This window comes from Mesoplodon bidens (genome assembly GCF_964165515.1).
Source record: "Mesoplodon bidens genome assembly, chromosome: 14".
NCBI lineage: Eukaryota > Metazoa > Chordata > Mammalia > Artiodactyla > Ziphiidae > Mesoplodon > Mesoplodon bidens.
The window spans coordinates 11,330,780-11,474,958 of NC_138170.1; the positions used below are offsets into that span (position 1 = coordinate 11,330,780).

The following is a 144,179-nucleotide window of genomic DNA, read 5'->3' on the forward strand; positions in this document are numbered from 1 at the left end:
AGAAGTGACATTGTTATGTTAAGAGGGTGGTGGGATGATAAGTGGATTATTAGGAGCTTCCTGTTATGCTGTTGTGTTATTTTAATAATTGTGTTGTTTGCTTACAGATAAAACAGCAATGAAGATATCCAAGTTGCAGACCACATTACAGCCTTCTAAACTATAGAGCAGGATACAAAGATGAAATCAATTAAAATGTAAATATGGTTTATTGGTTTCCTTTTTCTTGTTTTATTAATTTAATATTATTAATCCTGAGAGTACTGCATCAGTAGTTGGAAGAGGTCAAACCATAGTGAGATGCAGGTCGGAGTTAATAATCTCCCTTGGGCTTCCCTGGTGGCACAGTGATTAAGAATCTGCCTACCAACGCAGGGGACACGGGGTCGAGCTCTGGTCCGGGAAGATCCCACATGCTGCAGAGCAACTAAGCCCGTGTGCCGGAACTACTGAGCCTGCGCTCTAGAGCCTGCGAGCCACAACTACTGAGCCTGCGAGCCATAACTACTGAAGCCCGCACACCTAGAGCCCGTGTTCTGCAACAAGAGAAGCCACCGCAATGAGAAGCCCGCGCACCGCAGCAAAGAGTAGTCCCTGCTCGCCGCAACTAGAGAAAGCCCGCGTGCAGCAATGGAGACCCAACACAGACAAAAATAAATAAATAAATTTATGGGGAAAAAAAGATCTCCCTCGACCCTCCTCTCCCACTCCTCTCTCCTAAGGTAGCCGGTGTGGATATTCCTAAACTTTATGCCCATGAAAATATTTAAACAGATACAGGGAATTCCCTGGCTGTCCTGTGGTTAGGACTTTGTGCTTTTACTGCCGAGGGTGTGGGTTCGATCCCTGATCGGGGGACTAGATCCCTCAAGGCGTGGGGTGCAGGAAAAACTAAAAATAAACAGATATAGAAGCCATTACATTTGTTTGCAATCATACTATTCCCACTCCTCTGCAACTTGCAAATTTGTCATTTATCTGCTGAATAGACATTTTAATCATTCCATGAGGCTGCTGACTCATTTGCATAATATCCAGCCATTTATCTATTCAGCCATTACTGTGAGTATTTCTTCAAAAGCTCCTTTTGGAGACAGAACATCCTTTCCCCTTCATTACTTCTCAGTATCAAAGCCTTTCCCTGCCTCTGGACACATTTGTGACCTTTCTGGGAAGTGCAAATTCCCTCAGGCTCTTCCTGGAGGCGTCTGAACTCCGGGCCAGGGAACTCTGCATTGTCTGGGTTCCTCTTCCTTGCCCACATTCTGGCTGCTAACAAGAGATGGGCTGATCCCAACGTCACCGTCATCTTCCCTGACGTGCTCTCTAGGCGAGCTCTAAAAGCTCCCGTCTTTTCAGGAGGTAGTAGACAGGGAGACTCGCACTGCAGCAGCCCCTGAAGAAATCCTTCCAAACTCAACACTACAGAGTGGTGACAAACGAGCCTCCCCTGGGCTCCTGAGGGCCAGCACAGCTTTAGTCGCTGGACAGGGGGTGTCTTCTGGCCCCCACTGACCAGGCTCAGGCCCTCTGCGCCTCTGCTGGGTGAAGGCCTCTCTATCTCCAGCCACCCTCTCCCTCACTTGCTGCAGAGATCCTAAAATCTTATCACATCCTTCCTCGGCTCAGAAACTTTCAATGGCTTCCCATTTTCTCCCGACTAAAGCCCCAATTTTTTAACCACAGAGACCTAGGAAATTCATCATTTTCGAAGGGCAACATCTGTCCCCAACCCACACCCTCTTTCTTCTAGACTCTATGGGAGTTTCCACACCACAAGAAATTCAAGAGCTATCTTTTCCTTTACCTATTACTCACTTAATTCCAGTGTCCTGGGCTTCCTGCCTCAAAAATAATTCTCAGGTTGCTCTAATTCTCTCCACTCCCACTACTGACAGCTCTCTTTCTCATTCCTACCCTTTCCCACCAAGCCTTCGCTAGGGCTGTTCCCACTGCCTTTCCCATCGTTGTCTTTTTTGTCTGTCGAAGATAATTTTATTTTTTCACCAGATGAATGTTGAGCCATATTGTCTGACAGTAAATAGCAAGACATACATCTACAGAACTACTTTTGGTTCATGCTGTCAATGACTTAATATTTGCCATTACAGAAACACATGGATCCAATTAATTTAACTGCAGGAAATTGCAAAGAAGAACTAAAACAGTCTTATTTTATTCCACTAGAGATTATGATATGGTTGATGAAAATATTCCTCATGACCTCCAAAGGGTTTACAAGTCCATCTTTTCTTAGCGCACCAGCCCGTGCAGGGGAATCAGAGAAGGAAGCTACTCTGCTGCTCCAAGAAGCGGCGCTGAGCCAGAGATGAGGGATGCTAAGGCTGTTGGAAGTAGCCAGGCGCATAATGTCCTAGGTTTATTGTTTTAAGTCACTGTCCACTTGCGGAATTTAAAAGAATCTCATGGCAAAAGCATTATGGGACTTGGTATGGTTGAATTTTTTCGTATCTGGTATGTTTATGTCAGTCACCGTGGACCTGCTTGTTATGTGGTTCTCGTGATGTCTGGAGGAGGGGAATACCTTTACAGGTGGAAGAGTGTTTTCTTTTTTAAAATTTACAGTGTATTTTTATTGCCATCTATTTGATACACAGTATGGATCCATATTTATTTCTTATGGTGCATCTTAATGGGTAGATCACTACTGATAAAGCAATTCATGGGCATGGAAGAGTGTTTTCTATCCCAGCCCTCAGCTACAGATCTTCCTTGACTTAGGATGGCGTTACATCCCAATAAACCCATAAGTCGGAAATGCATTTAATACAGCTAACCTACCAAATATCATAGCCTCACCTACCTTAAACATGCTCAGAATATTAGCCTACTACAGTTGGGCAAAATCATCTAACACAACGCCTATTTTATAATAAATTGTTGAATAGCTCGTGTTATTTATATATCTATTTATTTGGCTGCATTTTGGGTTCTTCGTTGCTACGCTCAGGCTTTCTCTAGTTGAGGGAAGCGGGTGCTACTCTTCGTTGCGGTGCCCGGGCTTCTCATTACGGTAGCTTCTCTTGTTGTGGAGCACGGGCTCTAGGCTCGCAGGCTTCAGTAGTTGCAGCAGGTAGACTCAGTAGTTGTGGCTCACGGGCTCTAGAATGCAGGCTCAGTAGTTGTGGCGCTCAGGCTTAATTGCTCCGCGGCATGTGGGATCTTCCCGGACCGGAGCTCGAACCCATGTCCCCTGCATTGGCAGGCGGACTCTTAACCACTGCGCCACCAGGTAAGTCCTACATATCATTTATTGAATACAGTACTGAAGTGAAAAACAGGATGGCTGTCTGGGTACAGCACTGTTTTAAGTGTATCATCGTTTCCCCTCCTGATTGGCTGGCTGACTTCTGCTGTCCAGCATCATGATAGTTTATCTACCACTCGCCCGGGAAAAGATCAAAAATTTAAATTCGACGTACAGTTTCTACCAAATGTGTATCACTTTTGCACCACTGTAAATATGGAAAATCATAGGTGGGGAACTTCTGTATTTACTTCTAGGGGAAAAGGTGAAAATGAGCCCCCTGGTGGCAGCTGCAGTAGTTGCAGGGCTAGAACCTGAAGGGGGAATAAGCCAGAAAACGTCGAGTTCCTGCTTCGCCCTTGACTTACTCCAGGAGTAAGACTGAGTCGCTCTATGGCCGGTGGTTGGATTGGAAGCTTGTTCTGTCCCCATTTACTCGGAGAAATAGAATCACTTTCGGTGTAAATGCATCCAAAGTATCACTGAGAAACAATCTGGAAAAAGAAAACTGTCCGAACATCCCAAATGTCTGCTTTTCTGTTCTCCTAGGAGGCAAAGGGCAGGCTTGGTAGCTCGTTTTCAGAATTTCTCACAGTCTTCCTGACCTCTGGACCAGCACTCCCCTGCTGCTGCCTTCCTGAATGAGGGAACCTGGAAACTAGAAGCCCTGCGGGCTTGCGTGGCTCCCCCATGGGGATCTCTCCCTGGCAGGCCAGGCTGGCGGCCAGGGATGTAACGCACTCCAGTAAAAGATGGAGAGGGAGGTAGGCTAAAGCAGAGAGCATCAGACAGAGCCACATGGATGCTGAGTGTCCCAGCCCACTTCTCCTCTCATTTAAATTAAACCCTAAGGTCCCGTTCCTTTAGAAAACTTACAAGATTTGAGATTTTTATGTTTTTTTAAATTTTTTTTAAATTCAAACAGAGTCACAAAAATTATAATCATCCTCATCTGTTCACTCAGTCCCATGTAATTAATTGTTTTTATCTTGATCTTTTGTTAGCACTTTTATGAATTCATCAGTCTTCCATTAGAGTTCTGAAAATGCTTATTCATCAGTTCAGCAGTATCGTCAGTTACCAGAAACCTGTACTTGTCAGAGTCTTTTCCATGAATTCCTTGAAGATGAAACCCTTTTATAGGAACATTTTTGCAAAAGCATCAGAGTACACCCAGAACTGTCTGTAAATGACAAAAGACTTAAAAATGGCCACAGTTAAAGATTTGATGGAAGTTCATAATAATTTATCTGTTTTTAACATCAGGATTGTTCAGCCATCTTTTCTCCTTCACTTTGCCAAATATTTATTGCAGTGACTGGTGCATTTCTTTTCCTCATTTGGCTATTTCCTGAGGGCTGCAGCTATGTGAGTTACACGTTATGTTTTCCAAATTCAATTCGACAAATATGTAATCAAGTACCAGACATTATGATAGACGTTACTGGGCTTACAAGAAGGTGTGTCCCTACCCTCTGGGACCTCAGCTATTTAGGAGATTGATTTGCACCAGCTACAGGCTCATCTGCGGTCTGACAATGGTTAAGAGTTATTAAGTACAGGGCTTCCCTGGTGGCGCAGTGGTTGAGAGTCCGCCTGCCGAGCCAGGGGACACGGGTTCGTGCCCCGGTCCGGGAAGATCCCACATACCGCGGAGTGGCTGGGCCTGTGAGCCATGGCCGCTGAGCCTGTGCGTCCGGAGCCTGTGCTCCGCAACGGGAGAGGCCACAACAGTGAGAGGCCCGCGTACTGCAAAAAGAAAAAAAAAAAAGAGTTATTAAGTACAAAAAAAGCGACAACTTGAAGGGAGGTAGGGTTTGGAGTCGGGAGAAAGGGCTCTGGGTGAGAACGCAGGAGACTCCATTCTGGCTACCACTGAGGAGTTGCTAGGTCCTGCTGGCCCAGCCCCTTAACTTCCCATGGCTGTTTTCATCCTAGTAGCCAGCAAAGGCACAGGCGGAATTAAAATGAAAGAGGGCCTGATTATATCATGTAAGATATTTGCAAACCTTTAGACAACTTGGTGCAAGGGAATAGACAAAACCCTGACTAGGAATTGGAATTCCTGGGATCTGATCCCAGTTCTGCTCTGATTGGCTTTGTGATCTTGGGCAAATTACACCTTTCTGGACCCGAGTTTCGCCATAAGAAGAATAGCAATAATAACACCCACCATGGCGTTATTATACCATTTTCATAGCTAGCTCTCAGGGTGGTCGTGAGGGTCAAAGGGTCCACAGCCGGGACTGAGTGGGCAGACTGGGAAGAAATCAACAGGATCCCTCACTGGCGTGAAGAGGAAAAGGAAAAAGGTAACTGAAGCAGGTCGACCAAGAGATGACGAAGAGAGATGGGCCGGTCAGGAGCCAAGCAGAATGGGGAAGAAAGACAAAGTCAGAGACTCACAGCGAAGTGAGAGTGAGGCCAGAGCACACAAAGATCTGTGACATGTGCGTCCAGCTTAAAAATCGCTCCAACTTTGTGGGTCAGACACTACGTATCTGTAAGGTGGAAATAATCATGCGTTTGACCCTTAAAGGTTGTGTCTAGCTGGTTTGTGCCCTCATGCCACATGCCTCTCCACCGTACATGTCAGACACACTGTGATCCCAACACAACTGGCATCGCCAGAGCCTTTGCTCTTCGAGGTCTGCCTTTAGGGCAGGGTGTTCTTTATGTCCCTGGCACCAAGTAGGAACTGATCTAGTGTCTCTGGATTATGAGTCCAGTGAACTGTGAAAAGGACTTGGTCCTGTCAAGTCCTTGGGAAATGACGAGAAGATGCCTGTTTAGAACAGGTTAGGAGTAAGCTTTGTTGAGAGTAGGGTTATGACTGTTCTTAGACCTATGATCCCATTTTATAAATTTGAAAAGCTACCATTTCAGGGCTGGTTCCCCCCAAAATAACAATCAACCATAAATCATTTTTTAAAGTTTTATTAAATCATTTAGACTTGAAAGAAGTCACAATAGTTAACGCACTTAAATGCGTTCTATACACCACCAACCCAAATGGATTGAGTTCAGAATTTTTATAAATAAAAAATAAACATATTTACAGTGAAAAATAAAAACATGTTAGCAAGTTAGATGATTAAACTGTTATCTACAGTCAGTTTGGGGAAAATACCAACCTACAGTATTATATTTAAGACACTTAAGATTTCATTAGATTTTAAAAGTCCATAATTGAAGAAGTTAGTTATAATATATGATTCATTTCTTACTACGGCTTTTTTCCTCCCCAAACCAGAACTTTTGACCAATTTACACAAAAAGCTTCATTTTCCCTTTACTGGAGGTAAAAGTACAAAAAGCTCTTGAACTCTCCCTAGAACCATCTAAGGAATAAAGCTATTTAATGCTACAAACGTCACTAGAAAACTAGCTATGGACATAAACCACTATACAATTTGTGCTACTTGTCCTCCAAAATAATGCAGATTCCTCATTTACCCACCAGGGACAAAAATGGAGTCAGCTTTTTTTGGAAATCAGTTTCAAAATCACCACTGTATCTCTAGAAAGTGTATTTCTAGAACAGTCTAGTTACTACATGTAGGGACTTTCATTTTTCTGTACTACAAAAATATTTCCATTTTATAATTCTCTCTATACATTTGAGGGGTTGCTTCCACCTCCTTAGACAAAACGTGAGGGCTAGGATGCTTGGCCGGCCGATTTCAAGAGACCAACGAAGGAAAAGGGACACGTGTGATTTAGTGACAGCCCTCTCCTTTAGCAGAGCAAAAATCAAGAGTTGGCTCAAAGGTTTGAGCTCCAAAACCCAGTTTAAATTTGATTTAGAAAAAGTAGTCCAAAATGAAATCGAGCAAAGAACGAAATTTTCAAGTTCACGATTTTGGAAATCAACATTCCTTCGGAGTGGGCTATTCCGTGTCACCCGTTAGGGACGCGAGCAGAGCTTAAGGCTAATTGCTTGGCAAAGGGCTATGGGAGCTGCTGGAGTGTCTTGACTGTTTTGTTCCTGATGAGCTCATGGAGCGAGACCTCTGTCTGAGAACTGTTTTTCCTGGAAACTCCAAGTCCTCGAATATAGCGTTTTCAATAATGTTTGCAGCTTCAGGCCGTTCCGTAGGGGAAGGGGACAGCATGTCTTGCACCATTACATACTGAAAGATAAAAAACTGTTTTGTAATAAAAGGGCCACTAACCAGCTGCCTAATTCAGAAGTCAGCCAAATGTTTCTATATTAAGTTTGTGAGCCAGTTTCTGACACAACTTCTCAACTCTGCTACTGAAATACAAAAGCAGCCACAGACCATATATAACCAGGTGGGCCTGGCTGTGTTCCCATAAAACTTTATTACCAAAATAGGCAGCAGGCTGGATTTGGTCTGTGGGTCATAGTTTGCCCAACCCCTGCTCCAAACACACCTGGACCATTTTGGGGTAATTGGTTGTTTTCTAACATATAATAAAAGGTCTTCATTCACATCTTTGAAACGCAAGCATACACTGACTTTTAAAATAAATTCATCTTACAATTGTATGTGAATGTACAATTATCTCAAAGATTTCAATTAAAAATTAACCATGCCAGTGATCAGTACCTAGCCCTTTTTACTGATTTTTTGAACCCCTTTAATGTAACATGGATTCTGATGAGCCCCCCCAGGGATTGATTCATCGACTTTGTAAAATACATAAAAGAATAGTTTTTATAAAATATATTTCATTTTAGGCCGGCATATCTCTATATTGTTATAAAGTTCATTTTTAATGCAACCCTTCGTTATAATACTGAAAGATCAATTAGACTTTTTCCAACTTGATGATTAACCACACAGTCTCATTTACCTCAACTTAATTTACTAAGAAAATTCAAGATTTATCAACACATAAATTTTAAAGTGAAATGTTTATGGACATATTATGAAATAAACAAAAGCTGCAAAAAGAAACTTCAAAAATTCATTACACACCGTTTTTACCATCAAGACCAGCTTAATTTTCCCTTCCCACTCTTCTGGACCATTTACTGTGTCACTCTGAGGGGCATAACTCCAACACACAAAATCAGTGGAAATTAGTGACTTTTTATAAAAAAGAAGCCAGTTTTTAAGATCTCTCCCAAATTCACTAAGATAAAGAAATCAATGGCATGATCATAATGGCAACTCTACGGCTGTGAGGGCGTGCTAGGAGTCCAGCCTTATCGAAACGCAAGGTTTGTTACACTTCCCAGACGGGATGTCATGCAGCTTGGAGCACCGAGCACTGGGCTCAGGACCCGGGACCGAGTCACAGCCTTTGGTTTTAACAAGTTGTGTGTTCTTGGGATCAGGTCCCTTTCCTCTCTAGACCTTAGGCTTCCTCATCTGTAAAACGGGGCAACTGATGAGCTGACTGCTAAGGACGCTTCACGCTCTAAGTAAGATTCTAAAGAAAATAAAAGATGAGAATGAATACCAACCTCACGAGGATATTTCTGAGTAAATAGTGGTGGAAATTTGAGATCTCTTACATCAGTTAAGATCTGGAAAGAAAGAAAAGTATTACTTATCTTTAAATCTATTTTGATATGTGGATCTATTTAAACATAGAGAGATTTTTTAAAAAATTTATTTATTTATTTATTTTTGGCTGCGTTGGGCCTTAGTTGCCGCGCACGGGCTTTCTCTAGTTGTGGCGAGCAGTACTCTTCGTTGCTGCGTGCGGGCTTTTCTCTAGTTGCGGTGAGGGAATTCTCCAAGAGCCCTATTCTTAAATATGAATGGACAGCTAAGGATTATCAGCATGAGAAACATACACACACACAAATCATTAAAAGACTCAGAGATGCTGGTAGGGAGTGAAATGTGTGACTATAAGGGGGTAGCAAGACGGAGTTTTCTGTGTTGATGTGACACTTCTGTATCTAGACTGCAGTGGTGGTTACACAAACCTATACTGAAATAAAATAACATGGAACTGGGCTTCCCTGGTGGCGCAGTGGTTGAGAGTCCGCCTGCCGACGCAGGGGACACGGGTTCGTGCCCCGGTCCGGGAAGATCCCACATGCCGCGGAGCGGCTGGGCCCGTGAGCCATGGCCGCTGAGCCTGCGCGTCCGGAGCCTGTGCTCCGCAACGGGAGAGGCCACAACAGTGAGAGGCCCGCGTACCACAAAAAAACCCCCAAAAACATGGAACTATATACATACACTGTACCAATGTCAAGTTTGTGTTGTACTGTAATTATGTCAAATGTAACTGTCAGCAGAAAGTGGGTGGAGGGTATCTCTCTGTCTTTGCAACTTCCTGTGGATCTATAATAATTTCAAAACAGAAAGTTAAAAAAAAAAAACCCAGAGGAAAGAGACAATATGGGGGAAGAAAACTTAAAATATATACATACACGTAATTGAGATTCTCAGCAATGTGAAGATACTGAATTCATGTAAACAGAGCGAAATACTATAAAAATGGAACAATCTTGGACAATAAAAACTGGATTGTCAAAATAAAGGACTTAGGAAAGTTAGAATAACAAGTTAAGGAACTCCTGCAAAAAATAGTACAGTGCTTCCCTGGTGGCGCAGTGGTTAAGAATCTGTCTGCCAATGCAGGGGACATGGGTTCAAGCCCTGGTCCAGAGAGATCCCACATGCCACGGAGCAACTAAGTCCATGTGCCACAACTACTGAGCCTGCGCTCTAGAGCCCGTGAGCCACAACTACTGAGCCCATGTGCCACAACTACTGAAGCCCACACGCCTAGAGCCCATGCTCTGCAATAAGAGAAGCCACTGCAATGAGAAGCCTGCGCACCACAATGAAGAGTAGCCCCCGCTCGCCGCAACTAGAGAAAAGCGTGCGTGCAGCAACAAAGACCCAACACAGCAAAAAATAAAATAAATAAAAATTTTAAAAAATGTAGTACAAAAAGACAAAGATGGAAAATAGGAGGGAAAAAAATTAGGCATTTTTAGGATTAAGTCAGGAGTTCCAGGAAAAGAAAAAAAAAACAGAAAAGTTGGAGAATTTATCAAAAATAATATAAGAAATTTACTAGAACTGAAGGATTCACCTCTTCTAACTGAATCTACCAAGTGCTAAGTACAATGGTGGCAGGGGGAAAAGATCAGTGAAAGGACTAAATTTTATAACAGCACTGATAAAACTAAAGCCCTAAAGATTCCAGAAACGAAAATGTAACAGGTCCAAGATACCCTATATTAAAAAATCAGGCATCAGAATGGTATCTGCTTTTCAACAGCAGCGCTGGAAGCTGTAAGGAAATGGGGCAATGCTCTCAAGGTTCTGAAGGAAAGTTATTTTCCATCTAGAATTGGAACCTGGCCAATTTATCAGTTATGTATGAAAATGGAAAAAAAGGTACATTTTCAGATACCCGAGGACTCTAAAAATTTCTTTCTCATACATTGTTTCTGAGGAATTTACTGCAGAATGTGCTCCAGCAAAATAAAAGAGTAGTGCAAGAAAATAAAACAAAGCAAAACATGGAAGCTAGGAAACAAGGGATCCAAGCCAGGAGAGTAGGGAAGTGCATCCTTGGATGACAGCTTACAGAAGGTCTAGGGGGCAACTGGTCCAGACTGGAGAACAAAGCTTTGAGGAAAGACTCCAGGGGAAAACAAATTAAATCAATCCATCTATCTATCTATCTATCTATCTATCTATCTATCTATCTATCTGGATAAGCTATACTGAAGCACAGAGAAAATATTGTTTGATATGTGACAGACTTCTGCACATTTGTTAAAAATTACAGCAAAGGTTCATAGAAAACTAAGCAATTGAGAAAAGGCAATTCTGAAAAAAAGGATTGTATCAGAATGAAAAGAAAGTCAGGGTACATTATTTGGTCTAGCATAGAACAATATTTGCATGGCTTAATTTAACAAAAAAATTTTTACATAACTACATATTTTAGAAAATGTGTTTACTGAAATAAAATTCACATAAATAAAATTCACCATTTTAACCATTTTAAAGTGTATGAGTCTGTGACTTTTATTCTATTCACAATGTTGTACAACCATCACCACTCTCTAATTCCGGAACATTTTCATCACCCAAAGAAAAACCTTGTACTTATTAAGCAATCACTCTCCATCCCCTTCTATCCCCAGCTCTTGGCAACTACTAATCTACCTTGTCTCTATGGATTTGCCTATTCCGGACATTTTGCATAAATGGAATCATACAGTATGTGGTCTTTTATGTCTGCTTCTTTCACTTAGTGTGATGTTTCCAAGTTTCACCTGTGCTGTAGTATGTATCAGTATTTCATTTCCTTTTCATGGCTGAATAATATTTCACTGTATGGGTAAACCACATTTGCTTTGCCATTCATCAGCTGATTGACATGTGGGTTGTTTCTACTTTCTGGCTATTATGAAAATGCTACTATGAACATTTGTGTACAAGTTTTTGTGTGGACCTACGTTTTCATTTCTCTTGGGTATATACCTAGGAGTAGAACAGCTGGGTCATATGGTAATTCCATGTTTAACTTTTTGAGGAGCTGTCAAACTGTTTTCCACAGTGGCTGCATCATTTTACATTCTTACCAGCAATGCACAAGGGTTCTAATTTCTCCATCTCCTCGCCAACACTTCTTTTCCGTTTTTGTTTTGTTTTATTCTAGCCATCCTAGATGGTGTGAAGTGGTATCTCACTGTGATTTTGATTGCCATTTCCCTGATGAATAATGGTGTTGTGCTTATTGGTCATTTGTAGTCTTCTGCAGAGAAATGTCTGTTCAAGTCCTTTGCCGATTTTTTAATGGGGTTGTCTTTTTGTTGTTGAACTGCAATAGTTCTTTATATATTCTGGATACTAGAACCTTATCAGATACATGATTCACAAATATTTTCTGTGGGTTGTATTTTCACTTTCTTTTTTTTAATAAATATATTTATTTTTGGCTGCGTTGGGTCTTCGTTGCTGAGTGCGGTCTTTCTCTAGTTGTGGTGAGTGGGGGCTACTCTTTGTTCCGGTGCATGGGCTTCTCATTGCGGTGGCTTCTCTTGTTGTGGAGCACGGGCTCTAGGCGTGCAGGCTTCAGTAGTTGTTGCTCGCGGGCTCTAGAGTGCAGGCTCAGTAGTTGTGGCACATGGGCTTAGTTGCTCCGTGGCATGTGGGATCTTCCCAGACCAGGGCTCGAACCCATGTCCCCTGCATTGGCAGGCGGATTCTTTTTTATTTTTTTGGCAGGCGGATTCTTAACCACTGCGCCACCAGGGCAGCCCTATTTTCACTTTCTTGACAGTGTCTTTTGATGTCCTTATTAACTACACAAGTTTTTTTTAAAATACTTTGTTTTTTTAATTTATTTTAATTTATTTATTTTTGGCCACACCGTGAGGCATGTGGGATCTCAGTTCCCTGACCAGGGATCGAAATCGAACCCGTGTTCCCTACAGTGGAAGCGTGGAATCCTAACCACTGGACCACCAGGGAATTCCCCATAACTACTTAAATTTTGATGCCATATGATTCCTGATCCTTTAACGTACGTTGGGCCTATTGTATTTTCCTTTCCGGAAGCTTTTAGTGCCTTTACCTCTGGTATTCTGAAATTTAGCCACTTTGATTTTTAAATTATTTTCTTTTTTTCCTATTTATTGTATAGAACACTTGGTAGGTCCTTTTAGTTCTATGTGAGAACTACATCCTGTTCTACCATGGCCAGGAGTCAACAGATAAGGTCTAACACTGATAAATTAAGAAATGGTGATAAGGACATAAACTTTGCAAATACGGAAGTAAGTACAGGGACAACAGCTGGAAAAGTGGAGGGTAACCACTTATGAAGTATGGGGAAGAATGCGACAGAGGTCTACTTTGAAAAGACTTTCAGTACTGTTTTCCATAAAGGCCATCATCTTGGTTTATTTTGAGAGGGAAAAAAACCCTAATCATGCTTAGTTTGCCACCTTTTAAGTGTGTGAGTGTATGGCCACTTGTCCTCTGGAAAATTCTTCTCTGACCAACCAACACCGTCACCCTCACTCCCTTACCCTGTGCTTTGCACTTATTGCAAATTTGAGTGCGAGATATCGTTAAGTTATGATGAATTTAAGCAACAACAAGGAACAGACAACGCGACTCAACATTTTTTTTTTTTTTTTTTTTGCATTACGTGGGTTTCTCACTGCTGTGGCCTCTCCCGTTGCGGAGCACAGGCTCTGGACGCACAGGCCCAGCAGCCATGGCTCACGGGCCTAGCCGCTCCGCGGCATGTGGGATCTTCCCGGACCGGGGCACGAACCCGTGTCCCCTGCATCGGCAGGCGGACTCTCAACCACTGCGCCACCAGGGAAGCCCTCGACTCAACAGTTTTTGAAGACTGAGCTTTCTGTGGAAGCAAACAGTCGACAAATCCTTTCTGCGTCACTCACGTGACCTCTTCTACGTCAACCAGTCTGTTGGTATTAGGAGTAAGTTACTCTTCTTCTAAAACTCTTCCTTTTGTGAATTTAAGGTTTAATATTTTCTTTTTCTACCTTTTTTGAGGGGGGGGCGGAACACTTACCCTGACCCTCTCCATATGAGTGCCGAATGGGTACAGCAATTCAAAGAGAATGAGGCCTAAAGAAAAGATGTCCACTTTATGAGAGTAGTTGTTGCCATGAATCTGAAACCCCAAACAAAGAAGAAATATTAGGAAAACATCCACGGAGATAGTACAACGGATAATACGGCATCAGTGAATCCAGATATTGACTCAGTCTCTTCTTGGTTTAAGTGTACGGGGAGAAATGTTAGCTAAGAGTTAAGCATCTCTCAAGCCTCTTTTCTTCAATTCACCACAGCAAGAGTAATTAAAGTACTCAGCATTACAGAAGGAAGCCCAGGTATAGCTCTGAGATATGCATCAGTAAAATAGGCCCGGCGGAAACCTGGAGCCAGGAGCCAGGAAAAGCTGCTCTCCCTACCCCTGGGGTGAAGTTTTTCAAAGCAAGCGAGCACTATCTAAAGCAAATCTCTCATTTCTAACCATCTTAGTCCTCACCTATTTTTATGAGAAAATCTTCATTACTCCAAACCACTAATCAACCGTGGTTAGCCCTCATTACGGCACTTAATTATGGACTTCACTGCATTCTTGGTTGTATTTTTCATGTGTGTTATTTCTTATTCTTCACAACTAGATTATAAAGTCCTGGAGGGAAGGGAACTGCTTCTTTTGAATTCTCACCATCCAGCACCGGGCTAAGTACAGAGAAGGCCCTCAATAAATACTTACTTGTTAAAATGAACAAACGAATTACTACTCTATTAAACAAAGCCTCATTCAAATTAAAAGTGACCTCCTGGGGACTCAGAAGAACCCTTTTATTTGGGAAAACAACTCTAGGCACATAACGACATTTGGCAAAGGCCAAGGAAGCCCTCCCTTTGGGAATACTCACACCAGCATTTCTTGTTGGGGGGGTCACAAGGTATTTGTCAGGCATGAGGAACCCTTTACAACCTCCTCTCTAAACTACACTTGATACCTGTCTCCCTGGTTCCTTCTGAGACCCAGCCTGCCTTTCTGCTTATAGACTATCAGGTGGGAAGTTCCAGTGACTGCATCAGGCTACACCATCTTCCTCTCTTGCCTTAGCTGTTACTGGGGTCTGGGAAGTATTCAAAGAAAATATGTTCAAAACAGAGTTTACAGGGGTACAGTGAAAAGGACACCTCATACACTATCTGGAGAATATTAATTAACACACCTTCATGAAAGCAACCTGGCAATAAATGTTTACTACCACTTAACGGTTCTATTTAAATTTCATCCACCCCAGGGGTAGATGGAAATGCAGACAGAGATTTGTACACAGGGATGGTTATCACAGTGATATTCCTAACAGCAAAATGTCTAAGTCACTAAAACATCCAAAACAAATGTTTCCCTTCTTAAACTCACTTTTAATAGGTAACACATTCACATGATTCAAAAAGAAGTATACAGTCAAGCTTCCCTCCTGTCCATCCCTTATCTGCCCAGTCTCCACCAGTCACTTCTCCTCTACCTACCACCCCCAAAACTATTTGTTTCTTGTACATCCTTCCAGAGCTCTTTATATAAACATAAGCAAATATATAGTTATCTTTCCCTCCCTTACACACTATACACACATTTCTGCCCCTGGCTTTTTTCACTTAAGAGATTCTTTTTTAACTCTTACCTACCTAAACATGCCGAATTTCTTTTATACGAATAACTTTATGGCCAGAAACATGATTTGTGGGTCACAGCTATTTTTCATCCAAACTGTAAATGTTGATTTATTGTCCTCCAGGGTTGAGTGTTATAGAAAACAAGCTCTTTAAGCTGTAACGTGCTTTTTTTTCGTACCTAAATACTTACATTATTTTTCCCTTATCTTGAAATTCAAGATGTCTAAGTATAGGGTTCTATTAAAAAATTTCTTTAATTAAATAAAAAAATAAAATTTACGCATAAAAAAGAAAACACGTGAATAATGCAAACAACTCAAGAAGTCTGAAAGGATACTGTACAACAGTAAAATAAAGGCCAGTTCCTGTGACTGGTCTCTGATATAACGTTCCAAAGATAAACTAATCCATCAGTTCTCAAAGTGTGGTCTGTGGATCCCTGGGGACTCCAACACCCTTTCAGGAGGTCTACAAAGTCGAGACTGTTTTCATAATAATTCTAAGACATGATTTGTCTTTTCACTGTGTTGACATTTGCACTGCTGAACCAAGGCAGCAGCACCGAACCATACTAGTAGTAATTATGTTCTTCAATGAAAGGAAGGAAGAAAGGGAGGGAGGGAGGAAGACAGTTTCACTTAAAATGTCCTTGCTGAAGCAGTAAAAATTATTCATTTTATTATATCTTCCCCCTTAGGTATGCATTTTTTTAATATTCTGTGTGACAAAATGGGCAGTATTGATTAAGCATTTCTGCTCCACACCGAAGTACAATGGTTGTCTCAAGAGAAAGCATTTGTGCAATTGTTTGAGTTACTATATGAACCAGATGCTCTTTTCATAGAGCTCCATTTTGACTTGAAAGAACAACTGGTAGACAAACTGTGGTTATTCATACTTGGATACCTGACAGATATTTTCTTAAAGATGAACAAAGTGAGAATGGAACTTCAAGGAAGACTGACAGTATTTGTTGCCAAAAATAAAAGTTGAGCTTTGAAGTGAATGTCAGAATTTTGGCAAATTTGTGTCCATCACTGGGAACCTGACAGCTTCCTAATAACTTAAAGCCTCTTCTGGTGAGATTGGTGGTGATATTAACCAGAGTGATTTTTTTAATACTGTATAGTGAATTGTGACAACTTTTGGAAAAGATGCATAACTTAGGGAACCAATAGTTTCCAAATGACCAATGCACAGTTTTATAACATCATGCGTGGGTCAAAGGTCCATTCAATGTGCAAAATGGACCAACGGATGTTAAAGTCACAGAATACAAAATGTTCACTGCTATGGTTTTAGATTCAGGGCAAATGACTCTTCAGAAACTTTTGCTTATTGTATTTTGATATGCTGTCAAAGAAGAATGCCCACAGCTACCTGAAAATGGTATTAAAATATTCCTCCTTTTCCAACTGCCTATCTATGTGAAGTCAGATTTTCTTCATATACTTCAACCAAAATAACATAGTGCCAGGGATTAAATACAAGAGCAGATATGAAATCTCTCTTAAGTCAGACGGTAAAGAGCTTTACAAAAATGTAAGTAAATGCCACTCTTCTCACTAGTTTTCTTTTGGAAAATATTTATTTTTCAGAAAATATCTTGAAGATGTGATACATTTAATATTCTCATTTTTAACTGAATTAAAAATTTTACAACTTTCCGTTTTAACCTCTAATATGGCAAATACTGATGGATAAAATTCCTTAAGGAAAATTCTTTTTTTTTTTTTTTTTTTAAATTTATTTATTTTATTTATTTTATTTTTGGCTGAGTTGGATCTTCATTGCTGCATGGGTTTTCTCCAGCTGCATCGAGCGGGGGCTGCTCTTCGTTGCAGCGCGTGGGCTTCTCATTGCGGTGGCTTCTCTTGTTGTGGAGCCCAGGCTCTAGGCACATGGGCTTCAGTAGCTGTGGCACGTGAGCTCTAGAGCACAGGCTCAGTAGTTGTGGCGCGGGCTTAGTTGCTCCGCGGCATGTGGGATCTTCCCGGACCAGGGCTCGAACCCGTGTCCCCTGCATTGGCGGGCAGATTCTTAACCACTGCGCCACCAGAGAAGCCCAAGGAAAATTCTTGAGCTCTCTATCATGTTTACAAGTATAAACAGGCAATGATCAGAAAGTCTGAGAACCGCCGATCTAGGCATATGTAAGCTTGTGAATACCATCAGCGTAGTGGTGGCCAGGGATGCTGTGCTGAAGCTCCCAGGATGCCTTGCTCCCACCACTCTTCCAGTCTCTGTTCAGTTTTGGAGCTTTTCCTTGGAAGACTAAGCATCCCACAAGGCAACATAGCTCAGCCTGTCCACCTTTATTTCCTGCCATGGTACATTCCGGAAGCTGCCTGTGTATTATTGTAGAGAACAGCTTAGAACACTACCTCCAGCTGGCTCTGAAAACAGTTCCTGCATAATTCACACAGGGTGAATGACAATTAAGTTTGGGAGGAGGACATTCAAAATCTCATTCTAAGTTTCTGGTTGCTGTCAGGTTCCAGTTCAGAGGGTGAGCACATTTCATGCATTTTTAGTATTTTTCTTCCTCCACACCCCAATCCACGTTGTGGAATTGTACCCTAGCTGTGTTGCCTGTGGAACACTTCTGCCAGTTTTCATCACTTTCAGCTTTTATTTTATTGGGTATTTTAAACACAGCACGGATGGAGATTCATGGAGCACATCTAGCTTGCTGCCACCCTAATTAAAAATCTATTTATTCCTCAGAAGGAAAACGAAAGGCTCACCTGTTCTGGGCTCATATACAGCTTGGTCCCCACTTGTCCTGTGTGTCTGGGGTACCCTGGCATTGGGGTCAGGACCAGCTGGTCTTCTTCATCCTGGTCCATTGCAGTCACCAATCCAAAGTCTCCAACCTTGACCACATCATCCACTGTAAAGAATATGTTGGAAGGCTGGAAAAAAATGAAACAGACAAAAGCATGGTGGGTGTGTATGGAGAAGGAGAGACAGTGAAGAGAATTATTTAAATGACTACAGAAAATAAATACAAGACACTAGATATTCTCAAGCATGTTTCTCTTTACAATGGGCTAATATGAAAATAAAAACAATCCTTCAATGCTAGACAAGTACTGTGAGTAAAGAAGAGGCAAGGGTAGCAAAGGGAGTGAATATTTATTGAACATCTATTTATTCATTTAAATTTTATTTATTAATTTTTTGGCTGTGTTGGGTCTTCGTTGCTGTGCACGGGCTTTCTCTAGTTGCGGCGAGCGGGGGCTACTCTTTGTTGTGGTGCGGGGCTTCTCATTGCAGTGGCTTCTCTTGTTGCGGCTCTAGGCTCTAGGCACAAGGGCTTCAGTAACTGTGGCTCGCGGGATCTAGAGCGCAGGCTCAGTAGTTGTGGTGCGCAGGCTTAGCTGCTCCACGGCATGTGGGATCTTCCCGGACCAGGGCTCAAACTCGTGTCCCCTGCGTTGGCAGGTGAATTCTTAACCACTGCGCCACCAGGGAAGTCCCTGAACATCTATTTAAATAAATTCTTAGAGATTCACATTCCCTAGGGTCTAGGGTACTTAAACCTCCATCTCATTATTCTATATACTCTCCCTTGGCAAGCTCCTCTATATTTGTGACCTAAGCCATGATAATAATAATAATAATAATAATAATAATAATAATGATAATAGCAAATGCATATATAGCACTTGCAATGAGCCAGAAGCTGATCTAAGTAGTTCATTACTATTAACTCATGTAATACAACGCTTTTAGTCCTAGTGGTCCCTCATTTCACAGATGTGAAAACTGAGGCCCAGAGAAGTTCAGTAAGTTGCCCAAGGTTACCCAGCTAGTAAGGGTAGAGCAGGGATTCAAACCCAGGCAGTCTGGCTCCGTGAGAAAAACACTTCTGCTCCACTGCCACGTGTCCAATTCTTGCCCTACGGTAGCTAATCACTACTATTTGGTGAATGAACGAAACAGACTGATCTTCGGGCTTGTGTCTGAGAGGGGGAGGTAGGCTGTCAAGGAGAATAAGAGCTCTTAACTACAATCTTGTGTTGCCTCTTCTAATACTCACAGGCTTCCATACACCCCACAACCCCCGTCCCGAGTTCTAAACTCTCATATGCAACTGCTCGTAAGATACATCTAACCACAGGCTCCTCAAACCCAAAATCCCCTACATGAAATACATCGTCTTTCCCTAGAGCCTACTCTCAGCCCACATGACCACCATTCATAGCCCTTGAAGTAAGGGAAGAGGAAGCCATGTAGCTCACAAAAGTGACTTTCACTGGGCTTCAAATACTGCCAGACAGAAAACAGTTTATTTCAAAACTCCAAAGTGCCATCATACAGTTTGGACTTTGAAACAATGAAGTTACTGCATACAACCAACATCGATAGTGATACCCCCCTACTCTCCCTCACATAGCCTTGTAAGGGAGACAGGATTAGGCTCTGCCTTAACTTTCATCTTTCCTCCCCTCTCCGTGCTCCGCTGTCAGCTTTTACTTTCCCAACACTAACAGACTTTTGTTTTTTTTCTTTTTGGTCCTCCAGCGTCTTTCCATCCCCCTGCGCTTCCACCGGAAGTATCCTGATGTGACTTTGGGGACTCTCTTCTTCTGGGCAGCAAGTCCATGGTTCCTACGGGATGTTACCTAGAGGTTGCATCCAGAACTTGCATCCACCAATCAGCATAATCCCAGCCTCTGGCCAGGCGACTGGCTTAGGGATGCATATGCGTTCCTGGCTTATCGATGAGAAGAAAACCAGGTAAATCAACTATACTCCAATAAAAATTAATTAAAAAAAAAAGCTCATTTAAATGGAAAAAAAAAAAAAAAAAGAAAACCCAGGACTTCTGATCAATAGCGGGGGAAAGTGATACTTTTCTCCCCAACACCTCCAAAAGACTTAAAACACGGAGCCCTGAGAACTTCTGGCAGCTATGTTGAGACTGATACGTGACAAACACGTGACCAAAATACAAAAAGGTTAGAGGGCCTAGAAGGTTTAACATTAGGCTCAATGATAGGTCAGAACGAACAGAATACATAGGTTTTCAACTGAGAATATGTATATATATATAAAAAACTGAATCACTTTGCTGTTCACCTGAAACTAACACAACATTGTAAATCAACTGTACTTCAATAAAAATAATAAGTAAATAAATAAAATGAATGACTTTAATAGGAAAAAAAACCACATTGAAACCCTTGGGTGATGTTCCACAAAAACAGACCTTGAGGTCCCTGTGCATGAGCCCTTTGCCGTGCAGAAACTCCACCGCCTCCGCGATCTGCAGGAAGATGTGCAGACACACGCTCCTCTCTCTTTCCTCAATGGTGCAGCGGCTGTTCAGCCAGTCTTTGAGGTTTTCCTTTCTGCACAGCTGCATCTGGATGTAGAGATACACCTTTGGTGAACTGGGTTGGAGTTTTTCCACAGAGTTTTTAGTGAGATCTAAACTTAAAGTGGTTGGTCTTGAAGGAGAAACAGACAAAGGAGGTTCCGAGGAAGACTTGCTACTGGAACGCGGGACTGCAGTTAGTTTATCAGCACAATGGTTGCCAATAGGCGGTCGGTTCGTTTTGGGCTCTTTGCTGGATGCGTTATCACAGCCGGAATCTTCAAATACTATAGAAGAGGAGGTTCGCTCCCTTGACCTTACATAAGGGGAAGCTTCAGAAGGACAAAGTTCAAAGGAGTGTCCCTCATCATTGCCATCCCTAGTACCGTCTTCCCCCTCACAGTCTGTAAGGCAGCTGTCCTGGAGGTTGCACGCCGCGTCCACCGACTCACTCGTGTCTCTGTGGCCCATTCCGGAAAATTCCAGAGGAGAGAACTGGCTCTTGGATGAACCTGTCTGGCCACAGGAAATCCCGACCGAAAAAGACCTACTGCTTCTTGGAGAAGGGGCTATGATTTCAATGCGTTCCTTTGTAGAGAAAGGATCCATTCTGCATATTTTAACGGATGGTGCATCCGCGGGACTAGGAGAGCTGAGCGGCCAGTCTGTGCTAAGAGTGGGAGAAGTACAAAGGGATGAGAGTGAATACATGTTGATTAAATTATGTGAGCTACATCCTTTGTTTGCTTATTTTTTTATTGATTGATTTTTATTGAAGTACAGTTGACTTACAGTGTTGTAACTACATGCTTTGTCTCCAAAGCTTCAACTATAATAAAGCCAGTTACCAAATGACAACATGGAAATTCAATGAAAACATGCCACAGGAGACAAAGAACATCACAGTCCATCCATTCCTTAATTGGAAATCTTGGTTTTACACTGGAAAACAGTTATCTGGGACTGTCATGCCCAGAACAGCCAAGGCCTATGTGCAAAACACAAAGCACAAAGGAACACCAAGGCCAGAACCCTTTGGTGGCCGTGATTCGGAAGCCCCCATCCAAATGAGGGCTTGAGACACAGGGTCACTTCACCTGGTCCTTCTGTGGTTTGGCTACTGGCTGTGTATGTAAGTGTCACTGTAACTAGGTACCTCATGTGGATCTAGGGCTGTGTTTGGTACTTTCAGGCAGGAATTTTACTCCAGCTCTTTACTAAATAGTCTATTTGTAGCCTGCTTCCTTTTTGTTCTCATTTAGTAGTTTTTAAAAGGGCCTTCCTTCCTAGAGAATAGCATATTTAACATGGGAATTATCTTCAGGTTGCCTAAGTTCATGGGGTTTTTTTGCTTTTTGGTTTTTGGCCTCGCCGTGCGGCTTGCAAGATCTTAGTTTCCCGACCAGGGATCGAACCTGCGCCCTTGGCAGTGAAAGCGAGGAGTCCTAAACACTGGACCACCAGGGAATTCCCATAAGTTGATGTAATTTTTTTTTTTTGATGTGGACCATTTTTTAAAGTCTTTATTGAATTTGTTAAAATATTGCTTCTGTTTTATGTTATTTTGGGTTTTTTTGGGGTTTTTTTTGACTGCGAGGCATGTGGAATCTTAGCTCCCGGACCGGGGATTGAACCCACACCTCCTGCATTGGAAGGCAAAGTCTTAACCACTGGACCACCAAGGAAGTCCCAAGTTCTTGTAGTTTTAACTGCAAATAGTTTAAAACTACTTTAGAAAGGAGTTGTAAATTGCTAACTACTAAGAAACTAAATGAAAATTTAAAATAAAAAATGGAGACAAAAGCAGACAATATCTCTTATTGAGAAAGGCTACTGTAAATCCTTCAGTGAATTATAAGTCATAGAGCTCTATCTACCAATGATTTTAGAAATTCATGTTCTGGACAAAAAAGAAAAAAAAGTTCATGTTCTAAAAACTAAATCAGCTTTTCACTTAACAAGTGACTAGAGAATGTTCCAAAACATGATGACAGAAACAGTAATCTGCTGTTATTTTTCTTTTAAAAAAATCATCTCTAAAGTTATAGAAAGGATATTTTGTTCATGTAAGCCAAAAACTAGCCTGAAATAAATACTAGTTTTTAAGTCTATATCTAACCAAGTTACCTTTCATCTTTCAGCCAAATTTCATCCATTTTTTCTTGCCACTTCTCTGGTGGTGCTTCCAACCAAGCATTGAAATATCTAACAATTCCTGGGTGTTCAAGCTTGGCTAAGGCTTTCACTTCTCGCATTACTTTTTCCCGAGCCAATTCCCTGAAACAGAGAAACAATGAAGACACTGAAGGTTGCTCGGATCTAAGAAGCAATATATCCAAAGACAGTATGAAACAATAAAATAAAATTCTCCCTTGTTCTAAAATTGGAAACAGACGAGTCAGCCTAGTGGCATAATTCTAAGAAGCCAAAGAGTAAATAAGTCTTGTATTAGAAAAAAATATGTGTTTATAGTATTTCTTTTTTCTTCTAGAAATAAATGCTTACAAGTACATCTATCCATTCAAATAAAGAGTTCTTAGCTGACTAAAAATGAATGACTAAAGACCCTTGAAGATAATTTCTTAATGCTTGTTAATTAGGGGGATGAATAGGTGGAAGTGAAGTATTCAGAAAAGAGAGCTCAGCCTGGCAGCTCAGGAGGATGGAGAAGGACCAGCCCGACAAGGTACATACAACAATCCAAAAGGCTTGTACGAGCGCCTTTGTCTGTTTAAAGCCTCAACTACTGAATATCATAGGCAATGATGTTTATAACCAGAAAAGCATCTGGATTTGATCTTCTGCTTTGACAGCTTTTCTGATGGATCTAAGCTCACATTCTAGGGATCCCACCATTACCTGAAACAACATAATAAATATAAGTTATATCCTCTTCCGTCCCCAAGAGACAGTCAGCTACTCCAACTTTTCTCTCTGTGTTTCATTACTGTTAATGGTCCCACCCTGAGAATCCGGGTACGTTTCTGAATTTTCCATATTCAGTGACCAAATCCTATCAGCTCCTCCTTTTTAATTCCTGATACTCATTCCTTCCTCATCCACCTCCACTTCTGCTGCACTAATGCTCTGTATCTTAGGACTGAACTTCTGCAAAAAAAAAAAAAAAAAATCTCCTAATGAACATGCTTGTCTCTTACTACATACCACCTCCACTTTGATCACACCATTCTTCTGCTCAAAGGCACAGCTGTCTATGGAATAAAATCTAAACTCCTCTGCTTGGCATTTAAGGTGCTGGAACCCATCTTTGCCATCTTTCTTCCATACTCCCTTTCATTCTCTCTCTTTTTATTTTTTTGGCTGCAGTGTGGCTCGTGGGATCTTAGTTCCCCAACCAGGGACTGAACCCATGCCCGCTGTGTTGGAAGGGCAGTCTTAACCACTGGACCGCCAGGGAAGTCCCTCCCCTCCATTCTTACCCTTGCTGCACTTGTGCCAGAATCCTCACTAACCTCTACATGCCCTGCAAATGTTTGCCTAGAGCCTATGCTCAGGCCATTTCATGTACTTGGCCATCCCTCCCCTACATGTGTGTCCACCAAGGGACAGGTTACCCTTGAACACGGCACAGACAACTCTACCACCACAAGGCTGGCTTTCCTTGACTGCCTTTTGGCTACCTCTGCACTTTCTTCATGAGAAGCTACTTACTAAACTAAACCACAAGTCACAATCTTCCTGGCTTTGCAGTTATTTGAGTATATATATAAAGGTCTCCAATAGTTATAGATTCTTGAGGGCAGAAGCCTTTCTTAATCTTATATCCTATGTGGTACTTTGTACATATGAATATTTAAACTACTCAAAAATTATATACCAAAGCAAAGGATTAGTCCCATAGTACTCAGACTGTCCCATTCCTATGTCCCTATCTGTTGGACAGCATGTTTAACTGCTAATTAGGAAGACAGCTGAGAAATTAGTGCACATTTAATCAAGAATCCACAGGAGGCTTCCACAATAGATGAAAAGGACGGTGTTACTGAAAGCCCATCGTCTTAAGCATCACACTGTTCTGAGCCCAAAATTCCACTTCTAGGAATCTATCCTAAGGAAACAGATGTGATCAAAATTTTATATAAAAGATGAACAATGCCAAGTTTTGTGTTTTTTTTTGCCGTGCCGAGAGGCATGCGGGATCTTAGTTCCCTGACCAGGGATCAAACCCATGCCCCCTGAAGTGGAAGCACGGAGTCCTAACTAATGGACTGCCAGGGAAGTCCCCAAAGTTATTTTTATTTATTTATTTTTTTGCGGTACGTGGGCCTCTCACTGTTGTGGCCTCTCCCGTGGCGGAGCACAGGCTCCGGATGCGCAGGCTCAGCGGCCATGGCTCACGGGCCCAGCCGCTCTGCGGCATGTGGGATCTTCCCGGACCGGGGCACGAACCCGTGTCCCCTGCATCGGCAGGCGGACTCTCAACCTCTGCACCACCAGGGAAGCCCCCCAAAGTTATTTTTAATTGCAACAAGTTGGAAACCTAAATATTTTAAAATAAGAAATGGTTAAATAAGATATGGCACAAGTATTAATTGGACTATTTTCCAGTCATAAAACACTTTCAATATATTTTAGCATTTCAATAACATACTCTTAATAGCAAGGAAAACACTGAGAATACAATGAAGGAAGCAACAGATAAAAACTGTACTGTATTGATAACTGTGCTACCAACTAGGTAAATTTATGACCAGAAAAAAAAAAAACGAAACAAAAGAAAATACCCTAAAATGTTAAAAGTGTTTATTACTGGGTAGAGTAGACACGGATTGGTTTTTGTTTTAATACTATTCCTTATTTTCCACAATAAATATAGATTATTTTTAAATGGTGCTATGTATTAAAGTCTATAGTTATTAAAATTCACTATGAGAATGCCCTGAGTTGTTAAGAATCAAAAACAAGGGCATATTTTTAAAGTAGATACAAAGCGGTCAAAGTAGATGACATTTTAAAAAGATAGCTAGTTACCAGGTAGCACTGAGAACGTAAGATTCAGAAGGTCAGAAATTCTGTCTTCTATAGTCTCTATGGAGTATAGTAAGGACATATTGCCTATGAGATTAGATAATATAGTCCTAACTCCAAGTTTACTAAAAGTACCATCCATTACCTGTTGGGGAGACGGATTCTCTTGATAGCATAATTGCAGTCATCAACTTTGTTTCTAGCTTCAAAGACAACTCCAAACCCTCCACGACCCATACACTGAATCGGTTCAAAATCTGTTAGATAGCTTAAGAAAAAAAAAAAAAAAGTAAATTTTAGAAAGTTTGTAATAGTTTTAAATTTTGTACTAATAGTTCAATCTTATTTTATGATATATAAAAATGTATAAACTAAGTTTCCTAGAACTTATTTTAAGAGAGTGCAGTTTAAATTCTAATAGCATTCTTTGCTTTTCTGTCTGTATAAATGAAGCAAACACATTTAAATTTTGCCCCTGGGAATTTTATAAAAAATTTAAAAACGTCTGCTTAGTGGGGAGTCACTTGTTAATCACTTATTCTTACAGCCATGTTAGTACTGCTCTGTCCTATCCAATACTTTCCATCATCCATCAAAAGTTTATCCTTAATTCTCTAACCTTTTACCTCTTGTGGCATTCTGTATTCAAGTAGAAAATGTATTTTAATCTTATGCCAGTGCCTGTATATTTTATGGAAAAGATTTAATCAGTCCCATTACACTTATGTACGTTTTTAGCCAGAAATCTCTCTAGGAACCAAAGCTATCTGAAATTCGCCTGGGTGCCTCAGGAGTCAGTGTGCTCATCACCAAAGGTATTTGGACAGAAGCTAACTCACCATCTGGCACTTACAGATGGACCTCCACTTTGTAGCCTATCTCCCCTGTTGACCTCTCTGATCTGCTCTGTATATTCCAGCCAACTTGCGCCAGGCCCTCTCACAACTTCAGGGCTTTTGCTTCTGCTATTTGCTCCAGCGGGATGCCCCACTTCTTTGGATTTAATAAAAAAACTCTATTTTTCTTTCATTCTGCTCATCTCACCACCTCTATAAGGCCTTCCTAGACCCCTGTCTTAATGTTCTTATAGCACTTGGCACATACTACTTGGAACTGTTTAAACTTAGTCTCAATATTTTGCAGTTATTGATAAGCAGCTTTCTCTCTCCACTGCTACTGAATTGTAGGGACCTGGACTGCAGGAAAGAATTCTTTTTTCTCTTTGTATTTCCAAAGCAGCCTGGGCTCACCTGGCAAATAGAAGGTTTAACAAATATCTATCGAATAATGGATGAATTAATAAATGAATGAATGCATGCATGCGTGCTGTGGAAGACATTCTTCCAGCCATGTGAGGGGGAGTTGAATTAGATGATCTTTGGTGTCCCTTGTAAGGCTAACTTGATTACTTTATGACTTGCACACTCATATTAATTTAGCGGTTGGCTCAGCTTTAGAGCATGGTGTTAAGGAGGAGAGACAATAGATCCCAACCCTCCATGGGCCAATTACCTTCACAGAGAATGAAGAGTAATGATCTGTATCCCTAAGAATAGCTAGGCAAGGTACTTGAGTACAAATCCATCTCCCCAACTGCAAAAGCCCATGAAGTTCTTGTCCTACTCCTGGAGAGCCAATTGAATTATCTTCCTACATTAAAGAAAACACTCATATGAAAATGGATATATCTTTTGAAAGGAGAAACATCTTATATATGATTACAGATTTTATAAATATAAGTATCATCTTGCCTCAGGTCCCAACTTAGGACTTAAATTCATGACTGAATCCAGAGCTCATGTTCTTAATAAGGCCTACAACATAGTAGGCACTCACTATACATCAGGTATTATACAGAGCTCCTGTATTTTTAAAAACAATCAGCTGTTCTCTTCATAGTGAATAAAATGGAAGGAAAATTGAGTCTAATTCAATTTTAGAGTACATTATTCCAATTCTCTTCACAACAGCCTTACAAATATATGCTTAATCACCATACCCCACTCACCCTCCCATCTCCACCTGTCTCTTACTTACTCATGATTTATCATGACGCCCTCTTGAATCATCACAGCCAGAGTTAGTTACTTATAGCTCATGGCTTTTTTCCTTATATGTTTATGTTTTCTCTAGTATCACCTTCCCTTGTAGACTTTAAGCTTCTCCAGGGGACAGAACCAGTCTTTTTATTTCTCCCAAAGCCTGAGATACTGCACACAGTTGTTCAGAAAGATGTTGAATGAACAATGAATGGCTTGGGTAATGAACTGCCCATGGAGTTGATGGGCCCCTCTCCTCTCCCTCACTATAAGTCAGCATATTTATTAGCAAGGGTATTAAAGTCCTTACCACTTGCTAGTCACCTAGTACGTTTTGCTAAAACATACGGATTACAGCCAATTCTCAATTTTTGAGAATATGGTATGAATGCAGCTTAGATTAAGTCCATAGATAATCAAAATAACCCACATTTTAGCTGTAATTTTTAATCTTTTCTGTCATAAAGCCATTTCCCTAGATATTCCTTAAGCAGTAAGTTTCATATAGAGCTTCTCCTTGTCCCTGTATCATGAAAGTTCTAAGCATGATATCAAAACGAAGGGGAAAAGTAGCAATAATCCATGTAAGAAAATTGAACCGCAGCACCATTTCTTGTCCCACAGAGCATCAAAATCTGTACACCTGACAGATCTGCTTACAGATTTTCTACTTTTATTTTACTTTTAAATTATTTGAATTGGCTGCTTTTTAAGTAACCCAACTCCCTCTTCTGTTTTTAAAAATGATCTATTCTATTGGTGTATTTCTCCCCAGTTTTCTGCTTATTTCAGACAGAATAAGGATGAAATAAATAATTGAGGATTAAGTAACATAGAAGATTTATGCCATAGTCCAATAACATAAAAATTATTATTTGGTATTAATGCCAAGCCCAGTACATGGTAGACCCTCAATAACTATGTCATCTGAATAACAACTCAATTTGGTGGCTGTAATTCTTTTCTTTTCCTTCCAGTTTTATTGAGAAATAATTGACATACATGGTGGCTATAATTCTAAACTTTTATGACACTCTACTTCTATCCCTCTTCTATGCCACCTTGAATCAGTTTAAGTAACTTGAGGGATATGTCTGTTTTATTTACCTAGTCATACATTAAAAAAAAAAAACATTAAACAATATCCTAGTTTAGAGGTTGTTTCTTCTTTCTTAAGTGAAATACAGTCGGCATACAATATTATGTAAGTTTCAGGTGTACTACACAATGGTTTGACATTTGTATACATTATGAAATGGTCACCACGATAAGTCTAGTAATCATCTGTCCCCATAGAAAGTTACCGCAATATTATTAACCATATTCCCTATGTTGTATATCACAATCCCTGTGATTTATCATATAGCTGGAGGTTTAGAAGCAGATGTTGAATGAACAACTATTCTATTCTTCATCTATTTCACCCACCACTCCCCCTCTCCCTTCTGAACCACCCATTCCTTCTCTGTATCTAAGGCCATTTCTTCCTGGATTTGAACAGTTAGCACCAGAAGCTACAGCATACATATATTTTATGAAAAGGCTCATACCGTGACACATATCCAGAATTTTTTATGTCATTCCAGCTACTGTCATTAGCTTCTCCACTGACAGAATCATATTTATTTTCAGTTTGACACTGAGTTTCAGATTCTTTCCTTTGCTGATAAGGTGGGGGAGAAAAAAAAGTCACTCTCAGTACAAAGCTGAATTGAAGTTAGCTAACAATACTAGGCTATAAAATAACACTGAAGAATAAACAATATTGAGAAAAATAAATGCATTATAAGAACATAAAACAACAGCATTTCCTTTGTCAAAGGGAAAGGGAATGATCAGGGTGGAGCCAGACTGCAATGGGTTGAGGAGTGAAGGGGACAAGGACGTGGAAGCAAGAGTATGGGCGACAATGGTTTTAGGGTAAAACTTAAGGAAATGGACCCCATGTGTGTTCTCACATGCACACACGCACACACACCCTAAGTTTTCTATAGTCCCAACACTTTGAAAAAGATGAGATTCTAAAAATGTCTTACTCTGTGAGGATGAGGATGGAAGAGTCTGCGCACAATGAAAGTTGTTGCTATGATACAAAACAGAATGGTTCCAACTATTTCTTTCCACCAGTGTAAGAGGAGAACGGGATCCTTTTTGCGGATATTCTTGCTGTAATTCGGGTTGTCGAGAAATCTGACTGTGATCTGTGTGCTCCGTTTGTTCCTTTCCCTCTTGTAGTATGGCAGGTAATAACCATTATCTTCAAAAACAAACATTAAAAGCATTTTTTTAAAAAAGATAAACCAATATAGTTCCACCTTTAATTGCTAAAAATGATCTAATTTCCTATGACTTTTTTTTTTTTTTTTTTCCCCCCGGTACTTGGGCCTTTCACTGTTGTGGCCTCTCCCGTTCCAGAGCACAGGCTCCAGACGCGCAGGCTCAGCGGCCATGGCTCACGGGTCCAGCCACTCCGCGGCATGTGGGATCTTCCCGGACCGGGGCACGAACCCGTGTGCCCTGCATCGGCAGGCGGACTCTCAACCACTGCGCCACCGGGGAAGCCCTAATTTCCTATGACTTTTAACACGAATTCCTTTTTCTAAAGTTTCATTTCTTCTTTAGCACATTTCGACAGCCTCATTTATCCTACTCTTTCTTCTTTCTACACAAATATATTTTCCTTTATTCCATAAGCATCATACATTTTCTTTCTATTGAATAATAAGACTAAAAACAACCCTTAAGGGCTGGTCCATTCATTATCTCATTAATAATTCAATCCTTTAAATGCAAAAAAGAAAAAAAATTAGACAGTACTCAAACCTCCTTTGAGGATTTGAAACTTTACTTTCATTTAGCATCAATAAAATATCAAATTTTACCATGATGAGGAAAACATCTCCACCATGTTCTCTGGTTCCTTTCAGGCTGTCAAAATGAATTTGTCCTAGAAAGCAGCCTGTCCTTTTTACCTTCTATTTTATACCACATGGGCAGATTACACAATTCTCTTTTACCTTGTATTTTGATCAGTATCAGATAGACAGCTGTCTGTAGTTCAGAGCTCTCTGATTTTTGTTAAATCAATTTAAATTCTACAATAATTTCCCAGTTTTATCATCTAGGGTAACTGACGAGGAGTCTATGCTTTTGCCTAATGCAGGTCTGAGCAATTTTTTTTTTAATATCCAACTGTTCAAAAAACTTTCATATCTGAATATATCCTAACTTTAAATACACAGGAATGTGTTTCACGTCAAATTTCACCTATTGACTTTAGCACTAATTTTCCTCGTCTGAAAACAAAATTAAAATGAACCTATCTTATAGCATTTTCACATAGCTCTATGGGAAACATCTATCTTCTTCATTATACAGACTGATATTATATAGACTATATTATATAAGCTCATAATTAAATAAGAGCTAATAACAAGAACTAATGCTTATTGAACACTATTATTTGTCAGGCATGGTGCTAATTAAGACTGTGCATTATCTCATTTAGACCTTACAACAACCCAATAGATATTAGGATTACTATATCTTTGTTTTACAGATGAAGAAACAGAGACACAGGTAAGTTAGGTGTGCCCAGCCTAGCATGTGGCAAAACCCTGGCAATCTGTCTTTGAAGCCTTGTACCCTTGGCCACCATTCACAATATCTGCCTCCCAAGACATTTATTTTCTACCCTCCAACTGACTACTTTGCATTTGAATTCTATCATTAATTTCAAATTAATAAGTTAAAATAAACAGAAAAATAAAAACAGCATTTTCAATCCAAGTGGAATCACACTTACCATATGGATACTGCAAGATTGAAAGTGCACCATTACTGTACTCTTCGTGAGAAAACTTATCATTACTAAGACATTTGTCAAATTCATCAGACCCCACCAAGACAGGAGTTCTGGAAGGAGAATCTAAAAGAAAATGGTAAAATCTTAACTGTTATGACTTTCATGAAAATGTGTGTGCCTCATTCATCCAAAAAACAGATACTCAAATAGCACAGCTCAGTTCAAATATGTAAGTCAAACAAATGGCCCAACGTTCTTTCTCTTGAAAAGCACCGTCTTGTAGAGAGATGAGTCATTTAAACGAGTAATTAAAATATGATGTGATATATGTGATAAAAAACATATACAAGGTACAGAAAGATAGCTGAAGGAAACAGATGGTTTAGTCTTTGAATTCAACTCAATTTGAGTGTCTCAGAGAACATGATGTGATAACCAGATGTTTCATAAATATTCTTTTTTTTTTTTTAATCTCTTATCTGGACTATTGCAGTGGTCTTTTTTTTCATTTATTCTTTTTTAAAAAAATACATTTATTTATTTTAGGCTGCTTTTGGTCTTCATTGCTGTGCGCAGGCTGTCTCTAGTTGCGGTGAGCGGGGGCTACTCTTCACTGCAGTGCACGAGCTTCTCATTGTGGTGGCTTCTCTTGTTACTGAGCATGGACTCTAGGCATGCAGGCTTCCATAGTTGTGGCACGTGGGCTCAGTAGTTGTGGCTCACGGGCTTAGTTGCTCCGTGGCATGTGGGATCTTCCCGGACCAGGGCTCAAACCTGTGTCCCCTGAATTGGCAGGCAGATTCTTAACCACTGCGCCACTAGGGAAGTCCCATAAATATTTTTAATATAAATATGTTAAGAGCTAAATGATATCAAGGCATGGTCAGAGAATGGTTAAAGAGTTTTTCTAAGCTGTCTAGAGAAATACTTCATTGCCATTGATTTCTACAGAAGTAGCTGCTGTTTCAATGAAATCATGTTCTAAAGGATAATTAAAATTCATTAACGTCTGAAATACCTTCCCAGTTTATCAGAAAATATACAGTATATAATAGTTGTGATCTCTGTGATATTCAAAACTAGGGCAAAGACAGTCATGATTAGGCCTCTGAACATCTTAATAACATTTATAAAAGTTCATAATTCACTTACGAATTAAGGGTTTCCATTTGATCGTTGGCAAAGGAATAATTGCATTTTCACTGTTGACAGATTCCAAGGCCTTGGGACTCGTAGGAAACTTTTCTGAAATTCTGACTGATGACTGCAGATACAGCTGGCCTCTGTACATCCCTGAATCAACCAGAACACTGTCAGTTAGGTTTAGAAGCAAGCACTGATGACTTTTTTTTTTAAAAAGGTTCATTCTGAGTTAATAAAATTAGATGAATTCCAGTTATTTATTCATGTGCTACATAGCTCTTTTCAAAGAATCATGCCTGAAGCACTCAAATTTGACCCAAAGGTTATTCAATAACAACAGGGGAGGAAAGTTACACACAAGTTACAATGTTTCTCACTATATAATTTTTGGTAATTACTGAAAAACTCTTCCAGTAGGAAAATTCAAACAAAAGAAATCGTTGTACTCTTATGAAAGTAACAGCTTAGATGAGGCAACCTTTTCCTTAAGAAAACCTAAACACCTATCATTCAAGAGATACTGCTAACAATTCAATTAAATACTATCATAACACGTGTGACATGTTATTCTTTCAAATTCTTGCATTTCACTGAGATTGAGGGGCGGGTAGCACATTGACAGAGCTTAAAGAATTTTATGTGTATCTGACCACAAAACTAGTTCAAATAATTAGATTCGAGGGTTTTCAAAATGTAGTACATTGAAGGCTTTCAACTGCCAAGCAGCACACCAGAATTTTGTTTTAATTTTTCAGATGTTGTATAGATGCATAGAAAAAAATAAACATACTTTAAGGGGGAGCAAATTGATACAGATGCAAATACAAATGTAGAAAGTTTTAGACTCTGACGATACATAAGTAATGTGAAATCATAATGGCAACTTTTTAAGCCTTTTAAATATAGGTCTCAGAGAAAAAGAACCCACTATAGTAATTAAAAGTTTCAGAATTGGATAAATGAAAGAAAATTGCAGGAATAGAAATCAAAGTACAAATCTTAAGGCCAGAGAAGGTACTTAGGAATTAAAACTACTACAGGCACACCTGAAGTAGGGAGAGACAATGTAGGGATAAAATCTAGATGTCAACATGTACTATTGCTAGATAAGAGATATTCACTCACCCAAGTAAACACTGTTTTCTGTGGCTCCTCGGGCGGCTTCTACGATGTCTTCTTCATCTTCTAAAACTCCATCATTAGTGACGTAACTTGTATCATCAAAAAGACTGATGGGAATGACTTTGCCATCCTTAACCAACCAGGCAGATGCAATGGGAGTACAAAACTAAACAAAAATGGAAAGGAAATTTTAAACCATTTCAAGCAGCATTTCTATGTATCCCAGCTCCTGAAATACCCTTTAAAACCACAAATTCTTTACAAATTTTCACTTTTCCAGCTTTACTGAGGTATAATTGATGAATAAAAAAATGTATTTATGGTGTACAGTGTGATATTTTGATATATGTACACATTGTGAGATAATTAGCACAATCAAGCTAATTGATATATCCATCATCTCACAGTTATTTTGTATGTATGTGTTTTAAGAACATTTAAGGTCTATTCTCTTCATTTCTGTTTAATATTCTGAGGAAACTCCATGATGTTTTCCATAACATCTATGCCAATTTACATTCTCACGAACACTGCACGAAGATACACTGTTGTACACTGTTCACCAACATCTTCACCAACCTTTTGACTTTTTCTTAAAAGTCATTCTAACAGATGTAAAATCACAAATTTCTTAGAGCACAGAGAACAAGGTGAAAATCCAAAATGGCAGTCACCTCCTTCTACCCAACATGTTTGGTCAAACTGAGAAGGAAAGAAACATATTTATAAATTCTCAGTGGTTCTAGGTACCTGGTATTCCCACTCCAGATGTCCTCCTTTCTTACTAAAGGCCATAACTTTCCAATCAGCAACGGAGACCTTTATCACTGTGTCCATCACGGCAGCTTCCTGTTCTTCCACGTCTGAAATAATTTTAGACTGTTCTTTGTTTCCACTGGGCTTTAAGGTGCTTTCAATAAATCCGGCTCTAGTTTCCATGTCTGGAATATACCGAAGTTCAAAGTGGCCAACACTGAAATTCCACCTTAAATTTACAAAGGTGTGTTTTAGAAATTTACATTTAAATAAAGGACCAAATAATTAAAAACTCTTCTAGAGTGAAGAAGCAAACACTAAAATTTGGTGATGAGAAAAGGAACAACTCAACACAATCTTCTGGAAAGGAGCATGCTTGCTGATTTATGCCACAAGAGGGCGAAACTTGGTCCTGACCAACAGCTACAGGACAGATTTTTCTCTTGAAATTAACAAATGTTCACATTTCCAAATCAGGGTCATTTTCTCAAAACACATCAGTCACCTAAAATAAGGTAGCTTGCAGTCTGCCTTACTTCTTAATTAAAGCCTGACACATTTCGTTCAAGTGCAGAGAAATTAACATATCCCAATAAACCAATGCAAAAGGCAAGACAAAAGCTACTGATTTTAGAGTTTTATGAAAATACAGCCTCGAAAGGCAATGCGACCCAGTATACCAAGCCTGAAGGTCATATCACCTCAGCTTCGATCTCAAATCCCTACTGACTGAGATCTGGCCAGTCATTTAACCTTTTCTGAGTTTCAGTGTCCATATCCATAAAGTGGTATTAGCAATGTTTCCTCTATAACTAATACATAGGAAAATCACTTATCTGTTGATACTATAATGGTCTTGACACTAAGATATAAAATGGCCCTAGAATTCTGACATCTGTTAAAAAATAGATACTTAACGAATATGGATCTTAGATGCCAGACTCTTCCCATTCTAGTAACTCAAATTCTGTTAAGTTGAACATCTGCTTCTATGGTAGCTGAGCACCCAGCAAGCACTCAAACACTTAAGGAAACAGAATCCCATCAGGATAAAGAAGGTTGGGTTGTCAGCAGATGCAAAGTCCAGGGAATGCAGAAAGAATACATTCTTCACTGAATTTGAGAAAACAGTTTTCAGGAAAGGAAACTGAATTATACTGCATCAGATTAGACAACATCTGAAAGTCTGGTTCACTTTCAAAAGATAAAGATGGGATCTCAAATTCTTTTTACTGTGCAGCAATTTAAAATGTAAATATTAGGTTTTGAAAAGTCAAGCATGTGATTTACCACCAGCATATCTAATTCAATCACATTACTTTAAATGTAAAAATTTACATTATTTGAAAAAGGAAACAAAACAGTATTTGACCAAATAAATTATGCTTTAACACTTTAAGAAAATACACTGAAATATTATTTTATAATTGAGGTGGTAGTCACACAAACCATGAAACGACCTACTAGAGAGAACTGCAGGGTCAAACAGACCCAAGTGAAACAAAGCACATCAGCTTTGTCTTAAGCGTTTTCTGCATTCAAAGAACTTTGATCAGTGAGATTGCTATGAAAAATATCATTAACCTAAGACTAAGCTAATATATAGTCACTGTATGGGACTCCTCTTTGTTACCATATCCTGAAGCACATGGTGAGAAGTTCAGTTCAGGATCTGTTAATAATCATCAAGCTGTTTTAAATTTAGGGGCTTCATTTCTCTTAAAAGAGTAGTATGCTTTGGGGGAAACAAAATAGTTCAGAAAATCTCCACAAAGAAAAAGCTGATGAATGCTGGCCTTGCTGTACTTCTAAACATCAACAGCAACATTATCTGAATACACACTTCTCACTGCCACTACGAGGGCCGACGGCTCTAACGGTTTTCTGGGTGCGCTGCAGAAGCAGGATGTCTTCTTGTTCCATTTCATCATTATCCCATTGGCGACAACCCAAAGCTGAACAGATGTACCTCACCTGAAAAGACAGATGTAAAATTAGTAAAGAGAACAAGTTACAGGAGATCAGAGACATTAAAAGACGCTCAACAGTTTTATAACAAGTGAAAGGAAATTGAGGAAATGTGTAAAAAGTAGCCAAGCATGAAGAAGCAACAGCTAGGGGGCTTCCCTGGTGGCTCAGTGGTTAAGAATCCGCCTGCCAATGCAGGGGACACGGGTTCAAGCCCGGGTCCGGGAAGATCCCACTTGCCGCAGAGCAACTAAGCCCGTGCGCCACAACTACTGAGCCTGTGCTCTAGAGCCCGCGAACCACAACTACTGAGCCTGCGTGCTGCAACTACTGAAGCCCACGTGCCTAGAGCCCGTACTGCACAACAAGAAAAGCCACCACAATGAGAAGCCCGTGCACTGCAACAAAGAGCAGCCCCCGCAACTAGAGAAAGCCTGCGCGCAGCAACAAAGACCCAATGCAGCCAAAAATAAATAAATTAATTAATTAAATAAAAAATACACAGTTTCTGTTAAAAAAAAAAAAGAAAAGGAAGCAACAGCTATACTGTATAGCATAGGGAACGCCACTCAATACTCTGTAATGGCCTATGTGGGAAAAGAATCTAAAAAAGAGTAGATATATGTGTATGTATAACTGATTCACTTTGCTGTACACCAGAAACTAACAAAACATTGTAAATCAACTGTACTGCAATGAAATTTTTTTAAATACATAAATAACCTGAAAAAGAAAAAAAAGCAACAGCTAGATTACCACCAACTCCAAAAATTAAACATTTAGAACCATAAAAGTACCAATGAATGTTTATTTTGGGGAATAAGTCTTACTTTGAGCATTTCCATGGAAGAAATGGATAACTAGTTGTGATCTCTTAGTTATAATATCATTAATAAAATTATAGGTGAATTAAAAAAAAACACATCAGAATTTCCATATGACGGAAATATTTAGTTTTAAAAAATCTGAACCTTTTCTAACAGCTGCAGTATTTTCAAGTACTTCCTTCAAAACTTCACTCAAAGGAAAAGGAAGATTCTTTGGATGATGTGACCAAAATCCTCACAGAAAGAAGCATACCTGCTAGAATACCAGAATTTTGGAGCAGCACATCAAATCAGAGAACCAGGTGACGGGGTTCAATTCCATTGTTTTACAGATGAGAATACTGAAGGAAACAAAGGATCACAAGGCCGCCTCAATACAATACACAAGCAGGTGGCTGGAGAGGGCAGAGAAGCTTGCAAAGGGCCTACGGGCCTAACACTCAGACAAGGGATCCTTAAAGTTTGAAAAACTTGAGGGCCAAAGATCTTTTTTCTATTCTTCCTTATTTTCGTCTTAAGTCTATATACAAAAAATATTCAAGTATCAACGTATTAGGGGGTTAAAAAGAGATTTTTACCTTTCCAAAAAGCATGGTTTTAATTAGTTATTCCCCATAATGGAATTATAAGACCCAATCTTAGAAGTAGATCATCTCCTAAGAGCTAATAATGGAGAAAGTCTAGGTCATTAACAGTATGACTTTTTCTTCACACAGATCCAAGTCAAATCTGACCTTGGAAGATTCTGAACCTTTGAAAGCCTTGGTTTTCTCATCTGTAAAATGAGTACAAATTTGCCTCTTGGATCCTCTTATGATAGGCTCAAACTAGAGAAATAAGTAGTAGCAATTATTCTTATCATCAGGATTATTATTATTCTTTGGAGGTTTCCTCATCTATCCAAATGAAAATTATAAAATGTAACCATTAGAAATATTGTGATGATTTCAAAATAAGGCATGAAAAATGCACCTGACATACAGTATACCACAGTTATTAATTCTCTTCCTCCTGCTATTCCTGGCTCTGCTGTTCATTCTGTTATCTTGGATAAATTTAGTTTCTCTTAATAATATTCCCCCTTTCTACTTCACAGTTCTTTTATCAAAAGAAATGATATCCTCAGGGGAAATTATTATAAAGCTCAACCAGTAATAGTATAGTTTAAGAAATTATCTCTTCTATTCCTATTTATTTTGATTTCTCCCCAAACTGAACATTTTTACTCACCTTTCCGCTATATGCACTGAGTCCATATGTAGTGAGAGACTTTCCTCCAACCAAGACAACATCATCTCCAAATTTATAAGAAGATTCAAGAAGCGATTCAACTGTAAACGGAACTGTTTCCATCCTCTCACGGTCCCGGTCCCACTGGAAGAGGTCTCCATCCAGGGAAGGAATGATCATCTTATTCCCAAATACCTAAAATAAAAAGCTAACTTTTAAAAGGATTTTATGAATGGATAAAGAAGATGTGGGTCATGTAAACAATAGAATACTACTCAGCCATAAAAAAGAATGAAATACTGCCATAGTAGAGATTATCATACTAAGCAAAGTAAGACAGAAAGAGAAAGACAAATATCATATAATATCGCTTATATGTGGAATTGAAAACACGACACAAATGAACTTATCTACGAAACAGAAACAGACTCAGAGACATAGAGAACAGACTTGTGGTTGCCAAGAGGGAGAGTGGGTGGGGAGGCATGGTTTGGGAGTTTGGAATTAGCAAATGCAAACTAGTATATATAGGATGGATAAACAACAAGGTCCCACTGTATAGCACAGGGAACTATATTCAATATCCTGTGATAAACCACAGTGGAAGAGAATATGAAAAAGCATATATATATATGTATAACTGAATCACTTGGCTGTACAGTAGAAATTAACACAACACTGTAAATCAACTATACTTCATTAAAATAAATCTTAAAAAATAAATTAATAAAAGGATCTGAACTGTAAGAGTAGGAAGTAAGAGCCATAGTCTCTCACCAGAGGTCCTCAGGCCTCCTGAGCAGCATACGGAACTGCTCAGTTCATCCACCAAAAGCAACTTAAAAGAACCACCCATCTCTCCTGGGACCCACAGGTACACTCCAGTCTCGTTTTCCTCAAACTCTGTTTGCCACGAGCCAAGCGTGTTCCATAACAATAAGGGAATTACTAAGGAGAGTTCTGTGACCAAGTGAGTTCAAGAAGAGGTTACTGGGCTTCCCTGGTGGCGCAGTGGTTGAGAGTCCACCTGCCGATGCAGGGGACACGGGTTCGTGCCCCGGTCCGGGAGGATCCCACATGCCGCGGAGCGGCTGGGCCCGTGAGCCATGGCCGCTGAGCCTGCGCGTCCGGAGCCTGTGCTCCGCAATGGGAGAGGCCACAGCAGTGAGAGGCCCGCGTACCACACACACACAAAAAAGTCAACGTCCATATATACACTACCAAATGTAAAACAGACAGCTTGTGGGAAGCAGCTGCATAGCACAGGGAGATCACCTCGGTGCTTTTTGACCACCTAGAGGGGTGAGATAGGGAGGGTGGGAGGGAGGCGCAAGAGGGAGGAGATATGGGGATATATGTATACATATAGCTGATTCACTTTGTTATACAGCAGAAACTAACACAGCATTGTAAAGCAATTATACTCCAATAAAGATGTTTAAAAAAATGTCAACGTCATACAAGATAAAGTCTGTGGGGAAAAAAATCCAGATTAAAAGACGCTAATGTAACAAGTAAATGTATTACCTGACCCTAGACTAGATGCTGTACTGGGAGTGGAGAACGCTATAAAAGACATTATTTAGGTCAACTGTTGAAACTGGAATATGGACAGTAAAGTGTCAGTATAAATTTATGAAGTTGATAACTGTACTGTGATTATGTAAGAGAATAGAGAAATTTCCTATTTCTATTAGGAAATGCACACTGACGCATTTAGGAGTGAAGGGCTACAATGGATATTTATCTTTAGATGTTTCAAGAAAAAAAGAATATGTATGGGGGTTTGGGAGATAAGAGAGAGAGAGAGACAACTCAAATGATAAAGCAAACACGTTCTGAGCAGATAAATCTGGGTATATAAGGGTTGGGGTTTTTTCATACCAAAAAGTGTACAACTTTTTGTAGTATGAAATTATTTCCAAATAAGAGGTTAAAAAGAAAAGAAAGATACTCAAGAGCCTTGAAGGGGCTCTGTAATTAAACTCGGAAGGCTAGACCATTAAACTGAAGGCTCATCATAATTCTGGATATTTAAAGATCTCCAACTACTACTTTTATTAAAAAAACATTTGATTTTTAGTAAGCTCTCAAATGACATCAGTATGTATGTATACCACCTCATATTATCTTAGAATTTTAACATTACTATTTTATTCTTTGCTTTCTTATATTTCTTGATAACAACAAATAAAAGATTATATTTTCAAAAATTAAAACTTTCTATTTTTATCTTTTGTAGAATGTCCAACTTGAGGTTGTCGTTAAGAACAGATTTAGGTCATAGTTTATATACCCTACAGTAACAGTATTGTAGTATTTAGCCAATGTGATCTCCCATTTTAAGTTACATATCAGTTAGAAAATCAAGTGTTTACTGTTCTCTACCTTCCATATCATGTTAGGTATTCTCTATTCCATTTACTAGAACAATAAATTCAAATTGTGATAAAATTTAAAAATAGGTATTGTCTGGTAATGTCAACAGTGGTACTGGTTGAGTACAAATAGGGACAGCAGGTGTGTGTCACTACAAGAAAGAGGAAGAGGGGTTAGTGGGTCTCTAGTAAACAAATAACATTTATTTTTACTTGTTTCTTTTTCCATTAAACAACTTCTTTTCCCCTAAAGAAGTAGCAGGTCCTTAGGGAACACAATGGCTTCTAAGTGCAACCGCCCCCAATCCCCCCAACAAAAAAACAAACCAGAAAATCCATCAAACAAATAGGAGCTAAAATTCATCATTGCTTCCCAAATGTAAAAGAAAGCAAACTTATCTGCAATTAAAAATATGGCTTAAACAACCAAGAAGATTTCACGTGATTGACCATGAAAAACTGCCTTATTTTAAAAGAAGAGTGCAAAACCCAAAACAAAAAAGCATTATGATCCAATACTCAATCATGTCATATTCCTAGACTGTGATTTTAAAGTTTACTTTTAAATAGCTGCTCTTCAATAATTGGCTGCTAATGACTCATACCCACGGCTGCTAACCTCTGCACCAATCGTTGTGAAGTCTTTCAGGCTGCATCTGTGAAAGCAGATGGTGTTTTTTCCTTGAGAGCCACAAGAAGAGATATATGCCTGCAGTTCAGGTAGAGAGATGACATCACCCCTCAGAAGAGCATTACCTCACCCTCCCAGCATAGGAATGAGTCACCCGGAGAGTCAACTGCAAATCTCTTGGTATAAAAAAATGTAGGTTATGGTGATGCATTTTCACATTCCACCGATTTGCCTCTGGAAGCAGCTATTTGTTCTGATTCGCTGCTCTGCATCTCAAACTAATTATGTGACTTGCTTCCCACTTCAGTCATTTTAAAAAATACAAATGCTTGTTATTTGGGGGGTTTTCCTCTATTTGTTTTTCCCTGTTAATAATTTCAAAATAAAAGGTTTGTCAAATCAGCTGGCAAACTCGGTCCCTAAGATCCAATCAAGGTCTTTAACCACGCAATCACAAAGCAGTTTAGTAAAGTAATTCAATTACCATTTCTGAACAAACTCTAACTGGCATAATGAATACCAGTGGCTCATGTAATCAAGGACTCTATTTGAAATCAGAATGTGAGATAAGAACTCTATTTTCAAGTGGCAGAAGGAACTTCAACTGAGAAAATAAAGGAAGTACTACTACTAAAATGAATATAACCAGCAATAAAAACAAAAATTCTTCTAATATGCAAAAATATATTTTCGTTCAGTTCTTCCTTCTTTTTCTATGCAACTACCTCCCCACCCACCCATCCCCAACCTCCCACCATCAACACATACACTTTTGAGGGTATATTCAACTTTATTTTAACTTAATACGAAAGTTTTGAAACATAAAATGTAAAGAGATGAATATAATAAACCCCCATGTATCTGTCGCCCAGTTTCAACAATCATTGACATTTTGCTACTCTCCACCCATCCACTACATATATTTGTTAATGAGAGTATTTTAAAGTCAATCACAGGCATCATGTCATTTCACCTATACATACTTCAGTATTCATTGCTGAGAAGTAACTACCATGCCAATGTTACATCTAACAGAATTAAGAGTAATTCCTTAAAATCATCTAATATTCAAATTTCCCTGATATTGCAAGACATACTATATAATTGGTTTGCTTCAACAAGGAACTTAAACTCCACATATTATACTTGATTCTTTTTTTCCCCTATAAAGGCCCCTTTCACTCCTTTTTCCGTGCATTGATTTACTTGAGAAACCAGATTATTCACCCTACAGAATGTCCCACAGTTTGGATTTTGCATGTCACTTAACTTGTTCCTTTATTCCCTGTATTTTCTAAAAAAGTGTAATTAGGACTGGAGCTTTGATCTGATGCAGGTTTGATTTTTTTGGACAAGACTACTTCACAGGTGGTGCTATATATACTTCCTATTATAACAGAGGTCAGCAAACGACAGCTCACGGGCCAAATCTGACCCAGTGCGTGTTTCTGTAAGCAAAGTTTTATTGGAACACAGGCATGCTCATTCATTTCTGTATTGTCTATGACTGCCTTTCCACTACAACTACAGAGACCGTATGGCCCGTAAAGCCCAAGATATTTACTATCTAGCCCTTTACAGAAAAAATTTGCCAACCCCTGAGTTGTCGTATTTGTTACTATTAATCAGTGGATTTAAGGGAGTCAGCCTGATCTCTCCATTTTAAAGTGTCCCACCAACTTTTCACCATTTTAGTATCAACTGATGATCTATTACTTCAGTAAAATAATAAAATAATGACTTCTAATTCTATCCTTCTTTCCACATTTATTAGCTAGAATTTTTCTATAAAGAAGAACTTTCCTCACTCGGCTTTGGAAGCTGGATTTGTATACACTCGCATCTTCTCAAGTAGTGACTCACATTAAATACTTTCAAATCCACAAAGTTGTATCCAGTGTGTACCCTAACCAAGAAAGAGGGAAAAGGATCACCCTGGCCCTGGCAGTTATAAAAGCCAAGTCCCAAGTACAAGCTAAGCAGCAGTTAAGAGTTAAAAGGGAGGAAGGGGGAAGAAACCGTGAAAAAGCATGTGGAAAGATGCAGATTCATGAGACAGAGATAAGGAAAACTGGACACAGACTATCTGCGAAAAGGATGGAAAAAACCCAACTACTCTATAGAGTATTCAGGAAAGGGACACCCTTTCTCCGTCCTACCTCAGGAACTCCAAGCATCTCTGGTTTAATACAACAAATGATGCTTCCAATGATGACCTCAAGGAATTAGTTAAATGGTAAAAGTCACCAAGATTGGGAAGACGTAAAATACATGAAAAACATTCCATTGAAAGTGTTAAATTGTTGACTTTTTTTTGGTACCTGGAAATCCCCTTTGCCCAGAACAATTACTTTCCTTGCCATGCTAGCTGTTTTGGAAACCGAGGTAGGGAGAGGCAACAGCAGGCATCCAACGTATGAAATGGAAACGTGTCCACAGGGAGGTGACTGTGGCTCATCCAGCCCCATCCCTGGGTCCCTGACTCCACCAGCCACTGACTAATGTGACCTTGGACAAAAACTAACACTCCACTCTTTGACAAAATTCCTCAAATTAACTTACTGCACTGGATCCTCTAAAGCACTCTCCACAGCTTTATGAAAAGGTATGTCTTCTGGTCCGTAAACTACCAATGGATGTTTCTACCACTCTGGGGATCCACAGGCCTCCTGCTCTTCTCACTCCTTCTCGTGCCCCCCTCAATTCTTCCAGAATCAAAACAGAAAGGGTTTTTAACATTTTCTTTGGCTGTAAGACTTTCAATGAGGCTTTGATGAATCACAGGGTTCTCTTAATGAGGCATCTGCATTGTTAAGTATCTATATTTAGAGAATATTTATAAAGAATTCACACCAACTAACCATTGGGGAAATGTGGAAGAAAGCAGGAAAATCCCTAAAATCCTACTAAAGCCAATCTCTCCTTGAAACCCTTTCTTCTCTCTGACTCATCACTCTCTACCTGAATTTTAAAATGTTAGGGAGGGACGTCCCTGGTGGTGCAGTGGTCAAGAATCCGCCTGCCAACGCAGGAGACACGGGTTCGAGCCCTGATCCGGGAAGATCTCACATGCCGCGGAGCAAGTAAGCCCGTGCACCACAACTACTGAAGCCCGCGCGCCTAGAGCCCGTGCTCTGCGACAAGAGAAGCCACCGCAATGAGAAGCCCACGCACCGCAACGAAGAGTAGCCTCGCTTGTCGCAACTAGAGAAAGCCCGCGCGGCAACCAAGAACCAACACAGCCATAAATAAATAGATAGATAGATAGACAAAAAAATAAATATACTTCTAAAAAATTTTTTTTAAATGTTAGGGATTCTGAAAGTTTGGCTGGAGGTCATCTTCTCACCCTACCCTCCTTCCAGGTGATTGCTCCTCTCAGCTCCCAGGGCACTAACACTTCTAACTTTTCTCTTCAGCCCAGACTTTCCTCTGAGAGCACCAGACCCACATATGCACAGGCTTTCTTAACATCTCTGCTTGGAGAACACTCAAGGTCACTCGGCACTCACCGCATCTAAACAAATTCATTTTCTCCCTCTCTGCACCTGTTCCTTTTCTTTTTTTTTTGGAGCAGTCTCGGAGGACACTTTTATTTTTATTTATTTATATATTTTTGGCCGCACCAGCGGCTTGTGGGATCTTAGTTCCCCGACCAGGGATTGAACCCGGGCCCTCGGCAGTGAAAGCATGGAGTCCTAACCACTGGACTGCCAGAGAATTCCCCTACCTGTTCTTAATTTACTACTAATTCCTCCTTTGGTCTTTTCATTTCATAAAGACGTCCCTCCTTAAACTTCTCTTCAATCCATCATTTACTTCACTCACTTCCTCGGTCACCTTATCATCCCCATCTGTACTAGACTGGTCTCTTAACTAGTCTCCCCACTTCTGCTCTTCTTCCTGTTCCAGTCCATTCTCTACAGTCAGTAGAGACTGACTATATATGTAGTCAGTAGTCAGTAGACTACAGGAGAGACTGATTTTAGAAGGATTTTAGGGATTCACCTGCTTTCTTCCAGATTGATCATTCCTGCTGCAAGGCCTTAATGCCAGCTGTTTCCTCTCCCAGAGCAGTCCTTCCCAGGCTCTCTACCCATTTCTTGCAGCTCTTTCTCCTCACAGGATCTCAGTCATAAACATAATTTCTTCTGAGAAGCCTTCTCTGACTTCCCAGCTTGGGAGGTCAGGTATCCTTGCCAAGTCTCTCTTAGTTCTACCTGTCCTTGTGACAGTTACCACAACTCAGTTATGATACTGACACTATAATCATTTCATATCCGGCTCCCCATCTGGCTCCACAGTGTCATGTAAGTTCCATGATGGCAAGGATCTCATCTGTTCTGGGCATTGCCGTACCCCAGCGCACAGCCCTGCAGGATCCCCTGCCCCCTTAAAGACCAGTTCAGTTTTGGATGTGGTAAGTTCAAGTACCTTTGAGTCTCCCACTAGGGTTAAGAAGCAGTTACGTGCTCACAATGGGCTGAGCGCCATGCTAAAGTCTGCTCTCTATATGAGGTCTTTGAGTGATTATTCCTGATAAGGCACATTAAGAATTACAATGATTAGAACAGAAAATGCAAACACATTGGTAAGTATTGAGGTATTTCAAAAGGTATGAAATATTGGAAAGGGGGCAAGAAATAAGCACAAGGATCTAGGGTTGAGTCTCCGTTTTACTACATCAGACAAACCTCTGAACCATTTTGAGCCCCAATTTTCTCATCTGGAAAATTGGGGTTAATAAGAGTATTTTATAAGGCTATGTTGAGGAATAAGTAAGAATGGACTTGATGTCACTTTGCAAACTATAAAGCGCTAGTCAAGCAATACTTGTTAAGTAGATGTAATGATCCAGGGCTGCTATTTTGAACCTCTAAGGTAATTTGTGTGTAAGTGCATATATACATATACTTGTTAAAGAAAAAAGTTAAAAACGAAAATGCAAACTCTTAATCTGACTATCTATAAATTCATCATGAGCCTTCTTTTATTCTCAATAAGGAAACTTCAGAAATGACTATGGTTCGTTAACACTAAATTTCACATATTGCAAAAAAGCTTTTAGAATTCAAATAGTCGCTCCAAAAGTAAATTCAAGGAGAGAGCAGAAAGCTTAAGTATGCCATGTCAATAACAGTTGGCCCTTGAATGTGCGTTTGCACTGCATGAATCCACTTACAAGTGAATTTTTGTCACTAAATACATACTCCAGTACTCCACGATCCATGGGTGAATTTGCGAACATGGAACCGTGGATACAGAGGCCCAAGGAGAAGTTATGTAGGATCTTCCACTGCATGAAGGGTTGGCACCCCTATCCCCAAAGCTGTCCAAGAGCCAACTGTATCTCTTTCCCAATCCTGAATTCACAACACCCATCTAAAAACAAAGTATTAAAACTATATAAAGATGAGTTTGATATAAGAATTAAATACATCAAACTATGATCAGTCTTTGACTCACCAGAAATCTCTATCAGCCCTAAAATTCTCCTTTGAATATAGAAGTCCTGAAAGTTCATAAAGTACTTTATTGGCCAGAAAGATAAACAATATTAAAGAGAAGTTAACAGGCATATTTTTGTATATTTTAATTCTTCAAAAATGTTACACTGTGTATCGAACACAAAATGGTAACTCTTAAAGTAAAATGAGCAACTGATCAGACTACTAGTTGACAAAATTGACTACTTGTGACTTTATGAGAAAAAAAAAAAAGATGTTCCAACATTGTTGTGTTGAGGAAACAATTTTTTAAACATTTCCCTAGATTTCAAGGAAAACATTGAAATTACCATGACGGGGAAAGTAAAGGAAGCTTATCTGCTGAAAGTAAAGTGTTCCCAGGAATCATACCTCAAAGACTAAGGAGGAGGCATCATGGTTAACAACTAGTTACGTGATCTAAACGTGAGGGATTATGAGATCTTTCAGTAGATCTGGATATTAGTCGAAGAAGGCATCCCATGTGACATGCTTAAAAGGAAATGTAGGTTAAAAAAAAAAAAGAAAGAAAATGCAGAAGAAAAAAGAAATCCTGAAGTGAGTTGGTATTTATGATCATCAAAGATTGGGAGTTATTGACCAAGAGCAGTGAGATACCAAGTAGATAATTATTATTTCATTCTTTCTTTCCTTAACCTATAGTCAACCTACAAAACAAAATACCTCCAGGAAAACTACCAGGTTAACTTCTGAAGTATACTTTTTGCATTCACGGTGAAAAATACAGATTTAAGTACCTATCTTTGCCTTCACTTAGATTACTATTCATTCATAAAGGAATAAATAATGTGCACGAGAAGTCAATTTCCTACAAAACAGAGTCAAATCAATTTCTCACTTGGCAACATGCGTGCTGGAATAAATCGATTTAGTTCACAGCACTGTTTTCAGCCATGCTAAGGGATTAATAAAACAAAATTAAATCAAAAAACTCTTTCATTTCTATAATTAAAAGAAAAGCAATTAACCTACGCAATTATTTAAATATTGGCTTGCTCCGTGATTGACAGCGACTTTTCCAAATAAACCACCTTCTTAGATGGGTGTTCATCTAAGGCTCAAATTGTGCTAGTTTATGTACAGATGAAAAACTGCCAAATGACCAGACATCTTTCAGTATAGACTATCTTTAAAACAGATTACAGATCCTCTTTTAATAAAGCAATACTCAAAACGGTCTACTAATGGACCCTTGGTGAACAAATCAAGTAGCCATTAAAAATGTACTCTTTTCAAAAGGTCCCCCCCAACCTATGAAGGTCCTTCTTCATGACTGCAGTCTGACTCTGCAGTGCACAGGCTGCAAAGCTTCAGCATCATAGTTGTCTGTTTCTGCACCTGTCTGAAACAGAAAGGCGGTGTGTCCCTTGGGGAGAAACATGCCTAAAATAAAATAAAACAAAACCTCAAACTCTAACTATAGACTTATAAGAGAGTTGTTTGTTCTTTTAAAGAGGAAAAAAAAAAAGGACATTTTAACAGAAAACTGAAACAAAAAACAAATATGGTATCTCTAAATAAAGAAAAGGTAAAGGTATTGTCTAAGGACAGACTAGTTATATATACACAATTACAATATGCATTCTAAATACAGATAAGGAAGAAGGTCTTTGTATTTATAAATGTGTTCCAAAACACAGAGAAGTAGACAGTTCAAGGATATTATGTCTACTTAGATTTGGTGAACTGTGATCCAAATGCCACCCAGAGACCCCAAAGAAAAACTATGCTAATATGTCACAAAACAGAATTTTAAGACAATCAATGAGGAACCACTGCCAAATCTCCTTAGTGCTTTTTCAAGGCTGAATCTGCATATAAATTAACAGTGGAAAGCAAATCAGATTTTACCTCAGGTGGTCCTTCTGAAAATTAAGAACAGAATTCTTAGCTATGATCAAAAGTATTAGATTTAGAACCTAGGGGCACATGTTAAAGGTAACAGAGTAAACCTTAGGTTCATCGTTTATTCTAACACACACACACACACAGTTTTAGCTTGGTTTATATCAGTATTCTTTTGAGGAAGCTTATAAAAACCTAGTCACGAGGAAAGGGTGGCAAGTCAGATCTGTGTCCCATGGCACCTCAACCTCCCTGCAGCATACAATGCATCATGGAACCATCAATCTCTCTTATCCTTTGCGAACTTATTTTTTCCTTAACATAATCAAAACATGACTAAAGCAAAATAATAAACTATTTTACATGCTTTTTGATCAGAAAAGCTTAAGGACATCATGAAAGCAGGCTGAGAGGCAATGAGATATGTACCTAATGGTAATGAATTTGTGCCATTTTTAAAAGAATCCTTAAATGTAGTAAAAGGGGATAATTTATATGGGTGTTTCATGTGTTTGATGGTACCTGAGTCCTGAAGTTAGGACAATCTTTAGAAATTTAGTCCCTGGTGGTCCAGTGATTAAAACTCCGTGCTTCCGCTGCAGGGGGCGTGGGTTCGATCCCTGGTCAAGGAACTAAGATCCCATATGCTGCACAGCGCAGCCAAAAAAATTTTAAAAACAAGAAGAAGTAATTTAGTCCAATCCATAATTTTACAGAGAAGGAAATTAAAGCTCTACTGAAATAATTAGTCGGGTCACACAGCCAGTTAACAGCAGCATCATGACTAGAACTGAAGCCTCTGAATCCCAGTGCCTCCTCCACACCACAAAGTTCCTGTGATGCTTTTACTTTATTATTCTAGCAAAAGTACATGTGATCCATAACCAATTCCTCTATCATTAAGAACTTAAAAATCATTATACAGTCTATCAAATCCTTTAGCCTTCAGCTTCTCATTAGATAAGTCACTTTAAGAATCACTGCACAGAGAATACATCTTCCCTGGCCTTCTGGGTTTAATTGGTTTCATCTTTGTACCACTCTTGATGAAAGGGTGGAGAAACTGACATTCTAATAGAGGAGTCTCCAAACGGAGCCTCCAATTGTCACCTGGGTGGTTCCTGCTCCATCTCCCCACCAGTTCCTGCCTTCTGTACCCAGCTCTCCTCGGCACACTACCTGTCCTAGCAAACGCTGAGCTTCAGACAGAGAAAATTAACTATTTCTCCCAAAAAGTTAGGTACCGTCATAAAATTGTCTATCAGATGCATTTAGAAGGGTACTGCATCCAATCCGGGGCATTTCAAACAGCAGTTTTTGTTCCTCTTTTGGTGGTGTTTTGTCCAGCTTCTGAACATAACTTCTAGATACTGAGCGATACACACCTTGCTGAGTAACAGGTGACCCAAGCTCTCTCCTTGTTAATGTTTATAACCTTACGAATACTCTCATAATGGTGATATTTCTATTATATACTAGATTAGTCGTTCTCAAAATGTGGTCTGTGGATTCTGTCTGAGGTGCAGAGGGTCAAATGGTTTTCATAAGAAGGTGCTATTTGCCTTTCCCTGGGGTGCTATTTGCATTGATGGTATAAAAGCAACGGTAACTAAAGCATGAATAAGGTACCAAACTCATAGTCCTGAAATCTTCACTGTCACACACTCGCAGCAAAAAAAAGAAGAAAACAGTTTCACTCGAGAATGTTCTGATGAAACAATAAAAATTAATTTCATTAAACTGTGACCTGAGTACATATATTTTTACTATTCTGCCCGTCTCACCAGGAGGTGTGCATTAAGGACTTCGGCCACAAACTGAAGCATGTTTTGAGGAAAAGCACTTGTGTGACTGAGTTTTGAGCTGAAACTGGTGGCATTGCTCACAAAGCTCCATTTTTACTTGAAAAATTGAGAGAAAAGCTACAGTGATGAGACTTGGGTATTTGGCAGGTGTTTTCTCAAAAATAAAGTGAAACTCTCACTTCAAGGAAAACAACTGACTGTGTTAATGATAAAATCCAAGTCTTCAAGAGAAAGTTAGAATTTTGGAATAGCTGTATCTACCCATGTGAGCTTGACAGCTTCCCAGTACTGGAAGACTTTTCTGATGAGATCAGTGGTGACAGTAAAAAATTTGAGTTTACAAAATATTCTATAAGGAAATATGTCAACATCTGGAAGATCTGTATAACTCAATGAATCAATATTTTCCAAATGATGTTACAAAATCATGCACGAGTAAAAGGCAAGACAGACCAATGGATGTTACTGGTACAGAGTACAACAGTTCATTGATATGGTTTCAGATTCTGCGGTGCAACTAACCTTTCAGAAACTTCCACTTGTTCTCATGTAGAACCAAAAAAGAATGATCACAATCAACTGAAAAGGCTACTAAAATACTCCCTTTCTCCACCTACATATGGATTTTATTCTTCATACAGTTCAACCAAAACAATGCAACATATCAAATGCAGAAGCATATAGGAAAATCAAGTTCTCTTCTATTAAACTGGAAACTAAAGAGATTTGCAAAAATATAAAACAATGCCACTTTTCTCATTAAATTATTTTTTGGGGAAATACACTTTTTCTTTCTTTTTTTTCTAAAGATTTTTTGATGTGGCCCATTTTTAAAGTCTTCATTGAATTTGTTACAATATTGTTTCTGTTCTGGTTTTTTGGCCCCAAGGCATGTGGAATCTTAGCTCCCTGACCAGAGATCGAACCCACATTCCCTACACTGGAAGGCGAATTCTTAACCACTGGACCGCCAAGGAAGTCCCCACTTATTCTTCATAAAAATATATTATTTATGCTACGTGCAGTGCAATGGGGTTCCTTTTTAAAAATAATCTAATAATAAGTGTTTTTTAAATATCTGTTTTAATTTTTTTTTTTTTTTTTTTTTTTTGCGGTACGCGGGCCTCTCACTGTTGTGGCCTCTCCCACTGCAGAGCACAGGCTCCGCACACACAGGCTCTGCGGCCATGGCTCACGGGCCCTGCCGCTCCGCGGCATGTGGGATCCTCCCGGACCGGGGCACGAACCCGCGTCCCCTGCATCAGCAGGCGGACCCCCAACCACTGCGCCACCAGGGAAGCCCCTTAATTTTTAATATGGCTTAAGTTTAGATAGATATAACCCATGGGGAAGAAAGCTCTTTGGATCTCTTCATAATTTTTAAGAATGTAAAGGGTCCTGAAACCATAAAGTTTGAGATCCACTGTACTGGATGAACAGCCTGAGTTGTAAAGGGGAGGAACATACAAGATGTAGAAAGAGCTCCAGAGCAGGTGGAGTGGAGTACAGTCAGGCAAGCCTGGTTTAATCCCAGCTCTACCATCTAGTCGGTCTGTGACTTCAAGCAAATAACTTCTCTGAGCTTTGTATTCCTCTTCTGTAAAATGACACCAGCATATCAACCTCAGGAGGATGGCTGTGAGGATTACACTGTGTGTAAAGTATACTGTGTGTATATTACAGCTCTGGGAACAATGCTGTCATTAGCATATCTACACAGTAAACACACAGTCTCAAGAAATGGTCCCAAGAACTTAGGGCAGTAGTGATCTCGTAAATTATTTTGTGTGTAAAGTAGGAAATTAAAACCTAGATAATGCAGAGAGGTCTCAGAATTCTTTTCCTGAAATGGAAAGTGGTCAGTGAGCTTTTCATTTATTGTGTAAAGGTGACACAAACTTTTAAAATATGCTTGCAATTCAACATTTCAAAGCATTCTACCCAAAGGATCAAGGGTTGGGGGTGTTAGGACTCAAGAGAGCCCCAACAAACCCCAGAAAATGGTAAGGACTGGGGATGGTGCGATATTCAACTGTAGTTTAAATAACAGCTAATATAATTGCTATTGTAAGAAAATCTTCAAGCTCGACTAGCTGCTTATAATTTAAACACGCTCAGTGGCACTCAGGTTATTATGACTATTTGTCATATCATGCAATTTATGTTTTTGTGAGTGTGCATATTTTAGTTTATAGAAACACACATGCTTTGCACCACTACAACACACTATAATATTACCTCAGATGTAAACAGCTTACGATCTTCTGATTTTGCTCATCACCTTTCAGGTCTAGTTTGAAAATAAAGCAAAATGTGCATACCCAAGCATAATCTTAGGAGGACACAAATAAATGAATATTCAGGTCTGAGTAGTAATTCATTTGACTATGGCATCCAATTCAAACTTTTTAAGGCAATTTACAATCAAAGTGTTATTTATATTAATAATTCACAAGTTCACGATTCTCAACAGATGTTTCCGGTATACTGTCCGGTAAGCAACAGGCACTCTGAAAGTCTAGTCAAGGCGTAGCACACAGCGAGTGTGGAGGCTAGGCAGTGCCATCGCCCTAAGCACCTGCCCGGGTGCCCCAGAAAGGAATCCAGGCTGGATTTTCTAGAGAGCAGCGGGGTCACTGGGAGCAGTTTTCCCATCAGAAAATTCCATCACCACTAATCAGGTCATTCTCAAGCCCCTCATGTTAGGTTTTGTCTTTTCCAAACTTGATACCAGCTAAGAAGCTTTTTGAAAGGGAAAGACTGATGATGAAAGGGAAAAAAAAGAGTACCCTAGGGAGTATCCCATAGGGACAAGGTAGAAGGCTGAGGGTATTCTGGAAAACAGGTGACTGCTTCCACGTCAGCAGTCGTAACTCAAAAGAGGGACTTATTTTAAATGATTTAAACAAGAGGGCAAAGCTCCAGAAAAGGAGAGAGATTTAATCTATTAGAGTCTAGACAAAAGGTCAGGTTGGGGGCTGTGTTTGAATGAGGGGAGTCTAGACTTCCCTCATTTAAACACAGGCCCGGGCTTCCCTGGTGGCGCAGTGGCTAAGAATCCGCCTGCCGGGCTTCCCTGGTGGCCCAGTGGTTGAGAGTCTGCCTGCCGATGCAGGGGACACGGGTCCGTGCCCCAGTCTGGGAAGATCCCACATGCCGTGGAGCGGCTGGGCCCATGAGCCATGGCCACTGAGCCTGCGCGTCCGGAGCCTGTGCTCCGCAACGGAAGAGGTCACAACAGTGAGAGGCCCCCATACCACACACACACAAAAAAGAATCCGCCTGCCAATGCAGGGGACACGGGTTCGAGCCCTGGTCCAGGAAGATCCCACAGGCCGCAGAGCAGCGAAGCCCGTGCGCCACAAATACTGAGCCTGCGCTCTACAGCCCGTGTGCCTAGAGCCCGTGCTCCACAACAAAGAGAGGCCACTGCAATGAGAAGCCTGTGCACCGCAGCGAAGAGTGGTCCCCGCTCGCTGCAACTAGAGAAAGCCTGTGCGCAGCAACGAAGACCCAACGCAGCCAAAAATAAATAATTAATTAAGAAAAAAAACAGCCCCCAACCTGCCCCTCATCAACGTGGGCAGTGTCCTTACTTTACTGATGGTGACACTAAAGCTCTGAGGGGCTAAGTCACCTACACCAAGTTTTGGAGTCATATGCCAGAGTAGTTTTGGAAGCAAGGTCTCTTTTTTTTGCAAATAATCCATTTTGTCTAAAATTACACTCCAATGAAACTTCAGATGAATTATGTTTACAGTTAGGATGTACAACTGAGGGAAAATGTAGTGAATAATTTATGGGATTTTGCAGCATGCATTCCTAACTATTAAAACATAGTTATTTATATTTGTTTTATTATGTCTAGGGACCCTGTCATGATGAGGAGGAGGAGGATGATAATAGGAAGAAGAAATTATGATCATGTTACAGCTCAGATAATGAGATTTACTGATATAGCAAATAGTATCCTCAATTACTCATTTATATAATTAACTCATTCCATGCCCAAAACAATCCTAAGAAGTAGGTGGCATTACCCACCTCATTTTACAGGAGGGAAATAAGTAAATGCCCCAAGGGGACATAGCTTGTCAGAGACAGACATGCCCTACACTTAGGCAATCGGACCCTGAGCCACAGCTCTCTAAGCAAATACCTACTATTAATAGCAGCAATTGATGATTTTAACTAAGTTTCCCAGTCAACATATAACAGAAAGTTCTTACCTCTGGTTTGCTAAGGCTGGATGACACCAAGGAACCGGATCCCACGTCCAAATCCCACTGCTTTTTACCATGGTTCTCAGGGTCCAAGGCAGCAATTCGGCCATCTAAAGTGCTGATAATCACTAAGGATCTGTAAATTTAAAAATTAATAGGACAGAGTTAAAAAGATATCGAAGAGGGGCTTCCCTGGTGGCGCAGTGGTTGAGAGTCCTCCTGCCGATGCAGGGGACGCGGGTTCGTGCCCCGGTCCGGGAAGATCCCACATGCCGCGGAGCGGCTGGGCCCGTGAGCCATGGCCGCTGAGCCTGCGCGTCCGGAGCCTGTGCTCCGCAACGGGAGAGGCCACAACGGTGAGAGGCCCGCGTACCGGAAAAAAAAAAAAAAAAAAAGATATCGAAGACACAGTCAGAAGGAACCAGCCTGTCTCCAGGCCTCTATCTGTAAGGGTCGGGGGAGCACCTCCTCACCACCCTTGTAGCCTTTCCACCACTCTCTGTCTTGAGCCCTCCAAGACAACTGCACTACGCCCTTTATGGGTTTGTTGCACTTATGAAAAGCCCCAGACTCCGAGGTCACCCCTCCTTCCCACACTCTAACCCCCACATGGAATTTGACACGCCCTGCCCTGTCCTCTTCCATTTCCCCACCTCCTAAAGCCTTCGCCCTGAAACAGCGTCCCCTGGATGTTCACTTACCTCCCTGCTCTGACAGAAACCTGGCTCTCCCTGAGGACACCGCTTCAGAAGCTACGAGAATTTTCTTCTCCATAACCCTTACCAGGCCCAGTGATGGCGCAGGCATACTCCTGGCGCCTTGCTACCATTTCTGAACTATTTTCTTTCTCTCCTCTCTAAAAATCCTCGGGTTCAGGTCATTCCATCCATTACTCCTCCTAATAATTGTCGACTGACCCTTGGGTCACGAGCCCCATCCCTTGAGGATTCTGGCTCCTGGTTCACTGTCACTATTAACATGTTCTGTGGGTTTTCATCATCTGTCTACCTCGCCTCAGTCCCTAAGCCCTCGTCATCACCAATCACAACTTCCCCGTCCCGCTGAAATTTCAAGCATTCCAACCCCATCACCAACCCCTCTTTTCCAGCCCACCTCCTCTTCTTCCTTGACTCCAAACAACCTGTGACCCCACCAGAAGCCTACCAGCCACTGAGCCTACCACTGTTCCCCTGAACTTGACTACCATTATGCCTTCACTTCTTTCTTACCCAGTTTAAATTCCATAGTCCTTCTTTTTTTTTTTTTTTTTTTTACTTTTTGGCTGCACCGTGCAGCACTCATGGGATCTTAGCTCCCCGACCAGGGATCGAACTCGTGCCCCCTGCAGTGGAAACCTGGAGTGTTAGCCGCTGGACCACCAGGGAAGTTCCCATAGTCCTTCATTTTAAGCACTTTCTTGCTCACGCCCTCAACTCCCTACCAGCTCGCTCTCTTACATCTCACACTGAACTAGCAGAACTCCAACCCTGGTTCAATGAAACTTTCTGCCTTCGCTCAATCCTGCATCTGTGCGGTTGAAGAAAAATACAACCATGCTGACTGGTGTCACTCTACTCATGACCGTCAACATCAAAAGGGCTCGAATGATGCTCCAAAATCATAACACGTTTCCCTAGTCTATCCACTCTCCCACTGTCCTAGGTTAACTATTTCATTTCGCCTTTGCCCTCCAACTTCCTAAGCTAGCTCTTCCAAGCTCGCGCATCTCAGGGACTATGCTTCCTAGATAGGTGTTTACTAAGGAAAACAGAAATAATCAAAAGAGATCCCACCATCCCATCGCTCCATGTATCAGCACCTGGACCCATGAAATCTACCTCCCCTCCTCTTACTGCAGGCGAATTGTCCACGACTTCATCCAGTACCAGCACGCCCCTCAGGCAATGGGTATCTCCCTGTGCATACACAGGGACTCACTCCTCAAAAACCTCTCCTCTGGCTCTCCCGTCAGTTATTCCCCCTCCACCACAGCATTCGTCTCAGCCTTCAAACCTGCCATTATATCCCCCAACTTAAAAACCAAACCAGATTACATATAATGATCCATTCTCCCCGCTCCAGCTTCCAATCCGTTTCTCGCCCCGCTTTGGAACAAAACTCCTTAAAGAGCTGTTACGTAGTCTGTGGCTCCAAATCCTCTCCCCCTTTCTGTGCTGAACTGTTTCTAGTCAAGTTCTCCCCGCTACTCCTTCATGGACAGGCCCCTGTGGTACTCACCACGGACCTTCACACTGACAAATCCTATTCACCTGACCATCCAGCGGCATGTGATCAGCTGCTTCTCCTGCTCTCCTTCAACTACTCTCTTTTTTTTCCTCATTTATTGATGTTTTTTCACTTAAGTTTTGTTTTCTTTTTAATTTAAGTACAGTTGATTTACAGTGTTGTGTTTGTCTCTGGCGTACACCAAAGTGATTCAGTTATACATACGTGTGTGTGTGTGTATGTTCTCTTTCATATTCTTTTCCAACATGGTTTATTACAGGATATTGAATATAGTTCCCTGTGCTCTACAGGAGGACTTTGTTGTTTATCCTCTATCAGCCACTCTTCACGCGGCTTCCAGGGCACCATCTTCTCCTGATTATTTTTTCTTAGTTCTATGCTTCCTTGTCTCAGTTTCACTTCCTGGCTCCTCCTCATCTCTCCTGTCTCTGAAAATATTCTCTACCTACACGTACTTTTCTTTGGTGGTCTCATAGATGAAAATATCATCTATATACTGCCAACTTCCAAATGTGTATCTCTGGTTCCAGGCCCCTTCCCTGAACTCTGGGCATACATATATGTAACTGCCTGCCAGATTTTTTCTTCTAATACATTTATTTATTTTTATTTATTTATTTTTGGCTGTGTTGGGTCTTCGTTGCTGCACGCGGGCTTGCTCTATTTGCAGCGAGCGGGGGCTACTCTTCGTTGCGGTGCGTGGGCTTCTCATTGGGGTGCGCAGGCTTCTCACTGCGGTGGCTTCCCTTGTTGTGGAGCATGGGCTCTAGGTGCACAGGCTTCAGTAGCTGTGGCACGTGGGCTCAGTAGCTGTGGCGCATGGGCTTAGCTGCTCCACGGCATGTGGGATCTTCACGGACCAGGGCTCGAACCCATGTCCCTTGCATTGATAGGCAGATTCTTAACCACTGAGCCACCAGGGAACTCCCACTGCCTGCCAGATTCAGATTGTCCTACAGGCTTCTCAAAGTGCACATATCCAAAATCAATATCCCCAGACTGATACCCCCAATTCCTCAAACACATCATGCATGATTTTTCCCCAGGGAGTTTGCAGCTACTGTTCCTTTGCATCCTGGAACATATACCCCAGATACATGACAAGCTCTCAATAACTATTTGTGGAATGAAAGGGTTTCTTGAATAATTGTTCCAGGAACTTGTTAGGTATATCTGTCTGCTTCTGAAAGACCATGCAAATTCCAAGCACATATAGTTATGTTCCTGGTTCAGGTTATAAAATGTAACTTTTATCTATCCTACTCCATATACAATACATACAAATTCAAAGTAAACCTACAAGTCGATTAAGACAAACCAGTTCAGGTACACTCATTTGAAACCTTTCAAAGAACTTCATTGTTTAGCAAATGAATAAACTTATCAAGTGAATAAAAGTGTTAATTTAGTTCCCCAACTTTACACTAATTCTCACTTTGAATTTTTCGAATGGTAACTCAGTCTAAACTGTGAAAATAAAGATTTTTTGCCACACTACAAACTAGTAATTTTCAGTAACACACCAAAAGAAAAGTAACAACTCAACTCCTTTCCCCATGTATTACCCTGCATTCTAAAGAGATCTACTGGGAGTTGGATGAGGAGGAGAATATGAGCCAAAAAATTGTTATGATGAAGGGTATAAAAAAATTCATACCTGACAAACCAGAATGGAAAAGAATATGAAAAGAATATATACGTGTGTGTGTACATATATATATATAAATATATGTACACACACACATCTGAGTCATTTTGCTATACAGAAGAAATTAATATAGCATTGTATATCAACTATACTTCAATAAAATTTCCAAAGAAAAACCTCATACCTTCGATGTGCCAATTTACAAATAAAAGCAATAGACTCTAATTCAGTTAGAGATGAAGGGTTCGGAGCCAAGTCAACTCTTTCCTAGTCCGACTGCAGAAAGATCCAATTTTTCTGTTCAATAATCATTAACCATAAATAAATGGTAGAATGAAAAACCCTCTAATTGAGACAAAACTTAGTATACGCAAAGTGTAACCCATGAAGAATTAAGGAGACCATTGGAACACTTCAGATGCTATTTTTTAAAAATTCAGAACCAGTGTTGTTCATTTAATCATGCTAGGCATTCCACTGTTAACAACAACAACGAAAAAGCTACACTTTTTCTGAATATGTAGTTATTTGTGCTAGAGGTTTATACAGAGAAAAATGGTAAAATGTTAACTTTCATTTTCAAAACAAAGAAAAACCCAACAATAAAGTATGCATATATCTTATGTAAATATAAAACACATTTTAATAAGTAATTTGGAATTTAATATCTAACTATCACTGAAAACCTATAATGTGAGGTGTGTTTAACTGAGTCAAAGGTTCTGCTTTTTAAAATAAACAAGATATTTTCAGATGATGAACTACTATATTTAGAGAATATGTGTGAATTCTAGCAATAATTGAAAGAAAGACAAACATGCGGGCAGGAACAATTAAGTACATCACCCCCTTAACTGCTATTGATATTTAGTATAATCTGGTTCTTTGATTTGAATGGCGCATCCTTAATTCTTTTCACCTCTCTTAATGGGAATAACAGAAACTCCCATAACAAACCCTGTCAGGTATCAAAAAAAAAACTCTTCATTCTCCTCTGCTATAAGTTATGGGCTCTGTCCCAGGCACGTCTCTGGAAGGGAGTTTCCCCTTCTGCCGTGGCTGGAACTGGGCAGCACCACTGGGCCAAGGAGATATGTAACGATTTAGACTGTTACACCTTATCACATTCTTGGAGAGAGATGCTCTGACATACTGTTGGTTGAAAGAAGCATCCAGGAGACAGACACTGCTGAAAAACAAAGTCCTCGGGGTGTATGCAGGACAGTCAGAGGTGGCAATAAGATATGGCATTTAGAACAAACATCAGTGAGAGCTGAATAATGAGCCTGCCACTGCCCCCCAAGAAACAGGGAGAATCTAAGGCCCTTTATCTCCCCATGATCCCCTCGCCCTATTTGGAGGTTTCTATGAGCAAGATGAAAAACTCTTAACTTATTTAAAGATCAAAGGAACTGCAGAAGCAGCATTTCCTGTGGAAAGAATCAGAGCTTTGAAGTCAGCCCTGTGTGCCCAGCCCCGTGGCTCTGCTCTTGTTCTGTGCACGGCTCCATTCGAGTTGCTTTTTCATGGGTAAAACACGACTATTTCACTCAGCTCAGCATAACTCAAATTTGCCTGATTATCAAAATAATCTGGAGTGCTTGTTAAAAACCAGTAAAGGTTCACAGGTCCCCTCCCCAGAACAGGGCTGGGAGAGGACAGCTTATCAAGTACCTGAGGTGAGTCTCAGGGTAAGGTCAGTCTGGCAAAGAGTGATTTATCTCAAAGGGCTATTGCCTAGGAGTACAAAAAATCATCCACTACCTGGATGAAGACGGCCTATTGATCAACTCTGTCAGCAAACCCTTCTGAAACTTCTCTCACTTAACGCATTGCTTTGGTTTACAAAGGCATTTGTTTGGATGATTCAACAGCAAGCACCGTTCTCTCACCCATAACCCCATTTTTCAAAGCTCCTCTCAAGGGCTTCCCTGGTGGCGCAGTGGTTGAGAGTCCGCCTGCCGATGCAGGGGACGCGGGTTCGTGCCCCGGTCCGGGAAGATCCCACGTGCCGCGGAGCGGCTGGGCCCGTGAGCCATGGCCGCTGAGCCTGCGCGTCCGGAGCCTGTGCTCTGCAACGGGAGAGGCCACGGCAGTGAGAGGCCCGCGAAACACACACACACACACACACACACACAAAAAGCTCCTCTCAAGAAAAGTTTGCAATGACCTCATCCAATGGCCAGGTTCATCCCCTCATCAGGGTCATGCCTGCAGCGGCAGCTGGCTGCCTCCCATTCTGGCCCAGTTCTCGCCCCCGCCTCACCTGCCATCCCGACAGCTCTCAATCTCTGACAAGCAGGCCAAGGAGTTCCAGCTTTACCCAAAGCCCCCCACTTACTCTATGTGTAATCTGACAGCTACTTATAACCAAAAGCTGTATTTTTTCTGAATATGTAGTCACTTGTGCTAGAGGTATATACAGAGAAGAATGGTAAACTTCTAACTTTCATGTTCAAAACGAAGAAAAAATCCAACAATAAAACATGCGTATGTCTTATGTATATATAAGAACACTAGCTCTGCATTTTCAGCAGGGCATCACCACAAAGCCTTCAGAAAACTTCCCTTCTCTCTCCCAGCTTTCTGCATCCATCCCATCACTGCACATCTAAATCAGAAATCAGATCCGCCTCCTCCCTCACCCTCTACATTTAGACAACAGTCATGTACTCTGGGTTCTATTTCTATAGCCTCCTTTAAATCTTTTCATTCTTCTTCAGTCTCACTGCCCTTGTCCTACAACAGATTCACATGTCTCATTAGAACATCTTCAAAAGACTTTCTGCTGGGCTTCTCTGGTAGAGCAGTGGTTGGGAATCCGCCTGCGAATGCAGGGGACACGGTTTCGATCCCTGGTCTGGGAAGATCCCACATGCCGCAGAGCAACTAAGCCCGTGCGCCACAACTACTGAGCCTGCGCTCTAGAGCCCGTGAGCCACAGCTACTGAGCCCGTGTGCACAACTACTGAACCCTGTGCACGAAGAGCCCATGCTCCACAACAAGAGAAGCCACCACAATGAGAAGCCTGCACGCCGTAACAAAGAGTAGCCCCCGCTCGCCGCAACTAGAGAAAGCCCGCATGCAGCAATGAAGACCCAATGCAGCCAAAAATAATAAATAAATTAAAAAAAAAAAAAGACTTTCTGCCCCTGGTCTTGTCCCCCTTGCTCTTCCGACAGTTTTTTTGTTTTTTTCCCAACAGTTTTGTTTCTATAATAGAGATCTGATAAACTTCCGAAGTTCCCTGTGCCCAGTGAATAAAGGCCACACTGCTTGGTATGGCACATAATCTGGCATAACCTAGGTTTCTAACCTTTTGAACAAAGTTCCCTTGTTAATTTGGTTTTTGTCGCATGTCTTCAATGATTTCATGTGCCCCCAAAACATCACTTCTAATGAATTCCCCCCATTTTAGAGGAACTATTTAAGTACCAATCAAAATATTCAAGACTTCTGGAAAGAAGTAGCTAAAATTACTAATTAAGTTTGGTATCATTCCAGTTCAAAACTGAGAAACTTGACTTTTTAATTAGCCTTCTCCTCAGTGAATGTTCAATTTCCATTAGGTTATTTGGAAAATAAGGACAATCTCATGGATCCCGCATAGGCAGGTGCATAGGGGTCTAGGAGCCCTGGCTCAGAAACCACTGCTCTGAGCCCTTGCTCACGTCATCCCTGCAGCTGAGGCTGTCCTTGACACTTCACTTTCAAGGACTCACTCACTTGACGTCTCCATTCTCTTCACTCTCAAACTCTTTTATGTCACTTTTCATCCATTCTAGTACAGCTAATTCTTTAACACATGTATCTCCCTCTCAGACTTGGGACTCAAGGACAGCCCAGGGGCCCATTTATTTACCCTCAGCACCTACCAGCGCAGAGCCCCTAATAAAATGCAATAAATGTTGGTTGAATGAATAATTCTTGCTAGGGCAGATACTACTATTCACATAAAACAAAAAAGAAGCTAAGAAAGATGTGAAAAGATGCGACTTGCCTAAGGCACCAAAATAAGAGGTTTTGGGCAGAATTCTGAAGCATAAATTTCAGGGTTTTTAACTCTATCGTTCTGTTAGCTCTATGTCTGCATAAGTGGCAACTCCTGTATTACTATAATGTGCCGCTTGCATTCCTTCCAGAAGTCTCATCAAGACGCCACATACCCTGTTACTGCTTTGATTTTGCCCTTAACTGAGTAGAAATGACCTTAGGCCACAATGAATAACCAATTTTTAAAAAATTTTGTTTGCTCTGACTTCTGTCACCCAGAATACCTGGCTATTTACAATTAAGTTTCTCTGAGCCTGATAAGTAAATGCTGAATTCCTTCATACAGTAACTTTGAAGGGGTCTTAATGCCTGTATAAATTTCCCAGATGAAACAGACGCAGGTGACAGTCGAACATTGTATCAATTAAATGGTTTCTACAGTAACAACTGCTTATTTTAAAATTGTACATTTCCTGTTGTGGGGAAAAAAAAGTCACAAAGTTAAAAATGTGATGGGGTTAAATCTGCTCTTTTGATGTAATCAAGAATCCTCTTCCTAAAATACATGCTGTCACTCAAGGAAGCATATATTCTTGTTGAAAAACAAACAGACTAATTGGACTTTACTTCTTAGTCCTCACCTACAAAGTAAATCTTCGAATCAAACTTCCTTTATTTAAACCTGTCACAAGACTAGCCATGCCCCAAATCCAAACACAGTGCCAAAAATTACTAACTATGTAACTCTGACAGATCACCTAAACCTTAAAGAAATACAATCTAAGTTTCCAATGTTATAAACCACATGAGAGCGGCAGATATCCCTTTCCAGTTAGATTAAAACATTTTTCGAAGCACTTTTTCTGCTTTATCCTAGGGAACCTTTTAAATAAAATGGTTAGTGACAGAGCAGGGTGAAAAAAATTAAAAATTAACCTCCCCTCTCACATTTAGTTCTGAAACCGACCAGCTCTCCTTTCTGTATTTTAAAACGTTTTGTAATAAAAATGTACAGGCAGCTCCTTTCTTACGAAAAAAGGAAAAAAAGCAGATGGAGTTTCCAGGCAGTATTTAGGAAATGAAGGAACATGTGGAAGCCACAGCTCACAGCAGCTGATAAAGACAGGTCGCCTTCTGCGCCCAGGAGTGTGAATACAATCAATCCTGTCACATAGCATATCCAGAGTCCAGGTGTCAGTTAAGCTAAAAAGACAATTATAGGGCTTCCTTGGTGGCGCAGTGCTTAAGAATCTGCCTGCCAATGCAGGGGACACGGGTTCCATCCCTGGTCCAGGAAGAGCCCACATGCCGCGGAGCAGCTAAGCCCATGTGCCACAACTACTGAGCCTGCGCTCTAGAGCCCGCAAGCCACAACTACTGAAGCCCATGCACCTAGGGCCCGTGCTCTGCAACAAGAGAAGCCACGGCAATGAGAAGCCCATGCACTGCAACGAAGAGTAGACCTCACTCGCGGCAACTAGAGAAAAGCCTGCGCACAGCAATGGAGACCCAACACAGCCAAAAATTTTTTTTAAAAAGACAATTATAGACAGGAAGGATAATCCATTACTGACCTAAAGCATGCTTATTTTGGCTTACAGCCTGCCTTGATACTTATGGACAAATTCTTTTTTCAGTGTGATTTGTAGTCAACTTTAAAAGTCTGGGGTCAGAAAAGTGAGCAGATAACTGAGTTCCCTTTCAACAGTGTATCCTAAGACTCTATTATTCAATAGTCATTTTAGTTTTTAAAAAAAGGCTTGATTATGAATCTGAAGATCTGAGGAAGACCACAGATTTCTGTACCATTGATTCAGACCAGATCAATTTGTGAAAGGACAGAGAGGAGAAAGAAATAAAAGGGAATTCTATGGAGAACAGTATGGAGGTTCCTTAAAAAACTAAAAATAGAATTACCATATGACCCAGCAATCTCACTACTGGGCATATACCCTGAGAAAATCATAGTTCAAAAAGACACATGCACCGCAATATTCACTGCATCACTATTTACAACAGCCAGGTCATGGAAGCAAGCTCTATGCCCATCGACAGACGAATGGATAAAGAAGATGTGGTACATATATACAATGGAATATTACTCAGCCATAAAAAGGAACGAAATTGGGTCATTTGTAGAGACGTGGATGGACCTAGAGACTGTCATACAGAGTGAAGTAAGTCAGAAAGAGAAAAACAAATATCATATATTAACACATATATGTGGAATCTAGAAATATGGTACAGATGAACCGGTTTGCAGGGCAGAAATAGAGACGCAGATGTAAAGAACAAACATATGGACACCAAGTGGGGGAAAGTGGCGGGGGGGGGCGGGTGGTGGGAAGAACTGACATATATACACTAATATGTATAAAATAGATAACTAATAACAACCTGCTGTATAAAAAATAAATAAAGGGGCTTCCCTGGTGGCGCAGTGGTTGAGAGTCCGCCTGCCGATGCGGGGGACGTGGGTTCGTGCCCCAGTCCGGGAAGATCCCACATGCCGCGGAGCGGCTGGGCCTGTGAGCCATGGCTGCTGAGCCTGTGCTCCGCAATGGGAGAGGTCGCAGCAGTGAGAGGCCCACGTACCCCTCCAAAATAAATAAATAAATAAATAAAATTAAATCATCTTACATTTGCAAAGTATTTTCAGGTTACAACTCATTAAATCCAAAAATTTCAGTTTACAGATGCACAAATTAAAGAAGCACCATAGATGAATGTCAAATTTAGTAATACTTTTGTTAGAGGGAAATCAGAGACAAAAGGAACACATACTTTACAAATTAGTGTCATAGTTAAAACTAGTGCTTTACAACTTCCGGGGTTGTCAGATGTCAATATGAAGATGCTCATCCCATCACAAGAACCCCAAGTGACACTTAGCAGCTTGTTATTTGTGCTGAAGTCGGAAAACTGGTAACTCATAACTTATGCCAACGTGCATGCATAAAACCAAACAGTGAGGTGAGATTTTGACTTTCTTCCCAACTTTCTGCACTGACCATCTCATTTAAATTTCAACTAAATGTAATATTTAACAGGACAAGCAGTGACAAGACTGCTACCAGAAAAACAAGTTTATTTTAGCTACTTTTTAAAGGGGAAAAAAGTAGTTTATTCACTCATTCACGTTTGAGATGCAGAGTAAGCATTAGACTGAAACCAATGAAAATTCCATCAAGAGAAAAAAAAAATGAACTAGCGAGTCTCATTCTGCTTCTTGGCATCAAAAGACAACATGCAAAAGCAAAGACCTTCATTCCCCATCTCCCTCTTTTTTTTTTTTTTTTTTTTTTTTTTGCTGTACACGGGCCTCTCACTGCTGTGGCCTCTCCCGTTGCGGAGCACAGGCTCCGGACACACGGGCTCCGCGGCCATGGCTCGCGGGCCCAGCCGCTGCGCGGCATGTGGGATCTTCCGGGACCGGGGCACGAACCCGTGTCCCCTGCATCGGCAGGCGGACTCTCAACCACTGCGCCACCAGGGAAGCCCCCCATCTCCCTCTTTTAAAAAGTTTTGCAAGGACCATGGTTTTTCACAGCTGTTTGCAATAAAGGCTTGGTTAATCCAAATTTGTTCCCCTTATCTTCCTTCTTTAAAAAAACAGGATATTGGTCTATTATGATAGAACGGATACTCTCTTTTTTTTACTTTTTTCTGAAGAGCACTTAAAAACAAAAGTTTTACAAACACTGCATACTTATCTCTTGTTGATTCTACCAACTTACTTACTCAAGATTTCTCAAACTTTCCACACTATCTTAAGTTACCAGGCAGACCCTTAAACCCTGGCCTATCTCTTCCCAGCCAATTCTGTTTGCCAAAGGTCACTTACTCTCTGGCAGGCAAAATTCCTCTATTTTCACTCTTCTTTCTGAGAAAGAAGTGGTCCTCTTGCCTGCCAACTACCTTCGCCTCCTCTTCTACATCTTTCTTTTTCAACCTGTCTGTATAGGCTCCCACCCTCTGAATGTATAAAGAAGATCAGAGGCAGAGGTCCCATCAGGTTTAACAGTGAGGGACTAAGGAAGTGGAGCCAAAAAGGATGAATCTTTTGTTTTTTTTTTTTTTTTTTGGCTGCAGAGCGTGGCTCGGAGGATCTTAGTTCCCTGGGCAGTGGAAGCGCAGAGTCCTAACCACTGGACCACCAGGGAATTCTCCAAAAGGATGACTCTTTAACTCCTTCTATAATTGTACTCATCCCAAATCCCTCATCTTCTTAGTCCTCACCCTACGCCTCCAGCCTAGCCAGCTGTATCTTTGTCTCCTTTGCTGGCTCATCTTCTCTAAAACATAAGGCATTTCCTGAGTTTTTTTTTTTTTTTTTTTTTTTTTTTGCGGTACGTGGGCCTCTCACTGCTGTGGCCTCTCCCGTTGCGGAGCACAGGCTCCGGACGCGCAGGCTCAGCGGCCATGGCTCACGGGCCCAGCTGCTCCGCGGCATGTGGGATCCTCCCGCACCGGGGCACGAACCCGTGTCCCCTGCATCGGCAGGCGGACTCTCAACCACTGCGCCACCAGGGAAGCCCATTTCCTGAGATTTTTATCATGAGTCTCCTCTTCACACAGTTTCAACCATTTACCCTGACGTCTCTCCAACCGCAGTCGCTTGTTTCCTACCTAATCTCTCCCTCTGGATGTCCTGCCAGCACCTCCAAGTCACCATGTCCAACACCAAACCCCTTACCTTTTGCTCCTGCTCCCCTAAATCTTTCCACTTTCCCACCTGTGCTCTCACCTTTTAGCCACCCTGTCTCCATCTTCAGACGGCGGTACCCAGGGAGGAGGAATCAATTCATTGGCCAGGAACAAATGAATTCTGCTTCCCATCTCTCAAATCGACCTCTTCTGTTCTATATCCACTGGACAGTACACCTCTCATCGGCACCGCTATAACACGCTCCTTTTGGTATCCCTTCCTCAAGTTTTCAGTACACAGCATTGCTGGAGAAATATTCCTTAAGCACAAACTTCAATCAGGTCTGGCATTCGAGATACTGTACACCAAGACTTCTCAAACTGTAGTGTGTATGTAAATTGATGCTGATCTTGTTAAAACGCAGATACTCTTTCAGTGGATCTGGGCGGTGCCTGATTCTGGATTTCTAACATGTTCCCAAGTGATGACGATGTTACTAGCATATGGCTGTATATATACAATGTGCCCCAACCTATTTTTCTAGCCTTATCGTCTATCCCTCCCTGCCCAGCACACATGTATGTATGTCTGTATCTCTCTCATACGCACAGGTCACACACATACACACACACACACACACACACACACAGATGCACACAAACAAAATAATGTTCCCTAAACATACTTCCCAGCTTTTGTGCCTCTTGCCGTCTCCTCAAGCCCAGCCTCTGCCCATCACAGTTCTACCCACTTTTCTGGAAACAACTCATTCTGCCACAACATTTTCTCATCTTCTCTTCTACCTCACCTGGGTACCCCACCCAGTGGACACTACAAAAACCCTGGGACACTGATGGCACGTAATCTGCATGGCTTCTGCCCTGTAAAGTCATTATGGGTCCCCTTATTTAATCCTCACTGCTGAACTGCACTTCCTCTTGGAGGGCAGGGGCTATCTGCCTAACCTCTGTAACCCCAGGGCATCCTGGGGGCCTCTTAAGTGCCAATAAATACCTGCTGCAGTGGATGTGTATTTTAAGAAAAATGAAACATGTTTCTCTACTTCATGTAACTTACTTTGAGCAAGTGCTTCAGAAGTTTCTTTAAGAGAAACAAAAACACTCTTTGTGGATAGCTAACTCATTAGCAAAACCTATGAAAATTTTGCCAGACGTTTGCCACTTTAAAAACATCTACATATAAACATTCAAGGGGCGCTTCTAGAATTTTAGTACGTATCCTAGTTATGGTAGTCTCCAGGCAAAATATCAAGGTTCTGATATTTAATTGAAAATTTAAACCTAATTTGTCATAACCTATTAATTACCACATTGTAAATTTACAATACTTTCTAATCCAGATTCTGGATTAATTTCCCTAATGCTCCTGTTATCATTCCATTTATTAAATCACTTTCTCCCTGGGTGTGCTAAGATTAGCCATCTGCAAAATATTTTACCATTAAAATGCCTTACATTTGTGTCCAGACTTTGAAAAGTGCTTTAAAACATGTATCTTGAAGCAACGTTTTTAAGGAGATGAAGCAACTCAACCAAGACAGCCCTATATTAAATGTTTATATAGTAAACCCTATAAATATCAAAGAACTACCAAAATTCAAGAACACAGCCATAGCTCCTAAACTTTAGTGTGTTCAAGAATTGTGTGGAGTGCGTGTTAAATTTGCAGATTCCAGGTTCTTACTCTGAGAAAGTCTAATTCAGTAAATCTGGAGTCGGACTTAGAAAACTGTACAGTTAACCAGCATCCCCAGGTGCTTCTGATGCAGGTGTTCCGCAGAACTCAATTACAGAAATACTGACCTCAACCCTGGTCCGTGGGCACTACAGGGATATGTTTACAGGGAAACGCTGAAATCTCTTTGTGAAGTCCTTTCCCCAAACAGCTGTCACACCAGCACAGACATAAGGTAATTCACAAAAGAAAAAACATGGGGTCTGTAAGTTCCTTAGGGTACTAGTAAAGCTCGAAAGCAATGCAAGAGGGAAAGTGACGTTTCTTTCCCACCTCTACCTCCATTCTCTGAGCGCCCTCCAGGTACCTTCGAGGATGCTGCTTGCGCCTGGGAGCTAGAATCGGGCGCCGGGGAGCGGAGCGAGGCCAGTCTCCGGTCCAGGGGCTGGGAAGGCGGCCCCGCGTTCTCCCCCAGGTCAGCAGCAGTCCTCCGCCAGCGAGAGGCCGTGGCCGAGGGGGGACCGCGGCCACCAGATCCTCCGCGGCGCACGCGCATAAACAAGTAGACTCCCGGGGTCAGCGGTCCGGGTGCTCTGCCCGCGCCCCTCACCTGCGGCACGGCCGAAGATCGGCCTCGTCGTCCGGTTCCGGCTCCCGCGGCTCCTGCTCCCCAGCGGCCGCCGGCAGCGCCTCGGCGTCCTCCACCGTCACCTCCGCTGCAGTCACAGTGCCCGCCGCCTGCACCCGCACGGCCGAGGTTGGAGCGGCCGCGGCCCCCAGGCCGAACGCCGCCTCCACTGTCGATGCGGGGAGGTCGGAAGCGCGCCGCGCGGTCACCGTCCCCGTCACGAGCCCCGGGTGCAGCGGCGGCAGCAGCAGCAGCAGCAGCAGCGCCCGTGCCAGCGACCCCGGGCGGGCGGCACGCTCCATCAGCGGCCCGCCCCGCGCGCGGGCATGGAGGTGCAGCCGCTGGCGCCCGCCTCTCCCGCCGCTCGGAGCCCCGGACCAGGGCGAGGACTCGCTAGGGACCCCAGCCGCCGCCCCGACGGTGAGGACGTCCAGCCGCGTTCCTCAGGCCACGTCTTAGCCCGGCCTCAGCCACCGCCACCTGAGTGACAGCCTCCCTAGGACATCGCCCATTGAGCAAACTTTCCCCGCATCTGCTCTTTGACTGGCTGCGGCCTCTGCCACTCTGGGCTCCCAGGCTAGTCCTGTTGGAGAAGGTGGGCTTTCCCTGGTTGTCAACAGCACGCCTGCCAATCAAATTGTACTTCCTTACCCCGAGGCCCGGCCCTCTTCCGGACGCGGTTACCAATGAGAAACGCTCCTCCCGGCAACCTTCTTACCTGATTGATGAGCTCCGCAGTTCCCAGAATACCTTTCCCTAGAGCAGATTGGCCATTGTGCTGGTTGGCCTCGCCCCTCAAAGCGAGGCGCTAGAGAACACTTGAAGATCACTGGTGAAAGCGGATGCCCCTCAAAAGTCTGAGATAACTTCTTCTTGATTGGTTGGAAGCGGCACTTAATACGTGGCGGATTCTGAATGTGGAGAGGAAGGTCCCAAGTGAAAGGAAGAGTGGGAGGCTAGTCCCTGGTGGCGGGGAGGCGGCCGACCTTCAAGGGGTTACCGCTGTAAAGCCTGGTTCTTTTGGATAGGCAAAAGAAGAGCAGGAAATATGAGTGACCGCACAAAACATGTAGTTCCTGAAAGTGGAAAGGGTAACGTGAGTTGGGGAGACGATCCTGCGTGTGTCCGCGACGGTGTTGAGAATTACGGCTGGTTAGAGATGCCGGTGACCTACGTGATCCAGTCTACCCGACCCGCCCCTTCCTCATTATAAAGGAGAAGGGGCCCTGGCCCGGTGCACTTAACGTCATTTTTCTAAAGTCACATAGCTAGTTATTTACAGAACCGTGACTTTCATCCAAGCCTTCTGATCCTGGTCTGCCATGCTTTGAACCTCACTATAGAGCACAGAAAGAGTTAAAACCGCAAAAGGCCAAACTGGAGAAGATTTGAATGTTCTGCTAAGGCTTTAGAACTTTTCATGCAGTTAAGGACACCGTGAAGATTTTTGAGTGAAGTGCTAAGAGTTGTGGTTTAGGAACAACCAACTGCTATGGATTCTTCAGCAGTGTTTTCAAAAGAAGAGCATCAAAGATTAGAAGACTGGTTGGGCAGCTATAGCTGGGAGGCTATGACCCCATCAGAATTCTGAAGATTTTTTTTTTAAGATACCGGCATACAAACATGCTGTTAATTTCTTGTGTCCAAAAGCAAAACAAGCAAAACCCCCCACTTCGCCTTCCACTTCCCACATTTCATTGTTGTTCAGTACAGCGAAACTCTGAACTCTTTGTCTTTAATTCCTCTTCTCTTCTTGTCAAACACACTACAGTCGGGCTTTTGGGCACACAACTCCACCAAACTGCTCTAGCTGTGGCCACTGTTGCTAAATTCAAAAGACAATTCTCCATCTTCATTTTATTAGCTATAGTTAACCCAGCACATCAGTCTTTCCTGTATAAAAACACTTTTCGTTGGTTTTCCTGCTTCCACGTGGGCTAAATCATAACCCTCATTACCACCCCCATTTTAACTTAATCTCCTCTTTGAAAGGCTTCTCCTCAAATAAGGTTACATTTGGAGGTACTGGGGGTAAGGACTTGAATTTGAGAGGGGACACAATTCAGCCCGTAACACCCAGATACTCGTGAGACTTGTTCCCTCACTTCCTTCAAGGCTCTGTTACCTTCCGAGTGAAGCCTCTCAGGACCACCCTTCCTAAACTCCTCCCCTGCTTTATTTCTCTCCTTAAATCTTAAAAACTCTACATACTTGTTCATTGTCTGTCTCCGTCCACTCATATAAATTCCATGAACATTTACTCACTGATATATTCAAAGAGCCTAAAAACAATACAAAGTGTTTAGTAAGTGTTTAATAAATATTTGTTGAATGAATGAATATCTGAGGACAAAAGGGAAAGGGATAAATGGAAGAGATTGTAGTTGCTGTAGATAGAAGGGGGCGATTAAGGAAGCAAGATCCCAGAGTATCTGGAGAAGACAGAGACTGCTATGCCTTCCATGTTGAAAGTGGAGATTAGAGATTACCCCTAGAGAATAAATTACTTTGAAATGAAGAGAAAATAGATGAGAGAGCTCAAACTAGTTGATCACTATCTACTCAACAAAACAGGAGATAAGATCTTCTAAGTAAGAGGTTATAAGGGGAATGTGTCAGAAAATTAAGCTGAGGTGAAAAATGATTGTTGACTACTTGTAATGGCTCATTTGAAATTAGCTAGTATTGATATATATATATTTTAGTGGACCTAGTCCTCACGGTTTTGTAACTTTTTCAAAAACTGATCATGGCATGAGCAATAATCTGAGCTAATGAGTTAGGGATCTGCTTGCCACCTGTAAATGATGTGGAAGTTTTGTTCATTCGTGTGTTCATTTACCATTCAGGGCGTACCATGTAGCCACCTGCATGTAATGGGAATAAAGATGTGAACAAAACAGGCATGGTCCTTGCCCTTCTGAAGCTTAATATCTATCTAGTTAGGGAGACAGACACTACTTTAATAATATATTATTAAAACCAAGACAAGTGCTATGATGAAAAAAGCACAGGCAGAAGAGCAGTGGTGGAAAATGTCAGGAGAGTCAAGCTTCGTACTCAGAAAAAAAAAAAACAACATGCAAATATTTCCATTTTGGAAAAGAAGAAAAGTCCTGAGTCATGGTCATCGGAGTGGGAAGAAAATAACTGGGAGGGAAAAGAGAATCTGCCAGTTCTAAGACAGCGTGCAGAGTCACAGTGACTGCATGGGAGCTCTGGAAACTGAGTTTGAGCACCTCAGGGAAGTGTATGAAAAGTTAGGACCAGGCGTGATGCTGATCAATGAGTCTGAGCCAGGAAAAGAAGCTGGTGTTTCGGTACATGAGCCAGGGATGATTTAGTATCATAAGCTCGGTCCATGAACAGAGAATGTCTGTATCTGTTGAGATTGTATCTGGTTGTAATTAATAAAAAAAAAAAAAACGGCCACATAATGGTGGAAACAAGGAAGGAATTTATTTTTCTTAGTGACACGGCAGTTCCACAATTGGTTTATTTAGTCTTACGCTCCTTCTGTTTTTCCATTCTTCATATATGAGTTTTTTTTTTTTTTTTTTTTTTTGCGGTACGCGGGCCTCTCACTGTTGTGGCCTCTCCCGTTGCGGAGCACAGGCTCCGGACGCACAGGCTCAGCGGCCATGGCTCACGGGCCCAGCCGCTCCGCGGCATGTGGGATCTTCCCGGATCGGGGCACGAACCCGTGTCCCCTGCATCAGCAGGTGGACTCTCAACCACTGCACCACCAGGGAAGCCCCGGAAAAGCTGATTTTTAAAATGACTTAAAATTTTTTTAAAGTAGACTTTAGTACTTTTTAAGAGCAGTTCGAGGTTTACAGCAAAACTGAGCAGAAAGTACAGAGTTCCCAAATACCTCCTCTCCCCACATCCCCACAGCCACCCCCTCTATCAAAATCCGCACCCTCCCAGAGTGGTACATTTGCTACAATCAACGAACCTGCGTTGATTCATCATTATCACCCCAAGTCCAGTGCATTTACCCCGTGAACCCAGCAAGGAGGTTGAAAGGTTTTGGTTATACTGAGTTTGAGGACCTGAGTTTGGATTCCTTGCTCAGTATGCTGGGCATCAGTGAAGTGTTTCTAGTGAACAGGGGATTTCGAACGGACATTGCTGATCAAGTACAGGATGAATACAGGAATGATCGTTCTTTTGGCCAAGATAGAAATCGGTATTCTGAAAAAACAGATATACACCGTAGGGCCCATCCTGCTGCAGACAGCTTTGAGGACTAGCCGCCCAGAAGAAGTGACGATAGCTTTGGACACAAATGTTGAGATCATTGTGATTCACACTGATACCATGATGGGTGTCAGGATGAGTAGTAGGATGGTTCCCACCGGGATAGGGATTGATATGGGGGCTGGGATTGCTATGATGACTGAGGCAGTAGAGACTATGACAGAGACTATGATTACAGGACAGGCAGTGGCAGGAAGACCATTTGGTCATGCACCATAGAGATGATAACTACAGAGAAAGAGGGGACCACTATGAAGACAGATATGACAGATGAGATGACCGGTCATGGAGCTCCCGAGATGAAAATAGGCATGATGGTAGAGGTCCCCCCTGCCCACAGACCCAACGTGAATGTAAACCCTCAGGGTACTCCCAAGGAAGATGATTCCTCTGCTAGCACCTTGCAGTCCAGGCGAGCAGCCTCTGTCTGTAGAGGGGCAAAGCCTAACTGACACAGTCTCTAGACACGTTCCCCAAAACTAGAACTTCAACCTCGGGAGACACACAAAAGCTGCCCAAGTAAAGAAACTCAGGAAAGGGAAGGGTTGAAGAGAGGAAGTAAGTCATCACAGACGGACCTCAGCCACATCTGGCAGAAACGCACGAAGAAGAGAGAAAGAAGTCTTTAGAAAAGGAAACATTCAATACAGAGGAAGATTGTCGCTCTCCAACTTCCAAGCCTCCCAAACCTGAGCAGCCTCCAAAGGTAATGCCAGCCCCTCCACCAGAGAAGAATGCTTGGGGGAAGCTGATCTCAGAGCTCAGACATAGAGCAACAAGAGTAGTTCCGGCTCAGCCATCTGAGGAAGGACCAGCAGGAAAGGTGAAAAGAAAATAGATGGGTGAATGTCCCAAGAGGTCAGCATGGCAACTCCAGCCCTAATCCAGTACAGGGAGGGAACAAAGACGACCAGAGGAGTAAGGTGGGAAGGATGGTAAAAAGGATCAGGACCCCTGATCTGCGCCTGAGCCAAAGAAACCTGAAGAAAATCCAGCCTTCAGGTTCAGTTCTGCAAGCAGTCATGCTACTCTCTCCTTTGATAGTGAAGATGAAAATGAGGGCGATGATTACAATGCATAGACCTCTACATCCTCTGCTTTCTCCTAGTCTCTCTCTGCCCTGGAACATTCGAGAGCACATCAAACCTCTATTCTGGCAAGATAAAATAAAACTCACCGTCTCCTGGTGGGGAGCGGGGGAGGATCAACCCACTAGGATGATTGAGCAGTTCTGTGACTGAGGGATTTTCCGGGACTGGGATCTTCTGTTTTAAAACAGGGAAAGTTCTGGGCAAACTAGGGTATATTGGTCCCCTTTTATGGCAGCAAAAGACCAGGGATACTGTGTGTCTGTGTATCTTATCTGTGTGTCACAGATAAGCCCTAGGCTTCTTTGTAGTCTCTGTTTTGCTGTATTTCCCACCTTTCAACATGGCCCCAACTCCACTCACTGTCTGATAACCCAATTTACAGCTCTGCTGCCTGCCTGCGCCTCCTTTCTGTGACCACAGTGGCTGTTACTCTCTGTCCTGGTAGTTGGACCCAATCTCTCTCCTAGGCTATGGCCCCTAATTCTTTTAGGACTCTGCCCTAGGATTTTGTATTAAAAAGAGGGTGATTATCTATCTATCTACCTAGATATATATAGATAGATAGATAGATTCATTCTATATATATAAATGTATTTCTATATAAATAAATATATATTTCTATACCTATCTATACCTATCTATATCTGTATCTCTCTGGAAGAAGAAAACAGGTCCCAAGGTTGCTTCTGGAAAAGCAAACAGGTTGGCCAAGGCACCAGGGTGGGAGGATAGGAGGAAGACTGTTTCCTTCTTTTAGCAGCTTTATTGGGATGTAATTCACATAACATACAATTCACCCATTTAAAGTGTAGCATTCAATGGTTGAATATATTGACAGAGTTGTACAACCAGGAAGGAGAATTTAAAATGTGTATCCTTTTGTATCTTTTGAAGTAGGTGCCCAGGAACAGTCCTCGGAGCTTTCTGAAAGACTGTCTCCCAGATTATAATCCTCAGGTTGGCTTGAAGAAAATTTTCCATTTCTTGGTTAAAAAATAAAAATAAAATCAAATAAGACCCAAGGCACACTTCAGGCCAAAGGACCCCTCAGGATTTTCACTGGTTGTTAACTTTTGTTGTCAGAGGATGGAGGGGAACTCCTCAAAAGTCCACAGCCTGGGATCCAGATCTTTCCCCTCTCGTCTCCCCAGGGAACTTGCCTCTTGGCAGAGCACTGATCTCAGCACAGCACCCTGTCAGCATGTTCAGGCACCTGTCACCAGGTGTGGCATCCCAGGACAGGATGTGTGATCACAAGTTTAGTCTCATAACTCCCGTCAACTTTGCCCAAGTTAGAACATTTTTAAAAAGGTGTTTATGTTTATCTTCAGTGTCCTTTCTTAATTCACTCTAATTTTCTACAGTGAACCTATGTTACCTCTCTCTCTCTCTCTCTCTCTCTCTCTCTATATATATATATATATATATATATATATTTTTTTTTTTTTTTTTTTTTTTTTTTGCGGTACGCGGGCCTCTCACTGTTGTGGCCTCTCCCGTTGCGGAGCACAGGCTCCGGACGCGCAGGCTCAATGGCCATGGCTCACGGGCCCAGCCGCTCCACGGCATGTGGGATCTTCCCGGACCGGGGCACGAACTCGCGACCCCTGCATCGGCAGGTGGACTCTCAACCACTGCGCCACCAGGGAAGCCCTCTCTTTTCATTTTGTAAAACTGAAACCCTATACTCATTAAACAATAACTTTGGCAACCACCATTCTACTTTCTGTCTCCAAGATTGACTATTCTAAGTACCTCCTATAAGTGGACTCATACAATATTGTCTTTTTGGGTCTGGTTTAGTTCACCTAGCATAATATCCTCAAGGTTCAACCATGTTGCAGCATATGTCAGAATTTCCTTCCTTTTTAAGCCAAGTAATGTTCCATTGTATGTATATAACATATTTTGCTTATCCATTCATCCACTTACGGACACTTGGGTTGCTTCCACATTCTAACAATTGTAAATAGTGCTGCTATGAAGACGGTTGCTTTCAGTTCTTTGTGTATGGACCCAGAAGCGGGACTGCTAGATCATATGGTAATTTGGGGGAAGGGAATGATCCTACAGGAAATCAGTGTTCCTCTATCAGCCGAGGAGGGGATGGAGGCTGGGCAGACAAAAACAACAAACGTCTATTACTGAGCAGAGGAAGAACTCTAGGGTGGGGCCTTAGCATGGCCAACTGTGGAGCTAGAGTTCCAGGAAGACTTAGTGGGCCTTAGAGGATCAAGCTCTGGGGCTATGACTTGGGCCCTGGATTTTCTCTTCATTAGTGAAGGCTGAGAAACAAGAGCTGCACTAGAGAAATAGAGGCCCCATGACTGTCCTGCCTCTTCCTGTTCAATGGAGGTTTTAAAACTACCTGGACATTCCATGTACAGATGAATGGATTAAAAAAATGCAGTATAGGGACTTCTCTGGTGGTGTAGTGGTTAAGAATCCACTGCCAATGCAGGGGACACAGATTTGAGCCCTAGTCTGGGAAGATCCCACATGCCTTGGAGCAACTAAGCCCGTGTGCCACAACTACTGAGCCTGTGCTCTAGAGCCTGCAAGCCAGAACTACTCAGCCCACGTGCCTAGAGCTCATGCTCTGCAGCAAAGAGAAGCCACTGCAATGAGAAGCCCGTGCACCACAACGAAGAGTAGCCCCCGCTCGCTGCAACTAGAGAAAGCCTGTGCGCAGCAATGAAGACCGAACACTGCCAAAAAATAAATAAATTTATTAAAAAAAAAGATGTGGTGTATACACACACACACACACACACACACACACACACACACAAAACGGAATACTACTCAGTCATAAAAAAGAATTAAATATTGCCATTTGCAGCAACATGGATGGACCTAAAGGTTACCATACTAAGTTAAGTAAATCAGAAAGAGAAAGACAAATAGCATATGATATCTCTTATATGTGGAATCTAAAATATGATACAAATGAACTTACTTACAAAGCAGAAACAGACTCACAGACATGAAAAACAAACTTATGGTTACCAAAGAGGAAAGGGGGGGAGGGATAATTAGGAGCTTGGAATTAGCAGATACAAACTACTACTATATATAAAATAAACAACAGAGTACTACCGTATAACAAAGGGAACTATAATACTACAATATTACAACTATAATATTACAATAATACGACTATAATACTACAATATCCTATAATACGCCATAATGGAAAAGAATCTGAAAAAGAATATATATATATATATATATATATATGTATAACTGAATTACTTTGCTGTACAGCAGAAACTGTAACTGAAAGTTGGGTCTGGCTGCTCACTGCTCAAAAGCCAATAGAGAGGCAAGTTTGGTGGAAAGGAAGGTTTGCTTTATTTTAGATGCTGGCAACATGGGAAGGGGGTGGGGAGGGCGGACTCCTGTCCAAAGGCCAACTCCTCCCCCCACCCAACAATTGGGGGCAAGAGCTTTTATAGATGGAGGGAGGGGGCTACAGGCAGAAACAGCACAGTCGGCTCTGACAGTCAACTTGAAATTGGCCACACGGTGGTCTGATCAGCATCCTCTTGATTGTTTTAAGTACAGTTAATCTTCAGTTCCAGGGTCAGTTCATTCCTATTTCCTTGAGGCCAATTCTCGGAACTGTGGCAGCTTGTGTCATGGTCACAGTCTGGTCATCATGTAGTGAACTTCTTCCACCTGATGGGGGTTTTAGTATCTATAAGACAGCTCAGAGGATATGGCTCAGAATATTATCTATAACCCTTAAGAAGGAACTAAAGGGCTTGACTTTGCTTACTGACTAACCTATTATTATTTTGTCCTGTTTGACTGCTTTTCTTTGCTTCTGCATTTTCTCACTTCTCTGACTAAACTTATTCTGTAGCTAAAGTTTTTCCATAGACGAAAGGCAGACTGAGGACATGGCGGGGCAAGGACCACAGGGTCCTGCTCCATTTCAAAACTAACACAACATTGTAAATCAATTGTACTTCAATTAAAATAAATAAATAAATAGATAGATAGATAGATAGATAGATAGATAAATACCTGGACATTAAAAAGCAGATTTCAAAGTAAAAACAGAGAAGAAACAACACGAAAGATTCCTGGGCAGGAGGACATGCAGTGACTCATGGAAGCTCAAGGCAAGAGCTCTGCTACCTGCTCACGACAAAGAAGGTTCCATTCATGGGCCCAGTGGACGAGGGTTGTGTTTTCAGTCCCCCCAGTTCACCTGAGCCCACCGACTCACATAAATCCCCCAGTTTGAGAGGCTTATATGGCTTGTTGAGGGTTGTTGCACGGTGATGTTGAATTGTGAATATGTAGAATAATAACACTCCTGATCACAAAACCAGAGCATCTTAGATAAACTCAGGAGACTAAATGTAGGTGAAAGCTAAAGAAGTTATTCAACGCCAGAGTGATTCATCCAGGAAGCAATGAAATTTTCTTCCTTAGATATCAGTAAATATACAATAAATTTGCAGCTAAAGATCAACTTCAAGGTGTCTTTTCTGTGCTTCCCTGGTGGCGCAGTTGTTGAGAGTCCGCCTGCCGATGCAGGGGACGCGGGTTTGTGTCCCGGTCCGGGAGGATCCCACATGCCATGGAGCGGCTGGGCCCATGAGCCATGGCCACTGAGCCTGCGCATCCGGAGCCTGTGCTCCGCAACGGGAGAGGCCACAACAGTGAGAGGCCCGCGTACCACACAAAAAAAGATGTCTTCTCTGGGTGCCTCCAGTCCTAAGGCTTTTTATTCTCTCAAGAGCCAAAAAGTAAAAATAGAAACTAGAACGTGTCTTTCAATTATAATTTTGATGCGTCTTTGACATGTTGTGTAATTCTTGGCTTTCACATTCTAAAGCTTGGATGCTGAGATTTAGAGGATGGGTGGCTGTTATCTTTATTCATCAGGTTTTTTTTAATTTTTAAAAATTTATTTGGCTGGGCTTCCCTGGTGGTGCAGTGGTTAAGAATCTGCCTGCCAGTGCAGGGGACACGGGTTCGAGCCCTGGTCAGGGAAGATCCCACATGCCGCGGAGCAACGAACCCTTGTGCCACAACTACTGAGCCCGTGTGACACAACTACTGAGCCCATGTGCCTAGAGCCCGTGCTCCACAAGAGAAGCTGCTGCGATGAGAAGCCCGCACACCACAACAAAGAGTAGCCCCTGCTCGCCACAACCAGAGAAAGCCCGTGCGCAGCAACAAAGACCCAATGGGGCCAAAAATAATAAATAAATAAATAAATTTATAATAAATAAATAAATGATAAATATTGGTGAAATGATGTGAAATGACCAATGATTAAATGAATGACTAGAAAGAGTGGTGTTTTCTTGCACTTGTTCTGGAATTGAGACCGTGGGGGCCTCCACCCTTCCCTTAGTGCTGAGTTCAGAGACCCCCCAGGAACAGGAGTCACAGCCAGTACTACCCCGCACCTTACAGCCTTCCCCTTACAACCACATTCTGAGAGAAGTGATCAGCCACGGCTGAGCGAATTGGATGGTTGTCAGCCGGCTAAGTTTGCTCTTCTGGTCCATCTGTAGAAACTCAGGCTTCCTCTCTTGCAGCTGTGCTTTGAGGTAAGGAGATGTTTCCATATTCTTCCTTTCCCAGCAGCCTGCAGCATCCTGGAATCCTCCCTTCACTTTGAAAGCAGCTTCCTTGCAGCTCTTGAATTCCAGAAGCAGGGAATGTGTGCTTATAATAAACTCCTCCTATTGGCTTGGTGATTATGTTTTCAGTAGTGTGACAATCACCTGACCCTGAAGGCCAGCCCCTGTTTCACTCAGAGAGGCCAACAGTGACTCAGATATGGATCTGTTTTTCTGAAACCCCAAGGCAGATGGGGCTGTGGCCAGGCTGCTAGTGGGTGGGGCGCGGAGGATCTGTGCTTCCTTTACCAGTTTATCTTGGGAGAATTGGCAGAAGCTAAAAAGTGGAGATCAGAGAGAGGCTGTAAGGTGGAAGACTGTCCTCCACCTTATCCCTTTGACCACCTCTCCGATGACCATCTCCCTCTTTGATAAATTGGGGGGAAACTGCCCTTTCATAAGAAAACCTTTTTTTCTTTCTTTTTTTTTTTTTTTTTTTTTGGCTGAGAGGCATGTGGGATCTTAGTTCCCTGAAACTTTCACCCATGCCCCCTGCAGTGGAAGCACGGAGTCTTAACCACTGGGAAGGTTAAGGGAAGTCCCCCTTTCATAAGAAAACCTTGATCTTAATTCAGAAAAGAAGGCAGGAAGGGTGGTTTCTACACAGAGATCAGGCCTCCCACATATCCTCAGAATTGTCTTTCTAAGTCAAAAGGCCAAGGACGTCATGAGCTTGGTTGTGTACCAGGTAGCCAGCCATAAGCATTTCAGCGGGGAGCCGAGATAACCCCCAACTAAAGGTTCTTTCAGGGTGGGAGAGAGAATCTTCTCTCCGAAGGGAAACTTTTCAAGCACAGCAAACTTCTGCCATGGAGGGGCGTCTACAGGCGCCTACTCAGCTCTGGTCCAGCCTTGACTACGGTATGGTATCACTCTGCAGGCATTTGGGTGTATTTCTTAGCTTGTGGTAATACCAGAGACTTAATTTTTTTCCTTTTGCTTGTCTGTGATGGTTAAAGGAGGAACCTCTAATTGGTCCTCTGCAAAACCAAAGCATATAAATAACCAAAACCACGAAGACAGAAGCTTTCAGAAAAGTCCTTTGAATGTAAACCCCAGCTCTTATGACTGGTTCTTAGTTCATATTAAGTTTCCCAGAGCTGTAAGGGCCTCACAGAACTGGTAGCCTTACTTATTTCTTTTTTAAATGCAAAAGGCCCTTTGTGCACACATACTAGGAAAGGACTTTGTACATACGCCTTTCTTGTCATACAAACCAAATAAATCCTTCTTTTGTGAACAAAAGATGGGCATGGACTTAATGGGTCCCAGGAATGGTGAATTTGGCTGCATCACTGAACAGAAATTGTGGGAGATGCAGCTATAGAGCAGGGGACCGACTGTGAAGAGCCTCTCTACTCTTTGAGCTTACACCTTGACCCAGATATTATATCAAAATTATAATAAGAGATAGCAAACCAGTAACACGGAATGAGCCAAGGGTAACATCGGGAACACAGGCAAAGTGGGGTCAAAACAGACGTAGCTTACAAGGAGATGAGTGGTGGAGCCATAGGACGTCCATGGATAGGCCTGATGGTATCCAGGATCCTTGTAAGGACATGGACTTCCCCTATATGTGAAAGTCCCCCACCTTTTGTTTCTTGTTTTTCAAAGTCAAAGACCTTTGAACTGGCATCTAGCCCTTAAGAACTCCTGGAGGTATCAAATGTTTCTTTGGGGGATCCTGAAGGAACATCTTTCTAGAAGCGTGGGGAGACTCATAACTGGTATCGAAGAAGGAAGCGTTAAGAGATTAAGAAGGAGAAACTCCCTTATTTTCCCAGGATCCTATGTGAATGGGGGAGTCTCTTGAGTTTGGGATCAAGCTGTAACTTGGATCCAAGCTACCTCCTCTTTCTTCACATGTTGATCCCAACCTTAGGAACCAAGGAATTATTGCCAGACTTCTGAAAACCCACATAATCACCAAGCCTTTGGCTGTAGGTAGAATAAATAATGTATCACACACATATATGACAATCCAATAAATGTAGAAATGGCATCTTTAATAAAATTCAAAGATATTTAAAATCACTGAAGAATTTATAGCAGATTTTTCATTGTGAGTTTCATTTGGTTCACCAAAACTGGAAAAAACAGTTGTTAACAAGTAGAGGTCTACAAGTTTTTTTTTTTTTACATAAGTTAAAAAAAAGAGCCCTCATACTTAAGTATTGATATCATTGCCCACTCCTTCTTGAAGTAGGGATTGTTTGCTCACAGCTGTTTTAGAAGGTCTAATAGGAAGAGTTTGTTCACAGCTGGGCAAGCGAGGAAAAAGACCAAGGAGTCTAAACAAGGGTGCAACCTCAGGGCCCAGCTGCCTGCACTTCACGTGGAGATTCTTGGTTTAGTATCCAGTTTGGAACCTGGGTTTTGGTTTTATTAAGAAGGCTCCAGGGCTTCCCTGGTGGTGCAGTGGTTAGGAATCCTCCTGCCAATGCAGGGGACACGGGTTTGATCCCTGGTCCAGGAAGATCCCACATGCTGCAGAGCAACTAAGCCCGTGAGCCACAACTACTGAGCCTGTGCTCTAGAGCCCGCAAGCAGTAACTACTGAGCTGCGTGCCATGACTACTGAAGCTTGCACACCTAGAGCCTGTGCTCCGCAACAAGAGAAGCCACCACAATGAGAAGCCCGTGCACCACAATGAAGAGTAACCCCTGCTTGCCACAACTAGAGAAAGCCCGCGTGCAGCAACGAAGACCCAACGCAGCCAAAAATAAATAAATAAATAAATAAAAATTTAAAAAATGCTTAAAAAAATGGATCTTTAAAAAAAAAAAAAAGAAGAAGGCTCCATCCTGTCTCTGATTCAAGGTCAGAGAAGTACAAGAGAAGTCCCACTTGGAAGGTATCTGAGGTAGCAGAATAAAGGTAAAAACACAGACAAAACCCTGGACTAGAATACCGTCATTCACTCATTCAACAAACAGTCTTGGCTATCAATTATATGGCAGGTAGAGAACTAGAATCTCTGGGGATGATTGATACCACTCTTACGCCCAGGAAGCTCACAGTTGAGTGAGGGAGAAATGCAAATATATTGGTGACCAAATACAAGGGTAAAAGTATCAGGATGGGGCATTGTCAATTAGGACCATGTTGAAAGTGACAGTGACCTATAAAAAAAGAGAAAGATTCAGTCATTTATCTTTCATTTCATATACAAATATTACTTCAGGCTAACCAAAGAGTAGACAAAGGAAGACTTATCTTTATAAACATCTGTATTTGTTCTATCAGAGCCTAAGTATGACACAGGAAATGACTTCATCCCACTGAGGTTGGAGGAGGGGATGATGCTGGTGACAGTGCCTCATGATTCACCCAGACTAGACTTGGGTTCTCCTGAGGGTGGCTGGATGGTTGCTGCCCGCCCTCCCCAGGTGCTGCCATTCTCAGGTGCTATGAGTCATTATCATGGGATGCCTGTCTGCGCCGGCTCTTGTTCCCTTAGAGATCAAACACACTAGCCACAGAGGCAATTGTCCACAGAGCCCTGAGCCTTGTTTCCCTTGAAAACCCGTCACAGTCACTGCAGCGTATCCATTACTGATGTACAGGCTGTGCGCACTTGTCCACCCCACTGTCCCTCTTTGTTCCCAGCATTGGAACAGCTTTCCAATGACAGCTCCAGGTGACAGCTTTCTTGGCCCTGGTGATCCAAGTTTGCACAATCCTCATAACTCATTTTAAGCATGTAATTGGTGGTTGCTCTTACCACGCTTAACCGGATACAGAGCAGAATACAGAGCTATGTAATCCAAACACTCATTAGCCTTAGAGGGTTGTTGTGTATGTGTGTGTTGCAGTGGGCGGTATTGCTGAAGACTATGTGTGGTTGAGTATTTTTTTTAGCACCAGCTGAACAATTCATTGTCTCTGCTTCCCCCAAGTTTCATGCCTGAATCACTGTCCGTTTGCCTATGCCCATTCCAAAGGTGAAATGGGGTTCCCAAAAGAGCAGGCAGCGTGACCCTTTGGGGGACCTGCTAAAATATCACTCTCTCTCTCTCTCAAGGCTCTAGCCTTTGCTACCAAAATTCTCCCCAACACCCAGCACCTGGGGCTGCACCCAGGATCCACTCCTTGCTGGAACCTGCCCACCCCATGGCCTGGCACGTGGGCAATGGGCACCCGCCATGCCAGGGGAGGCTGTCTGGTCCTACATTCATGCTCCCATCCATTTCAAGGACTGTAGCAATTGCATCTTGAGATTCTGCAAGAAACCTCCAATGGTTTTCTGCTCAGCTCTGGCATCGGGCTGGACAGCAAGGGACAAGTAGGGGGAATGGGCAGTGAGTATCCCTTCAGGATTAAGGGTGCTCAAAAGTGTTCCCTGTTTTCCTGTTTCTCTCCTTTTTCTTTCTTTTCTTTTTATTTTATTTATTTATTTTTGGCCGTGTTGGGTCTTCATTGCCGCACGCGGGCTTTCTCTAGATGTGGTGAGCAGGGCCTACTCTTCGTTGCCGTGCGTGGGCTTCTCATTGCGGTGGCTTCTCTTGTTGCGGAGCTCGGGCTCTAGGCGCGTGGGCTTCAGTAGTTGTGGTGCACAGACTCAGTTGCTCCGCGGCATGTGGGATCTTCCCAGACCAGGGCTCGAATCCGTGTCCCCTGCATTGGCAGGTGGATTCTTAACCACTGCGCCACCAAGGAAGTCCCTCTCTTCTTTTTCTATCATGTCTCCCTTCTCTCTCAAATTTCCTTATTCTGCTGGCTCTCAGGGTGAAGCGGTGTAGACAAGCGTGTTCTAAGGGCTAGGTGTCTATCTTTGGGGGACTCATCCTGGATCCATACCACAGACTCTGTGAGGCCTGAGGCTGAGTGCCTGAGCTTCTTTTTAGCTACAAAGCTGGGCTTGGGAAAGTGGGCTGACATTCTGGTTGAAGCTGTCATGGTGGCGGCCTTCTTCCCTAGTCCCACACCCTGGACCCTCAGGTGATGGCACGGGGGTTCTTGCCAGTCTGACACTATGAGTTAATGCAAACAGTGGGCGCCTCCCCAGTGCTCTCCACTCTGCCCACAGCAGCCAGGGTGATCTTTTTTGCAGCAAGAACTGTATGATGTGCTCCCCGCCACTCCAAGACCCTCCAATGGCTTCTTTTTACTAAGAATAAACTACAAACTCTGCACCAAGGCCCGTAAGACCACACCTGACCTGGCCCTGCCCACCTGACACACTCACCTCCTACTGTCCTTCCCCTTTTCACTCTCCTCCAACCACACAGAGTGTATTGTCGTTTCACCAACACTTTAAATTTCTCCCTGCCTCAGGGCCTTGGCATTTGCTCTCTGTCTGCAAGCCTTTCCCCCAGACTTTGCATCGCTGCTTCCTCTCAATTTGGGGCTTAGTTCAGCTGCTGTGTCCTCAGAGTGGCCTTCCTTGGACTTGACTATATTTCCCCAGGCCTTGCTGACTCAGATTTGCAGGGGGACACCATCCCAGGGTGCACAGGATGGATTTAGGTCTACCTGACAGCTAGTCGTGGAACCCTGGTTGGCAGGCCTCATGACAAGCCAGGCTTAGTGGCAACCCAGGAAAAGGTCACTCTGAAATGCCCTCAGACTAGGAAGAAGAGCAAGGTCATCCCCAGGTAGGGGATGCAACCATTCCATTTTGCCTGGAACTGAGGGCTTTCATGGGATGTGGGATTTTCAGATCTAAAGCTGGGAAAGTCCTGGGAAAACTGGGACAGATTGTTTACCCTATGACCCCAGATATTTTGAGAAGGTACAGTAGTTGGTTTGAAATCGAACTGAATCACTTTTGCCCACTTGGTCTTATTCTTTCTAGCTTTGCCCAGGCCATAGCAAGCAGTTTGGGTGCAAAGTAGAACAAAGGCTTTTTGCAATACCTTGTGTGATTTATATAGGAGGATTTGATGGAAAACCACCTTGCAAAACACACACACACACACACACACACACACACACACACAATCTAAAAGCAACAGTGCCATACAGTCTATGGCTCTGGTGCCTCAGCCCTTCTCACAGTTATCTGTCATATGAGCTTGATAAATATTTGATGTACTGTTGAACCAAGTTTAACTGAGTACAGGGTTGGATCATATTCAAAATCTCAGGGTCAGAAAATCTGGAGAAACTGGGCTGTTCCAGAAATTCTTCACAGCAGTAAACAGAACAAGACTTCATAGTGGAAATATAGCGGGTTACCATCACCTCTGGTGACCAAATTGATCTTTCAATAAAGAGGATGGTCTGCCACCTGGTGGTAACTCTTAGCATTGTTCCCTGGTAAACCACAATTCCTGTGTTGGGTGAATTTATTGGGCATAGAATTCCTGAAGGAAAGGTAAGGGCTGGGCGAGTCCCAATGCTATGACTATATTTCTAACCACTAAAATAGAGAAACCTGACAAATGTTTTAATGATTTTTGAATTCTTTTATATAAGAAATCTCATAATGGGATAAAGGAAAAGATAAAGAAAACTAAAATCTGTGGCATACTGAACGTGAACTAAACATTCTATATAAATTTCTTCACCTCACAACAACCTTGTAATATGGATAGTATTATATCTATTTTACAGGTGATGAAATGGATACTCAGAGAGGTTAAGACATTACTCTGAGATTAAACAAGAAAATAATGGGTACAGCACAATTCTTCCTGGCTCCAAAGCATGAATTCAGGCTGTTACACTGCATTTTGCCAAACAATTAAAAGATCACTTAAAAATTAACTTTAGGGCTTCCCTGGTGGCGCAGTGGTTGAGAGTCCGCCTGCCGATGCAGGGGACACGGGTTCGTGCCCCGGTCCGGGAAGATCCCACATGCCGCGGAGCGGCTGAGCCCGTGAGCCGTGGCCGCTGAGTCTGCGTGTCCGGAGCCTGTGCTCCACAACGAGAGAGGCCACAGCAGTGAGAGGCCCGCGTACCGCAAAAACAAAACAAAACAAAACAAAAAAATGTCTCCAGGTATTGGCAAATGTCCCCTGGTGGGGGGCACAAAATCACTCCGAGTTGACAGCCATTGCTATAAAGATTTCAAAAGGCAGCTTGATTCTTACACAAGGAGTGGCTTCACACAGCAGTAAGAAATTGTCCTATACGTATTGTTTGACCATGTGGTCAACCAGAAGGAAAACTTGCTTTTGGTAAACGGCCTGCTCTATGCTTCCTTCTAGTGCTAAGTGTCTAGCAAGGTCAGAACTCTGGTATATTAACCACGGCTCATTTTGATCACTAGACCATCAGAAATAACAAGGTCTCATTCTCTTCCAAGGCTTTAAATCTCAGTCAAAATTATTAGTAGGCAATAAAGCTGTTCTTGTGGAAAGGGGATGAAGGAAGTCAGGCCACAAGTTGAGGCTCCAAAGGCCCATTCTAAGGTTGTGAGAGTTGGATGCTAAGAGAATGTGAGCTTGAGTACCTATTTCTAAATTAGTCTAACTCCTGAATAAAACTAGGGGAATCTGGACTCTAGCCTGAGGTGTATTTGAGCTAGCCCCACGCCAGTCTCTGTCAGGATCCTCAAGTCCATTCCAGCATCTGTACAGTCTTCCCTGGGAGTCCCCTTCCAAATGAACACACTGAAGAAAAAGAGGGAGAAGGGAGTGGAAAGGGAGGTGGGGAAGTGGGGAGGGAGAGAGTTTTCCTTGCTTTACTGAAGCCCAGGCAGGCACGCATGCTGGCTGTGTGTCTCCCTGGGGGAGCCTACATCCTGGGATTGAGGGAGTGGCCAAGGTGCCTTGTTTCCTCTCAGACTGGACCACACTGGAGCCATCAAGGAGGTAAGGCGCTCAAGGCCCTCCCTCTCACCATCAATAACAGTGTTGGAAAATGGGCTCTGTGATCCTTCATTCTGTCCCTGAAAACTCTTTTCCAGGGATATTAGGGCCCATGAAAGAGGGGGAAATGAGCCCCATGTGGTTCTTTCCAGTGCGAGTATTCTAGAAAGAAATAGAATTTTTGGTGGTTTGTTAAGATTATAACACAGATTGATCTTCCCTCTGTGAGACCCTGAAAGTGGTCCAGCAGCCAAAACTTGGACTTCCCTTCAGTTACTACTTCTTCATTTATAGAGTTTTTCCTTCCTTTTTTCCCTTATTAACTATTTTGTCTTAAGGCCCGTTGCTATTACTTGTGACTTTAAGGAGATAAAACATTACCTGTGTGGTTTATACAAAGATTAGGGCTATATTGTGTGTGGGAAGGCAATTAATTAATACACATCCAACCAGGTGATTCTGTTAGATCAAAGTTTGATCCTAGAGTCCTGAAGGTTTGCAGCCCAGCTTCACCTATGAGCAGTGTGACCTTGGGTCAGTCAGGACTTCTTTCATGTCTTATCTGAACAATGGGGATAAGAGTACTCACTTGGAGTTGTTAAAATTAAATGTGATAACATCTGCAAAGCATTTAGCATGGTGCCTGGCACTGTTAATACATATGCAAATGCAAAGTGTCATAGGAACACGATACTCAAACTATTCTAAGGCTCAGCATAATCTCAGCCCCAAGAGCCGCCAGTGGAATTTCAGATTGGCCGTGAGAGTCACTGGGTACCGTTGGCAGACCTAAGGAGAAGGGTTAAAAGTGAAGGCAGGAATGAGAAATGATTGCAAGATGGAGAGAAGAGAGACAAGAAAGAAAAAAACAAAACAAAAAGAGGCACAGACAGGTGGACCTTTTAGAACACTGCTTACTCCCAAAATATTCTATGAGGAATAGACTGTCTGTGCTATCAAGAGACACACACAGTCTCACAATATTTTGAGAGAGACAGTCGTATGAATAGAGCAAGGTGGACTATCACAGAGAGGGTAGAGGTGAGTGGAAGCGCAGCCAACCCCGGTAGCAGTGGGGTTCAGGGTTACAGAGTAACATGCACAAGAGTGGAGACCTTAGGAACATCTGAGAGAAGAGTACAGTGTTTTCCAAGACATGGAGGTAAGAGCATGTGTGCAGGAATTGAAATTCTGTACAGCTGAAGGTGAAGTGTGGGGTTAAGCATGAAACGTCTCTTGTTATCCAGTCATGCTTTAGGTATTTGTTATGGGCCATCTACATGTCAGACACACGGAGGATACTGTAGAGGAAAAAAAGCAAATTCCCTCTTCCCAGAAATATTATTATTATTATTATTATTATTATTATTGGCCATGCCACGCAGCTTGCAGGATCTTAGTTCCCCGACCAGGGATTGAACCCAGGGCCATGGCAGTGAAAGTGCCGAAGTCCTAACCACTGGACTGCCAGGGAACTCCCAGAACATTATTTTCTAGAGAGGACAGATGACAAACAAATACAAAACCAAGTAAACGTAAATAATCAAGGAAAGTTCTATGAATGAAAGGAAACACTGGTAAAGTGATAGAGGATGGGTGGGTGGGAACCCAATTTAGATAGGGTAGTCAGGAGGACTTCTCTGAGGAGGTGGATTTCAGCTGAGTCTAAAGAATAAGATGGAGCTGGCAGTGCAGAGAGGGGCAGACAGACAGGCAGAGCAATCAAGATGGTGGGAAGTCCCAGTTCAAATGCTGGAGACTGGGGGTAGCTGGGGGCGGTAGGGAGTGAGGTGGGTAAAGCAGAGATTGGCACTGATATTTGCTCCAGTAACCTTTTGATGGAGAAATCTGAAGTGGGGGAGACTGCCCCCAAGAGGATGCAGGAGAGGCCACAAGTTTGTAGAGACCAACTGTAGTGAAGATCCAAGTATTTTTCTTTTTTCCTGCATCTTAGCCAGAACTTTGCGCTAGTTTCCAAATTCTGCCTAAAACGTAGGATTCAAGTATCACCTCAAATAACTTTTCCTCCTGCAGGCCAAGGTGGAGGTGGTTGAACTATGGGTGGGAGATTGTAGTGGGATCAGTTTCGAGGCTGTCAAGCAGAAAGAGCTTTATTTGGGGTCTTAAGAATTGCAATTCGGGAGACACAGATTCAGGTAAAACTCAAGAGTGTTCTGGGGAAGAGAAAGAGCCAGGAGCTTATATGGACAAAACCACAAGGTTATAAGAGCTGTCTAGCAAGAATTGTAATTGACTCTGAATGCACGTAAGAAAATATTTGTCCTGAAAGAATAGGCTGTCACGAGTTATTTTAGGGTAAGGGTCCCAATAAGTAGATAGGCTGTCTGGAGTTATTTTAGGGTAAGGGTCTGATAAGTATCCTGAGCTTCTGGCAGATGTTCTGAATGCCTGCTTTAAGACAGAAAGTGGTCAGCTTAGATGTGCATAAATCACACTTCCACAACGGCCTCCTGACTCCATTTTAGAGAACTCTCTTACCGACTTCATTTTGATTTTCCTTTCAGAAGGTCCAGGGGCTGCCAGCCTCAGGGGTCATGGCAAAGAGAATCCAGGTGACCAGGGCGGTAACACAACTTTTACCGGTGCCTTGCACACAGAAGAGGGAGAAGACCTGAAGTGACTTTGAAGGAGATGAATTCATGGCAGACAGAATGGATTCCACCAACATGGAGGAGTAGCACAAAGGCTAGTGCTTTTCAAAGACCTCTAAGTAGTTTATATGGCTGGTGTTAGCAATAGCTTTCTCACCTGTAAAATGGGGACAATAAGAATTCTCTGACCCTCCCTATTCCCTCTGTAAACAAACAAACAAAAGGACAGAGTCTCACTCATCATCCAGTTACACGAAGGGCTAAGTCTCAATCCTGCAGTTGCCCCACCAACAGTGCACCCTGAGGGGAATTCAGGATGAAGAAAAACAGTATGAAGCATTCTGTGTTTTGGATACATGGCCCCTAGGTAGTTAAGATGCATATCTAAGGAAGAATTTCAATGACCCTAGATTCTTGGATCTTCCCATATTTGGGAAAGCACTAAAATCATTAACTTGAGATATATTCAATATATATATATTTAATTATTAGCAGTCATCTTTTACCAAGATGTATGCTTAACTACATTTCCTAGATCAAAAATTCGTATGTATACATATACATATATATGTATACATATGTATATATATACGGGCCCCTCCCCTATCTCTTCGTAATAGTTCCACATAGCTGAGAGGTTATCTCCCAGGCTAGGGTCCCTAGTAAGGTCCCAGAATAAAACTGAAAGTCACTGCTCTTACATCGTGCGTTTTTTTTCGTCCACACCTACAGCAAGACACTTTACAGGTAGAAAAGAAAAGAGAAAGCTGTTAGGTTCAGTTAAAGCCCTTTTTAAGACAACAAGTATTGCAGGGTTTCTGCAGGTCACACGTATGTTCCCAGCCAGGCTCCATCTGGAGGGAAACCGTGCCCAGTGCAGAACAACATCTAAGGCTGGGCGTTCTAACTTGCAGCCTTGGGCCTGCGGTGGGGGGCGGGGGGGGGCCCTAAGGATGTACTAAAGTGGGAGCCGGAGCCCCCAGGTGCGTTTCCCTGTGGCGTCAGTCTAGAGAAGTCACTCCCAAAAGGACATCTCTAGAAGAGCGACTGCCCTGAGGCCTCGTCCACCACCGCCACGTTCTTACTTCTAGAAAAAACAACAGGGTCAGGTCTAACACTCCCTTCTCAGATGCTGGGGCAAAGAGAAAAATCTCCAGGATTGACCCCACCGGGGCTACTTGGGCGGTACAAGCCGTTGCGCCAATGCCTGTCGCCGAGATTTGCGAACCCGGTCGCGGAGCATTGTGGGGCTGGTAGTCCAGGCTGGGGCACGGCTTCAGGCCGATGAAGCCGTAGAACTACATTTCCCAGGAAGCCCCGCGCTGCAGCGGACGCGGACCTAGTACGTCAGCTACCAGACTTCCGGCAGAGCCGGAGGCGGGACCGTGGCGGAGGCTGGAGCGGGGCGGCGGGATGCAGCGACCTGGGCCCTTCAGCACCCTCTACGGGCGGGTCCTGGCCCCGCTGCCCGGGCGGGCCGGGGGCGCGGCCTCTGGCGGAGGCGGGAACAGCTGGGGCGTTCCGGGTTCCCACGTGCAGTTGCCGGGACGCGCGCAGTTCGGCACTGGCAGCACAAGTACAGCTGGCGGGGACGCTAACAGCGTCTGCCCGGCCCCCTCCACGATGTCCAAGGCCGAGGAGGCCAAGAAGCTGGCGGGCCGCGCGGCCGTGGAGAACCACGTGAGGGTGAGCAGCTCAGGACGTGGGACGCCCGTGATCGGCCTGATGGGTTCTCGCTCTGGGCACTGCCGGGTGCGCCTAGTTCCTGGCAGGGAGGGGGCTGCGTGAGAGGGGAGCGGGTACGCATTTTACCCGCCTTGAGACCTGTTACTTCAAGGCCTTTTAGATGTGGAATCGGTTGGGGCCGCGTCCCCTAAAGTTGTGCTATCTAAAGACTGCTTGTCAGGCCAGCTAAGTTTGCAAAGTGGAGCCTGGTGGTGTGCGTCTGATGTTTGGAGTGGGGTTAGTAGGGACTTAGCGTGTGGCTTCCTTTTCGACAAATAAGAGACTGGGACTGCGAGAGATCTTCACTCGCTTCACTGCCCTGGGAAGTAGGTGGGGAGCTGATTTTAAAAGTGTTTTGAAATTTTACTCCAGGAAAGTGCTTAGCTGGGCGCGCACCCGCTCCTGAGTGTACTCGCTGGAGGGAAGAGGAGACTGAGCCGAAGGAGAAACCCAGGCTTTAAACCTCCTCCTTTTGACAGGGCTCGGGTGGACACTTGAAGTCTGGAGGACCCTCTTCTTTAAGGTCGGGATGTGGAGATGTTTAGCTCTTACGGGGCGAGGTCGTGGCCCTACTTGTTTGCTGTGTTGCGGGTGTGGTCCTCTTGGGTGGAGTCTTTTAACCCGAGCGCATTTGCTGTCAGCAGTCAGTTATCTTAATTGTAATACCGGCGGCCAAGTGGAGTACCTCTGCCCTTAGGTGGAGTTTCCTTGACTTTATTGGCTTTTAGTCCTTCTTTTCTGCTTCCTGGAAAGTGGTATCAGATTCCCTTTTCTCTAGTGATGCTACTTTATTCTTTACATTTGGTAATGCTTTCGTGTACAAAGTTATTTTGCCTAGGTAGATGTTTGATCCTCCCACCGCCTGACTAAGTGGGAGGGGCGAGTGTGGTAACCTTTGGCTCAGCGTGTTCAGTAGGAGGGATGACCAAGAATCCTCCAGGACCCAAACCGAGTGACTTCCGTTCCAGTGCCCTTCCACCAGTAACACAGCTGCTCTGTTCTGGTTTAATAGTATGGTTAGCAATAGGATTTTCTATGGGGATTCACAGAGATAATGTGAAATGTGTAATCTGGCTCTCCTTTTGGGATTCACGTGCCTCAGTTGCAAAATTGGGATGGTAAGCTGAAATTTCAAAATGCCTGGATAAAGTGAATTGTAATGGGTAAATGTAATGGATATTACATGTATATCCCCATGTATTAGAGTTCCTGTTAACCTATTTGCATTCCTGTTTGGTGGCATGCCTCTCCCTGACCATTGTTTTATTATTATGTATTTGGTTAAATTACAATTTGCAAGCTCCCACCTTAGGCCAGAACCGCAACACCCTGGATTCTGGCCACATTATTGCATGAAGTTTACCAGGCAATCCTGGGGAGATCTTCATAGGCCTTTTGGGGGCACTCACCCCAATCTGTTACACCCACTTTCCTTTGCAAACTTCTTTTCTGAGATACCAACACTACTTGAATTTTGTCTTTTCTGCTTTTTGTAACTTGGATTCATTCGTTTCAGGTATTTGTTGAGTGCCTACTATGTGTAGGTAGGTAGTTGGTGTGGCGGTCAGACATGTGGCTAAAGGGAGGAGGAGAGGCTGGTCCTGGATACTTTGCAGACAAGATAACTCCATTCAAAGCCACAGGTTTATTGAGCATAAACTTAATTCACAGCCACAAGTTGATTGAGCATAGTCCCATACCCCATTGTCAAGGCTTAGCTGCTCTCTCCAGGGTGTATCCTTTTTTCCATCTAAGGCCAAGTTGTCCGTTAGCACTTTGTGTCTTGAAATTGTTTACTTGTTACACAACTCAGGTTTGGCCGCTCACCCCTCCAAAGATAAGTGTTGGTTGGAAAGAAAAGGTTACTTTATTCTGGAGGCCGGCAACCTGGGGAGAAGGCAGACTCCAAGAATCAACTCTGGGGGAGAAAGGGGAAGTTAATCGCAGTGAATCATTTGCGGAGGGGTGGTTCAGAGTCTTATCTTCCACTGAGTGCAGACTTTCTTCTGATCGGTTGATGGTGAGGTAACTGGGTGATGGTTAGCCTGAAGTCTTGCGCCCATCCTGAATTTACCATCTTCCATCTGGGTGGGGCCTTAGTTCCTGTACAAGAACTCAGAGTTATATTGTTTTGTATATTCCTTGAGGAGGAACCGGGACCTTGCCTGTCGCAACACCATTGTTTCTTGACTTGCTCCTCCTTTGTTTCTGCAGTCCCTTCCTTCCCGGATGAGCAACTGTTTGAATCTGCCCTTTGGAACTCAGGGGAGGTCAAGGAGGCTGAAAGAAGCCTATTTCCTACAAACAGGAAACGTAGGACATGGAAAGGATTTGTACGGGAGGACCCCATAGGGTCCTGCTCCGTTTCATACTCACTTGTGTAAGTTTATCAAGCTAGGTTGTGTGCGAGGTCCTGTTGGTTCCATCTTTGGAAGGTTCTTAGAACTGACCCTTCCTGTTGACCTGCCAACTTTCCCGGTTTAGGCTCTCCTTGTGGCCAGAAGATTGCAGTTGCCCTTATCTTGTCCCCTCTGTCGACCACCCAAGTGGTGTATTATCATCTTCTGAAGCTTTAATCTACTCTTGTCACTGTGCCCCTCAGGTGGCCTCATCCTAACCTCCATAAGACACATCAGGAGCATCTGTTGTAAACCAGTACTGAGGCAGGTGGAGGGAATGCACAGAGAAGAGGCTCTGGTTCTTGTCCTTAAGCCCACAGTCTTGTTTCTTTCTCTTCTCCCTTCTCTCCCATGTACCAGAACATTGAAAGGACAGACTACTGGCATAGAGTGTGTGTTTTAATATCACGACCCTTGACCAAGAGTGCTTCTTCTTGTCCGCTGCTTTTGCCTCTTAAAATCATATATGTCCTTCAGGGTTTGGTTCAAAAGCCATTCTTCCTTTCAGTTTTTCCTTAGCCTTGTAGGGGAAGCAGTTCTCCCCTTTAATTCTGTAGCACTCCATACCTCTTAGGTGCCTTATGCCTCTTAGGGGTCTTTATGGTCTAGTTATGTGTATGTGTGTCTCCCAGTTCCCTGAAGGGTGAGCTTCTGGAGGGTAGTTAACCTTATTTTCATTGAGTGTTGGTCACAGTGGGCCCTTCCCAGTAAATGCTTGATGAATTGTGTGGAGTGTGGACACAAATATGGAGGTTGTGGGGTGAGTCTCCCTAGCCCATTGGTGTTCCTAGTCCATTGGTTACTACTTGCATTTCTGGGTGGGTGGAAAACTTGGAGAGCTCTCAGCCGAAGCCTTTGGGTAGCCACCCGGGACTCAGATGTGCCTGTTGCAGGATGGGTCACCATGCAAGGCAACGCTCTCCTGAAGGTCCCTAGCCTCCTTTGTTTGTTCTCTTTGGAGCCTGAGCTTAGCTTTTTGGCTGGCTTAGCTTGAAGGAGTTGGTGGGCAGTGGTTCCAGTTGGTCAACAGAAGAGGTGACCCTGCTGGACAAGGTGACCCAAGTTGTGATGTTGCACGTATGACCTGTTGTCAAGTATTGCCATTAGGAGGAGGCTGCTCCTCCAGGAGAGCCTGCCTGGTAGCCTCCTGCTGTTGGGCCACGTCTGTTTAGCTTTGGCTGGTACACTGATTCTTGGCCAGTCATTTGATTGCAAGGTAGCAGGACCACAGGGTTGAAGAGCTTTGGGCCTGGCAGGCCTGTGCTATTCCTGGCCTCTTCCTAAAGCCAAGGGAGGAGCCTTGCACAGAGCTTGTGTGACTCACCCAAGTTCATCTGTGTGCCACCTTCCTGCTGGGTGACATGAGTATGGTAATGAGGAATCTGACAGTTGAATTACTGTATAGCTGGAGCTCACAGCTTCAGGTTGGGTGTGAAGGTCAGGTTGAGCCTACCTAGTCAAGACATTTCCTTGTTACTTGAAGGTTTGTACATTTCCTGATATTCAGCTATTTTGTGTTGTGATGTAGCATTTACTGGTCTTGAAGACCTTGCTATTGAGGTTTGCCCAAGTAGCTAAATGGCTATTGGATGCATTGCCTTCTTGAGGGCATCATCACAGGTGAAATCCTGACCTAGCACAAGCTCTGTTTTAAGGCCCCTTGGTGTTATTTGGTGACTTTGAAACTTTGAGCAAAGGCACACACCCCTGTAGGATCAGATACTACCTGCAGATTCCGGCATTTCATTGAAAGTGTGTCTAATAATCTCTTGCTCATTTCTAAGTCTTAAATTTTTCCTTAGGGCGTTGAATTCATCTCTAAAGTGGGGCTAAGGGCCTTGAGGTCACAAGGGGTTGTTGTGAGATTTGACTTATATTAACATTTATGAATCTTCTTGGTAGGTGCTTAACAGATGATATTAAGCTTTGGCTTGTAGCTGTTTTGCCCTAAACAGGCAGGAGATTACTCCCAGGAAGTTGCTTAGGAACCAAGCTTCACATTAGTTCCTGACTGTTTGTACTCTGACCTTGTTTTGCTGTTTGTGGTCTAACTGACCTTGGCTGGGCCCCTACTCTGCCCCTGGTCTATTCTGAGGTACCTTCCCCCTTTTCTTAAGATGATAGGCTCAGTAGTGTGATGCCTGTTTCTTCTCCGTTGTACTCAAGGTGTGGCTTCCTATATGGCAGACGAAGACGATTTCTCATGTTCCCACCTAAGCCTTCACCCTCTCCCCATTTTCTCTGAAGCAGGCTTGTGCAAAATGAGGACCCCTTGGGATCAGTAGGACAGAGTTGATGTGATTTGCTATTCAAGGTTGCTTCAGACTCTCTTCTGTTGACTTTGGTTGGAGCTCTGGATGGTAGGCTTGATGTGTCTCTGAGGTTTGCTGTGATGCCACCAACTTGATGGGGACTGTGGTCAGTCCCTTCTTTTAGATGTTAGACTTGTGTGAAAAGTCGCTGAAGCCAGAAACCTCTGTTTTCTGCTCTTAACGTTCAGCTAGGCTCTGTTTTTCTCCTAGGGTCTTTCCTTTCTGATCGTGCTCCTGGGGATGGCCAAAAATCGTTCAGCGTTCATCTGCAGGCCATTTCTGTGAGGCTGACTTAAGTTGCTGTACGTTGTAAATAAGCCAAACCTTTTGTGTTGATAGGAGGTAGGGAGTGTTAAAACTGAGACAACAGACCCAAAATGGAGTCGCTTATGCCAAGCCCCGCATCACCAAACAATACCTAATGACACTTTTGGCTCTCCCGGAAATGGAATCTTAGCTCCGTCAATCAGGAATCACCTGATCAGCACTATTGAGGTCATCTGCCTGGTAGACCCCTGCCGTCCCCTAAAGGGAAGTAACCTTACAATAACCAGCTTGCTTTTTTGCCCAGTATAACTTCCTTGTCCCCACTTGCTTCTTGCTATAAAAGTCTTAATTTTGTACAGCTCCTCAGAGCTCCCTTCTGCCTGCTAGATTGAGTGCTGCCCAATTCACATTGATTTTTGCTGAAATAAATGCTTAAAAATTTTAATAGGCTTCAGTGTATCTTTTCACAGGAGGAAATGGTGATATCATTGCCAGGGATGAAAGGAGGAGGGCTCTGCTGATAAATTGCCCCTGGGCACCAGGACATAGTACAGCTTTGAGGTTCAGTGATTATGTTTCTGTGGGCACAGTACCTTGCACCCAAGTTGGTGAATTGCTGTTCCTAATAATTTTATAGCTCTAGGAAGTGGGCTGGAGAAGGGAGTAAAACACGGTATTGCTAAGTTTTGGATTTCCCTCCTTTTTTTTTTGCAGAATAACCAAGTGCTGGGAATTGGGAGTGGTTCTACAATTGTCCACGCCGTGCAGCGAATAGGTATGTTTTCAGGCTGACTCCTGGACGTTTGCGTGGGGTGATGGGGTGGGGACATAGAGGAGAGGGAGGGAGCAGGGCACAGCTTGGCACCAGCTTTGTGGAGCCTGTGGTCAGGTGAGTGTTTCTGCTCTTCTCTGAGGGGGATTCTTGGGCCTCTTCACCCACATTTGGGGTCACCCTGGCTTTGTTTACTCTGCTGGGCTGGGTGAGGACCTGACTTAGGGTGAGGTCTCCACAGAATCCTAATTGTCATCAGTGGTGTGTGTGTGTGTGACCTCATGGATCCCGAGGCAGGCAAACCCTCTAAAGCCTGCGGTTTCTCAAGCAAACAAATCGAGGTCGGCCAGGCCAGCGCAGGCTCGCCCTGTCCGTGACCCTGCAGCTGGTGGCTGGCTCTGCAGATGCCGACTTCATTCTGAGTTGGGTGTCTCTGGGCTCAGGAAAGGCTCAAGAACTATCAACCCTGGTGGCTGCTGGACAGGTTTGACCGCCCTGCTCTTGTTTGTGAGACCAGAGCCCAGAGGAGAGGCTTGCCTGAATGTGGATCTCCTCTGGTAGGTGCCAAGGGGCTGTGCTCAGGGGACAAAGCCCAGGAATGCTTTGTCTTCAAGGAATGGTTGTGGTGCGGGTGAGATGGCTTCTGAAAGCCTCAGTGTTGCACACCTTTCTGCCTCAGCACTGAGTATGTGAAGGATTTTAGAGCATAGGGATTACTGTGGATTTCATAATAGTGGCATCTGAATCTCCCAAGGTGTACACCCAGTCATTAAGGAGACTTGAAATTTTTAATAAGACAGGTTTTCCCTGTCGACTGAAAAAAAATGCACAACCTCAAAGTTGAGAATTATGGTGTGTGTGTGTGTGTGTGTGTATGTGTGTGTGTGTGTTTTGGCCATGTTGTGTTGCACGTGGGATCTTAGTTCCCCGACCAGGGATCAAACCTGCACCCCCTGCAGTGGAAGCGCAGAGTCCTAAACCATTGGACCGCCAGAGAATTCCCCAAGAATTATGTTTTATTTGGAGGTGTTACTGAGGACTTAAGCCTTGGGTACAGCCTCCCAGATAGCTCTGAGGGACTGTTGAGGAACCAGGATATATAGGAGTTTTTGCAAAAAAACCCCGAGCAATCAAACGTCAAAAGATTACAGTTAATTAAAGAAAAACCAGACATCTCAAGTTAATGAATGTAGTGCTTTCCTATGTATGGAAGATGCAAGGGTCTGGGCTCAATGAAATTATTCCTTTGATGTGCACCTTAATCTAGAGCCAGTATCCTGTTTTTCCTGTCCTGAATTCTCTCAGGGGTGCACCGCCTGGGGGCAGCTGCAGTGGCTGAGGGCGTGATGGCTGTGACATCCTTTGTTTACTGAAATGACAGGAGGCGTTCTTTGTTTGCATCCCTTAAGACTTTCCTTTTTGTGTTTTGGGTTTTTTTTGGCCGCACCATTGGCATGTGGGATCTTAGTTCCCTGACCAGGGATTGAACCCGTGCCCCGGTAGTGAAAGCGCAGAGTCCTAACCACTGGACCACCCGGGAATTCCCAAGACATTTCTTTTTGTTTAAATCAAGTTTTCCCGAAAGGTACAAATCCAAAGTGAATAAATAAACCCTCTTTAACCACCCCCTGGGGTCTATAAATGATTATATATTTTTTTTACTAACTGTAAAAGTCAAATTCTACATTTTCTCTGTAAAAGCCTATATAGGGAAGTAGTTAAGACTGGCACTAGACTGCCTGGGATCAGATCCCAGTTCTGCCGTTTGTTAACTGTGTGCCAGTTACTTTGCCTCTCTGTGCCTCAGTTTCCTCATCTGTAAAGTGGGGATAGTAATCGTAAGTTATCTTTGGGTTACTGGATTAGAAGAGTTCACGTGTACAGAATTCTTTGAATGTTGCCGCACACGTACTAGCAAACCCTGACGTTGCTCTTTCTGTGGTTAATACTTACCGCCTTAGGCTTTTTTGTCCCTGACCTGTGAAGGCCGTTTACCAACTTTTCAGCAAGGGTGGGGACATAGAATGAAAGGGACATTTCAGTAGGGGGAGGGTTGGACCTTTTCTGTTGGATTTGAGCACATGTGAGTACAAGGAAAATAAGGCGAGGCGAGAGAAAAACCACCAACGCGGCTTTTGTCTCTACAGCTGAAAGAGTGAAACAAGAGAACCTGAACCTCGTCTGTATCCCCACTTCCTTCCAGGTATGTCCTGCTTTCCATTCTGCACCTTGGCAGTTGCCGCTGAATCTTCTGGGTCCCTGAGGATATAGGGGTGTGTCTCTGGGGTGTGTACCAGGGTTGTTCTGGGCGAGAGAGCCCGGAGCGGGAGAGCAGTTTGATTGACTGGAGATTGCTCTTCGGAAGCATGGTTTTAGACGTGAATATTTTAGCGTATCTTGTATTAGGCACCACGGAGTATGTAGAGATAACCACATGGTCTCCATCCTCAAGGAATATTATCTCCGTTTATAGATGAAAAAAACTGAGGCTAAAGGGCGTTAAGTGATGCGTTAGAAATGCAAGTACAATAGTTTGAATCCATGTCTAATGCTGTTCCGCCATAAAATAGTAGGGGCTGGTGAAGGAAAGCCATGGAGCCACTTAAATACAGGGAGAGATAAGGGAATAGTAGACTTCAGGGAAGGAGGGAAGAGAGGTGCCTAGACAGAGCCCCATGCCTCACCTGGCTGTTGTGGGGAGGGTATGTGTGTCGTCTCTCATTGGCTTCGTCACGGGGATCCTGTGAATTGGGGTTAAAGGTTGGCATTGCTGGTAATTTGTGCTCCTGTGATGTTGTGGACATGGTTTTGGACAGCTAGGTCTTAAGAAACTCTCAGTCCTGGAGGCAGGATGTGTCAGGTGTGTGCCCCAACCTGTCAGAGTAGGGAGTGGAGGAGGGATTCCAGGTAGGCAGGATAGGAAGTTAGGATCGTGCAGGCTGTCAGAACTGTTTTGAAGTTAAATCTCTTGGAGGCTCTGACAAGCTGCCCGGACACCCAGGGGACTGAAGACAATACCATAATAATTCCTGCTTCAGGCTAGAAAAAGTGGTTTTGCCTGGCCTTTCTTGCTTTTGAAATCCTGATGTTCTGAGGAGATGCTCTTAAAGTCAGAGGGGTTGTGATGGGTTGCCTTGCCCTTGAAAAAGCTGTGTCTGATTTTTCCAAGTGACTTGATCATCTAGTATTTTTATTTCTTGTTTAATAAAATGATTTGATATTGGTGCTTATTTTTAATTAAAGTTGTACATACACATAGATTGAAGAAGCAAATAATTCAAGTCATTTTATTAAAAAATAAGACACTCCCTTCACACCCTCCCTGACTCCTGACCACCACCATTTATTTCTTGCTCTTTAGATGGACATACTTTTAAAACTCTTTTAGCTGATTGGGTATTTGCTCCAAAGTCTGGAAACTACATGCTTTTCTTGCCATTTAAAATTTTTTTTCAACTTGAGGTAATAATTCCACGCTGAATGGATGCAGGGAAGACGAGCATTCGGTTATCTCTTCCCTCCTTGCTCTCCCAGGTCAGACACCCTTCTCCGAGTCTTCAGTACAGTTACGTTTTGGTGAGGCCTCACTCAGTGTTTACAGAATCGTGATGTCCAAGCTACAGCTGAACTGTGCAGTCAGCTATGATTACGCTTCCTTACCTGCTCATTATTTTGCTTTCCTGAAAGTTAAGTAAATGATGCCTTTGTTTTTTCCATTTCCTTGGTTGTCTGTGGACTCCTTACTAATTCAACCCCAAACTCTTAGCCTGGATGGAAAATCTCACCTCATTCTGGCCCAGTGGATATTCTACTCCCATCAGCTTCATCTTCTTGGTGCTCTGGTTGGTAGCAGCTGCCCTCGGCTGTTGTCTTGGGATCTCCCTTTGCGGTCAGGAACTTTCCTTTTCTGTCTGCTCTTTTGGATCATCCTGTTCCTCCTCACTACTCCCCCATACCCTTTGGTTTTGTTTCCTTCAGTTTTGGTGAATCACGTCCTTTAGGTAGCTACCCAAGTGCACTGGGTGCAAACTTGTCAGCACTTTGGATGTCTGAAAATGTCTTTAGCCCCTCTGGAAGTCAGTTATTTGGATAGAGAATTTTTTTTTTAAACATTTAATTATTTATTTATTTGGTTGTGCCGGGTCTTAGTTGTGGTGGCAGGCAGGCCCCTTAGTTGTGGCTCGCCCCCTCCTTAGTTGTGGCATGCGAACTCTTAGTTGCGGCATGCATGTAGGATCTAGTTCCCTGAGCAGGGATTGAACCTGGGTCCCCTGAATTGGGAGCGCGGAGTCTTAACCACTGCGCCACCAGGGAAGTCCCCTGGGTAGAGAATTCTGTGCTAAATCACTTCTTAGTACTCTGTTGTATCTTCTGGCTTTTCTTTCTTTTTTTTTTTTTTTGGCTGCGCTGCACAGCCTGCAGGATCTTAGTTCCCCGACCAGGGATGGAACCTGTGCCCCCTGCAGTGGAAGCGTGGAGCTCTAACCATTGGACCGCCAGGGAATTCCCTCTTCTGGCTTTCAATTTGCTGTTGAGGAGCTTGCTGTCATTCTGATTCTTGATCCTTTGTATAAAACCTATTTTTCATTCTCTCTGGACTCTTACACCCTTATATTATCTTTTCTTTGTCTACAGTGTTCTGAAATTTCACCAAGCTGTGTCTTGGTGTGGGTTTATTTTTGTCCACTATGCTGGGTGCTTGCTGGGACATGTCATTCTACAAATTCATACTCTTCAATTTAGGGGATTTTCCCCCCTATTATTCCTTTAATTTTCTTTTCTCTGTTTTCTCTGGCTCTGGTCTTTCCTTTTAGGGTACTTGTTATGTCCTTGGTGCTTGTGGCCTGTTTTGTCCTTTTGTCTTTGCAGCTTTACCTTTTTCTAACCCTTCTGTTGAGCTTTCTTTGCTCTCATGTATTTAACTTCAAAGAACTCTTTTTTATTGTTCTCTGAAAAGTTTTTTTGTTTGTTTTTGTTTTATGGGTGCAGTTTTTTTCAGTTTCTTTTAGCTCCCTGAGGATGTTAATACTTTTGTTTTTGTTTTAGGATTTCTTCTCCTATATCTCTTTTCTCAAAGTTGATTTTTTTTTTACAGTTTGTTGGAGGTATAATTTACATAGAAAATTTACTCTTTTTTAAATATCTATAAAAACTTATTTTTTTATTTAAATATGGCTGAGTTGGGTCTTTGTTGCTGCGTGCGGGCTTTCTCTATTTGCTGTGAGCAGGGGCTACTCTTCGTTGTGGTGCGCAGGCTTCTCATTGCGGTGGCTTCTCTTGTTGCAGAGCGCAGGCTCTAGGTGCACAGGCTTCAGTAGTTGTGGCACGTGGGCTTCAGTAGTTGTGGCTCGTGGGCTCTAGAGCGCAGGCTCAGTAGTTGTGGCATACGGGCTTAGTTGCTCCGCGGCAGGTGGGATCTTCTCGGACCAGGGCTCGAACCTGTATCCCCTGCATTGGCAGGCAGATTCTTAACCACTGCGCCACTAGGGAAGCCCCCAAATTTACTCTTTTTAGCGTATAATTCTGAGTTTTGACATAGTCATGTAACAACCAACACAGTCAAATATTGTTAGAATGCTTTGTTCTTTTTTTAAGAAATTCCAGCTCATTTTGAAGACTAGTGGACTAAGAAGCTGACTGGAAACCAGCTCTCGGGGTGAGGGTGGTCCTTGCTCTCGGCTTGTCTGCCAAGAGCACTCCTGGCAGATCATTGGGGAACTCCTAGTGTCAGATCTTTTTTTTTTCCCCTCTGGCTGGTCAGGTTTCCCAGAGAAGACTGCCCAGTGCCCTTTTAGGAGGGGTGTGCATGGCTGCCTGTGTCCTGGGAGCCAAGTAAGAGAAGAGGGCTAGAAGACGTCTGTCATTATTTGGGACATAACCCCCGTTTTCAGTGTAGTGCCTGTGGTAGATGGGGAAAAAGGTGCCTGCTACATTTTGCAGTATTTCTTTGACTCTGGGCCTGATCGTGTGACGTGTTTTGCCAATGGGATGTGACCAAATGGCAGGCCATCAGTGGCTTGAACAGTGAGTGCTTTTGGTTTGTGGCTTGGCCCTTTTGCTGCTGAAACCATTCTGCGGCCATGTGAACAGGCCTCGGCTACTCTTCTGGAGGATGAGAGGCTCTTTTAAGCCTCTGAGTCTTGGGGTAGCTGCTACACAGCAAAAGCTTGCTTATGTAGTACCCCCATCTTCAGCTGTGCCTGGCAGCCCAGTCCTGAGACCTGCTGTTTGACCTCCAGAGAATAAACATGCTGCTTTGGGAGTAGTGGAGAAAGATGAGGAGCTATAACAGCTTCTCAAATAGGCTTTCAACCAGTCTTCCCTTTTTCACTCCCACCGTTGTGTCTGTTTTCTGAAGTTTACAGGGCTGCTGAGTCCTTGAACCTTTTGGGAGGTTCTGTGCCCTTTATTTGGTCGCTTCTTAGCTTCTTCCAGTACTGGTTTAGGATACTGGCTTAGGATTTCTCTTTCTCATTTCTGCCATTTACCATTGTCCATCAGTGATCTAGCTTTTAGAAGTTGGTTGGTGTTTTCTCCTCTTTTTGGTTTATGCCATTGAGAAACATTCCTTTATTGTATTGTGGATTTTGAGAGGTTTAGGGAAAGAGCTGAGCTAAATACAGGTGTTCAATTGCTATCTTTTGTGTGTGTGTGTGTGTGTGTGTTACGCGGGCCTCTCACTGTTGTGGCCTCTCCCGATGCGGAGCACAGGCTCCGGATGTGCAGGCTCAGCGGCCATGGCTCACGGGCCTAGCCGCTCCGCGGCACGTGGGATCCTCCCGGACCGGGGCACGAACCCGTGTCCCCTACATCGGCAGGCGGACTCTCAACCCCTGCGCCACCAGGGAAGCCCCAATTGCTATCTTTAATTGGAAGTTTGATGTGTGTTTTTAAGATAGCATCCTCCCAGTCCACCTATATGTTGTGGTGATTAGTAATAACCATGTACCCAGACTGGAAAATGCTGGCCAATTCCAGCTGATCAGGTAGAGGAGTCATTCACAGTTCACAGGACTTTAAAAACTTTACTTGTTCAGAGTTACTGTTTTGTTTTGTCCCCCGCATCAAACCCAAACTTATTTTGTGTTAAGTTTAGTCAGCCGCAATCTTCCTGAAATGATTGAAAGGAAATCAAGATATTTCATGTTCTGCCTTTTAAACAAGTAAACCCATAGGTGTTTAAAGGATGTTTGTAGATTTTCCCTTTAAAGTTAAAAGCTTTTGGGAGAGGAAGATTTTAAAAAAGGATTTAAAAGCCAGATCTGGGGCTTCCCTGGTGGCGCAGTGGTTGAGAGTCCACCTGCCGATGCAGGGGACACGGGTTCATGCCCTGGTCCGGGAAGATCCCACATGCCGCAGAGCGGCTGGGCCCGTGAGCCATGGCCGCTGAGCTTGCACGTCCAGAGCCTGTGCTCCGCAGCGGGAGAGGTCACAGCAGTGAGAGGCCCGCGTACCGGGAAAAAAAAAAAAAAAAAAAAAAAGCCAGATCTGGTCCAGGCAAAAAAACGGTGTTTGTCCATGCTGGCCTTCAGTCTGTCTACCTCTGTTAGTTGATAGAAGGAGAAATGCAGCGTTTTCAGGTATTATTGTGAAATTGATGAAAAACAGGACTGCTAACCTGCCACATGCCACTGTCCTTGATCACACGAGGCATTTGGGGGCACCAGCTGTGGGACTGCAATGAGGAGGCATTGCTTCCTGTCTTTTGTTTCAAAAGTACAAGCTAATCATTAGCTTTCCTGCTCCCTGCACTTTTAAGAGCTGGAAGAGACAGCTGTTTGCTGTACACCCTCAGGAGCCCCTTAGCTTGTGAGCCTGGAGTGTCTGGTGTCTAGCAGGTACTGATCTCAGTTGAGCAGCTGTGTCTGCATTAGTACCGGCTGAGCCAGTGATGGGTCCATATCTCCACAGTAGGGCTGTAGTGTTGAATTCAGTGGATTCGTTTCCCAGGGCTGCCATAACAAGGAACCACAAATTGAGCGCTTAAAAAACAAATTTATTGCCTCTCATTTCTGGAGGCTAGATGTTGATTGCTTTAGAGACTATGAAGGAGAATCTGTTTTGTCTTTCTCCTAGCTTCTGGTGGCTTGCTGGCAATCTTTGGCATTGCTTGGCTTGTAGGCACATATCCTTGCTCTCTGCCTTCTTGTTCGCGTGGCATTCTCCCGGTGTGCCTCTGTCTGTGTGTACAAATTGCCCTTCTGAGGACACCAGTCCTATTGGATTAGGGCTCACCCTCATGACATTCTGACTTGATTACCTCTGTAAAGGTCCTATCTCAAAATAAGGTCACAGTGAGAGTTACTAGGAGTTAGGACTCCAACATACCTTTTTTTAGGGGAGCACAGTATAACCCACAACACTCAGGGAGGAGGACGCTCATGCCACCTGTGATGATGCCTTCTCTCTGTGTGCAGGGCCATTCGCAGGGGTCTTGTGGGGAGTCCGGTCAAAGATGGGGAGAAGGGAGAGTTGGAGGACCTGCTGAAGGAAGCAGGACTGAAGGGTCCCACCCCAGTGGGCTCTTTGAGGTCATTGCACAGGGTCCTCCACATTGTGAAGGGGGGGATACAGATGATTTAAAGGGAGAACAGATCCTGTCCTTACGTTACTGCTTGTTGTCTGGGAGGACACGGGGCTTGTGGAGGTTGGGGTGGCCTCCCAGCCACGTTAACATAGACGCACGTGTCTGCTGGGCGCCTTTCATGTGCGGGCTCTGGACAGGTATTGAGACAGGCAGCTGGTGGTGGTGGTGAAGAGGCACATTTCAGTCAGCATGGGGATCACCGAGGGGTTATCTTTTTAAAGGGGTGCGAGGCTCCTTGTGCACGGCGGGTGCTTTTCAGCATTGCTCGTGCCCAGCGTGGTGCCCGGCTCTTAGCAGGCACTCTGCCTGTTGGATGAATAAATGCTACATTTATGTGTCATTTTTTACAAATATATGGTAGAGCAGAAGTAGAGGTAACGTGCCTTCTGGAGGAAGGAGAGCCCACTCCTCGCACAGGGGATTGGGGGCTTCCTGGAAAGCCGGGCGTGAGGGGCTGGAGTTTTGGGGGGAGGCAGGGTATTTCAGGTAGAGGAGGGAATGCCAAAGAGCTCCTTTTAAAATTGTTATTGTTAAAAACGTTATTCATAGCATAGTATTATAGTGTGAGATGACTTCAATGCCATTTATAAGCAGAGGCCGTCCTCTCCTTTCCTTCTTCTTCTACATTCCCTTTGTTTGCCTTATCTTCTGATTTCCTTCCGAGTCCCTAGACAGGGCAGGAGAGCAGGAGACTGTATTTCTGGTCCTTGCCCTGTCCCTAACTTAACACTGAGACCTCTCTGGGCATCCATTTCTTTCTTAAAACAGGAGTTTGCACTAGGTAACTTGACTGAACTCAGAATAATTAATTATTCACTCAACTATTGACCTAACTGACCCTAACTGCTATAGGGTGAAAAGTGTATGTGAAACGTGCTCTGATTACAATCTAGATGGACAGACAGGACATCCTCGTGAAAGAGTAACACTGGCAAGTGGTGCAGGCAGTCTTAGAACTTAAATGTTAAATTAAGATGATATATTTATACAGGATTTTTCCCTATAGGAATCATGATAGAGCAGTTTCCTGACGCCCAGTGTTCACGTAATACGTTTGAATGCAGTTTAGTATTGTTTCTAAAGTAGTACATAAAATTAACAGGAACCGTAGTATATAACACAGTTTTATTTGCAGGATAGAATATGACACTGGACTTTATGCAGTTCATAGCATTATTCCAACACCATCTGTATTAGATATCTTTGCTGGAACAAATTACCCCCAAACTTAGCCGTTTAAAACAAACATTTATTAGCTCCTAGTTTCCAAGGGGCAGGAATCTGGAGTGGTTACCTGGGGGGCTCTGGCCTCGGGTCTCCGGGGAGGTTGTAGTTAAGGTCTTGGCCGGGGCTGGAGGCGTCTCAGCTGTGCTTGAAGGATCTGCTTCCAGCTCCATCTTGTGGGTGTTCTGGACCTTAATTCTTCACAGCCTGTGGGGTAGGGGCCTGTCCCCAGGGCTGTCTCCATGTCTTCAGGACTTGGCAGCTGGTTTCCCCCAGTGTGTGTGATAAGAGAGTGAGGGTGAGAGGGAAGGAGGGAGGGAGGGAAGGATCTTGTGGGAGCACGGCCCCCCCTTCTTTATCACAGAAGTGTCTTGCTATTGCCTCTGCTGTGTGCCACTGGAAACACAACAGCCTTGGGACGTTGTGGGCAGGGATTCCCCAAAGGCACGAATACCAAGAGGCGTGGGGGACTTTGGGGGTTCATCTTCCAGACGTTCCAAATGTTTTTATAGCCTTAGGGTCTGGAATTAGTATGGTTTCTCCAACGTTACGTTTGGAGAAACCTAGGAACTGAGAAATAATCCAGAAATACCATTTTTATGGTTGTTTTCTCCCTTCATTATATATTTCTCTTTAATAGGAGCAAAATCATGGGTTTTTTTCTTTTGAACTTTTTTCAGTCAGCGTTTTATTTTAGCTTTTTATTGTGGAAAATTTCAAACTTCAAAAAGGATGAAGAATAATGTAATGAACTTCCACGTACCCATCACCCAGTTTCCACAATTATCAATTCATGGCCAGTTTTGTTTCATCTGTATCTCATTCTCCTTCACCTTTGTTATTTTGAAACAAATCCCAGGCACAGTATGATTTCATTGTATGTATTTTATTATGTCTCTCTGAAAAGTAGGGAGACTTTTAAACATCTCAACTATACTAAAAAAAATCAAACGATAACCTTTAATAGGATCAAATAAAAATCCAGGATTCAAATTTCCCCTATTGTCTTATCCTTTTTTTACAGTTTGTTTGAATCAGGATCCAAATAGGTCCCATATATTGCGAATTCCAGGGTCTTTGTATTTTACTGTTAGAGTCTTAGGATTTTGGATTTGAAGATTGACATTGGTCGTTATGCATCTGCATCTTTTTATAGATGAGAAAACTTGCCAGGGGTCATGTGGCTGGTTCATTTAAGATTAGAACCGAGACCTTCAGATCCTACATTTCAGGTGCTTTTGACTTGAAGCAGAAAATATTTTCAAGACATGGCTTTTGAATAGAAGTTTTCCATCCTTTAGTTCCTCTGCGTATTGTAAGCAATGGCACGAACACAGATCCTTATCACTTGAACTTGAGTGGTCAGACTCAAAGGTTCATTTATTCCAGCGACAAATTCTGCTCTGGGCCCCGTGGTGGTGGTAGCCCTCCCCTTCAGTCAGCCTGTGTGAAAGGCATGTCCGTAGAGTCGGTGGTGCTGACTTTTCCTACCAACGTCCTAAATCTTTCCCAGTCTGGTGCTCTCAGGTGCTCTCACCTAGCCATTCCGGAGGTCCTGCCTTTACATATTCTTCTGAGTGTATGTATTCTTTTGCTTATTTTTATTCAGCAGTGTAGTCTGGAAATCACTGTATTAATTTGTAGTGATCTTCCACAGTCTTTTTTCATACTGTTAGATTTTTTTAGAGACATTTCTAATATTTTGTAGATTTGGCTCTTAGTTTAGGAAATTTTAAAAACTGTTAGTTCCCCCTTTTCCAGGGGGAATATGTTCCAAGACCCCCAGTGGATGCCTGAAACCACAGATAGTACTGAACCCTGTATACACTGTGTTTTTTCCTATACAGCCATACCTATGATAAAGTTCAGTTGATAAATTAGGCACAGTAAGAGATTAACAACAACAAATAATAACATAGGACAATTATAACAATACACCATAATAAAAGTTACATGAATATGGTTTTTTCTTTCTCTCAAAATATCCTACTGTACAAATTTAATGCCTTTTCCATCTTAACTAGGCACTTATGCACTGTAGTCTTGTAACTTTTGCAGTTTGAGATGCAACAGCAAAATTAGCACAGATTTCTTTTTCCTTCTTTAACTTCATGGATGGAAAATTCATTCTTACCATAGATCTTAGCAGCCTCAGCATATAACTTTTTTTTCTTAACTTACTAAATTGAGGACTTTCACTTTTTCACTTAAAGCACTTTATGGCTTGTCTTTGGCATATCTGAATGGCCAGCGTCACTATTGCGCTTTGGGACCATTACCTTGGAGATATTGCAGGTTTGGTTCCATTCCACCATAATAAAGTGAGTATGATATAAAGCGAGTCACATGAATTTTTTGGTTTCCCAGTGCATATACAAGTTATGTTTATACTGCATCATAGTCTAGTGAATGTGCGATAGTATTATGTCTAAAAAAGCAATGTACATACCTTAATTAAAAAATACTTTATTGCTAGGGACTTCCCTGGTGGCACAGTGGTTAGGAATCCACCTGCCAATGCAGGGGACAAAAGTGCGAGCCCTGGTCCGGGAAGATCCCACATGCCACGGAGCAGCTGGGCCCGTGCGCCACAACTACTGAGCCTGCGTGCCACAACTACTGAAGCCTGCGCGCCTAGAGCCTGTGCTTCGCAACAAGAGAAACCACCGCAATGAGAAGCCCATGCACCACAACGAAGAGTAGCCCCCGTTCTCTGCAACTAAGAAAGCCCGCGCACAGCAGTGAAGACCCAACGCAGCTATAAATAAATAAATGAACGAATAAATAAATAAATAAATAAACTTTATTGCTAAAAATGCCAAAACAATTACAGTAGTAACATCAAAGATCATTGATCACAGATCATAGTAACAAATATAATAACAATAATGAAAAAGTTTGAAATATTGCTAGAATTACCAAAATGTGACACAGACACAAAGTGAGCAAATGCTATTGGAGAAGTTGTACCCCTAGACTCCTTGGAGTCAGGGTTGCCACAGCCTTCAACTTCTAACAAATGCAGCACCTGCAAAGTGCAGTAAAGTGAAGCACAATAAAATGAGGTATGCCTGTATTAGGTAAAGTAAGGGTTACTTGATACACAAGCACTGTGGCACTGTGATGGTCAATCTGATAACTGAGATGGCTTTTAAATCACAAATAAGCAGGGTACGCTGGACAAAGGGATGAGGGCTGGACAGAGTAGATGAGGAGAGATTTCATCGTGCTACTCAAAATGGTGTGCAGTTTAAAAGTTGTGAATTGTTTCTGGAATGTTCCATGTAATGTTTTTGGATCAGGCTTGCCCCTGGGTAACTGAAACCGTGAAAAGTGAAACCTTGAATGGCCGTGGAGGGGGGAGGGGGGTGGTGGTGGGGAGGGGGTGGTGGTGGGGAGGGAACTACTGGTACTGTATTACCAGAGGCTTTGGGAGGCCATGACGCTACCTTTATTTATTTATTTACTCATTTATTTATTTATGGCTGCGTTGGGTCTTCACTGCTGCGCACAGGCTTTCTCTCATGGCGAGCGGGGGCTACTCTGTTGCGGTGCGCAGGCTTCTCATCGTGGTGGCTTCTCTTGTTGCTGAGCATGGGCTCTAGGCGCACGGGCTTCAGTAGTTGTGGTGCATGGGCTCAGTAGTTGTGGCACGCGGGCTCAGTAGTTGTGACGCACAGGCTTAGTTGCTCCGTGGCATGTGGGATCTTCCCAGACCAGGGCTCGAACCCTTGTCCCCTGCATTGGCAGGTGGATTCTTAACCACTGCGCCACCAGGGAAGTCCCCCATGATGTTATCTTAAGTAACAGGTCACTGAGGAGGAACTCTTAGCCTAGCACTAGAGCAGTGTTCACGATGTGCTGTTTACCTTCCTCCAGCTTCTGGAATGAATTAACTTTTGCTGTTCATGGGGCTAGATCTCCTACCTCGTGGTGGACCAGGTTGGATTTGAGAGGAAGCCTTGGTGGGTCTCAGTGTCTGACACTTAAATCCAAGAGGATTCTGGGGATTCTCGCCGTCACTAAGAGTTAATGATTATGTGTGCTTTCTCCTGTCCTCCACAGGCCCGTCAGCTCATCCTGCAGTATGGCTTAACTCTCAGTGACCTGGACCGACACCCACAGGTAAGTAGAGAGAGGCTGCTGGGGTTTTTGGTCCCCTTTCTTTTTTTTTTTTTTTTTAAATAGCTGTCACTTGTTCATGGGCTCTGGATATCTTGTTGAGTCTAGGAGAAAAGTCAGTTAGTCATACTAGCTTTTCTCCTAGGACTTTGAATATTAATCCTGGCGGAGGTCAGAAGAGAAGAGCTTGTTAATTTAGAGGACATTCCCTGTGGTTTCACCGAGAGGGCTCAGGGACCCAGGGCTTCCTGCAGCCCTCACACAGACGTGTATATATACGAGCAGGGTGGCCCTCAGAACTTTTCGCCAAGTGGAGAGAAGAAGTATCATCTGAGGCAGCCATGGGTCTTTGAAAACAGATTAAAATGCAGTTGTGTGGTAAAGATGATTAAACACACAGGCAATCTGGAGGAGACTGAAGTTGATGAGAGTGAGCAGCATGCTCACAGCTGGCGTTTACTGAGCCCTGACTGTGTGCCAGTTACCATGCTAAGTGCCGGGCCTGTATTAAACCACAGTCGTCCCTGGGTATCTGTGGGGGAACGGCTCCAGGACCCACTGCGAGTACCAGAATCCACAGATGCTCAAGTCCCGTAGTTCGCCTTCTGTATCTGTGCTTCAGCATCTGTGGATTCAGCCAACCGTGGGTCACGTACTATAGTACGTATTTAGTGGAAAAAAATCTGTATAAGTGGACCTGTGTAGTTCCAACCCATGTTATTCAAGGGTCAACTGTATCTAACCTAAGCTCCCGTAGTCTTGAGGGTGGATACCATTATTATCTCATTTTACAGATATGAGAAAGGCACAGAGAGGGCAAGGCATTTGCCTAAGGCCATGCTGTTTGTAAGTGGCAGAGCCTGAAAGTGAATCCAGGTGCTTCTGGCTCTAGAGGATGCTGCTTAGAAGGGTGTTGTGGGAAGAGGTAAAGTTTGAGCAGAGCTGTGAAGGCTAGGTGGCAAGGGCAGGAGAGAACATTCCAGAGAGGGGTAGATGGGAACCATGGGAGCGGTCCCAGGCTGGCATGTGTGCAGTGCTGAGACTGGCTGGGGTGTCTAGGACCGAGTGAGTGGAATGGCACAGCAGGGGGAGGGGGAGAGGGAGAAGGAGAGGGCAAGGCTGGATTGGAAGAGTGAGGTGGGATTCCAGCAGCTTGAAGACAGACTGTTTGGTGGTCTGCTAATCCACTGTGTCATGGGACATGTGGGCCACAGATGGGTCAGTAAGTACCATGGGAAGGGCTTGTTCGGAGATATCTGTGGGTAAAGCCAGGGCACAGGCGGAATCAGCTGTTCAGTGCTGTGGGGGGAGTGGCTTGGGCTGAAGGTGGGTGTGAAACCCAGACAGAAAAGGTTGCCGCCTTCCAGGCCCCAGAGAGCTGCCATGGTGCAGAGTGGGGAGGAGCATCGCAGGCTGCACCTCCATCCTGTGGAAGGGTGGAAGCGAGGACGCCCCGTGGAAGCTTTGCAGGCCCTGTGCCACGCAGCTGCCAACTGCAGCTTGAACTGGATTTGCACCCTGAGGTTTTATACTGCTCTTTTAGAAACCATACTTGGGGCTCCCACGTTGTCTCTGCAGAGTACCGGGAGTGACGAGAAGTACTTCTCTTTCTTGATTTCAAATTTTGAAACATGAATGAACCTATTCCCTCCTTGTCTGCTTTTGGGCCTGGCAGTGGAGCTTCCTGTAAAGGGGAGTGGGCAAGCCCAGACAGGTGCTTTGGTGGGTCATAGCGGGGGTACCTCAGAAAGTTTCCAGTTCTGTAGTGCATCAGATGTGTGTCAGCATGCCAATATTTTTGCCACATTAGTACGGAGACTTCTGGATCAGTGTTTCTCAGCCTTTTCTCCATTAATGCCCACCCCCAATGAAATTTTAATCTCACAGGTATACTGTATACCTCCTTCTGTACTTGGAGGCGAAGTCACTCACGTTGAGATTGCACGCTCTCCATAATTCCAGCTCATCCACAGAGAAAGCCATCAATGAGTAAAGGGAGTGTAAAGTGGTGGATAAGAGTTGGACCCAGGTGTGGTTCCCCTATTTGTTTCCTGGTGACCTTAGTGGAATAGCTTAACCTCTCAAGAGCCTCAGTTTCCTGACTGGCTAAATAGGAAAAACTGTGCCTGGCTAATAGGGCTGCTGGGACCTGATGCGCTATGGCATGTTCAAGCTTAGTGGTTTTTATATCTTTCCTTACCCTCAACACAGATTGACGTTGCCATCGATGGCGCTGATGAAGTAGATGCTGATCTCAATCTCATCAAGGGTGGTGGGTGAGTGTTGTGGGGATTTTTTTGCAGAGTATCTGCCAGTTAATCCTTAGCAAAGCAGACTAGAATACAGAATAAACACATTGCCGTTGCGATGTACATGAGTTTCTCTTTCTACTCGGATGTGGATAGCATAAGGCTGTAGAACCAGCCTGGCATTTCTGGTTGTTAGTAGCAATCTGGTGACAGGAACCTGGGCCTCTTCAATGAAATTATTCATCTTGAAGGGTTCTCTTTGCTGCCTTCTACTGATTCCAGCTTTAAAAACTGTACAGGCTAAAGCAAACATATTACCAGGATTAGATTACTAGGTCTGTGGGCTCTGAGTAGTTAGTGATGCATGTATTCATTCATTTGGAAAACATTTATTGGGTATTTCTTAGGTGTTGATTTTGGGGGGTTAGGAAGTGGTGAGTTGAAGGAGGTGAAGTCCTGGTCTCCTGGTTCTTATAATGAAGCAGACTATGGAGTGACACAAAATTTGCTTAAAATCTCACTGTCCTCTCTCCACTTTATAACCCTGGTTGTCAAATTGCAGACAGGGCAGGTTGTTCAGAGCTTGTCCTTACTTCTCCAGTTGCAGAACCTCCGCCTCATGCCACGCTCAGATGGCTTCTCCCCAGGCACAGTGCTTCCTGGCAGATGCATCTTAGATGGGATTATGCCCGCTGCCTGACTGGGAACCATTTCTCCCAGACACAGGCTGTGTTTCTGTAGTCCATTTACTGGAAACAGCCTGTCTTAGCTTGGGCTGCCATAACAAAAACCTTAGACTTAGCGACTTAAATGGAAAAATTTATTTCTCACAGTTCTGGAAGCCCTGGGCTTGCGGATGGCGGCCTTCTCAGTGCAGCCTCTTGTGGCGGAGGGAGAGAGAGAGCAGGAGAGCTTTCTGGTGTCTTCTTAAAAGGATATCCATCCTATCAGACCAAGGCCACACTTTAATGATCTCATTGAACCATAATTACTTCCTTAGGGACCCCATCTTCCAAGTATAGTCACATTGGGGGTTAGGGCTTGAACAGTTGAATTTCGGGGGAGGGGCAGGGAGACACAAGTCAGTCCGTTGCACAGTATGACGGAGTTGGGGGGGGCGTTCCTTTAAGAATTGAAAATGAAATTTCTCTTTAAGTGCCAGAATTGAGTGGATTTTGGCTTCCCGTATCTGACCTTAGTTCCCGAATTCAGTTTTTGTCTTACTTACCCCTGTGTTCATTTGCTGCTTCTTCCTCATCCCCCAGAGGCTGCCTGACCCAGGAGAAAATTGTGGCTGGCAATGCCAGTCGCTTCATCGTGATTGCCGATTTCAGGTACGATGTTCGGTGTTCTGAACTGTCCGCTGGGGAGGTGGATCGGACCCCAGGCTTCATTTTACAGAGGAGGAAACAGGTGGAGGGAGGGGCTTTCCTAACAGTCTATGACGGAGGGCAGTGTGGGGGGCAGTATGCTCTGCTTTCGTGCTGAAGTTAGGCACTGCTATTTCACGTGTCCACTGGAAGGAGGGCAAACAGCCCGTCACCCTCGTTAACAGAGCGCGTCCTTACTTATCACTCGCTCGCTCCTAGCAAGGAGCCTCAGAAGAAGCAGGTCAAGCCCTGCCCCTGGGCAGTGACCCAGCACCCCTGCAGCCTCTGGGGTCACACGTGACTTGTGTTGTGGACAGTCTTTGACCAGGCTCTCAGACTCTCCTTCAGGGAGTCTGATAGAAGGCACTTCTGCGAGCATGTTAATTAAAAAAAAAATGACAGCTGTAAGATTATGTTCTTCACAGCTGTATATGACAAGCCAGCCATATCCAGGTTTTAACATTTTTGTCATATTTACTTACAAAAGCTACTGCTTTTCTTAAACGGTAAAACACAGCCAATGCATTTGAAGCCCCGTGCCCTCAACCCTTCTCGCTTCCCTTGTCCTCTTACCTCATTATTACCCCCATGCCTGCGTTTGCTGTGTCTGTACCACTGAGCTTATTTACATGTGTTGCACTTTATGACTCTTTCTTTCCAGGAAAGATTCAAAGAACCTCGGGGATCAGTGGCACAAGGGAATCCCCATCGAGGTCATCCCGATGGCCTACGTCCCAGTGAGCCGAGCTGTGACCCAGAAGTTTGGGGGTGTGATTGAACTTCGAATGGCTGTCAGCAAGGCAGTAAGTGGCCAGGGAGGTTTCTGGAAGGTGTTCCAGGTTCTCAGGGCTGTGTCCTCCTTCCTGCTTCCATTAGGTCTGTGCCTAGGCTGGGCAGGTGGCTTCTGTTTATTTATTTTTAATCAGCCTATTGGTTTACTTTTAGAGCGCTGGCTTTATCAGTTTCCACATTCAAACTCATGTAGATAAGACGATACTTAATACTTAATGCAACGCATATTCTCTGTACAGATGGGCGTATTTTCTGTTGCTCGGGATCTGTGCTCCTTAGGTTATCTGGTCTTTGTACCTGAGGCCTGGATCTCTGACTAACAGCTGCTAAAAATGGGTTTGGGGAGGCCCACCTGGGGCAGAAAGTTATTCAGGTTTCATGGTGTAATTTTATTTTTCCTCCTCTTTTCTCATTCTGTGGTTAAATGAAGTAGTTTCTTGGGAGATGTGAATTCCTCCCCATTTTCTTACACTTAAATAAACGAAAAAGCAACAGCAACACTCCAAAAAATAACTGTAGTTGCACACAGAACTATATATAAAAAGTTTGGAACGTACAGAAGAGAAAGCAAATTATCTGTAACTCTACCCTGATGAACTCTTATTTTGACGTGTTTTCTGCCTGGTGTTTTTACAAAATCGTAATCCTAATCATACTGGTTGTACAGAGCTCTGACTCTGGCTCCCTGTGTAGCTGAAAAGCCAAGAGGAGATTGTTGGGGTGCTCTCTCATGGCTGGGGTTCCTCCACACAGCCCAGCATCGTGCCTTCGTGGGGTTCTGAACTGGGCTCCCACCCCTTCTCCAGTTCGCAGAGGAGTCCTCATTTCCTTGCCTTTGACTGTAGTGTTCTGTCAACATTTATGCTCCTAAACGCTTTCTAGTGCCCAAAGCTGTTGTGGAATTCTGGATTACTTAACTAAAACTACGCCCAGCCTGTATGACCCCAGGACCCATCTCTGTTCCCTGTCTTTTGGATGGGTCTGCCCCACCTGGGGGAGCATTGTCTTATGTTGCATTACTGATGGTTCTCTTTTTTTTTTTTTTTTTTTTTTTTGCGGTACGCGGGCCTCTCCCGTTGCGGAGCACAGGCTCCGGACGCGCAGGCTCAGCGGCCATGGTTCACGGGCCCAGCCGCTCCGTGGCATGTGGGATCCTCCCGGTCCGGGGCACGAACCCGTGTCCCCTGCATCGGCAGGCGGACTCTCAACCACTGCGCCACCAGGGAAGCCCCTACTGATGGTTCTTAACGTGAAGCTGTGGGAATGTTGAGCCGTGTTGGTAGTCTGTTCTGTTCTGTAGTTTTTCACTCTAATAATAGCTAAGAATCAGTGAGCCCTCGCTGTGGCTAACGCTTACCCATGTGGCTTACCCACAGCTGCCTGATGAGGTATGTTTCATTATCCCTTTTTTGCCGTTGAGGAATCTGAGGCTCACAGAGGTTAATGGCTCCTGTGAGATCTATGCCTGGATGGCTTCAAGACTCCAGTTCTGACTCCCAAGTTCCTGCCTCCTAGAAAGCACGAGGCAGGGGTACTGGTTGGAGCGGGTTCATTAAGATACTTGTCTTTGGTTATCACCTCCACTCTCCTGCTCTCCTCTGCCTGCCTGTATCTGCATGGCCTCTGTAAGTGTGGGGCATTATCTTCTAGGGTCCTGTGGTGACGGATAATGGGAATTTTATCCTGGACTGGAAGTTTGACCGGGTCCACAAATGGAGTGAAGTGAACACAACTATCAAAATGATCCCAGGTAATGGGCCTGGCGTTCACTGAGCACAGGCGCCCATGCCCTTCGTAGCTGTCCCCTGCCTCTGGCTGTGGATGGATGTGGGCTTTGCAAGACTTGGTTGGAACGAATTTCCTTCATGCTGTGTTTGGAATTCCTAACTTCACGCCTTTGCCTTTTCCTTCCGAGAAGAGTTATTGCTCACCTAGCAGCTTCGTAGGTTGGCATTTCACAACCCATTCAGTTGGGGTAGGCCTGGAGCTGACGGGGTGTCAGATGGGGCCTGCCTTGAAATAAGCCCACCCTCTCTGCGAAGAGCCTTTCCTTTCAGGAGCTTGACTGCAGCCTGTTGGATTTTGGCATGTTCTCTGGGGGAGAATGACTCAGGTCACCCACACGTTAGGTTCCTGCCACAGGCAGGGCGCTGTGACACGTGTGACAGGGAGTTCTCCTGTCACTAGAACGTGGGCTCTGCCTCGGGGAGAGTTGACGTGAACCTGGGGAAAGCTGTGGGGGGCTGCCTAGAAGCTGTGCCTACAAATAAGATGGAATGTGCAATACCGAGAGCCTAGAGCTGCTGCTTCTGCGAAGCGTGGGGAGGTTCACGCAGGAGAGGTGACTTTGGGCCTGTGCCTCAGTGTAGATGATCCAGACGCTGTGCTACGTGTTGAGAAGCGTCTCGTTTGATCCCCCAATTTCATGAGATAGTTACAGAGGAAGACACGGATCGAGGAAGGGTACGTGATTTGCTCAAGGGCTGCAGCCCCGAAGTGGGAGCCTGGGTTGTCTGCCTCTAGACCCTGAACTCTTAGCCCTTCCTTCGTCGAGAGCCAGCTCAGGAGGGGGTTGTGTGACATGGACATTGGGAGCAGTGGGGTGTCTCCAGTCCACCTCGTGCCAGGGATCTGGGCCCTGGGTGAAGGCTGGGTGGGCCGTGTCGAGGTGAGTTACGAGTCCAGGCCAGAGGTGGTACTGAGGGCTCGTACGAGGGGATTAAAAAGAGGAGGCAGATGTGAGAGATATCAGTCTTAGGATATCGAGCGACTAAGATTCCATCGGGGACTATTCTATGACATGAAGTATTCTTGGGCCAGAGCAAGCTAATGGGGCAGATGAAGTCAGTTTAGTAGATTGTAGTGGCTAGGGGTGGATTCTGGAGCGGACATCCTGGGTAAGGATCTAAACCCAGGCCTGCTCTATCAGTATGACCTTTGTGCAGTCAGTTAAATCTCTGCGCCTCAGTTTCTTCCTCTGTAAAAGAGGCTGCTGTTAGTACCTACCTCATAGGATTGTTGGGAGGAGTAAATGAGTCAAAATGGTGCTCAGCACACATGGGAATATTTGTTGAATGAGTACATCCCTAGGAAGGAAGTATACTGTCTTCATCATTAATTAAGTTGCTAGATTACATTCCGATTTACCCATGCTATTTGGGAATGAAATACATATAAATATATAAAATGAAAAATATATAGACCTGTAATAAAGAGCTAATTCTCCAACCTTACTTTAGTCCACTATTTTAGTCTTCTATTGATAGTCTTTTTCCAGATTTACTATGTAAAGAAGATGGGTTGAATTATGCGTATTCCCTTACTTAGTGTTAACCTTTTAGTGGAAGAACTAAAGAGCCAAGAAGGCAAGAGGAAGAGAAGCCACAGAGGTCACCGTTAGTAACATGGGAGAATTAGCCCCTAATGAGAATACAGACAAACCCAGGGACGGCACAGGAAACCGCTCACCCTTGCTGGCGCTGTTCCTCTGTAGGTGGATTTCTTGCAGTGTCCACTAGGTAGCTCTGTTGCACCTGTTCAGACCTTTCTTGGTGTATTGAGACACTGAGATCTCCTTGGTGAGCAGATTTCTCCCACGCTTCGCTCTCCACCTTAGTAAGTAGACGCTACATCCTAGAGAAGTTCAGAGTTTCATTAGGAACTTAAAATGAAGAAAACGAAAAAAGAGAGGCTAGATGTTAAATTATTTAGTGCAGTGCCACCAGGATCATCATCAGTGAGGTTTGTTCTCTTTCTCATTCTCTTTTCTCTTCCCCTTTGGTCTCTTAAGATACTTGCTGCTGGACCATGATCAAGGGAGGAAAAGAGGGCAAGTTTCCCTGTCTATCCTGTCACCCTGCCCTTGTCCCATGTACGTTCCTTTATGTGAGGACACTTGAAGGACAGTTAACCTGGTCCATGGCTGGTCACGCCCTTGGATGTTCCATTGTTTGCACGCAGAGCAGAGGTTCTTGCCCCCGTGTTCACACTGAGCCACCTCTGCCCTTTCCACTAATTGGGAGGGTGGGGGTAGGAATGGGTCAGTCGCTCCTAGCATCTCAGTGATCTGAAGAGAGGTTGCTCTAAGATCAGACCTTAGATTGCTGCCACGCATCTCTGCTCTTTCTTTGAAGTCTTTTCGGGAGCCAGTTTGGCTTTCTCTTGGATCAGGCTGTCACCTTGTATTACAGAATTTTTGAAAAGGATGGGTCTTGAGTAGCCACTTGGCATGTCTTTGGGAGGCCCCAGTCGTGGCGGCCCAGCGTGGTGCTGGGGACCTCTGTGTTTCAGCAGCTCCTTTCTCTACCTGATGGCTTTTTATTGCCGGTAGATGATTTTATTTGTTTATGTATTGGGGGCTGTCTTTAAAAATTTTAATTTTGTTTATCCTTTTGAATATATGTAGTTCAAAATTACGAAAGTAAACAGTGAAAAGTCTCTATCTTCTATCCCTTTGCCCTTCCCCCTGTCTGGAGGCAGCCAGTGCTGCCAAAGTTGTGTGTCCTTCTTGAGTTGATCTTTCGTAAACGCAAATCAGCCCCGCCCCGTCTCCTTTTACAGCACACTAGACACGTGGTTTGCTTCCTACTTTTTCCCATCTCGAAGATGATCATGTAATGGTTCACAAAAGGGCTTCCTCAGTTTTTAAAAAAAATAATTGCATGGCATTCCATTTTGCGGCTATCACATAATTTATTTAACCAGGTCCCCACTAGCAGATGTTTGTTTCCAGTTTTTTTTTTTTTTCAGAAGGGAATTACCAGATCAAAGAAAAAGTGTATCTGATTTTGCTATTGGTGCAGAATTGCCCTCCATGGATGGCACCAGTTTACCCTTCTGCCAACAATGTATGCAGGTGCTGCTTCCCCTATACACTGGGTCCATCAAACTTTTTTTAAATTTTAATTTTATTTATTTGTTTTTGGTTGTGCTGTGTGGCATGCAGGATCTTAATTCCCTGACCGGGGATCAAACCTGCACCCTCAGCAGTGAGAGCTCGGAGTCCTAACCATTGGACCTCAGGGAATTCCCAAACTTTTTTTTTCGATAGTTGAACAGTATATTAAGTCCCCTGCATATGGACGAGTTCTGTTCCAAGAGCGCATTTGTAAGTCCGATTTGTTCATAAGTCCAACAAAGTTAGCCTAGGTACCCAACTAACACAATCGGCTATATAGTACTGTACTGTAATAGGTTTATAATACTTTTCACACAAATAATACATAAAAAGCAAATAAAAAATCAAGAAAACATCTTACAGTGCGGTACCTTGAAAAGTACAGTAGTACCAGCTACATCACTGCTGCTTTTACGCTTGCTTCCAGACATCCTGGGCTTGAAACAAAGCTAGTATACTACTGTACCCTATGCAGTACTGTACAGTAAAGTACACAAAAGCACAACCACTTATAGAGGATACACGGACGTAGCAATGTATGCCAGACATGTGAACTAACTTATGTGATTGGACATGCGAACACACGTTCACATCTTTGAAAGTTCGCAACTTGAAGGTTGCATATAGGGGAGTTGTGTCTTATCTCACTATAGTATGTGTATATACGTAAATATTTTCAGTGAAGGTTGCTTACAGTTGTAGTTAATTTTCACTACTGAATAGTATACCATCGTATTTATGTGTGTGAAAAAAAGTTTGTATATCCATTCTACTCTTATGGGCATTTGGGTGGTTCTAGTTTTTAGCTATTAGTAAAAGTGCTGCTGTGAACGTTCTCATACGTGTCTTTTGAGGGCCATATATATACCTAATATATACCTTATATACCAAAGAGTAGAATTGCTGGATCATCAGGTATGAATACGTTCAGCTTTAGAAGATGTACCGACAAACATCTTCCAACGTAGTTTTGCCAGTTTACTCCTACTGTTAGTGTGTGGGAGTGTCTTTGCATTCTAGTCAAATTTCATTATACTCATTCTGGTGAGTGTGTTGTGGTGTCTTGTTTTAATTTGCATTCTCTTTTGACTAGTTTGAGCACCATTTTCTATGTTTTTTGGCCATTTTGGATAAACTTTTTTGTGAAGTACCTCTTTAAGTCTTTTTTTTAAAATAAATAAATAAATTTTCTATTTATTTTTGGCTGTGTTGGGTCTTCGTTGCTGCACACGGGCTTTCTCTAAGTTGCGGCGAGCGGGGGCTACTCTTCATTGTGGTGCGTGGGCTTCTCTTGTTGCAGAGCACGGGCTCTTAGGTGCTCGGGCTTATTAGTTTTGCTCCGCGGCATGTGGGATCTTCCCGGACCAGGGCTCAAACCCATGTCCCCTGCATTGGCAGGCGGATTCTTAACCACTGCGCCACCAGGGGAGTCCCTCTTTAAGTCTTCTGCCCATTTTTCTACTAGGTTGTCTGTCGTCTTATTGATTTGGAGAGTTTATGTATTTTGGTGTGGTGTATGCATTGCATGTATGTTCCAGCCCTTTGTGGGAGAAACTTTTAAGGCTGATAGTGTGATTGAGGATAACTGGAAGTGGGGGTACTTCGAGTAGTCCTGGGGGCCTCTCTGGAAAGATGACCAGTCCAGACTAAGGCAACAGTGTGAGCAGAGGCCCGAAGGCCAGGAAAAGCTTTGCACATCTGAGTATAGAGGGAAAGCCAAGATTGCAGGGGAGAAGGGATTGCAAGTAGAAATAAAAGTAATCAGAATCTCTTTTCATTGTCATGAGGGAGGGAGGGCTTTAGACTTGTCATTTCTTTCTTTTTTTTTTTTTTTTTTGGTGGTATGCGGGCCTCTCCCTGTTGTGGCCTCTCCCGTTGCGGAGCACAGGCTCCGGACGCGCAGGCTCAGCGGCCGTGGCTCACGGGCCCAGCCGCTCCGCGGCATGTGGGATCTTCCCGGACCGGGGCACAAACCCGCGTCCCCTGCATCGGCAGGTGGACTCTCAACCACTGCGCCACCAGGGAAGCCCTAGACTTGTCATTTCTTTGTCCAGTGCTGTTCATGGTAGTTGCTCCTACGGACCCTGCCCTGTGATCCTGGTTTTCTTCTTGCCTCGGGAACCTGAAACTTAATGCTCCCTCCCATCCTTCGTCCTGCAGGCGTGGTGGACACGGGCCTGTTCATCAACATGGCGGAGAGAGTCTACTTCGGGATGCAGGATGGCTCGGTGAACATGAGGGAGAAGCCTTTCTAAACTGGCCCTGCAGGAGCGGAGTGTGTTCCCCTTGTGTCCCCAGCCCGCCGCCGAGGCGGACATGCCTCTCCAGGAGCCTTTGCCTTAATGTATCTGTGCCAGGTGGACACTTGGCAGGGAGTGGGGTTGAGGGTTAAATCTGGTCTTCTGAAGTATTGTTATTAAATGTCTTTTTAAAAAGAGAAGTATAAACATATATATTTTTACTATTAAAAATACTCCATTGTTTTTTTATAAAGTAGAACTTGATTTCATGTTTTATATGAAACATTTACCAAAACAAAGGAGGACTGTCTTTTAAACTTTTAACTTGAGCCTGCTGGTTATGGTGAAGCCTCTGAATATTGGGTTTGCTGAGAAGTGTAAATCAAACTTTTCTTTAAACTGGTGAGATGAAGGGCCCGGCCAGCAGCGATTCCCTGATGCCTTACTGGAAACACTGGAGTTTGTTTACTTTTCTACCACACTGTTTTATTTTTAGTTTTTGTTGTGTAGATGCACAATGTGTAGTTACGTGTTGTAAGATGTGAATGACAAGTCCGGCGAGTGTAGGGGTGTGGTGTGTGTGACTCAGAGTATGTAGACCACCAGGGGGGAAATATGGGGGCTCTTCTGCTGAGAACAGGGGGTTCATTCAGACCCCGCTTGTTGGAATCCATTGGCTGGAAGTACTTGCCCGTACTGCCAAAGCACTGCTGTGAAACACCTTTAAATGATTGTCTTTTCGTCGTTAATATTTTTTTTTGTTCCTTTATTGTTATTTGCATGGTTCGGCATCAGAAGTTGTTACCTCTTTATATTGTTTGAAGGTTGAAATAAAACAGTATGGTGCCATTTTGACTGTTTGTCTTTACTATAGAATTTTTGTCAGTTTTGCAGTAAAATAGGAATCAGTTTTGCTCACCAGTTCACATTGGATCTTTGATAAGGGGTAGAATTCACTCAAGAAATCTTGAGCCAAAGAGTAGACAAATATTACCTTTATTTCTGAGAGAGCTTGATGTCAGTTTTATTCTAGAGACCTCTGTCAAATAAGACATTCGTTTTCTTTATTAATAGAGGATAACACAGCTGAACAAAAGTCACAAATTATCCCCAAGTTTCACACCAGTCAGACTTTTGATCATGGAAGCTGACAAGCAGTAAAATGGGTAACCTGACTTTTCTCTGTATTGTCCCGGTCTGTAATCTTCACAGTGTGCCTGACGAGCAGTGAACCGTCCAGAAAGCCTCAGATGGGAACGGAAAGGCTGTGATCAGCTCAGTGATGATTCTAGATGGGACTCAGGAATCCATCCTGTTGCAAAGGTGTTTGTGCTGAGAGCCCTGACCCACCCCGGCCACGTGCTGACTTCGCACGATCCTTAGACAGTCATTTCACTCGCCTTGGCCTCTGTTCTGAAGCTTGGATTATAGCTGCCGAACTTAATGGCGCTGGAATTCCTGCTAAATCAAGTTGCAGAATAAAAGTCAATCAGTCAGGACTGAGCACTGACGAGGCTTCCTTTGCTGAATTCCTTCTCTTCTTTGCTCTTAAGGTGATCTTTAAAAACAGTCACCTTATACATTGTTAGGAAACCTGTTGTCCGGAGTGCTTTATTTTTCTCCAAGACTATTTTGGTCTGGATGATAGATAACTTTTGCACAAAATGGGCACTAGGTCGTAGCTGAGAAAACTTGATAGAACGGATTTTTGGAATGATCCTTTAAAGCTCTCGGATTAAATTCAGGGATAAAGATAAACAAAGTTAAACTGGGCTTCTGAAAAACGCCTGTATGCTCCACAGCACATGTAAATCCTCAGAGGGTTTCATACGCCTTCACACCTGTGACCCAACTGCAGTTCCCTTAAGTGTGAATGTGAGGTTTTTCTTCTCTTGAAGAAGAAAAAAACACCTGCTGTGCTTCAGGTACGCATACAGCAGTTTGTTCTAGAGGTCAATTTTGATTAAAGTTTCTTCAATAAAATTGTTAGTAAATGTGATCTTGTTGGATGGACACAATTTGCAGGCTTGGGATTGGTTGGAGGGGCACAAGGCAAGCTGCAAGTCTGGTGTTTGGGAAAGGTTTATAACCAAGTTAAGCTGCCACCTTGCTGGGAGACGTCAAAGGGGAAAAATAATCCTTGGATTTGAATCAGATCGATTCTACTTTGGTTTCAGTTAGAGCTCATCGAGTTTTGATACTCCTCAATCATCAAGTGTTTTTCAATCAACAAGTCCCCATCACGTGCCAGTTCTTACTGGGGAATAGTTGGGGGCCGGGGTCGGGGGAGGGTGGGGACAGAGACGAGACACCTCCTGTGCTCCAGATGCTTCCAGCCTTTTGGGCGAGACAGATTGACAGAGGAATTGTGAGCTCAGTAAGGAGGAGGGGCCACGAGGTAGGAAAAGTTAGCAGGTGACTGGTGACAGAGCCCTACCTGTCCTCACTCACTGTGTGCAGGTGCTGGCCTGGGCCTTTGGCCTGTTATCTCACAGCAACTTGGTGGTGTCTGTTCTTTTCATTTGCGGAGTGGGAAACGGGCTCAGTTTACGTAACTTGTTCAGGTCGTACACTGGAAAGCAGGCCAGACTTTTCTGGCTCATAATTCCAGGTGGTTGTAGGACTCTGGTGAAGGGTTGGCGTTCTTAATTGTTGTATCCATCATCTGTAACTTGAATCACAAGTAATTTGTAATTTGTTAAAGTACTGAAGTTAGTGAATGGTTTATTGTGTATGTCTGTATGTGTATAGACTCGTGGGTAATCCTATAATATTAATAAATTTCTGTTCTCTAATGAGCTTTCTTTTAATGGGAGAAAGGAGTAGGACATTGTACAACCTAGGGTTGGCTGTGGGAAGGCCCTTGTAGGAGTTGGTCCTTAACGCCACCACTGATTTTCTCTCCTCCCGTGCTTGTTTCCTTTCTCCCCTTTCCAAGATATACACACAGTGGCAACCATAGGCACTGCTAGCCTGGGAAGGATGTTTATGGCTAAGGGTTGTTAGTTCCCTGTAGCCAAAGACTCTTCAGAACATGTAGTTAGACAAACTTGGTTTTATTGACCCACTGAGTGAGGGAAGTTGCATGCCATGGGGAGTCTTTGTCCAACGGTGTTAGGACTTAGAGGATTTAGGCTTATGCCTGGGGCTTTGGGGGAGGGCTTTGTACTGGATTGGATGTCATCAAGAAGCAGGAGAGGGCTTCCCTGGTGGCGCAGTGGTTGAGAGTCCGCCTGCCGATGGCAGGGCACGCGGGTTCGTGACCCGGTCTGGGAAGATCCCACATGTCGCGGAGCGGCTGGGCCTGTGAGCCATGGCCTCTGAGCCTGCGCGTCCAGAGCCTGTGCTCCGCAACGGGAGAGGCCACAGCAGTGAGAGGCCCGCGTACCGCAAAAAAAAAAAAAAAAAAGCAGCAGGAGAATTCTGTGATCGGGCATGTTAATTTTCACTGCGACGGTAAGAAGAACGGAGCGAGGCTAAAGCTGAGATTGGTAAAGAAGCAGCAGTCACACAAATAGCAAGGAGAGGGGGATGTCTGGTCCTATTTCTGGTTTGGATGGTCATGTTTTGTCTCATATGGAGACACGAAATGATTATGGAGTCATCTCATGTTTGTCCTCACAGTCGGAGTGGCTTTGTCTGATGTTGTTCTGTGATATTATTTATGATGCACAGGAGAACACAACAGCCTTACTGTGGGGTGCCAGGCCAGCTCTTAGCAACACCAAGACTGGGCTATAGAGCCTGGCCAGTTCCCAGCTGTCAGGGGCTGCATTTCTCTTTCTCAGGATCTTCTGACCCCAGGGTCTGGAGACCTGAGTGTTCTATGAGCTACTCTTCCCTTCCCTTTGGTGAACAGGTACTGAGCACTTTCTGTGTCCTGGGCACTGGGATGGAAGAGTCAGGCCACAGATACCCTATGATGTGACTCCAGCCTTCAAAGACTTCATTGGTGCCCTGAAGTTTGCTCACTTCCTGTCCCACCTGGCAGCTGATGCAGCCAGATTTAGGATTGCATCAGCCTTCATTCTCCACTAACCCAGTAATCAGATGATGTTTTCAACACAGGTTCAGTGCCTTTGCTTTTTTTAGTAACCAGCTTGTATTGCAGGACAGCAAAACACTCCAATATAGCCTCGCATTCAAATGTGCCCAAGTTGACCTCTGCAAGTAAACATCTTTCACGATGCTTTGAGAGGCATGGAAATGTAATGGTTAGTGAGGGCAGTGTGGTAAGGTGCAATCCAGAGGGGAAGGGAAAGGTCTTCCCTGGAAAGGCCACCCCAGTGTTCTGTGGACAGTGCATTATGCAGCCTGATTCAGTGTTGAAACTCCATCACTGAGAACATCTCTGCTCAGCAGCAAGGTGGGAGAGGAAGCAGCTTCTCTGGGAACGGAAGCCCTGGCTGCCTGCATCTCTATCAGCTTCAGCCCATGGGCAGTAAGACCCCCAAATGTCTCCCTGATGACAGAAATACATTGGAGGGAGTTCCCAGGTTCAAGGGTATTCCAACCTGAGTTGCAAATAGGAGAGTTGCACGCATCCTCATTTTCTTTCAGAAGCTGTTCCTGCTGGAGAGTTAGGCCAGTCTCCAGTCTCTGATGAGTTCAGTTCAGATTAGAGCTCTGATCTCAGTTTAGCTCTACTTGGCCCACATTCCTGTGCCAGTGGCGCTGCCTCCTGTTTCTTTGTGAACTTGTGAGAAGCATTCACAAGGCGAGAGCCTGCAGGGAGCTGGCACCCAGGGCAGTACAGGTAAGGTCAAGAACAGCACTGCCCAGTGGAAATGTGAGCCACATATGCTATTTTAAATGTCCTAGTAGCCACACTAAAAAGGTAAAAAAAAAAAAAAAAAAAAAAAAAAAAACCCAAAACAGGACAAATTAATTTTAATAAAATATTTAACCCAGCGAATCCAAAATATTACTATTTTAACACATAGTTGATACTTTACATTCTTTTTTTTTTAACTAAGTCTTCAAAATATGTATATTTTACTTCAGTACATCTCACTTTGGACTAGGCACATGTCAAGTGCTCAGTAGTGGCTATAGGATTGGGGAACAAGGTTCTAGAATTCAAGTGGATCTCTGGTGTTGTCCTCGTTCTGGCTTTTTAAAGCCTCCTTTGATTTCCTGGAGCAAGCCTGGGTTCTCCTGTGGCCCTAGATTTTTTTAAAGCCCACAGAGCATTGAGTCAAATAGAGGGCTCCCCAGGGGCTCCACTCAGTTGTCCCAATTTTTTTTTTTTTTGCATCTCTTTATCTATCTATCTATCTATCTATCTATCTATATATCTGGGTTGTGCTGGGTCTTAGTTGCGGCATGTTGACTCCTGATTGTGGCATGCAAGTGGGATCTAGTTCCCCGATCAGGGATCGAACCCGGGCCTCCTGTATTAGGAGTGTGGAGTCCTACCCACTGGACCACCAGGGAATTCCCATTAAGCAGATGACTTTTTTGACCTTATAAGTGGCCTTAACTCCAGGAAAGAGAATACCATTCCTTCAGCTTCTGAGTTAAATGATTATTTTGGTTGAGGTGTACTGTTTTTTCTGAGAGAGGTAAGTATGATTAAGATAGGAACCTTGGAGGGGCTTCCCTGGTGGCGCAGTGGTTGAGAGTCCGCCTGCTGATGCGGGGGACACGGGTTCGTGCCCCGGTCCGGGAAGATCCCACATGCCGCGGAGCGGCTGGGCCCGTGAGCCATGGCCGCTGAGCCTGCGCGTCCGGAGCCTGTGCTCCGCAACGAGAGAGGCCACACAGTGAGAGGCCCGCGTACCACAAAAAAAAAAAAAAAAAAAAAGATAATAACCTTGGTTTGGAATTCCATTCTTCCACTTACTAACTTTTGGATAAGTTATTTCACTCATAAGCCTTGATTTCCTCAGTGTAAAATGGCTATAAAAATGTTACCTTTTAGGGTAATTTTGAGGATCAAATGAATTAATTCATGCCAAGTGCTTAGAGCAGTTATTGGCACATAAAGCACTTGAATGTTTTATTCTCATTAGACTGCTGTGGACTTATATTTTGTAGATTCCTTGGGCCTCACAATGAAGAGCATCGGGATGTGCAAAATAGCTTGCTGAAAATAATTAGGGGGTGCATTGGATGGGGAAACAGTGAACTGAGTCATAGGTACATGGGGTTCACTGCTGTCTGCTTTTGAATGTGTGATATTTTCCATAATAAAATTTTTCTTAAAATGGCTTGCCAACTTTTATTCTGGAATTTGCTGCAAGAAAACATTGTTACAATAATTTTAGATGCCCCTATGAAGTGCCATATAGGATTATCGAGATGTGTGAGTATATGTGTGTGTTCTGCTTGGGAAAGTCAGGGAAAGCCTCGTAGGGTAGGTGGTCATTTAGTTGTATCTTTAAAAATTTTTTTCAGCTCTATTGAGATATAATTCACATACCCTACAATTCACCCACTTAAAGTGTACAGTTCAGTTTGTAGTATAGTCACAGAGTTGTGTAGCTGTCGCTACAATTCTAGAACATTTTCATCAACCCAAAGAGAAACCCCTTGTCCATTAGCAGTAACTCTGTATCCCCTCAATGCCTCCCACCCACACCCCCCAGTCCCAGGCAACCATGAATTCACTTCTTTTTTCAAAAAATTTTATTTATTTATTTTTGGCTGCATTGGGTCTTCGTTGCTGCGTGTGGGCTTTCTAGTTGTGGCGAGTGGGGGCTACTCTTCGTTGTGGTGCGTGGGCTTCTCATTGCGGTGGCTTCTCCCATTGCAGGACACGGACTCTAGGTGTGTGGGCTTCAGTAGTTGTGTCATGCTGGCTCAGTAGTTGTGGCTCGTGGGTTCTAGAGTGCAGGCTCAGTAGTTGTGGTGCACGGGCTTAGTTGCTCCGCGGCATGTGGAATCTTCCCGGACCAGGGCTCGAACCCACGTCCCCTGCATTAGCAGGCGGGTTCTTAACCACTGCGCCACCAGGGAAGTCCCATGAATTCACTTCTTGTCTCTATAGATTTGCCTCTTCTGTAATTTCATATAAATGGAGTCATACAATATATGATCTCATTGTGTCTTATTTAACAACGTTTTCAGTTCTTGTTCATTCTTACAGCATGTATCGATACTTCATTCTTTTTTATTGCTGAATACTGTTGTATGAATATACCACATTTTATTTATTCGTCAGTTGATAGACACTTGGGTTGTTTCCACTTTTTATGAGTAATGCTGCTATGAACAGTGATGTACAAGTTTTTGTGTGAATATATGTTTTTTGTTATCTCCTTGTCTGTTTGTACTTCCTTCTTTCGATTTAAATAAAATTTAAAGCCTACTGTTCTAATTCCTCTGTGTTTTGTTTTCTTTTTTACTGTTTATATTTTAGTGACTTTTTAAAGTGGTTGTTCTAGCTGCTGACTCTTGAAGGAAAAGTAAAAGACCACCAGGTAGGCAGTGGTGGTGGGGGGAAGAGTGATGTGGAAAGAAGCATTCCACGGAGGGGGAACAGAATGTGCAAAGGCAAGGGTTAGTGAGGACCTGGTGGGTACGGGTAAACTCGAGGAGCTGTGTGTGGGCAACAAGTGATGGTGGTTTTGGGGAGGAGCTGAGAGAAGGGAAGGCAGGAACCACTTACTGAAGGGCCATGTTCACCATAGCAATGGACTATGGTCTTCATCCTGACAGTGGGATTTAGGCAGCGGAGACGTATGATCCGTCATTGCTGGCGGCAGGGAGGAGGGTGGGATGAACAAGGCAGAGTCTGGGCCGGAGAAATCAGTGATGAGTCTGTAGGAAATGTTCAGAAGGGGGCTTCCCTGGTGGCGCAGTGGTTGAGAGTCCGCCTGCCGATGCAGGGGACACGGGTTTATGCCCCGGTCCGGGAAGATCCCACATGCTGCGGAGCGGCTGGGCCTGTGAGCCGTGGCCGCTGAGCCTGCGCGTCCGGAGCCTGTGCTCCGCAACGGGAGAGGCCACAACAGTGAGAGGCCCGCGTACCGCAAAAAAAAAAAAAAAAAAAAAAGAAAATGTTCAGAAGGGCCTCCCAGTTTATTTGAAGACTTTTTTTTTTTTTTTTTTTTTTTTTTAAAGGCTGGTAGAATGTTTTCTTTACAGTTTCAGGACACAACAAGTCTGGGTTGTGCAAGATGCCAGGAAATGGTCTATCATGTGGGTACTTTTTCTGAGCGTCACTAGTTACCCTGGGGGCAGGAACTTTGGCACTCTCTAAATCCAGTTACCTTCAAAGTGTTTCCGTTAAAATGATCCATTGTTTAGGAACCCCTCAAACACGATGAGATATAACGTGGAAGTAAGAAATAGGATTCTTGGGAAGGAGACACAATCATCAATGTCTGTAGAGGGAGATCAATATATAAAAGGCAGATATGCAGAGGCAGATAAAAGGCAGGTACTGAGTTTAACAGATTTATTTTTTTCCCTTCTCCAGCATCTGAACCCCCTATATATACCTGGGGAATTCCTCACTGTGGGAACTTGATGTGAGGCATGTCTTGCCCTTTCTACCACAGCTGAAATGTCCATTCTTCCTGCTCCCTGGCTGTTAGGGCATGGACTTAGGCTTGATCAGTGGGCTGCTCCTGCCCAAGGCTTGACCCTTAAGGCAGTGTCCCAGCTATCTATTGCATAGTAAACCACCTCAAAGTGTAGTAGCTTAAAACCACCACCACCATTCATTTGCTCACAGTCCTGCAAATTGAGCAGAGCTTGCTGGGGATGGCTCATCGCTGTTGTATGTGGCTTCAGCTGGGGAAACTTGGCAGAGGCTGGAATGTCTGGGAGCTGCCTGGGCCTCTCACTCTCCCTGGGCCATCTTGGGCTTCCTAACAGCTTGGTGGCTGGATTCCAGGAAGGAGTGTTTTTGTGGAAGGTGGAAGGCTTTCTCAGACATTGTACAAGGCTTTCTCAGACATTGTACAATGTCTCTCACTTATATTGCTCAAAGCAAGTCAAAATGCCAGCCCAGATTCACAGAGGTGGAGAAATAGACCCAATGCTCTTCTGCTGGTGGCATCCAGAATTCAGTGGTGGGTGGCAGTAAGGCCAGGAATGACATTCAGGGTAACAAAAACAATATAGCATCTTATTCAGACCATTTTAGGGTTAGATCTTGGCCATGTTTCCAGTGTGTCAGGTACCCTTGGTTCTATTTTCTAAACCTAATTTTCCAGTCTTCCCATCCGTTTTGGAGCTGTGTTATACTCTTTAAATAAATCCCATTTCTGCCTAATTTAGCCAGAACCAACTTCTGTTGTTTACATCTAAGAACTCTGCCTGATACCCCAATCAAAGAGAATCAGTAAGGACTGTACAGTAAAATAGTAAAATAGATAATTTACCAAAGAGGAAAAGCACATGACTAATAAACACCCAAAAAAGTTCTCTCACTGGGGCTTCCCTGGTGGCGCAGTGGTTAAGAATCCGCCTGCCAATGCAGGGGACATGGGTTTGAGCCCTAGTTCTGGAAGATCCCATATGCCACGGAGCAACTAAGCCCGTGCACCACAACTGCTGAGCCTGTGCTCTAGAGCCCGTGAGCCACAACTACTGAGCCCGCATGCCACAACTACTGAAGCCCACACACCTAGAGCCTGTGCTCCACAACAAAAGAAGCCACCGTAGTGAGAGGCCCTCACACTACAATGAAGAGTAGCCCCCGCTCGCCGCAACTAGGGAAAGCCTGCACACAGCAACGAAGATGCAATGCAGACAAAAATAAATAAAATAAAATAAATTTTAAAAGTTCTACCTCACTAACAACAAAAACAAAACACATCTAAGATAAAACAATAACCACCAGATGCCTTTTTTTTTTACTTATAAAATTAGCAAATAAGGTAATCAGTGTTGCAGAGGGCAAGGTGAGACAAGCTCTCTTTAGACCTCTGGTAGGATTGAAAACTGGTCTAATCTTTCTGGGGATTTTGGGGCAATATTTACCAAGAATCTTCAAATGAATCAATCCTTTTTAGTCGCATCCAGGAATCTAGTCTGATCAAATACTTATAAATGTAAATAGAAATTTACAGAGATGTTCATACCAATGTTATAATCTAGCAAACATTAGAAATTTGAATGACACAAATGAGTTAAGGTGTGATGTCATGAGATATTATGCAGCCATTAAGAAAGTTTTGTAAAGAACGAAAGATACCAGAAAAACTTTATGGAATAATATTGAGGGATAAATTAACCAAAAATTATAGATGTGAGTGACATATGTCAGTCATGACCTAGTCAGAAAAGTAAACCACTCTAGGTATTTCAAACAAAGGGAACTCAGTATGGGAAATGCTTCCCAGGAGATGGAAGGGCAGAGAATCCATCCTTACGTTAAAGCAACTCAGAGATGAGTGACAGCCACAGGCCACTGCACTCCCAGGGCTGGAGGACGTGGTGTTACCAGAACCCAGAAACTGGGCACTTGGTGGAAGCTAGGACCACAGAGGAGATGTAGCCACTGCTGGAAAATTCCTCCCCGAAGCAGAGAGGGACTAAGGCCTTGCTTTAACCCTAATTCCCACTCTCTAAGCTTTTGCCAGTGCCTCCCATCAGCCAACCAGCCAAAGTCAGTTGGCAATGAAGCCAAGGGCAGGAAATGCATCTGACAGGAGATGGAGCATGATCTCCACTAGATGAAAATTGTGCATATTAAATGATGTTAAAATTAATAGTTATTTTGCTGATGGAATTATATATGACTTCTACTTTCATGTGTTTTTTTTGTATTTTCTAAAGAACCCAAACAATATTACTTAAAAAAATGGTGAGTATATTCAGGGGCGATGCCAGATATTCTTACAAAGATAATACGTACATAAGGATGGATGTGATGCAGTCAAACAACTGTGTTTTAGATACTGGGTCTCTTTCATTAAGCTCCAGGCTTTAGTGAGTGGTCCTCCTACCACCGCTGGATGTTCTGTCTTCATGGCAGCCAGCAGGGGGCACGCCAGCCCAGCACACAGGCTGGCTGGCAGGCTGGGGTTCCCGGCGGCCCTTGCCGAGTGGGACCCTAGGGGAGAGGTTGCTCTGTCGACTAGCCTGGCCCCAAGAGATTTGTCTCTTTCAGGCCTCCATCTCAGAGCTGCCCCTCCCTTCCATTTTAGACAAGCTATTGCCAAGATTCATGAGAAAGCCAAGGCAAGCACCACTGGAACTTGAGGGGCTTTCATTGTCCCTTTGGGGTGTTTGGCACATGTGTCCATTGAATCTTGAGCCCCACTGTACTGATTATGCTTGGCCTAAAGGGACTTCCCTGGAGGTGCCAGTGGTCACTGGTTATTAGACTCTCAGCCCTAGATGTCATATAACAGTAAATGCTGTATGAATCCATCTTGGCGTTTCCTTGAGTATGGACCTGAAATTGCTGTGTGCAAGGCTCCATATTTTGCAGTTTCTGCTGTTTCTTCAAACTATCTCACCTAAAGTGACTGATTCTGGTAGACCAGCTTGGGCTGCTTAACCAGCGAAATGCCAAAAGCAGTTCGAGCTGCATCACTGAGTGGCCAGAGGACTGTTTCTGGCGGTCAACATGAGTACCTTGACAGTAAGGTACCTCTGTTCACCTAACCTTTATCTTTGCCTGTTCCCCGGGATACACAGAGCTTTCTCATGGCTGGAAGTGCAGGCTGGGCTGGGCTGGGCTGGAATTCCTGCCTTCCCGAAGCAACTCCATGACCTCTTCAGGCAGATGATCTTCCCTGGACACCTATATACAGGTCCCCAGGGGTCACAGGAGATTGCTCTAGGGAGTGGGGAAGCTTACCCGGGGGAGAAGGGGTCAAATTCTGAATAGTGGACATTGTAAAAATGTAACAGGTCTCTGGTAATGAAGGTAGCTGCAGCCCCATCAGGAGCTGCCCTGGGCTGCCACTAGGGCTCCCACAGTGAGGGCTGCCAGCCTGCTGCCTGTGCAAAAACTCTGGGGTAAGAGCTGGGCCCTGGAGTCCCACCCAGGCTGTGTGTGTGTGTGTGTGTGTGTGGTGTGTGTGCTTGGAAAATCCAAGGGAGGTCCAGATGGAAGCATAATTTCATATAATTCCAGATAGTGTGTCTTTTCCAGGCATCCTCCTCTCTCTTACTCCCCAACGGAGAGAGTGTGCTTTCATTTGGGTGGTTTCCTTTCCCTTAATAAGTATAGAATGCTTTACAACTTTATGCTTTTCTGTTTTGGGAAATGAGTTAAAACTTCTCTAAGGAAAAGATTGCTTTGGTGAAATGTAATTAAAGAGATTGCATAAGCAAAATACAATCAGTAAGTGTTAAGAGGGTGACATGCAATTCTTTTTTTTTTAGTTTTATTGTTTTTTTTAATTGAAGTATAGTTGATTTGCAGTGTGTTAGTCTCAGGTGTACAGCAAAGTGATTCAGATATATATATATATATTCTTTTTGAAATTCTTTTCCCTTACTAGTAGATGCAATTTTAATTAGGAAAAATAAGCATAGTTTCATCAAAGTAAACTATTTTAGGCATGAAAAGTTGAGTCTCTGATTAAGCATGAATCCAGGCTGATAATCCTTGTAAATGTTGATCTGAGAAGTTCTTGGGGTACTTTGCAGAGCTGAGAGCTGGGTCCTCTGGGCTGATGGCTTAGATTAGCTCCTTTCTCTCAAGTACAATTTTCTTGGGTTTTATTTAATGCACTCTTATTTTTTATTGAGATATAATTCACATACAATACAATTCACCTCAATGCATTCATCTTCCTAAAATTGATTGCTGTTATATAAGATGTATGCATAAATATTTTTACATTTATGTTTAAAAGTTTTGAGGAGAAAAGAGGAATCTTTCTCTAAGTAACCTTGTAGATTTTTTTTTTAATTATGGCAAGTACTCATTAATTATAATTTTTTCTTTTTGTTCCTTTTTAAAAAATTGAAATATAGTGAGTTATAGTGTTTACGGTGTACAGCACAGTGATTCAGTTATACATACATATATATATTTTTTTCAGATTCTTTTCCATTATAGGTTATTACAAGATATTGAATATAGTTCCCTGTGGTATACAGTAGGTCCTTGCTGTTTATTTTATATATAGTAGTGTATATCTATTAGTCCCAAATTCCTAATTTATCCCTCCACTCTCATTAATTATAAATTCATTTCATGGGGCAAAATATATTTTCTGCGTACCCCTATCCATAGGAACCTCAATGGATCATCTCATTTTTGTATACCAGATATAAATAATGGCAATTAGTAAATGACCCCAAATATTTATCCAAATAAGAGACTGAATTCTAGAACTTATTTTTTGAACACTTTTCTGTAATTAAAATAATTAACACTTTTATAACTTGAGTTTTTATAGTAAGGAAAATTCTAAAAGAATTCCAGAAGTATTGGTTTTGGAAGTAGTTCAAAAATTAGTTTGCTCTGTAAGGAGAGTTTATGCAGCATGTACCTCCAGGTCTCACTTCTTGTTATGTCTTTTCTAACATTCCAGTTTTTGGTTTCAGTCCACTTTTATTAAAAAACCTACTTGAGAACTAAAATATTTTATTAAAAATTTATTAGTCTGGGGGATATGGAGTGGTGGAGAGAGAATTATTTCCCATGATTTTTCTTTTGTACTGTATGAGTGTTTTGCCAAGTTCATGGATTACCTTTTTAACAATCAAATGGAAAAATTTTCAGTAAAATACTTGATGCCCTTTAGTGTTTTTCATTAACCTATTTCTGCCTTTTTAAGTACTTTCAAGAATGGAACTAGACAAATGGATGTGAGAAATTAGAGAAGCAACTTAATTGACTAAAGCATGCATCTGCACCCAAACATACCCTTGGTAATTTATTTTAGACAATTGTCTAAACCTAAAGTATTTTCAGTTCTCAATCCAGAATGACTGAACTTATTTTTTATAGTTCACGTGTCACTTGACAATAAAGGATAATTTCAGATTCTGAGAAGTATTTTCTGTAACTGGTAGAATTTAACCTTTCAAATCACTTAGTCCAAATTGTTAGGAAGCAGTAAGCTCTCATGTTTGTCTGGTTAAATAACAGTGCTTTATTTACCCTGGTGCTGGGGCAGGATCTTCACAGCTGGGGAATGATGTGCCCAGGGCCTGGCACAGAGCTGGTGCTCAGGAGGTATTGGTTCTATTTGAATCTGAAAACAGAACGATTTATTTCTGACTTCCACTGTGCAATCTTGGCAATATTTTCCTGTTCCTAAATATTACTTATTGGAAAATGATATTCTAATAACAAACATTTCGGAGGGAGAAAATTCACAAATTTGGACTTAATAACAGTTTTAGCATTTTGTCCACGTTTTCTTTCCAGCCTTTGTTCGTAGGCACATGTATTTTTACATAAAGCTAATTGTATGGCATATAGAGTTCCACACTTTACAGATGCCTCATTAATTGAGTTTTCCATGTTGCTGCACAGACTTCAGAAGCCTCCTCTCAAATGACTGTATGTTAGTTCACTGAGTTGGCTTTCCATAATTTCCTTGGCCACTTCTCCTATTGTTGGGCATGTAAGAGTTTTCTAATGTTTGGTTTTTAGACTTCTCGAAATTTTTGAGTTAAAGGGAATGAGATTTTAGTGGCTTCTGATGTGTGTTACTAAATTTATTTTCAAAAGGTCGTACCAATTTACAATGCCAATTAAGTGTTTCACAAGTGTCATTTTTCAACCATAGGAGAATTGTTACAGTCTATTTACACACATCTGTACCTCTCCTGTACAGCCAGCAAAAAAACTGGCTTGAGGGTGAAGTAAGACCTAGACATACATAAATACCTGTATGTTCACTGTGAATGTCTAAGCTTCACACGCTAAATTGTATAGATATTATCTCACTGAGAAATACAGAGATAACCCACTTAACTACAGGCCTCAAGTCTGGCATTGGGTCTTTTCTGAGAGCCCAATTCTGTAAGTTTTTGGTCACAAACCCTTATCAGCAAAAAGTGGAGACTTTGACTTTCTGACTATGATCACAGGTGTCTCTCCAGAAAGGAGTTGAGGGAAATTGTTCCCACCCATGTAATTATTCAGGACAAAGTAAGTGCCCGGCGTGGAGGCAGGAAGGAGAGCATGCCTGTGAGCCCACCACTCAAAACAAAACAGTTTTGTTTCACGTTGCCGGTGGGGCAGGAAGTGGCACCATGTTGCTTTTTATGAAATGAATTCTGTGCCTGTCCCTGAGAGCTGTTGTTCAGAAGACTGGGTACAATAAGCTTGCCAGGAGTTTTCTTAAACATTGTTTGTGTGACCGTTATTCAACACTGCGTAGGACATAAGGTGTGTTTAGCCTCAATTTTATACTAGGACTTATTTTATCTGGACTAAGTGGCTCAGTCAGCATAACAGGAGCAGAACCAGAGGCAAGTACAAAAGTCTGTATTCAAATCCAGTATGGTTTTACTAGGTTTTATTGCCATCTTAGGCTACTTATTTATTTATTTATTTATTTTTGACTGCGTTGGGTCTTCGTTGGGTCTTTGTTGGTTCACGTGGGCTTTCTCTAATTGAGGTGAGTGGGGGCTACTCTTCGTTGCGGAGCACAGGCTTCTCATTGCGGTGGCTTCTCTTGTTGTGGAGCACGGGCTCTAGGTGCACAGGCTTCAGTGGTTGCAGCACACAGGCTCAGTAGTTGTGGCACATGGGCTTAGCTGCTCCACAGCAGGTGGGATCTTCCCGGACCAGGGATCAAACCCGCATCGCCTGCATTGGCAGGTGGATTTTTAACCACTGCGCCATCAGGGAAGTCCCAGGCCACTTATTAAAAACATGCCATTTGAGGGTAGAAATCTCTCAATCTGCATCCCCAGCAGAGATGAAGGGGAGATTAGATCAGTTGCCTTGGCAATTTTGTCCAATGTTGACTCATTGGATGGGGTACCCAAACCAGGATACTCAGGGATTTCTAGATTTAAGTTGTTTCCTTCTGATGGCATTGTTTATATCATCTGGGTAGTCTCCTACTTTCGCTCTTGCACTCTGTAGGCATATTCTCGACACCCATGTGGGTGAGGGCCTGCTTTAGGTGATAAGCTCCTAAAAGGTCTCTGGAGGCCTGGTACAAGGCCCACACATCAGGGGGGTCATAGGTTAACCTGCATGATGGGCCCAGTCCATCTCTGCGGGAGCTGTTATCTTACTTTCTCTTTGGCTAGTTACCTTCCTTAGAGCAGTGCCTCATTATACACCTTTTCATCTGCTGAAACTTTAAAAATCCTTGCTAAAAGGAGTACTGCAAAGCCTCTTTTTCATATTAAAGTATTTATTTCTATATTATACTTAGCAAGTCATGTTCAAAGAAAGGACTTTAAAAATTCTTCATATTGTCATGAAGGAATCATAGCACCTTAGATGTGGAAGGAAACTTCACAGACACCCAGTTCAACCTGCTCATCCTATAGACTGGAAAACTGGGGCCCCCTGGCTTGCTCTAGATTGTTAGCAAAGTGGTGCTAAGGAGGGTCTCCAGCACATCTTTGGATTCCAGTCCACTCACTGTTTTATTTATTTACTTATTTTTTAATTTAATTTTATTTATTTTTTATTTTTTTGCGGTACGTGGGCCTCTCACTGTTGTGGCCTCTCCCGTTGCGGAGCCCAGGCTCCGGACGCACAGGCTTAGTGGCCATGGCCCACGGGCCCAGCCGCTCCGCGGCATGTGGGATCTTCTCGGACCGGGGCACGAACCCGTGTCCCCTGCATCGGCAGGCGGACTCTCAACCACTTGCGCCACCAGGGAAGCCCCAGTCCACTGTTGTAAAGACTGTGTAGCGAGCACCTGATGTTTGCTCTTCTATGAGAGGAGAGCAGACAAAAAGAAAAATACCCTAGTTCTGGAATCAGAGGCATACAATATTCATAATCATGGGAACCCCTTACAACTGTGAAGCCCTTTGTCGTTTATAAAGCTCTTGCACGCTCAGAAGTATGAATTCATACTCAGAAGTATGAATAACATGAAATCAAATTTATTTGCTATTTTCTGAGTTTCTTAATTGGCCAACATTTTGTCCCTTTATAGTACTACAGTAATTTTTTGCGAGACTGTGAAGTGACTTCTGAGTTATCAATGAAATAAAATTACTAGAGAGAGGAAACCAGATCTACTGGTTTTATTTCACCTCAGTCATGATCTTTTAAAATTTATTTACTTTAACTAGAATAACCCATTCCTTAAGTAAGGCAGCTAACAGGGAATTTTCTGAGGTTGCTTAAAAAATTTTGGCGATTTTGTTAGTCCTCCATTGGATGCTTCTTCTTTCACCTTTTGTGAAAGAAATAGGGTTTGTGGATTTTGATAACTACACACAACAGATTTTATATCATCAAGTTTTGATAGAACAAGGAGGTCTAATGACATGATTTAAACTAAAATTCCCAGAATCCTTTGAATTTGAATGACAGTTTCTTGAGAAGAGGAGGGGACTGCTAGAGAGTGGCTGCTGTATCATTAGTGGAGCCCTGAGGCTGGGATTGACTGCTTGTGTTCCGAAATGAAGAAACAGCAGTGAAGCGTCATGTGTGAGCTTGAAAGTTGTAAAGCAATGTTTGCGTGTAGGTTGATAAAAAGAACAAGAGTAGTTACTTTTACCTAGGCTCTGCACTAGGTGCTTTCATTTTGTCACTGTTCTTACAGTAACCTTCAAAGAGGTGCTCTGTTATTATCTTAAAATTATGGACGAGGGAACTGATGTTTTGAGAGTGTCACTAACTTGCTCAAGGCCAGTCACCCAAATTATGGTAGAGCTGGATTCAAAGTCATGTCCACCTGTTCTGAAGTCCATAATCTTTTCATTGAACTTTTATTACCATGCTGAAAAAACTATGATTAAAATATTTTTCTGCTTTTCTTGGCAATTTATTCCAAGATTGAATGATTTCCTTTTTCTGGACATGTGCAGGCTCTTAACTTCTCTTCCTCTAACTATGGCTGGGCTGGACCTTCTCTTGTTTCCCATTTCTCCTGCTTAATCAGCACACAGAGGTTGGGGGAGCCCCTGTGTCAGCCAGGGTATTAAACAGTCTCTTTCTCTGACTTTTCCTTACTTTCCCCTTGGTGTTATGGGGAATAGCTCTGTAGTAATTGAAACTGGGATTCTTAGGAGAAAAGGTTCCACCGTGGGGTACACGTCAGCAACATTTGGTTCCTCCATTGTGGCTTAAGCAACCTGTGAGCTGGACCCTCACGCCGGCCCCCTAGTGAAAAAAGCCTGTTTTCATTTCTTCTCTTGCCAAGCCCAGCTGGATAGCGCAGGTGCAGGGCTGGGCTCTTAAAATAGAAGTCTTTGTTCCATGTGACGTGGCCACATGGAAACCCCCTTGCCTCTTCACCTGCTGTCCAGATTAATGAAATGATGAAGATCTGTTTTCCATCGAGCCATTTTCCTGACTTCTGTGGGACCTTTGGTTTGTCAGTTGACGTTTCTAATTTCTTCACTTGTAAAATAGAGGTAACCTCGAGGATCCTTCCTAGCTTTGATATTCTGTGTCCGTGCTTCTGATGAGAGCTCAGATCTTGGAATTCACCATCTCTATTTTGTTCATTCTCCCAGCAATATTATTCTAGCAGGAGTAGCTGGGCCTACAAATGAGTCTTGTTGATTAAAGTACATCATCCCACTACCTTGACTTCCCATTTGTTCTGCATCAGCAACCCTCTCTAAACAAGTGTCAAGCACCATTTAAAACTTTGAATAAATCCCCATGTATACGTATAGGATCACAGAAAACAACAGGTGATTTAATTTAACATCAGGGAGGGTTATTTCTATGACAGTTGTTTTTCCTTTCTGGCATAAGAATTAAAGATTCCTTTCAAAAGTTCTAAATCTTAAGAGATTAGACTTTTTTTTTAATATACATTTATTTATTTATTTATTTATTTTGGCTGCGTTGGGTCTTTGTTGCTGCGCACGGGTTTTCTCTAGTTGCGGTGAGCGGTCTTCTTATTGCGGTGGGTTCTCTCGTTGCGGAGCACGGGCTCTAGGCACGCCGGCTTCAGTAGTTGTGGCACGTGGGCTCAGTAGTTGTGGTGCACGGGCTTAGTTGCTCTGCGGCATGTGGGATCTTCCCAGACCAGGGCTCGAATCTGTGTCCCCTGCATTGGCAGGCGGATTCTTAACCACTGCACCACCAGGGAAGCCCCAAGAGATTAGACTTTAAGAAATTGATATTTATAAAACTCCTCTGGCTTTTTTTCCTGATGGTCAAACTAATCTTTGTGTCCTATGCTCCATTTTTTTGTAATTTAGGAATAGTAATGCCTCCTTCATGGGGTTGTTGTGGGAAATAAATGGGAAAAAGGATGTGGCTCTGCTTAGCAAGTGTCTGACACATATTAGGCACACAGAAAATGTTTGTTCACTTAGGGTCAAATAATAAATTACATTTTTTCTGCTCATGTGTGCTACCTATTGATTGGCCTAGCTACTGATTTGGCCCCATGATCTCAAGAAGCTCGCAATATTTTAATGAGACAAAATAAACGTATGAAACAATTAGAGAACAGCTTAAATCAGGACATGACCAGTTGTTGCTCTGGGGATAAGATGCCCCAAGCAGAGCAGGCAAATTCTCGCAGTGATGGTCTCTGAGTCAAGTTTTCAAGGAGACTGGTGTGCCAGCATAGCTGACCATTCTGAGAAAGAGAGTCAAGGCCATAGGCTGTGGGTCCCAACAATGGGGAAAAGGCTAAGTAAAATTATGCACTGTCAATAAGAGAATGATGTGTATCTTTCAAAATGATCAGTATAATATCTAAGTCAACAATAGAAGTGCTGGGAAAAACAGCACGTGAAAGAAGTTGAACACAAAATTGTGGTAATGATGTGAATTACCCCTGTCACTATGAATGAAATACATAAATAAATATTAGAAAATAATATGACGTGAGGAATGAAAATAAGAGATGTATTAGGGTTATGGATTTATGGATAAATTTCAAAAGCATTCTCTTTAGTAGTCTTTCACTTTTAATAATTGACATAGACCAAATATTTTGA

General features: G+C 43.2%; 2 protein-coding genes across 4 annotated transcripts; one reads left to right on the forward strand and one right to left on the reverse strand.

The window, feature by feature from the left end:
- Positions 1-6,189: 6,189 nt before the first annotated feature.
- Positions 6,190-70,389, reverse strand: EIF2AK3 (eukaryotic translation initiation factor 2 alpha kinase 3). Of its 2 annotated transcripts, XM_081253851.1 has the most exons (17): positions 69,845-70,385; positions 55,009-55,138; positions 38,614-38,808; positions 36,432-36,562; positions 34,583-34,817; positions 33,836-33,998; positions 32,720-32,860; positions 31,568-31,690; positions 29,799-30,019; positions 29,313-29,425; positions 25,869-25,991; positions 22,862-23,011; positions 20,627-21,404; positions 18,156-18,323; positions 13,772-13,873; positions 8,706-8,768; positions 6,190-7,401 (listed from the first exon to the last, which is right to left on the reverse strand). In XM_081253851.1, the coding sequence occupies exons 1-17, from the start codon at positions 70,162-70,164 to the stop codon at positions 7,201-7,203; spliced, it is 3,357 nt and encodes a 1,118-aa protein (XP_081109977.1). In that variant the 5' UTR covers positions 70,165-70,385; the 3' UTR covers positions 6,190-7,200. The 2 variants fall into 2 exon arrangements, with proteins under 2 accessions (XP_081109977.1, XP_081109978.1); XM_081253852.1 differs by lacking the exons at positions 6,190-7,401; positions 8,706-8,768; positions 13,772-13,873; ... (9 more) ...; positions 34,583-34,817; positions 36,432-36,562 and adding an exon at positions 37,619-37,724 and having other exon boundaries at positions 69,845-70,389.
- Positions 70,390-92,622: 22,233 nt separating this feature from the next.
- RPIA (ribose 5-phosphate isomerase A) lies at positions 92,623-125,048 on the forward strand. Of its 2 annotated transcripts, XM_081253853.1 has the most exons (9): positions 92,623-92,923; positions 98,655-98,715; positions 100,860-100,915; positions 112,589-112,648; positions 114,857-114,921; positions 116,160-116,228; positions 116,926-117,067; positions 118,707-118,806; positions 124,114-125,048. In XM_081253853.1, exons 1-9 carry the CDS (start codon positions 92,651-92,653, stop codon positions 124,206-124,208), a joined length of 921 nt encoding a protein of 306 aa, XP_081109979.1. In that variant the 5' UTR covers positions 92,623-92,650; the 3' UTR covers positions 124,209-125,048. The 2 variants fall into 2 exon arrangements, with proteins under 2 accessions (XP_081109979.1, XP_081109980.1); XM_081253854.1 differs by lacking the exon at positions 118,707-118,806.
- Positions 125,049-144,179: the final 19,131 nt, after the last annotated feature.

Excerpts from the sequence above, each read along its gene's own strand:
- RPIA (XM_081253853.1), top strand. The coding sequence starts at position 92,651 with ATGCAGCGACCTGGGCCCTTCAGCACCCTCTACGGGCGGGTCCTGGCC. Across the intron at positions 98,716-100,859 it reads CCACGCCGTGCAGCGAATAG|CTGAAAGAGTGAAACAAGAG; the intron begins GTATGTTTTCAG and ends TTGTCTCTACAG. Across the intron at positions 112,649-114,856 it reads ACCTGGACCGACACCCACAG|ATTGACGTTGCCATCGATGG; the intron begins GTAAGTAGAGAG and ends CCCTCAACACAG.
- EIF2AK3 (XM_081253851.1), bottom strand. The coding sequence starts at position 70,164 with ATGGAGCGTGCCGCCCGCCCGGGGTCGCTGGCACGGGCGCTGCTGCTG. Across the intron at positions 32,861-33,835 it reads AGAAAACAGTGTTTACTTGG|GGATGTACAGAGGCCAGCTG; the intron begins GTGAGTGAATAT and ends TGGTTGATTCAG. Across the intron at positions 18,324-20,626 it reads TCATGCACAGGGACCTCAAG|CCTTCCAACATATTCTTTAC; the intron begins GTCTGTTTTTGT and ends ATTTTTTTCCAG.